This window comes from Gymnogyps californianus, chromosome 2 (assembly GCF_018139145.2).
Source record: "Gymnogyps californianus isolate 813 chromosome 2, ASM1813914v2, whole genome shotgun sequence".
NCBI classification, from domain to species: Eukaryota; Metazoa; Chordata; class Aves; order Accipitriformes; family Cathartidae; genus Gymnogyps; species Gymnogyps californianus.
This window is the reverse complement of record NC_059472.1, coordinates 31,147,235-31,291,413: the sequence shown is the minus strand read 5'-3', so window position 1 is coordinate 31,291,413 and position 144,179 is coordinate 31,147,235. Positions and strand designations below refer to the sequence as shown.

At 40.4% G+C, this 144,179-nt stretch overlaps 4 protein-coding genes across 11 annotated transcripts; 1 reads left to right on the top strand and 3 right to left on the bottom strand.

The window, feature by feature from the left end:
- Positions 1-34,430: 34,430 nt before the first annotated feature.
- IMPA1 (inositol monophosphatase 1) lies at positions 34,431-47,509 on the bottom strand. Of its 2 annotated transcripts, XM_050892303.1 has the most exons (10): positions 47,493-47,509; positions 46,760-46,864; positions 45,697-45,778; positions 43,644-43,777; positions 41,558-41,662; positions 40,190-40,235; positions 39,941-40,049; positions 39,096-39,204; positions 36,827-36,978; positions 34,431-36,396 (listed from the first exon to the last, which is right to left on the bottom strand). In XM_050892303.1, the coding sequence occupies exons 3-10, from the start codon at positions 45,757-45,759 to the stop codon at positions 36,278-36,280; spliced, it is 837 nt and encodes a 278-aa protein (XP_050748260.1). In that variant the 5' UTR covers positions 45,760-45,778; positions 46,760-46,864; positions 47,493-47,509; the 3' UTR covers positions 34,431-36,277. The 2 variants fall into 2 exon arrangements, with proteins under 2 accessions (XP_050748260.1, XP_050748261.1); XM_050892304.1 differs by lacking the exons at positions 46,760-46,864; positions 47,493-47,509 and adding an exon at positions 47,171-47,235.
- A 5,585-nt stretch (positions 47,510-53,094) lies between these two features.
- Positions 53,095-66,763, bottom strand: ZFAND1 (zinc finger AN1-type containing 1). Of its 2 annotated transcripts, none has more exons than XM_050891706.1 (8): positions 66,709-66,763; positions 65,774-65,816; positions 63,777-63,816; positions 63,289-63,416; positions 63,115-63,206; positions 62,162-62,290; positions 53,753-53,886; positions 53,095-53,604 (listed from the first exon to the last, which is right to left on the bottom strand). In XM_050891706.1, exons 1-8 carry the CDS (start codon positions 66,761-66,763, stop codon positions 53,434-53,436), a joined length of 792 nt encoding a protein of 263 aa, XP_050747663.1. In that variant the 3' UTR covers positions 53,095-53,433. The 2 variants fall into 2 exon arrangements, with proteins under 2 accessions (XP_050747663.1, XP_050747662.1); XM_050891705.1 differs by having other exon boundaries at positions 53,753-53,908; positions 62,166-62,290.
- A 1,265-nt stretch (positions 66,764-68,028) lies between these two features.
- Positions 68,029-86,812, top strand: CHMP4C (charged multivesicular body protein 4C). 3 transcript variants are annotated; one of them, XM_050891709.1, is made up of 6 exons: positions 68,029-68,234; positions 76,640-76,817; positions 77,769-77,883; positions 81,224-81,332; positions 82,004-82,010; positions 83,593-86,812. In XM_050891709.1, exons 1-6 carry the CDS (start codon positions 68,039-68,041, stop codon positions 83,645-83,647), a joined length of 660 nt encoding a protein of 219 aa, XP_050747666.1. In that variant the 5' UTR covers positions 68,029-68,038; the 3' UTR covers positions 83,648-86,812. The 3 variants fall into 3 exon arrangements, with proteins under 3 accessions (XP_050747666.1, XP_050747664.1, XP_050747665.1); XM_050891707.1 differs by lacking the exon at positions 82,004-82,010 and having other exon boundaries at positions 83,583-86,812; XM_050891708.1 differs by lacking the exon at positions 82,004-82,010 and having other exon boundaries at positions 81,224-81,339.
- Positions 86,813-96,445: 9,633 nt separating this feature from the next.
- Positions 96,446-125,832, bottom strand: SNX16 (sorting nexin 16). 4 transcript variants are annotated; one of them, XM_050891330.1, is made up of 8 exons: positions 125,817-125,832; positions 120,380-120,841; positions 116,416-116,502; positions 111,168-111,316; positions 105,400-105,469; positions 100,701-100,837; positions 98,518-98,634; positions 96,446-98,231 (listed from the first exon to the last, which is right to left on the bottom strand). In XM_050891330.1, exons 2-8 carry the CDS (start codon positions 120,749-120,751, stop codon positions 98,123-98,125), a joined length of 1,041 nt encoding a protein of 346 aa, XP_050747287.1. In that variant the 5' UTR covers positions 120,752-120,841; positions 125,817-125,832; the 3' UTR covers positions 96,446-98,122. The 4 variants fall into 4 exon arrangements, with proteins under 4 accessions (XP_050747287.1, XP_050747286.1, XP_050747288.1 ...); XM_050891329.1 differs by lacking the exon at positions 125,817-125,832 and adding an exon at positions 125,061-125,087; XM_050891331.1 differs by lacking the exons at positions 98,518-98,634; positions 125,817-125,832 and adding an exon at positions 125,061-125,087.
- Positions 125,833-144,179: the final 18,347 nt, after the last annotated feature.

Below are 144,179 nucleotides of genomic sequence, written 5' to 3'. Positions count from 1 at the left end.
AAAAAGGCAAGGAAAAGCTCATGAACATTCTTTTTTTTTCTTAACAAGATGTTAAGAATTTTACTAATTTGGTATAAAATTTCTTTGAAAATCAAATAGCTTTATTCCTTTTCCTGACTCATATAGCATTCTTTTAGTATAAGTGAGGAAGCATCAACTTCCCTTCTCAGGAAAACCTGAAAATCAGGTTAGGTTTCTGGGGCTATGAGAGTAAAAAAAAGGTCCCAGACTTGTCCAGCTCAGTAAGGAATGAAGCAGGTATGTGGTGGAAGGTAAGTTTTTACAGCTATAAGGACCAAGCAAATTGCCCACCCCTTTTTCCCTTCCCTGAAAGAGCTATTCCTAAAGCACAAGGAAGAAATTTCTTGCTCCTTACACTATAATGCAACAATTTTCAGGGATTATCTAAGGATTTACTTCAAAGTAGTGTTCAGTTTCTGGCATCTGGAAGAGGTGAGCTATTTGTTTGTGTTTAACATTCTTACTGGAAACTCTGTGTTGTGATACTGCTGCAATGAACCAGCATATATAAAAGACTGTCATTATCACAAATTAAACTCCAAACTCAATCCCTAAGAGCATCTGGACTTTTTAAGTAATCAATTTTTCAAAACACTGAAATAAATGTCACTGTAAGTCATCTATTTCTGCACGTCCCAGTCTCAGAGTAGTAGCATGTACCTGTAAACCAGAAGGTGTTGTTGGCTTGGATCTTCAACTTCAGTTGTGATAATTAAAGGCAGATAACTTTAATTCAGTCATAAGGTTGTAATTTGCTGATCTGCAGAAAGGGTAATTCACCAGCTGTTCTGTGGCCACCAAGAGAGCAATCTGTACTTGGACTATGTCCTTGTGGCCCCAGCCTATGTCAAATACAGGGTTTAACTCTCTAACTGTTGGTTAAGGCAAGCTGAATCATTTCATATTTCTGGCTACTGTGGCTTGGCTGATATCCTGGGTGGGACTGTCCTGAATAAATGTGGATGTCTAGAAAATTAGTATCTATATCAAAGCAAGTCACCTTGGATTCCCGTTTATACTCAACAGAGGTCCAATGGTGGATTACAGGGTACAAATGCTCTCATTTTAAGGTCACTGCCTATGCTAGAAGAATAATTTTGTAAATTGTATTAATATCTTGTAAAAATGAGCAAGAGTCCTCCTACATGAAGCTCTGTATCTTCATGTCAAAACTTAGATGAGATACATTCTACATGATGACAACAATGATGAGAGTAGGATGCACTCAAGGCTTTTATCCTTTTACATTAACTGAATTTGAGCAGTTGAGGGATTATAAAATTATGGTTGTCCCTGTCTCTAGTAATTAGTGCTTTTCTCTTGAATTAGAATCTAGATGATTTGTAGACCATCTAGCGTAATTTTCCAACCATACCTTGAAACACTGGTCAGCATTGAATCTTCCGTGTCTAAGACAGAAAGCCATGCATCATTTCCTTGATCTTCAAAGGCATCTTTGTCTTTGTAGTTCTAATATCCAGATGACATCTTGGCCCTAAGTAACTGCTGCTTTGTATCCCTGTAATCATTGGGGAGATAATAAAGTACAGTAGATGAAATAATCTCAGCAATGTAATCTTTATATTAACAATTTGACTTTCTCTTTTCCTTCTTTTAAAAAAACTATATTGCAAAGACTGTAAATCCTGATTGTAATAATTTTAGATAATTTTGGGAAAGAAGAAATATCCCTAGATAGAAGAATGTTGTTTTTAAAATCCTCCTGCCTTTATTTTATTTCTTAACAAAAGCTTATAATGTTCTTCTGCTGAGTTGAAAAATAGCCTTCAAATTGGCAGAAAATATGCTGCCACTTCCTTTGGTGAGACTAGGAGGTTTAATATTTGGGATTTTTTTTCCTAGGTACCTAACTTTTTCCATGAAATGTATAGAGCTCTGTTGTACTGGGTCTGGCTGGGTACGGCTGGGATGGACTTAATTTTTGTAGCAGCCTGTACGGTGCTTCATTGCTGGCTGGTGTTAACCCACCACAGATCAACACATGTAAATTTGACTGGATGACTGCATACTTGATAATGTAAAGGTTAGCATTGTAGTGCATGAATCCTTGGCTGAATTTTCCAGACAGCAAATAATAAAATGCTATTAAAAATGTGAACTTGCTTGATAGTAATTTATTTTCCTTGCCTGACAGGCAGATCTGTACAAAATGTATTCAGTTTCTCTGCTAATTGTTTTTATCTACCAATCTCAACTGATTTAATGAGATATCTATTAGATTATGTTAACAAACTAAAAAGAGTAGAGTAGATGTTTCACTCAGTTGAAAGACTTGGTCAGATTTTCTGTCTTCAAATAACTAGCTGTGACTTCTTGTTGTGCTCCTTGTCCCTCTGCAGCAAGAAGTGTTAATATGGCTCTTGTCTAGGATGGTAAGAAAGCTTCTGTCCTACCACCAGGCCTTCTTCTGACAGGAACTAAATTCAGGGTAGCAGAATCTTTTTTCCCCTCATGTTCTTAATTATTTCTGTACATATAATCCTAATCTTTAGTTATCTGATTTCACATACTGGAATCAGAAAATATTTTAAGTGTTTTCTTAAGTTAATTTCCTGTGAAATGTGTTTTAAGTGCCTTTCATCCCTTTTTATCCTCAGGTTTACATTTGGGGGTTTTTTTACTTTTTTTTCTTTTTTTTTCAAAATTCTTTTCTCCTTGCCCTCCAGCCATTAATGTTCATGAAGAAAAAAAAAAAAAAGACAAGGAAGTTTTGTCAGTAGTCTGAGGCACCTCCTTATCTTCAGTCGCATTTTCAGATCCAGTGGGATCACGGTGTAAAGCAGGAAAAGGAAGGAGAAAGGAACAAAGGATCACTTACTTCCCAGGGTGTTGCCATCAGCTTTCATTCTGAAAATTTGTCATTTATCACATGTACTTGGTCCGACTTTCCCTTTGTGATCTTCCAATTTAAAACACGTTGCTCTGCACAGCTGTTGCAACTTCGGAGCCCATTAGCTCATCCAGAGTCACTGAATTCAGAGCATTTCTTTAGTTATCAGTAATGTACTAAGAAGAAATGGAAAGTGCAGCCAGCAGCTCTCCACAGACCTTTGCGAAAGATGAGAAACCTTAGCCTCCCGTAGAGGATATGAGTAGACTGCTACAAAGGTGTCCAGCTTCAAGAGAACAATGAGTGATTCCGGCTACTTACAGTCCGGTGCCATTGGATCCTAGTTCTCTGCATAGGCTAACAGCACGGAGCAGGTATCAAGACATCTAAGCCGTGTACCTGTACTAGCATCTTAAATATATGTATTCGGTTTGCATGGCAAGGTTCTGGTCATGGTGGGGCTAAAGGAGTGGCTTCTGTGAGAAGATGCCAGAAGCTTCCCCTCTGTCCGATAGAGCCATTGTCAGCCGGCTCCAAGACGGACCCGCTGCTGGCCAAGGCCGAGCCCATCAGCAACGGTGGTAGCGCCTCTGATATAACATATTTAAGAAGAGGGAAAAAAAACCTGTAGTGGAACAACAGAAGTGGAAAGAGGAGTGAGAATAGGTGAGAGAATCAACTCTGCAGACACCAAGGTCAGGGAAGAAGGAGGGGGAGGAGGTGCTCCAGGCACCAGAGCAGAGATTCCCCTGCAGCCCGTGGTGAAGACCATGGTGAGGCAGGCTGTCCCCCTGCAGCCCATGGACGTCCACAGTGGAGCAGATATCCACCTGCAGACTGTGGAGGACCCTACGCCGGAGCAGGTGGATGCCCAAAGGAGGCTGTGACCCCATGGGAAGCCCATGCTGGAGCAGGCTCCTGGCAGGACCTGTGGCCCCGTGGAGAGAGGAGCCCACGCTGGAGCAGGTTTGCTGGCAGGACCTGTGACCCCGCGGGGGACCCACGCTGGAGCAGTCTGTTCCTGAAGGACTGCACCCCATGGATGGGACCCATGCCGGAGCAGTTTGTGAAGAACTGCAGCCCATGGGAAGGACTCACGTTGGAGAAGTTCATGGAGGACTGTCTCCCGTGGGAGGGACCCCACGCTGGAGCATGGGAGGAGTGTGAGGAGTCCTCCCCCTGAGGAGGAAGGAGCGGCAGAGACAACGTGTGATGAACTGACCACAACCCCCATTCCCCGTCCCCCTGCACAGCTCAGGGGGAGGAGGTAGAGGAATTGGGAGTGAAATTGAGCCCGGGAAGAAAGGAGGGGTAGGGGGAAGGTGTTTTAAGATTTGGTTTTATTTTCTCATTACCCTACTCTGATTGGATTGGTAATAAATTAAATTAATTTCTCCAAGTTGAGTCTGTTTTGCCCATGACCGTAATTGGTGAGTGATCTCCCTGCCCTTATCTCGACGCATGAGCCTTTTGTTATATTTTCTCTCTCCTGTCCATTTGAGGAAGGGGAGTGATAGAGAGGCTTGGTGGGCACCTGGCATCCAGTCAAGGTCAACACGCCACAATATGGCACATCATCTCCACAATTTTGGGCAAGTGTTGCAGTATTTAAGAAACCTGGTGCCTAATGACTGACGAAGGAGAGCATCCTAGCCCTTAGGCACCCAGTCAGCTGTACAAGCAGTTGAAGAGGGTGAAAGCAGACACATCAAACCCTCTGATTTTTCTAGATTTCCAGGCAGTGTCTGTTCCAAGCAACTCAAGTAGTCTCCTCCTACTGCAGATCTTGATGTGACTGATACTCTGCCTGTGGCTTCCTTTGAATTTTTTTCACCCAAGAGGGAAGGATATGCAACACGTCCAGTAACGATTATTTCAGTTCTTTTAGTCTTGGCTATAAATCAGAAGCTGTCGTTCATAACGTACATGTAATTTTCATAGAGTCCGTCATGTTAATTTACCTCAAACTTGCCCTTTAGTGGATCATGTTCCTGGTGTATGACCTGACTATGCAGAGAAGATGGAACATGTCAAGACACACACTGAGCCACTCTCTCACTGGACTGGATACTGAGAATAGGCTCGCTGCCACCATTTCCCCATCCATTGCTTGTCTCTTGATTATGTACTCCTTGCTGTCCCATTTCTGGACCTGGTTCAGTGACCTGCTGTCCACAGCCACAATGCTCTGAGGAAATGCAAAGATAATCACAAGCCTCCTGTTCATGCTACAGTTATACTTGAGATTACAGTGGTATTTCAGTTCTCTCCTTAGAATGGTGTTTCTGTTCTACTGTAACTACGGAATCTTACAGGTTTGGGTTCATATCACTTAATTTCAGCCATTCAATAATTAATTAGTCAACTTAGCTAAGTTAGTCCACTAAGCTCCAGCTACAGACAAGGTGCAGTGAGAGAGGCGGAGCCAGGCCACATATTAACAGTGTCTATTTTATGGCAGGATGCACCTGGAAGTGAATTTCTCTTTCTGTTGGCTACAGAGAGAACACAAATGACTATCTTAAAATTAAACCTCCTGCCTGAACAGATTTTGGTCTTGCAGAATCAGGGAGTGATTATTCAACACTCAGAAATGCCCATATGCTCTCCTGGGGTTTCATGCTGCAGATCATTAGCTTAATGGGTTTTGTGTAAAACCGATGGGCGGCAGTCAGTACTGGCTCAACCTAATACCTTTAATAAAGATGGAAATAGATATAAAATCCCTGCCAATAAAACCTGTGGATGACACAAAGACTGGTAGAATGATAAATTATGACAGATTAAGGGCTGGTAATGCAGCATGAGCTGGACTTGGTAACAAACAAAATATGTTACAGTATGCATATAAAATGGGATACTGGAAAATGGTAAATTTGTAAAGGATTTTGACCAAACCACAAAGTGTTAATGCCAGTCTAACAGTGTGACAAACAGGGCTAATGTGATTCTTGAGGGTGTTAAGAGGATTAGGGTATGTTTACGCTATGAAGGATGTTGGATGCAGAGTATAGAACTGCTGCATGTCTTGTACAGGATCAAGAGAAGATTCATTGAAGAGCTGCACAGATTTTCTGAGGGATGAAAAAATGTCTCTCAGTGAGGGGCATACATAGCTTGAGTTGCATATAGAAACAAAGACTGAGAAGGAAGCTGAACACAGCGTAATGATCTTGCCTTCACTGCAGATACACACAGCAAAAGGATAGTATTATGTTTGATACAGCTCCTTATTCTAAAGCATAACAACAGCCTGTGTCTGAAAGCTGAAACTGGATAAATTAAAAATAGAATTGAGGTACACTGCCTGAGCGAGTGAGATTAATAAAGCCTGACAGAAATTCTCTGTATCTTGTCTCCAAGTCAGTACCAGCTATTTTTCATCATCATCGTGTCTCTGGAAGATATTTTTTAGTCAAATTAAGATTATCTATTCTACTTGCAGGCACTACTGTGTGAAGTTGAATGATTTAGGATATACAGAAGTCTGGCCAGATTAATATCTTAACTGCTATGAATCTAATGCAGAAAACACACCCCTCATGGTCCTCTTAAAATCCCTGGTCCTGTCTGTTCCTGGGTATGGAATATCTATTTCCATTTCATTATTTTTTCCAAAAGCAGTTGGGTTTCACAAATATTCTTGCTGCTAATCTGCATGTCTTTTCTTGTTCTTCTGGAAATATGGGCAATCCAGTGGAAACCTTTCATTCTTACCTCAGTTTTACAGTCATGTGGTGTGGTTTCATTGAACTCCTTACCCAGTGTGAAGGAGATTGTGATGCTTTAAAGGCACTTTTTGTTTTGATGGTGATCACATGCCTTTTAGCACTGATTGTCATGCTGGGTTTGGCTAGCCTGCCCAGTTTCCTTGAGGATAAAACCACTCAAAAAAGAAAACAAAAACAAAGAAAAAACAAATTCAGATTGTGTAATCTCTGCCAGAAACCTGAGCAAACTCTTGGGGAATTGAATGTCTTGTAAAGAGAAAAGTGGCACTGATGGGAAATGCAAACATTTCACAGCATGTGGTCTTGAAGAGCTTTTAGCATCTGCAGTATTTAATTTCCTACTGAGGATAGGATGTGATGTATTGTCTGTTAAAGTCAGTGGCTCTTATTTGCTAAGTAGGAAAGACATTTTCTGTAGTTGTCAGGTCACTGCAGTCCACTGCTGTCTTTTACAACTGCCTTAGAAATGCTTTGTAAGGTATTCTATACGCACGTTGAACTGTCACACTGACCCTGTACTTGTGAACAGAACACGCTTCATGAGGTGAGGGTAAAGGCATATATTCAACCATCTTCATAATACAAATTATTGCTAAGGGCAATAGTGCATTCTCCTTTTCAGCTTTCCTCGTTGGATAAAAACATTACTAGTAACTGAGCACTAAATGGGGAACTGAACACAAATAAGGCTACATGCTTTTGGCACGGGTACTGGCTCTGTGAAGAAAACCAGGCACATAATAACACTTAGAGCTGTAGGGTTTCTGCCCACCAGCTCCATTTACTGCCAAAGCTGCTCGTGACCAGACAAGCTGAAACACAAGATTCGAACATCCCACCAGCATCAGGCCTGAAAGCAAACCAAGGAGGGAGGCAGATTGACTCGTTCCTGTAGCAGGACTCCGGAGATACTTTGTGCTGTTCTTTAAACCGGTAACTGAAGAATGAAAACCATGTTACACCCCAGCTGGCTGAATGTGGTTATCCTCTCCTGAGATTCTGCTTACAAGAGAAGGTGAATCTGCAGAACATATGGTTGCTGTATGGTATTCCCCTGCACCTTATAATAACCCATCCCATTTCATAATGAAATGAGAAAGGATCATAAAAGTTTAGCATAAAAGTCAATCTTGTGTCAGAGAAGCCAGAGTTTCACATGGATTTGGTGCTCAGAAAAGAAGGACAGTGGCTGCAGAAGCCAAAAGTGCTGAGAAACTTCAAAATACTGTGTCCTGCTAATTCCTAAGGTGATACCAACTGAGTTATTGCCAGGTTGACTGACGTTATAAGAAACAGGAAACTTTATCCTGAACTTGCGTCCCAGCTGCCTGGGTAGTCCAAAGCTGAAAACAGCCAAAGTCACTACATGCACTACATGCTGTAGACACAGACGTGTGAATGCTGCCTGATGAGGATGCTGTATGTGACCGCTCTGCCTGCAGGCTGGAGGGTGTTCACACCTGCAGAGAAGTCCCTGCAGATCAGCAGTATGCTGTGCAAACAGCTGCAGCACATGCTTGTATCTACCTGGCCATGCACCTGCATGATCAAAACTTCTTCCAAGCTGATGGAGGATGAACTGCAAGCCTGAAGGAAAAATCCAGGAATTCCCAGAGCTGCTAATAGACTGAGCAAGCTGAAACAACTCCACCTGATCAATCTCATGAAAAATATTTGCAGTGTTTGTAGCTCTGTGCATTTGTGGAAAGCTGTTAGGAACCTACTCTAGAGACTGGCCTGCCACAGCTGCTTTTTATTTCTTTCCAGCTTTGGCTTTTCGAAAGTGGAAGATAGGCAACAACACAATGTATGTGCATTCCTGCTATGGCAAGTGCCCTTATGTCTGTTGTTTGGTGAAGTTTTTTCCTGAGCGCTGCTAGCACATTCTGAACTCTATCTGGCTGCCTTGCTCAGTGCTGGATAAAGATGTCTTACAGAGAACAGTTTCGCAAGTATTGTTTATGCGAACATCAACAGTTTTACAGTTCATAAAAACTGACGCAAAATGATCTCTTCAGACTTCATGCCTTACAAAGATAAGTCTGAAGGAAGGACCATCACAGGAAAATCTTATTAGAAGTCCCCTAGGGAGGTTCTGTTACACCTCTAGGAAAGAAAAGTTTTTCAAGAACGTTTAATGGAAAGTGGTTGTGCGCTTAAGATGGGGCAGCTCAGAGTTCAGGGAACACCTACCAAAGCCAGCTGGATTTGAGAAATTATTATTGTACAGGCGTATCTCAGGGTAGAAAAGGTGTCTGAGATAAGCTGTTAATGTCTCGATACTAGATTGCAGGGGCATTGCAAAAGAAACAAAAACCAACAACAAACCCCAAAAATTTGTTTTGTTTTTTCCTCGCAGCTGAAGAACAAATGTCTCTGCTCTTATCTTCTATGGCTTCTTCCAAATATTGGCTCTTTTGAAAGTGTTCTTGGTATTTAAATGGATTTTCATTGAAACATTGTTTCTTTGCTTTCTAGATGCAGAATTTAATCCTTTTGATTAGGCTCTTGAATTCATTTTTCTCATGGGAAAGCAAAAAATGATCATTAAGATATTAAAACCTAGCTAATTTTTAACACTATTATTTCTGTGGTAAAGATAACATCTTCAGCAGAACTGCATGAGTTAGAAGACTGACAGATGGGTCATTAGTAAGTGGATGTAATAGCAGAGACTTGACACTCTTTTCCATGTGAAGCAGATTACACAGGCAGTTTCCTCACAAAATAGGTTACTCCCTGCAGTTTCATTTTCAGTCTCTGCCCAGTCTATTATTCCTTCTCTCCCTGCAGAATATTCTATGTCTTCATAGTTATTGCCTTCTTATTCTTGCAAATAAGATATAGTAAATTATTTCATCCCTTCTCTCCTATCCCTATTTCTCTTATTTCTATTTTAAAATGGTGTCGATGAGAGAATTTTTTAAAGATAATCTCATATGTATATACACTCACATATATATTTACATATATACTATACATATATATGTGTGTATGTATATTTATATACATATATATAAAAATCACATCTTATCTAGTTGTTTCATATATTACTCAAATTTTTCACAGGAGGTTGATCTCAAGTTCCCAAAAGATGATAAATCACCTTTCTGGATGTGGCGAAATGCTGTTTCTGAAGGATAAAAAGAAACAACTGTTTTACTAGCATAATCCAAAGGGGACTCATTTGCAATCTGTCCCTAAGTGTCCCTACATGTGTGACACGTAGCAAACAGCATTTTCTGGTGTATGATGACACATGCCACTTAGCCAAGACTGATGGAAAATAGTGCCTCAGAAGCCAACTCACAAGCACTTCACGTTCACATCTCAGTCTTCACTCCACAACATTTCACTTTTCCCATTAACCATTCAGGAGGGTAAAACAGCCTAGCTGAGCTTGAATAAAAGCAGCAGCTAGAACCAAACACAAGCAGGACTGGATCTGCTTCCCACTCCTCTGCTCTGTTTTCAAGGGCATCAGGAGTCAAGTCTAGATAGGAGATTTTGCAGTTTTGGAGGGAGGCTGATGACGCTGGTTTGGCTTCCCAGAGGCAATGGATGTTCCGTGCTCCAGTCCTTGGCTGAACATCACCAATAGGCAGGCAGCGTCAGAGGGAGGGAGTGAAGGTCACCTTGGGAGACATAGGGATACTTAGTAAATCTGAGTTTAAGACGTGTCAGATGAAGGCTTAAGGCTAGCTTACAGTGATGCCACAGAAAAAAGTAGAGGAAGAAATGAGAGTTAATAAGAAGATAAGAATTTGTGTTTTTGAGAAGTTGATTCCACAGTGACAAAAGACCATTTCTGGAGCCTCTGAAAGACAAAGGGGGTGTGAAAGTCCTGGGGGAACTCGGGAGGAAGAGATTGCGGTTGAAAAGGAGGTGAGGAGATTCAGGGATCTGCTAGAAGTGGAGAAGAGATGAGATCACTGCTGGATGTTGGCAGCAAACAGAAAAGAAAATAACACAAGCATGAAGAGCTCTGCTCAAATAGTCTGAGTGGTTGGGGGGAAACCTGCCAAACACAGTTTCAAATATCCAGAGAAGAAACAGGAGCTGGGAATTACCCAGGCAGGATTCAAGGACTTCTCTGCGTAGTTGCTGGAGATGCTGTTGTCAAGGGCTGAAAGCTGTATATGTGTTTAAATATTAACCAAACAACTGCCCCTGCCTTTTGCTGGTTCTATCTGTTTTTGATTTGGGTTTTGAGCCTGCTTCTCCATTACAGCATATGAGGGCTGGAGCTGGGAGACGCTACTAATGCCACTGTTCACTGCAGAGTGGGGAGGCCACATCACAAAGCAGTTTTCAGTGTCTCAGCAGGTCTCACCAGGTTGTCTGGCCATACCCTGCACTGTTTATCACAGTGCTTTTTAGTGTTGCCTTTTTTGCAATAGCCAGCGAGAAGGCGAGCGATGCAACCTCTGAATAAGATTCCTATAGAGAAACTGAAGGAAAAATAAATTTGCTGGGTAGAAGGGTGTGCTAAAAACCTCATTTGTGCTTTCTATTGCTTAGGTCCTTCCTTGGTGTTAGAAGCAGCAGCTAGTTCTGTGACCCTTTACCATCATCACATGATTGTTTTTCCAACTGTTTTGCTTACTGTAGGTCATCTGGCACATAGCATTTTAAAATCGATTCATGTTTAACTCCTGCTGGATGAAAATAAAGGAATTGACCAATCAACTGTTCTAGAATTTGACAAAAACCTTCATGTTTTTGGAGTGGCTTATTCCAATAGAGAGGTAATATCTTTAATTAAACCATCTAAAATCGTTGAGAACAAAGAAAGACAAACACAGTTCTACTCACATAAGACTTTTCTTCAGATCTGAAATGGACGTAATGGTCTGGAAAACTAAGGTTGGGTTGGAAACAAAAAGGTTTTCTCAAAGGAATTTCTTACTGCTGTCTAGCTGTATTTATCGCACTACCTTTTTTTCCCTGCATGTTACATTCAGACTCCAGAGTTGGTTATAATCACACAGCACAGCTGAACACTACTGTTTTCTTGCGAGTCACCTTGAAGGGTTTTTTAGACAGGCCAAACCTCTCACTGTGTAAAATCTGACGTGATGTTGTGGGTGAATGTAGCCCACCACCTTGGAGATTTAGGAAGCTGTGTTAGACCCATGTCTGGGGAGAGGGAGGGTGGGTGGCCCTCTTCTCAATCCACTGTGGCATGCGAGGACACCTGCACAGGGCTTGTGCCCAAAGCAATAGGGTGTGACGTAAGCAACAGGGAGTGATGTAAGCAATTACAACTGCTAAAACACATTAACACTTCCTACTGAAAGACTGTTGCCCCGTGACTCTCTGTGAAAGGACCTGGGAAACTCAGGTGCATTGAAGCTTAATCCTAATGAGATGCATCCCACTACAGCTAACACTGGCCAATTATTCAAGCTACCAGTGTGTTATTTCTGGTGGGCAGCTCTCCATGCCCTTACCGTTTCCCTAATCTTCTTTTCACTAAACCCTGTTCTAAACAACCACTTAAGAGAGAAAGTGGTACTGGGTAAAGCAGGATTAAAATACTGATCTTCTCAATGAGCTGAGACTCGGGAAAATGAAGGTGTATCTCACAAATATGACAGTCACTAAGGCTAAGTTTACTTCTGCTGAACAGGATTAAAAAGAATTTGACAATCTGCTAAAGTTTTGCCGAAGGCTTTCCTCCCCAACACAATCCCTGGACAATCACGTAACATAAGGAACTGCAGAAACCTATTGAAGAAATTCAAGAGTACTCTGAGTCTGAAGTTTTCAAATGAATCCTTGACTGGGGAGAGAGTGAGAGTCATGGACTTCGCGTATAAAAAACACTGAATATTGCCCAGTGGTGGATAAAGCTTTGTGATGTGGCAAAAACTTGTTATTCAAGAAGACACTCTTTAAACAGGGGATTTATCATCCTTAGGGCATAACAGTCCAAATACTGCTTCCCACACCTTCACAAGACATGTGCAGTTTGCCCTTGAGAACATACCTGGAAAAATAATCACACCTTCCAGTACCTGATGGGAGTCTTATGTGTGCAGGCAGGGCTGGCTGATAAAAGTCTCACATGTACCAGCAAGGCTGGCAGATTGCTGCCACAGCATTTTCTTTCCAGGGAAATGAAGTTTTTTTAAAACGCAACATGTGCCTTGCTAAGAAAAGCAATTCAAGCTATGTGCCAAAGCCCTGACAGGAATTGATGATGAAAATAGCCTGTAGCTGGGTGGCTTTACCTTTAGTGAGTGCAACTGTGCTCTGGAAGTCTTGTCACTGATAAGAAGACTGACCAGCTGTGAATTTAAAAAAAAAAGGGAAAAAAAAAAAGAAAAAAAAAGTACCTTACCATTTATCTTCCCTAGCAAAACAGGATTTATCATGCTATAAGCAACAACAGAGCAAGCACTCCTTGCCTTCACAGAAGGAGATGTGCAATTAGATTATAACACAGATGCTGATGCTTTTCAGTTTCTTTTTCTCAATACCAGTTATTCTGTGATGTCATAAACTGGTTTTGCAAAGCATCCAAAACCAGTCAAAGCACTATAATAACTCTGACCTTTCTTATAGCTTTCTTTAAAATAATTTATTCTAAGAAATGTGACTTTTTCTGATTCCATCAGTTTTGGTGATATTCCCCATAGTATCTGCACAGAATATCTCTACTCTGCTATCAGTGTTGCCAGTTGATGTGTTTACCTGCATCTCTCAACATTCAGTAGCTTCCTTCAAGTCCTATGGGAGACAGAGGCTTTCATTTAAAATCTGAATTTCTAGCTTTCATGACTATGAAAAAAACCCCCTGAAAATGTGTACTCAAAAAGAAGTAACACCTAATTTATTGATTCAATGTACATATATTTTAAATTAGCTATATGAGCTCATCGTTGTTTGTTGTTTTTTTTTAATGTTGGGGACTGACTACACTAAATTTCCTTCTATATATTTATTTATTCATAGTGTGCCTAGTCAGAGCTAGGTGTTGATGGGCTATGTCTTTGCTAATATCAATTGTGTGATGCCACCAACTAAAGAGGAGACCTAGTCTCCCCTGTCTCGTACCATCAGGAGACTGTTCATTTCTGCTGACCCAAACCCACAAAGATGTCTAAGGGAGTGGCAGGGATTGTAAGGACAATAACAGTATTTGCAGACCTGCTGATCTGTAGGAAAAAAATGGACAAGCTTCTGAGCACACCAGCTCTTCCAAGGTTGTCTTTGCTTTTCAGTCTATTATGTATGCAGGACTGCAGGTTCATCAGCCCTGGGGGCTACTGCCCATGAGACAAAAGCCACATGTGGTCACCCTCTGCCTAAAATCACCGGAACGCTAACGGCAGCCCTGAAGCTTGCAGACATTTGCCAGTCTGTCCACGAGTCCTGCAGGCTGTAGCAAGCTCCTGGCAAGCTGGGTTGTTCACTTCTGCTTGGAGGGCTTCCCATCAGGCATTAGGGTTGGTCGTGGCAATGGCTCGTTCAGGGAAATTAGGTGTCAGCTCCCAGATCTGGACAGGTTCCCAGCAATGGGCGGTATGGTGGTGCTGTCTTCCTGAGCAGTTATGGTGCCCAACGGTGCCAGAAGCATTGGCCACCTGTATTATTGCCACGGTACTCATGAGCCTGGCCTTTTGTCTTCTCCTGACTTTCCCAGGTCGCACTTGCAGTGTGTGGCGTGCATGGCATCTCGCTCCCATCACCCATCACTGGGCGGCATTGCAGCCTCTGCTGCACAATGAGGTCTCCTGAGGACAGGTCCCAGCTCAAGAGGCAGATCTGGTGGGCTGGTAATGGGAACAAGCTGAGCAGACAAGATGCCCTACCCACAGGACCTGTAATCTTACGGACCCATTATCCAAGAAACCTTAAATTTAGTAGTGATATAGAAATACTTTTCTGATATCATCATTGTCGTGGTTTAAGCCCAGCCAGCAACTAAGCACCACGCAGCCGCTTCCCCCTCCCCCTCCCAGTGGGGTGAGGAGGAGGAAAGCAAAGGGAAAAAAAAGTAAAACTCGTGGGTTGAGATAAGAACAGTTTAATAACTAAAGTAAAATATAATACTAACAATAGTAATAATGAAAAATAATAATAATAGTAATGAAAAGGAATGCAACAAAAGAAGGGGGGGGGAGAAAAAAAACCAGTGATGCACAATGCAATTGCTCACCACCCGCTGACCGATGCTCAGTTAGTTCCCGAACCGCGATCCGCGCCTCCCGGCCAGCTCCCCCCTGTTTATATACTGGGCATGACGTTCCATGGTATGGAATACCTCTTTGGCTAGTTCAGGTCAGCTGCCCCGGCTCTGCTCCCTCCCAGCTCCTTGCCCACCTGCTTGCTGGCAGAGCATGGGAAACTGAAAAGTCCTTGGCTTAAGATAAGCGCTACTTAGCAACAGCTAAAACATCAGAGTGTTATCAACATCATTCTCACACTAAATCCAAAACACAGCACTGTACCAGCTACTAAAAAGAAAGTTAACTCTGTCCCAGCCGAAACCAGGACAATCATCACGAGAGATTCAAATGGGTTTCTCACCCTCATGCGTTGTGCATATATATGCATACACAGATAGCTTGGTGGGTTATTTGAAAAACACTTCCCAGGCTCTTTAAACTTGGCCTTCTGTTCCTGCATGAAAAGTAAAACTACAGGGCCCAAGCTACTGCTCTCTAATTTTGTCCAGTAAGGGGAGAGGGATTTTTGCATTTGAAACAAACCATGGCAGAGCACTCAGCAAACAGAAAACAATAAAACCAAAACTAAAGTTCACCTATCCCTTGCCTCCTCTCTTCTATCACCATCCCCTAAAATGAGATTCCCTTAAAATAAACTCCATTTGAATGATATAGTTTGGTTTCTTTCCATTTAGCTCTGGGTCTTCAGAGTATTCTGAATTTCTCTGCATCTAGCAGAGTGAGAAACACACTCTTCAGACAGAAGCTATAAGTCTAGTGCAATTTCTTGGCTTCTGACTCTGGGTTTGGGGGGTGGGGGGGGAAGTCCTCAAAACCAAGAAAGAAAGCACACAAATTTATGAAACACTCTGCAGCATGAGATAAGCACACTTAGCTGTACTGCAGCCTTAAAAAAAGGCAGCAGATCTTTATGAAGCCCAATGATGCTGTCAGACTGATGGCTTAGGCAGGAAAAAAGGGGTTTGCTTTTTCTTGATAAACAAGGTGTATGTTATTGTTAAACTGACATACAGAAACAAGTAGCAAAAGCAAAGGAAAGGCACTAGAGAAAGGGCCCGGCTCACTGTGGATGAATTATAAAATAGCTGAACAGGGAAAGGCCTCTAAGAACAGCATGAACAACAGCCATCACACTGAGTGAGGGCTGCCCAGTCCAGGCAGAGCACACACATCTAAAAGTGAACTTGGGTGTGATTTCCTTTGGAAATTATTGATATCAGTTAGTTTTACGAGTACCTAAAATTGAAGGTTCTAAACTCAGGGGGCTCCTATAAACCCGCATCTCTGTCTTCATCTTACACACTAATACTACTGAGCATCCGTCACACTCAGCATCACCCACTTGTAATTAGCCAGTTTGTAGCCAGGAGCAACAGATTTTAACAGCATTTTTAGGGGAATCTTTTCCTAAAAATAGCAGAGGCCCAAAGATCTTACCCAGTAATCTTTCTCTCTCCTTTTTGGCTGCAAAATATGGTTCATACACAGCAGAACACCGTCAGGAAGGAAGGCTGAGACAGCTGGCTTCCACAATGCCCTGCAGCTTTTCAACTACGTCACTAGTTTTAAAACAAGGAGGCCTCAGTGTGCCAAATTAGGGGTAGAAAGTAATTTAGCCTGGGTTTCCCATTTCAAACTGTTCCAGTTATGGAGATCCTAGATTCCTTGCTAGCTGTTTTCTGGTATGAGCAAGAAATGATCTGACTCTAGGAAAAGAACTGGTCTTTGACTGGGTGGATGAGCCTTTCCCTGACCTGGGTAAACATCAGGTAAATCTGAGCTGCATGGGGCTTCTTCCACTCCTTGCCTACTTTGAGTTTCTTCTAACCATGCTTAGTTACTCTTCTCTCCGTGTGCTGGCTTTTGTGGGTGCCACTCCTATGGGCCTACCTTTTCCCCCCTCCGCTCTTTGCTCCTACCACTCTCAGCTGCCTTGTAAAGGAAGGAGACTTGGGCAGGCGGCCGGAAAGAAGACACAACGTGCTCTGGGCAGCTGGAGTCAGGGTCCTGGAGCCTGCTGGGGCTTGCATTGGTCACCCTGTCAAGGTGTGCACCCGTATTTCTGTGTATGTCAGTTCCTACTTTGCAACTTGGGTCCTATTTCTCCATTTGCTCACTGAGCACCCTTGAGCCCTCTCAGCCCAACAGCTCTGGAATCCAGCTGTCCCAAGAATACTTGTAAAATTCCAGTTTCAAAAATTTTTCAAGTCAGCATGACCCTGGTCAAAATTTTTTTTTTTTTTTTTACAGAAACATCTTTTTATTCCTTTCCTGTATTGCATAACAGGTAGAGAGTGTTTGGTTGCATTACGAAATGCCTGGGCTGGGCCGCTTGCATTTTGCTGCAAACGTGGCTGAGTATGGAGGGAGAACGTCCAAAAAGCTGAGATCAGAAATCAGCAGGTCTTGTTTTAACAAGCCAGTGAATTTATTACAGGCTTTTTGCTGAGTGTGCAAGCAGAAACAAAGCAGAAAGAACTTCAGCGCTCAATTGGTGTAACTGCTCTTAGCTCTTCCCCAGTGGCTCACGTCTGACAGCTCAGGATGATTTAACCTGCTAGACTGAAATCTGCAGAAACAAATGGGACACCTTTGGCTCTCTTCATGAATGTCTAACAACAATTTTTCCCACCTTCTGCTGGACAAAAACCAAACCACTGCCTCTGGTGCCGCGTACCTCTTAAAGATCAGGATTTTGTGTACGTCGCCTCAATTCTACCATTTTGGTAGAGGTTTAACTAACTCCATAATTAATATCTAAGGTCCTGATGGTGCTGCCATTAGAGCTGCTGGACTCACTTAACTGCTGTAGTAGTGATGCATACTAATGATTAGAGGACCTCTCCGCTCCCTCCTGGTGCCATTGCAGATAATGAGAAGCCTACTATTACCTGTTACTGTAAATATTTATACATCTTCCAGCTCTGCTGCAAGCCCAAAAGTAATGAAAGTAGATTATGTTTCCATCTTCTAAGTGTCTTTATGCTTATCATTTAAGCAAAAGTTTTGGTTTCTGCTTTCATGGTTGTCTGCTTTTTATATTCAGACACTGCCCCAGGGACCTGCCAGTCTCCTGAGGCAGAGCAGCAAAGGAGAGCAACCTTCTAAAGTTTTTAATTAGTTGGATTTTGTTCCAGTTGCTAACATCTCCTGTCATATCTGCATCTGCATCTGTATCTTATCATAGAAGTACAGACAATGTGGCTGGAAAGGACCTTGAGAGGTCATTGTCCCTGAAGGGATGACCACTAACACCTCATTTCTGATGGGTATCTGCATAACCTGTTCTTGACAACTTGCAAGTAGATATTTCCCATTCTCCCTGAGATTTTTTTCTGATGAAAATGAATCTTTCTTGCTGCATTTTAAGTCTATTATTTCTTGTTCTGTCTCCACTGAATGTTTATTCCTTTACTTTTTGCAGCAGCTGCCTGAGCATTTTAGGTAATACTAAGTATGCCCTCAGTTTTCTCATCTCTGTTTAACAACCTCCCTTCTTCACAGCCCAAGCCTTCCAGGTGCCTGATCCTTCCTGTTGCCTTCTTCTGAACTCCCACTGACAAACACCATAAGACTGGGCTTCTCTAACTTGCTGCTTCTTTGTTGCTGTCAATGCTTAGCACACTATTCAGTAGCAACCAGCAAAAAAACTTCATTAGGTCTCTGTGGCTGGTCCTTTTGCAGAAACCAGTTTAAGACATACTTTTATTCTGAGATGTATAAAACCAGCTTATGAGGATAGTCACAGTCTTTGGCTTTGTTTTCTTAGTCATCCTTCTGGCAGAAATACAACAACATTTGTGCATAAGCAGCTCCAAAAGTCTTCCACGTACAGACCTGCAAGCAGGAGGAAAGGCAAATAATGACCCATTTATGTGTAGAAGGAGAAATGGGTTCTTTGTGAGGAAACTGAGCAGGATTTGGAGAGATGGGTTTTGAAATGAGGCATTAATGGTCCTAAGCAGAGAGATTTGGTCCTAACCAGAGAGATTTGGGGGTTGCTGCATGCAGGCACGCAAGGCGCTGCTTTGAAGCTGTATGAACAGAGCACTGGATGCTCAGTCTAATCTCAGCTGGTTAGAAATGCTCAAACACTACACATTTTCTCCATGATAAGAATATTTCCTTTTGTCACCAGAAAGCAAAACAGAGGCTTCTGCTGGCTCCATGCCTGTGCTCCTGACACATGCGATGCACTTGGTGATGGCTGAAGCAGATTGAGCCCTTAACTAAATCAATCGCCTGGGAGAAATGCCAAGAGCATCCTCAGGATCTGTATCGCTGTGTCTCTTCCCTGTAAGCATCTGCTTATTGCCTGCATTCCTCTGCCTATGCTGACAACTTTTACTGCTGAGAACTCAGCAGATATGTTCATCTTTTCCAGTGTGCCTTATCTGCTGCCCAGACGCAGGGCTAACATCCTTGGGCTGTGGAGGTTTTAGATGCTGTTTTCACTAAATAAACTTTTATGAAGTGTGAAGCTGCAAGTGACATAATAGGTTTGGATCTAGCCCTGTTATCAAGATCAAGAGGCTATTATGCACACATGGTGTGAAGCAATCTTTATAGTCAGAGGTGTCTGAATCATAGAAAATTATGGCTGGAAAGGGCTTCCATAGATCAGCCATTCTACCTCCCACCCGAACACTGGATAAACTCTACCTACAACTTCCCTGGCAGATATTTGTCTTATGTCTTGTTAGAAGTCTCCCATGGTGAAGCTATTCACAGATTTCCTCAGGCAATTTATTCCAGTGCTTGACTATACTCACTCATTTTCCTAATGTATAATTTAGACAGAACTAATGTGTAACTTATCTTTAGACAAGAAAGCAGTATGATCAGAGAAAGGTAATATTTCTATCTATCTCTAGTACAACTGCAATAAGAGAGTAACATACTTAAATATCTTGAAAGAGCTAACCCAGAGAGACCTGTGTAGATACATACGTGGATCTGAGCATGGCAGCAGCAAACTTGTCAGGGAGCTATGTAAATTCAGTGGCTGGAAGTGCTGAGGTCTGACATTTTTCTTAAGTTTCTCTCTCTCTGGGCCGTAGGTGTCTTAGTCAGTGCTATGAAGCGATGCTTCCCTCCACGCATGTTGCACAGCTCTGAGCCTTCACCTGGAGCCTCTCCTTTGGCGGCAGAGGCAGAGCTCACTCCCTTTCTTCAACATAGATGGACAGGAGGGACAAACTCTATAAATCACTCAGTTGTGGAGCACTCATGCAAGATGAGGAAAATTGGGTTCAATGTCCTCTTTTGCCTAATGAGTCCAGGCTCGTAAGTCACACTAAAGTGCCTTGCCTGCAGATTGCTTGTGTTTTTCCCCTGTTGCAATGCCCTGCTTAATGTGAAAAAAGTTTCATTGCACTGGAAAACAAGACTGATTTTTAGCCTTACAATTAAATGCTTGCAGTGAAGCTTGGAACAGTGGGTTTGGGCCTGGCCACAAGGATTGCATCAATATTTTATGCAATATTTGTGTCGTGCAAAATGCATACACAAACTTTGGCTGAAAGAGCAGACATCACCCTCCACCCCCAACCGCTTTTCTCAGGAATCATGCTCACTTTCCATGACTCACTGGACATTTCACTTTTCCACACAGTGGAACAAGTTCAGCAGGTGAAGCAGAGCCTACCCTGCCCTCGGTTACACACCCTCTGGAAGGTGAGCAACAGTGGTTTGAATCCTTTCCCACAAAGAGAAGAACGAACCCTGTAGCCCACTTCTTGGTGGCTGCTGCAGAGCATTCAACATTTTCCATCCAGCTGCATTTTGAAAGAAAGCAGCAGCTTCCACTGGACTTCAGGCAGATCCAAATTTGGGAGCTCAGAGTGACCTTGCCTGCCCACAAGGCAGGCAGGCGAGTGTCTGGGGGGAATTTAGGTAAGTGAGGGCAGGGACTGAGCTGCGCATTGCCATCCCAACAGGCCCAGAAATGGAGCTGCTGCTGCAAGGGGGGAGGTCATACCAGAAAACCCCATCCCTTCATGGTGAAGTATGAACAAAGATCTTGAGGGCCCCAGCTGGAAACAGCTGGATTTAAATTTAAATTGCCTTCCCAAGAACTTGCAAGAAAACTACAGATCTGAAAACTTTCCATGTCCCGGTGCAGTGAGCTAGTTCCCGAATGAAACTTAGTCCTATTACACCAATAATGTGTTAAAGGATGTTGACTGCTTTTAAAATTGTTATCCTGCATCTTAGAGAACAGGGCACCAATTAATTAACATAACCTTCTTGCTACTATTCATCAAAGAATTTTTATCTAATCGTAGTAGTTTACTACAAACTTTTCCCCAGGGAGTTTCAGACTGTGGTATTGCTAGGTGTGCTGAATAAGATAAGGATGCGCATTTCTAATTCAGCCATTCAGGAGTATTTTAGTGCCTAATTCCCACAGAGTTTCTTATCTCTTTTGTTTTAATTTCAGATGTGGTTAAGTTAATTCTGGAAAATTAATTAACAACCAGTAGAGAGAATCTGAGATTGAAAGCAGCTTGCATGAATGTGGCCAAAAGAAAGAGAATTCACAATTAAAAGGTGAAGAAAAAGGGAGACTAGCAAAACAAAACAGTAGACCTCAAAAAGGTAGATTTGACTAAATTCAGGTAGTGCATCACTAAAATTTCATGGGAAGCCAAAGAGAGGGAAGGCTAAGCTAAGGAGAATGGCTGTCACTCAGAAAGGAACAATATGAATGACAGATACAGACAAATTCAGACACGACACAGAGGCAGCTTGCTTCTTTGTCGGTTCATCACTGTCCTTAAATGCAAGAGGAAAAAAAAATGGAAAGGAGGTCATATTAATAGTTACAGGAAAAGAAGAATGAGCATGAGCAATTAGGGACAGGATTTGAAAAACCAAGGCATAAAAGGAGATGCAACTTGTAAAAAGATGGCAATTAACATGAAATTCGGCTATAAACAGCCTTAGTAAGGGAAAAGCCAGGCAAGAGGAAGGCCTCTGCTTCACTTGCTAAGCAGCTCGATGTGGAGAAGGCCAAAACATTCAGTTCTTTCTTTTGCTCAGATCTGCATAAAAAGTTCAATGATGAGCAAATCTATAATAATTAATACCAGCCCAAAAAGTGTAAGATTTCAGCCTGGAATAGGGGAAGGATGGGGTAGGGAGATCTTGGAAGGTAAAATTCTTAGATGTTTGATGTTTCAGCATGGCTGATAAATTGCCCAGTATGATATTTAAAGACAGGCTGAAGCAACGTCAGTGGAGAATATAAGGGAGGGGAACAAGAGGTCAGGAAAAACACCTGCCCTTAGGAGAGAGGGAGGGAACTGGAGAGGAAATAGGGAATAACAGACCTTACTGACAACAATTGAAAAACTAATTGTAAGTATCTGGATGATGAAAAAAATTCTAGTACTTGCCAACATAGATGTTAAGAGTAAATTACATCAATCCAACTGTATTTTCTTCTTCAAAAGGGTAATTGGTCTTATGGTTAGGGAAGAAGTAACACACCATCTGTCCTGACTTTAATAGGGGCTTTTGGCACTCCCTTTTGATGCTTTTACAAGGGTGTTAAGGAGGCACAGGTAGGATGAAATCAGTACAAAAGTACAAGGAAAACTGTATTTCTCCATGATTTATTGTCAAAATGGAAGGACTGGGGTTTCTGTAAGGCCGTTACTTAGGTTCAACTCTGTTAAGTTTTCTACTCAATATAAGAATAATTTTTGTTTTACATGCTCACACAGGATGGAACAAGAAGTAAGGAGCTTAAGTTTTAGCAAGATTCATTTTAGACATTAGTAAAAATATTTCTAACCGTAAGTGGCACAAGGAGAAGGAAACAACTGCAGAGTGTCCGTCAGTGGAGGTCTGTAATAACAGCTTAAACAAACATCTGTCAGGGATGGACAATTGTAGTTGACCCTCTCTCTTCTCTCCCTCCCTTTTTGCTGTGATTAAAGGCAGTCAAAGAAAAAAAAATTGACTGCAAATGCAATAAAAAAAATCATTTTTCCTGACTTTAAAAAGAGAAGAACCCTCCCACTGGTTTGTGGAGTCAGGCACTTACATAGCTTTGAGAATCAAAGCCTCTATCACATCAAATGTTAGTGACGTTTGTGAAGATCACTATTTATCTGTATCTTTTATCTTTGTTTATAACAGCTGTGATCATAATTAAATTCCAACATTGCTGTTGTGGTTCATGTTAAAGCTTCTTGCTTTGCAGTGGCATAGCTGAGACACTGATCAGTCTCTGGAGCTGTTAATTAAAAGACGAACATTGGTGGCAGGGAACTATAAAAAAATGTGTTTGTTGTGGGAGACTAAGTGCTAAACGGAAATGCAGGCATTTATCAAAAGAAGCAGCAGCAAGACAGAGAAAATCATTCCAATGAGTGAACATGACAAAAGAGAGCTTCAGCAAATTCAGTTATTAAAAAGAAAAGTCAGTGTTGCCTCCTCAGGCCCAGCATGTGCCTTGGTGCCTGCTGGGGTGGAGGGCTCTGCTCCAGCAACACCCTGAAGTCTTTATATGTCCTGATGTGAACAGCCATAAAGGTGGCCTGGTTGGAAGGGTGAAAATTACTGAGCAAAAGAAAATGTTCTGCTGAAAAATACTGACAGAGAAAGGCCTGCTAGCCTGGAACTGCGAGCCAGGGGACTAGGCCTGGGAACCAGAAACACCCTTGAGAAGTGCCGCTGGCATCTTTGAAGTACAGCTGGGTACCTAGAAAGCAGAGACATCCTGAGATACTATCGATAAGCCCCAAAACAAGAAACTGTAACAGCAACTTATCATCTGAAAAAGTGGAAACAGTCTGGGAGAATAAAATGGTTCTAAAAGAACAGAAAACAGCATCATCTCTTGGCTGTTACAGGTAAAAAATCGAAATTAACAGCATCTATTGGCTGCTCAAGGTGGTGATGTCCTACACCCTCTCATGCCTCTGTGATCTAAGAGAAACTTAATTTTTATCCAAAATGAGGCCTCTTTCTCTGAGAACTTCCCATGCTGCACGATGCTTTTCCTTTTCTAAACAGGCTGAATCCCACACAAACTTTCTATGAGCACTTGGATGCTCACCGGGGACTCCTGGCTGACTCCAGGCTTGGTGATGCAGATCATCTCCGAAGTGAGACTGTCTATTTATCTTATTGGACTCCATTTGGGCCCAATTTTGGGGGTTTGTCCTCCCACCTCTAGGATGGTTGGGTCCCCCTTTGGGATCAGTTTGTCCTCTCCTTTGGGATGGTTTGGCCCCTTCTGAAATCTGTCTAATTCACTTGATACCGGCCAGTATTATATACTCATATAAGTAATCTATCATATCTGCTGCCATATTGTTGATAAGTTGTTTCACTAATAATGTTTGTAGTAACCTGTAATAGCATATACCTACTTGGTTGTTGCTATACAATTGGTTGCTGCTCTTATTAACTGCTTCCGTACTAATGATTGATACTATATTATTGATTGCTGATTGTCATTTGTAATAGCTTGATATATGTATATATTCACTTCATTAATCATAGGTATACTTGCTATTGGTGCTTTTTGTGGTATTTGTGCTAATCTGTAATAAGGTAGAGAAATTTAGAGGATAAAAGCCTCCGTGTCCTTGTGTATTACAGAGTCCTCCAAACCACAGTCACCATCTCTACCCACCTGCAAGCCAGGTAGCATTGTAGGTCGTGACACATTCCCAGGCACGTGCTTAGTTTCCCCTAGTGTGGTCTGTGATGCCATTGGGAATACAAGTGAACCTAAAGGTAAGCATGCGACGAAATGTTTTACTGGATGTACATGAAGCTGTAAAAATCAATAGCATCCCACCAACAGATAGGATCATCTAGGAGGTTCAAGGAAGGGAAAATACACCTGCATTAATCAAATGGCTTGTCATCCACTAAAGATGTTTGAGAATAGACTACTCCATTCAGATCTGTGGTGTTGCAGGGTTGGGCTGCTGAGCATGCAGCTACTCACAAGGCCAGCTGTAGCTGAAGAAACAGCCGGTGGTCGGAACACTTGTCCCCCCAGAAGCTGGGGAAAAGGGGGCTGTTCACCAGTGCCGCCTGCTCCTCTCTGACACGGTGTTGGTTTGTCACTGCTAAAAGTGGAGGCTCAGTGATGTAAAGCATTTAGGTGGTGTTGAGCAGCAAATATTTGGCACCAGGTCTCCTGGCCTAGCCATGAAAAAAGCAAATTGGTGGATACAAGTTAAATCAGTATTTACCAAGTTAAAGTTTAAAAATTGAAACTTCATCATACATGAATTTATATATGAATTTTAGCTTCTCCAAACCATTTTTTTTTTATGTATGTGGACCTTGGCTAGGTAATAAATAAGTATAATATAGATGTATATGGATTTTGGCAGAGTAACATAACATTTTCTCATGATGCTACCAGGAGTCACTTCTGTGGCTCATGAATACATGACTTACAGTTCCAGCATGAAATCAACGGAGTTACACATAGAACTACCTTGCCCTTCTAGGTTTCATCCTCTACTTTCAGTCACCTAATTAGCTCAAATTGCATCAACTACAATCTGGTTTAATATGACAAAGTACCTGCCGTATGTCTCTTCAGGGCCATCTACGTACCTGCTGTGAATGTATCTGCTTTAAACAGCCAGTGAACTAAGAGCTGAAATGAAACCAAACCAAGCATACTCTGTTGCATGAAGCTTCAGTTTACCCAAACATCTTCCCTCTAGTGGAAAGCTATTGCAAAATGTCCTCTCTACCATTAGCTTGCAATATCTCTGCCACTATGACAGCCCTGCCTTACATGGTCTTTTAAAAATAAATGCATCCTGTCTTTAATGATATTTCAGTCTGAGTTCATTAAGTTCATGTTGTTTCTGAAGTCATTGGCAGAAGACATTACAACAGGCAGAGTGGGAGTGGATTTACACTTATTTTACTGCGTTTGGAAATGCCAGGGACAAATTTTCACAGACTGTAATGGAAGAGTCACACATCCGAGACACTGCCTCCGCATGTCATCTTGCATATCTTGGAAGATATGAAGCAAGTGGGGGGAAAAAAAAGCCTTCAAATGAAACAAATCTTTAATGAGTATGTTCAGGTAAAGATGAATACAGCAGAAAATTTGATATGTGATTGACACAATAAAATTTCCTCTCCAAGACAATTTAGGCTGCAAGAAAGACTATTATTAATCTGCCCACAGTATTATCTAGTCTTTGAGTCTTGCTTCCATAATCCAAATAATATTATTAATGTATTGGCAAATCTCACTTCTTTTATTTTATTTGGTGCTTACATTATCCAACAGCTGTAATTTGATTTGGGAGTTTTTTATTGTAACTGATGCCACCTTTAGAAAACATTAGTCTCTTTATAGGTTAAAACCATAACTGAGTCTTTCTTGCTTTCTTATCTTCTGTTCCATCTTCTATGCAGATGGTGCCTTTTCTTGTGAAGGTTAAGTCAATATAATAGTTTTAAATATTTGTGGAAAAACTGACCAATGACTTTTTTTCCTAGCTGTTCTGCTAAATAAAATTGTTCTTCTAATAGATGCAAATGTCTGTTTTCCAGAGAGCGCTCTCTAAAGCTTTGTTCTGGATTACGTCAGAACCGCAGGGCTCCGCATGCATGCAGACCCTTCTGGAGCAAAGCCATGTGTGGAGTTGGAAGTAATGGGTTTTAGTGTTCAATCCCTTTTCCAGATATTCATACAGACTTGTTACCACAGAATACAAGCTAAATAAGAAATATCTGAGAGATTTCGTATGGATAGCCTGTTAAATGCACGTGCGCATGCTCAAGCAGTTGAACCATCTCACTGTAATCAGGGAGCACGTTCTTCAGTTAAATATGTACAAATGTCTTTGCCGGATCAGACTGTGGATCTGATCCTGTGCTGCTGAACTGAATGCCAAATCTCCCATTAAGTCAGGATTATTCCAGAAATGGTTTCATTCTAATTCTCAGTGAACAAGTAACCACAGGAGAATGGACAAATAGGAGGAAAAAACCCTCAAACATCTCCATACAACTGCCAAGGTTATACTGAACCCTCTGTAACAAGTCTGTATCTTGCATTACTTGCACGCCAGTGATTGGGAAATGTCAGCTTTTGTACTGTATGTTTGTTCTGTATATTGTATTTTCTTTTCCCTGTAAGTGGAAGGAAAGAAGTCTGTTGTGGCTTCCCAGTTTTCAGGAACAATATAATTACTGAACTTTCCCATAGCATCTGTTTTCTAGGAGTGAAGATGACAGCGTGACACCAAGGAGGTACCGCCTGAGTGCAGTTGGGCCGTGTCCCATTCAAACCCGGGGATCGGAGCACCCCTGCTGATACCAGACACCCAGCAGCGACGGCCGTGGACAGAGAAGGTGCTGAAGCATCTGCAGCATGGTGAAATGTAGGTGCATAGGTCTCCACATTCATTACCCCACTGGAGTGTTCCCACTGGAGGCACCTAATCTCTCTTTTTACTGTATAATTTGTCTTGAGAATTCCCCAGGTGCCCAGAGGGTGCAACTCTGCAAATGCCCCGAATGGCCTAGTACTGCCAGTGCTGAACATCTTGGACTTTCCAATTTGGCAAATATTTTACCTATCTGAGACCAAAAATCAGACTAAGCCTCTTGAGAGGCTCTGTCCAGAAGTTCTCCCAGTATACTTGCCTGGCGGCACCAGGATCAGACTCTACAGAAAACACCATTGTGGCCACCACCTTCTTTTGAAGCTTAAAGACTGGGATGTACTTTTATGGTCTTTTTTTTTGCACTTCTTGAAGTTGTGTCACTCTGAAGGGGAAGAGAGGAGGATATCCTAGCCTACAGAAATCAGCACTCCAGTGAAGAGCGCACTTACATGAGAGAGGGAAGGAGGCTGTGATTTCTTTCTCTGCTTCCCATTATTTGTACATTTTGTCTGTAATTCTTTCATTTAAAATGCATAGCAGTTCTTGGACCAGGAACTGGAACCAAAGACTCTCCATTTCATGTCCAGGTATGCAGCCTACCCAGCAAACTCCAGCCCTAAAGTCTTTCTTGCTTGCTCTCTAGTCCAATGAACCTCAAATTCTTCTTTGGTAGTTAGGAGACTCTCCAGGAATGGAGGTCTGAGTGTCCTCAAGCAGAAAAGGAACTAAATGTGGACTCCTGTGAGCTGTGAGCGCGCTCTGCCTCCTGCACAAGGTAGGTGCCTTTGTCTCTGGCCATGTGAAAAAATGGTTTCTGCTGCAGTACCACAATAAGAACAGGAGAACCACAAAAAACCTCCCACCCTGTACACCCCTAGCTATCAGCCACTTTCAGCTCAAGAACTTCCTGAGACAGATGTGATTTATATTTAACAACTCTCAGTGAGTTTCATTTCACTGGCAACTTCAGTCTCTGCTACATCCTTTTTTTAGGTCTGGTTTTAAATTTCTGCTAGGAGAAGGATTCAAGACACATTGTCATTCTTCAGCTTTGCCTACCGATTAATTTTAAGAACTTCCAGCTGGCGACTGCTCTGTTTTGAGGAGACCCTAGTTCTCCATGTTTATTGCATGGGAAAACTAGGCAATCAACTCTCTATTCTGGATTCCCAAGGAGACATAATCAACATGACTTCAGTTGAGGTGCATTGGAGATTGCAATGAAAACTTTAGGAAGAAGAAGAAATAAATACTAGTGACAGAGCCTGCTGAACTGGAGGAACTAACTTGAGTATAGAGTTGGGCTATCATTTCCTAAAATGTCAAGTATTAGGCTTAGTAGTTGGCAGGTACACAAGGGGCAGAAAGAAATACTTCTGATAGAGTCTACTAGTTATTCATTTTCCATGACATTTAAATAAAACACAGGAGAAATTAACCGAACAGGAGTGCACCCTAGTGGAAAACATATTTTCTCTAATTGATTTGGTTGCCTGAATAGCAGCGTTTTTCAGTGTCAGATACACAAATGACTGTTGATGGGAATCATTATGTCTGGGTTTGCACTTCCTTTCAGTGGAAACTGCTATTAAGATCTAAGTGCCTACAGAAGTAAAGCTTTTAACCTCCCCCTGCTATGACAGTTTATCATCATGAATTCCATTTCAACGTAGTGAGCCGAACAAGGTGCACAGATGAAGTGGGATACAATTTACTTTTACACAGCTAATACATTGCTAATTACACCTGAATAAATATTGAAACAGGAATTTCTAATAACATTAACTATTACTCTCTTTTAAACATGTTTTGCTGGAGGACTGTTCAGAACTGTAATCACAATTTCAAGTATAATGAAGCAGAAATAAAGGGAGTTTTTATTATTTTTAGCTTTCAGTAGTGAGGTGAAAATAATAAGTATTTTTAGCTGTTCGCCTACAAGAGGTCAATGCAAACATTCAGTAATGTGGAGGTTTCTGCCATTAATAATAAATAAAGTCATCCTGATGAACTCACAGACCTGAATTAACTTTTTTTTATTCTGGAAAAGCTATAGAAAATTGAAAATTTCTACAGAGGCTTTCTATATGGCTATATAGAAAAACTATATAGATGTCACCCTGCCTGTTCATCGTGAGAGCTGGGAAAGAATGACCTTTCTAAAACTAGAAAAATTCCCTGCAGGAACTAATATAAGCTGGTCCCAAACTAGGACCTCTTGTCCCTTTTGCAGCTACCTGCTGCTGTTGGCCTTCTCTGGCCAGCCCCTCTCCTACCTTCCCCAAGATCGTACACCCCATGCATTCCCCAGGTTGAGACATTTCCTCAGCTGGGACTCTCCTTCTGCAGCTATTTGTCCTCAGCCAAGGTCCCCACTGCCAGAAACAGCATTTGGAGCTTTTCTCTTTTCCAAAGGGGAATTTGCAACTGAGGATAGCTGGAGGAAGGAGAGTGTAGCTGTCTTGCAACACCATAGAGAAGTCATGGTAGAAGAGTTACATCATGCTGATCCACGGAGAGTAACTTGCTCTTTTTAAGTCACCCTGACCTGTACTGAAAGCACATTGCAGACACTCCGGGACATACCTCTCCTTTTGCTACTCGCTATTAGGAAGCAGGGTACCTCCAGGCCTGCCCAACAGCCTGTGCAGATGTGCTTGGCAGCATGCTAACGCTGGGCATCTTCTGGATGGCGTGCTCTAGCAGGGCATCTCCAGACGTACCACAGGGAGGGCAGGAAAGTCTTTTCCTGACAACACTGTTGAGGCAATCCTTAACCAGCCACGTTGACATAAATAGTGAACCTTTAGTCAGTAATGCATTGGCACTTAATCTCTAGGCCACTAACTTCCTGGGCAAGGTCACAAATACAGAGAAACTTTTTATAAGATGCAGCACAAAGACCTGTGAAATAACGAAATAAGGGAATGAGTTACCTATCCATGCTTGAATAGGTTCTGAGAAATATAGTCTCAATATGCTATACGGTATAGGGACAATGCAGACACAGCTGGTAAAGTTCCTTTACATCATCACAACACATTTGGAGGTAAAATACTGGGCTTGTGTTCTCTTTGGAAAATAAAACAGTTGCATCTCAAAGATCATAAAGAGCTGCTCATTTGTGTCTGGGTTTGTGGTCCCAGGGCTGTTGTATCTGCATACAGACAGATGCATGCTTGCCCAGATTATCTGGTAGGTTTAAAAAAAGGCTTACTAAAAGCCATGTCCTAATTTATGACAGCAAAAATCTAGGGGAAATGACTACAGCCTTAAATGCAGTATAATCTGATAATTTGTACAGCTTTTATCTTATTTTACAATTCAGATTCATGTTCTTGTGATAGATACCACAATCTTCAATATACTTACACCGAAAATGCTGCTGACACAAGTCCTGTTTCAAATTTCTCGTCAAGTCACAGGAACACAGAGCCCAAGTCCTCCAAAATTTGTGGTATAATTCTTTTGACTAATTCTCAGATGTGCTTTTAGTTGTATCCACCGATAATTACAGAGGGCAGGAGGAGGATGGGAGGGAGGAGCGGAGAAGGGAATCTTACCTATGGAGAAGGAACCGTGGTCCTGCTGGTGTTCTCCTGGCTCCGGCTGCCATCTAGTGTTTGCTCAGGCATGGTGAGGTCCTCGGCTTGTTGGGCGTCTGCGTGAGTCTCCTCCGAGACTGAACTCCGCCTGCCCACACTGGCAGGACAAGTAGTACTGAACCCCCTCTCCAAGGGACGGCGGAGGAGGAAGATTTAACACAGCGAGTTGAGGGAGAGCTCCTATGAACTCAGTTCTCACGTATTTGAGGTAGCATCGCTTCCTCTAAATTAACTGCTTTACGTGGTTTTAAGTGCAGTCTCTACCGAGCTAAAGACAGACAGAACAGAACATAAACCTTGATCTTCCACTGCATAAAAAGGGGGTAGGCTTCTGTTCGTCCCTACTGCTGTGGTACAGTAGTTGCTGTTTGTCCTGGTTTCAGCTAGGATAGAGTTAATTTTCTTCCTAGTAGCTGGTATAGTGCTGTGTTTTGGATTTAGCAGGAAAATAATGTTGATAACACACTGATGGTTTTAGTTGTTGCTAAGCAGTGTTTATACTAAAAGTCAAGGATTTTTCAGCTTCTCATGCCCAGCCAGCAAGAAGGCTGGAGGGGCACAAGAAGCTGGGAGGGGACACAGCCAGGACAGCTGACCCAAACTGGCCAAAGGAATATTCCACACCATATGACATCATGCCCAGTATATAAACTGGGGGAGCTGGCTAGGAGGAGTGGATCGCTGCTCGGGAACTAACTGGGCATCGGTCAACGAGTGGTGAGCAATTGCATTGTGCACCACTTGCTTTGTATAGTTTAATTCTTTTAGTATTACTATTGTCATATTATTATTATCATTATCGTTGTTTTTCATTCCTTTCTGTCCTATTAAACTGTCTTTATCTCAACTCACGAGTTTTTTTTTTCCTGATTCTCTCCCCCATCCCAGGGGTGGGGGGGCAGTGAGCGAGCGGCTGCGTGGTGCTTAGCTGCCGGCTGGGGTTAAACCATGACACTGTTGTATTCTGGGCTTCTTTTCCTTTCACTTAAATGGGCGTACAGAAGGCCTGATTCCTAACCAAAGCAACATTGGTGTAAGGGAGAATCATCTCAGTGTAAAAATCATCACTGCAACTGCGCAAACCAAGAGTAAGTATGACACACAATGTATAAACTCAAGCTGATGTAGTGGTCATCGACATAGGCTATAAGCTTCTGGAACAGGATGTACACACACCATTATTTTTAGCATCTTACTGGCTTGAATTGCGCTAGGAAATTATTTCTGGTCTACTGTGGGAGATCTAATCCATCCTCCTCAAACAGACAAGAGCTTGTAGCTCTTTAATACAGTGGCATAACGTGCTCTCAGCTGAGCACAGTCCTCCAGTTTGTTTGTTCCGGATATTGCACATGGCTTTGAAGTGTGTCAGATTCTGTTTGCCCTGTTGTTGTAGCAGGCACACAGCAGACAGTGGGCACAGAGGACATTCAGAAGGTCCTGCTGATCTTTGAGAAGCTGCGGATCTTTGTGTGAAGATTGTACAAACCGAAAAGTGATGTGACAGACTACATTCACTGTCACTTTTGGTGCAGGACAAGTGGTAATCCAGAGATCGAATGGAATACGTTGTCCAGGAGATCTGGCTGACTCTTGAGGTGTCACATCACTGACAATATCCTTCTGATGCCTGGAGTTTGTGCAAACAAAGGAAGCCATGCCAACTGCTGTAGAACCAAAACCAATGCGCTGTTGGAAAGCTGCCTGTTGGCACTTTAGCAACAGGATCAGACTTACGAAGCAATTGCTTCACTCACAGGTAATGAATAGACCTGAATTAGCAGCTGGCTCTGAGAGTATGGGAAGAAGCTCAGGAAAAGAAAGAGATCTCCCTTATTTAAATTGCTTCATACTGAGGTCACAGGTTGTTGTTTTACATCTAGTCAGAACGGCTAGTTCACACGTAGGCATTAGACTATGCAGAATTAAAACCATAGCTTTGGGTCACAGATATTATGAAGAATAGTCCGTATTTCGTTGGGGGGTGGGGGCAGGGGAGGGATTTTCTGCAGGGCTGCCTAACAGGGCTGGACGAGAGCGTGAAGCCTTTTATGACTTCGTCTTTGGCAATATTTGGTGCTGGGAAAAGCTCTGAAGGATTTAATCTACTGGAACACCCTGCTTTGAAGAAAGAGCACAGCTGTGCAGGTTGTCATAGAAAACAATCACAAACTATCAGCAAATCAATCAATGGAGAGGGCTAGTGAACAGGGATGACAGCCAGGATGGCAGACTAAGGCCACCTCCCCTTTTTCATACATACCAGTGCTAAAAATCAGTATCACCTATTTTGTAGTACTGATTGTTTTAATCTCAGGCTAAAAATCAGTACCCCTACTCCGAAGACCTTTGTTAAGAAGAGCAGTAGGCTCTGTAGCAACTACAGTGATGATGTTGATCATTCAGTCAAATTCTCAAAGTAAAGGTGAAGGGACTGGTTAAATTTGCCCATATGGTCCTTTAATTTCCAGTAGTATTTCTTGGAATTTTTCACTTGCTCCAGTTGCTGAATCTGTCCGCCTGATCTCCTTCTTGCACTGTAAGTTTTGAGTGTTCATCAGAGTTGAGATTCAAACCATAGTAGAATTTGCCAGCTGAAGTCAGGAGTTGTTCACTGAAAAGCAATTTAAGAAATCTTCCTGTATGCTGGACTGTTGATGTCTTCATGAGGAATATTCATGATCTTAATTTGACAGTCCGTTCAATCTGTGGTAACTGGTTTTCCTTTCTGATCGTCTCATTGCCCAGCAAAAGCTATCTTGTAAATATATAACTTTATCTTAAATTATATAAAAAAAAAAATCTAAGATTATTATCTCTGTCACTCCATCTTTCAAAGCAACAAACCCAGGTACTTTACTGTTTTGAACATTCAGGGACTACCTCTCATATATAATCTCTCAAAAGCATTTTGATTACACAGCAATCATTACTTCTCTGTTTTACTACAAAAAACACTTACTACAAAAATTTGCCAAAATTGCAGGGTAGCACAGAACCAAAAAGAAAATGCCTTTAAATGTTCTAATTACATTTCGGTGTCCTTTCACATGATGAAAGGAGTGGCCACATATTAGATGAAGAGTTATCTGAGAAGATAATGCTTAGCAAAGTAGCAAACAACAGGGATTTCTGATCCCCCAGAAAGGGAGATTGAAATTAAACACAAAGCAGACAATTGATAAAAGCTGCTATTTAGAGAGTCAAAAAAAATTAGGCTGGTCTCCAACGCAAATAGAGGGAGAGGGCCAAGATGGGAAATTCATATAAATTTTTCCTCAAAGAGCATTATTAGGAAAGCTAACAGTGAGAAAGCTACCAGCTCATGGGCCTCCAAAACAAATCACAGGCAAGACAATCCGTACAGTTTGAGCTCTGAGGTTGGAGATGATTAATGCACCATGATCTCATGCAAGGTGTTGGAATATTCACTCTAAAAACCTATTGCAGGTGTATACATACTCCCACTTATCTAAAGGCACCACAGTTTATGATCTATATACATCAGAGGGCAAGACGAGAGTGTTCAACTCAGAGAAAGTTTGAAGCCCACAAATCCAGCTTGTTGGGACCCAGCATTCTACTCTGACGACTGTTAAGAAAGGAAGCACATCTGAAGCTGCTGCTGCTAAAGCATATTTATTTTGAATGTGTTCTCCCATCTCAAGTATTTTTTAGACATGTCTCCATTTCACAAATAAATCAGTTTTAAAAAGTTACACAGAATTTGTTATACAAAAGCCACAGAAATGGTACAGTAGACATACTTCTCAAGAAATAATGATGATCTCACATCATTTACAGCAATAAAGTTACAGTGAAATGCTCAAAAAGTTTCTATCCTTGTCAACAGAATTTAATCTTCTATCCTTGTCAATGGAATTTATCCTTGTCAATGGGAATTTAAAAAGTAAAATTAATTTAAGTCTGGCTTTTTGACAAGACCTTTAAATATCAGGCTGATCTCATTAATGTTAATCATCTGGCATTAGATACAACTTAAAAATTAACAACTTAACTTAAATACTTCCGCAAAATCTCCAAAAATCAACGGATATAAAAGACTGAAATTTATAATAAGACATCTGTTGAAACTTCAAGACAGAGAACACCATTTTCCAAAATAAAAATAGTGGTACAGCAGTACAAAAAGTCAGGCTTTCCAAAGCATTGCTGTGTCTTGACTGGACCACCAATGAGACAACTTTCTTTAGGAAACTTTAGACACGGAAAAATCAGTCTAAAAACTGATCTAAGTTAAATATATTTTTTAAAGTGCATTAATTATTTGAACAGCACACTGATACTTTTAACAATCTTAAATACAAAAATTCAAAGAACCAGTATAGTTTTTGAAGTTTAGAACAATTGACACCAAGAATGAAATTAATAATATTTCTTAAATTTATAAACCCTTTAGCTTTAGATATGTATCTTCTTTTGTGCCTGTACACTCTATAACACAACAGAAACCTGATCCTGGTTGGTCACTGCTTTCATAACTTACAGAAAATGATGTAAAAAATCTGGACTACGGGCTTATTTTTTTGCCAGCTGAGTTACTGAAAACTCTCTTGGATTTTAATGATCCCTTAGACTTTGAAACACACTCATCCATGGAGAAACCCAAGCAAAATTAACAGGAATTATAACTGCCAGGGATAAGATAGAGGACCTAGTATCAGCTGATTCCAATGGTCACATGCAAATCATACTTCATTTTAATTTAGAGTAAGTCCGTTTGGTGATAGAAGTGTGCTCAGAACTTATTTCTGGGAGATGCACATATTTTCTGGCACAATAACTATTATTTTTGCAATTGTAATGAATTTGCAAGCGTACTGGCCACATAAGAGGCTAAAGAAGAGATTGTATTTATCTACCATAAGAAAGGTAGAATGATGATACGAAAACAATGACAGCTAAGTAATACAGGCTTTAAATTAGAGCCAAAACTACAAGCAACTAAAAAAAGTTTGGAAATGTGTGAACTAACTCTACAAAAACTGTGACAAGGTAAGGAAATGGATACACTGACGACACTGAAGAAAACAACAGACGAGAGAGAGAAAGACTGGATAAACAGTAATGCTGTCACCTTTTTGGGTTCAGGATCACATGTGATGATGTGGTGTTAAGACAGTGGATTTTGTCACGGAACTAGAGATTTTTATTTATCTATACAACAAAGAGTCTCTTGCTAAGCCTTCCAGTGTAGTATAAAAGTTGAAAATTAGTTGCATATATTTGCTTCTTTTTATAGATCTTTATGTAATTGTGATGTTAAATAAAATACTTGACAGTAAAAGCTTACTTTTGGTCCAATCTCAAAACACTACTTAGCAGTCACACCAGTACTGAAAGACTACTGTCTATTTATCTATCTTTTTATCAGGTTCAAGGTATAGAACAACCACCACATGGGAGTATGAGGCAACATTACAGAATTACATTTAAGGTGTAGTTTTGGTATTCAGTTAGTTGCATCATCCCTTTTCAGAGGAATTATTTGAAGTGCTTTGGCTATTCGCTCTCCTATAGCTCGACTACTTGCTGCAATTATTCTTCGAGACATCAAATCAAATGGTCCACCTAGAAATCAAAGCAAGCAAAGTAACTAGCTTATATCTGGAGAAAATCAGAAGTTGGTAAGAAAATGAGCATTGAAAAAATCAAGTGTAAATGATACATTACTATTTAGGACCGTGTTTTGCCCCTGGATAAAAATGCACTTAACACAACAGGTATCTCATACGAGCTACATTTAAATTCTCTTTGTTGTATGTTTACTGTCTTTTTTCACTCTCCCAGGTGCTCAGCCAAGGGAGTAATGGTTGTCTTGTAGCTTAAGAACATACAGTTGACTCTCTCTATGTCTATTAACTGGACGGGAACTCTGTTCGGTAGTGGTAACTTGGAAAGTAGACTGAAAAACCTCTCTGCCTTCTCATTTCAGCTATGTTTTGCTCCCAATTAGCTATTAAAAAGGACAAAAGAGTATCATGCATGCCCATGTATTTACCTGATACATCTAGCAGTACTCCGCCTGCTTCAGTAATGATGATTCCAGCCCCTGCCATATCCCAGCAGTGAATCCCCATTTCATAATAGGCATCAGCTCCACCCGTTGCCACAAGGCACATGTTCACAGCTGCTGTACCAACGGCTCTAATCCTAAAGGAGGCATAGTTGTTTTTTTAATTGAGAACAGTTTGTAAGAAAGTCACAATGTCTATGTACACTGCACAGAGAACACAGAAGCATCATACGCAAAGTGAACTGAGTGAGAGAAAATGTGATGGAATGCTGCAGTGAAACAAATAAAAAACTGGGAATGAAGTTTTGCTTAAGTAACTTGAAGAGCTCTCCAAATATAGCAAATTTCCAGAAATTATATTTATGAATTCTGCTAAACAATTTTGTTTTGGAGTGAAAGCACATCTTAAACAGCTTCTTAACCTAACACATATTATGGAAGATAGCTACCCATGAAACAGTAACAGATTGTCCTGGTTTCGGCTGGGACAGAGTTAACTCTCTTCTTAGTAGCTGGTACAGTGCTGTGTTTTGGATTCAGTGTGAGAATGATGTTGATAACACTCTCATGTTTTAGTTGTTGCTAAGTAGCGCTTATCTTCAGCCAAGGACTTTTCAGTTTCCCGTGCTCTGCCAGCAAGCAGGTGTGCAAGAAGCTGGGAGGGAGCATAGCCGGGGCAGCTGACCCGAACTAGCCAAAGGGGTATTCCATACCATGGAACGTCATGCCCAGTATATAAATAGGGGGGAGTTGGCCGGGAGGCACGGATCGCGGCTCGGGAACTACCTGGGCATCGGTCAGTGGGTGGTGAGCAATTGCATTGTGCGTCACTGGTTTTTTTCTCCCCCCCTCCCCCCCCTTTTTTGTTATATTCCTTTTCATTACTATTATTATTATAATATTTCATTATTACTATTGTTAGTATTATATTTTACTTCAGTTATTAAACTGTTCTTATCTCAACCCATGAGTTTTACTTTTTTTTTTGCCCTTTCCTCCTCCTCACCCCACTGGGAAGGGGGAAGCGGCTGCGTGGTGCTGAGTTGCTGGCTGGGGTTAAACCACGACACAGATATTCTACTTTGCTTTTTGAATACAAGAATACAAGTAGAGTGTACACTGTTCTCAGCATTGAAAAACCAGTTATTTCAGTTTCTCTGGTGATGCTCAGTAGAGCATCTCTGACTTGCAAAAAACCCTAACAGCAGTAATCACAAAAAATAAATTACACAGCATAAATTTGGTCTGGATAACTTCAACGAAACCCTTGTGTTACAAATTCCAGTTTCTTTTGGAAATGTTGATGCACTTAGTGTGACTTGTACAAATAACTGCAATTATTTCAATTATCACTAAAATGTACATTAAATTGTAACTGATAGCAGCTAAGCTACTGCAAGAAGCAAGTTAAATCAACGCCAATCTCAATTTATTGTTTACAAATAAAATACCAAAGTTGAACTGACAATGTATCTAAAATGTATTCCCTCCTTACAATTTAGCATATATTCTTTAATGACATCAGACGACTTTTTGAAAGTAGAAAAAAATCTACATGTGAAGTGTCAAAACAAGAATCCTGAGAATCTCAGCATAAAACTACAACCCCTTTTAGATCAGAAACATAAGTAGGGTTGAGTAACAAAAACCTGTCTACAGAAACCACATTTAGATGTAAAATGGTTTGTGGAAACGTAGGCTTTGGCTTTTCTGGAGGAGAGAAAGCAGGGCATGTAACCAAAATTACAGCAGTTTATGGACAATTTCAACTACTTGGACAAATTAAAAAAAAATTGTAGCATGTTGAAAGAGGAAAGCGAGATCTACTTTTGTCTTCTGATATATATAAAAACCCCAATGATTTTCATTACTACAGGGAAAGGAAACTAAGAAATGTAATAAAGCTTCTATTTATCCAGTTTTACTCCTTGTGTGTTTCGGGTGGTGGTGGGGGAAGCACAAAATTGTATTTCTTTTTTTTAACTAGTAAACACAATACTTTGTAGTCCTACAAACCCAAACATGCTTCGCTTCTCAATACTGATTGTTAGGGTTCCCTTATATATGTCCCAGCTTGAAGAAGTTAAACACACTTAGAGTTTTTCTGCAGAAGCTACTAGACAAAAACATTTAAATCATATTTCACATTTAAGGTGTCAAATGTAATGCAACCAATTCTTCCTAAAAATGATCATATTTACATATTTACAATATTAACACTATCAGTAAATATAAAAAATAGGAAGTATCTTACCCATGAATAGGAATACTGAGAAGTCTTTCCATGTTAGAAAGAATTATTTTTATTGTCTCTGGATCACGGTTTGATCCTAATTCTGTTACTAAAAGGGATTTTGTAATGTCTGGAAAAGAAAGAAAACCTCACTTTTCCAACAGCACAACTTAGATAATAACAGTAATTAGCAGACTTTACTTCATTGCTTTCTTACAAGACTGAATAAAAGTAAGGTATTTTAATATAAATATTACATATATTGAATGTATAAAAATCTGTTCTTAAATGGAAAATGGCAGGAAAAAATAAAATACAGCAAACAAAGCATGATCTGGTTCAATTGTGCACATACATTAATTGATGTCATTAGTAAATAAAATTCTATTGCTATAAAAATTAGAACAGTCCTCAGATCTTTAAAGGTACCACTTTGAGCGTGGATTTTACTTTACATAGAGTAGTAAGTATACAAGAGTGATACTGATTTAAACCACTAGTTCACACCTGGAAGAAGTTGAATTTTTTGGTAGATTTGTTACAGACTCTAAAGAACAATCACAGATGGATTACAGACATACAGGGAATTAAAAACAAACAAACAAAAAACCACAACACACAGACACACAGAGAGTAAAATCTTCAATCCCCGAGTCCTGATTTTGCAAAGATCACAAGCACGTTATATGCAAAGAGAACATAAAAGCTGTTTCTCAAAACTGAACAACCCATGGCCAAAGAAAGCCCGTCTTTGCAAAACAGAACTATGAGATAAGAAACAGGAATATATCCAGGTCTAAAACTGTTGATGCCTCATTTGCAAAATGAATGTAATTACTAGAAATAAGCTACTCAGTTCAGCTTACCTTCTTGGCCTGATACTTGAAGTTTTTGACCATTGCAAAATGCACCTTTTCCTTTTCTGGCAGTATACATCTTGTCTTCTATACAACTATACACAATTCCAAACTCTATCTGCAAGAAAAAGTAAAGATACCTTGAGGGTTTTTTTCCTTTCTTCCTATTTACTGTGAAAATACAGATCTTAGTTATAACTAGCAACAAGGAATTAATTTAGTTTTGATTGATTAGATATTAAGTAATAAAAAGTATACCTTTTTGTTTACAACAAAGCCAATTGAAACTGCCACAAATGGAAACCTACAAAACAAAACATTTCACTAATTTATAGTGACATACTATGCTTCCTTCATTACCACACTTACTCTTAATAAAAACAATGTTCAGTTAAATGTAATGTATATTTCAAAAAGAAACTTGGACTACATAGAAAATACTAGTTTTCTGGAACTTGCACAATTTACTATAAAAATAGACCCAACAACACCGATTACCATTTAAAATACTTTTCCACTCACTGAAACTAAGCCTGCTACAGCTTAGGGACTGTCATCCCTGTTACAGCTGTTACTAGCTTAGGGACTCTCATTTTATAGCCAAAGAATACAAGAAAGCCTCTATGCTACTAAACTTTCTCACAAGGAACAAGCTGGTCTCATCAAAAGAAGCAAGTCACCTCTCCCCCCACCTCCACTTTCTCCACCAAAGCAACGAGAAAGACAGATATTGAAGTGAGAAGGAAGAATGCAGGGGGAAGAGTGAAGGCAGTGGGAGTATATAGAACATGGTGGGCTGCATCTCAGTCTAAGTTTTTAATGATCAACCAATTAATTTTTTTTATTATTATTTTTTACTCTTCAAAATTCGCAGTTCCAAAACATTTGCTTTAATTACTATCTGCAAAAAATACAGACTTTTAAGTCTGTAAATCCAGCAAAATGGATTCTTTTCTTACAGCTTTTTGAACGTGTTATTCAGCAGGATCCAGCAGCTGTTTAAAGCCGTGGCGCACACAGCAGCAGTCATTTCAAAATTGGAATCAAGTACGCTCAGAAAAGCTCATCAAGGCCAAAATATATCATGTTTCAAAGACAGAAGGAATAGGCAGTCAGCATTACACTGAAAGTCCCCTCCTCATCCTGGTGCAAAATACCACTAGACAATTACTGGTGATATTCTGCTTTCTTTCATGGTAGCGGCTCTTAGATCTCAATGAATTTGAAATTTCTTAGAAATCAGCACTTGGAGCTGTTGCCGCCTCTCTGAAGATGCTGCAACTCCTAATTCTGAGTCCTGTTGCTTTACCGTTAAAATCTGCCCACCTATCTTCGGCGCCTGCGCCAAAGGCTGCTGACCCCGGCTATATAGTACAGGCCTCTCCTGGAACAACTGCTGTTGGTTACAGAGTGAGACTATTATAATACTTACAGAAATACTAAAATGATTACAAAAACTGCCCAATGGCTCTCAATAAATGCAAATAGCAATTTGTAACTATTAATAAGTTCATCGTATCTCTTTTAAAGCAATTTAAAAGTGAAAAAACCTTACTTTCATGGAACTGGAGAAAGAAAAAAAGGTAATCAGTTGAAGTTGCTAACATAAAAAAATGAAAGGTGGACCTGTGTACAAAGTTGGTAGTTCCATCAATAGGGTCTATAATCCATGTGGGGTTATCTGTCAAAATGCTGCCCCCTCCAGCTGCAACAGATTCTTCTCCGATGAAGCTAAAGTAGCAAACACATTTAAAAGATACAAAGAAATTGTTTAAAATGTCTGAATTACAACACTGTCCTTGAAATTAAAATTCATGAAGTGAGATGCAGGTTTTTGTACCACCAGTGATCATATGTGAAAAGCTGAGAAATACACAATTTATCTGGAAAGCACCAACCACATCCGACCAAGCTTGTATCAATATTTATGATGTCAGAGACAAGCACAATATGTGGGGAAAAGAACTTTATATTTTAATATCCATTACTGGAATAGCATCCAGAAGATTGACGTTTTCATAATTTCTTCCAGTAACAGCATCATCAAATTTTGGTCAGAATACTTGTAGCTATTTATACCTTTCAGTTTATTCGTGCTATAAAACACTACATTTTAGCTTGTGTTTTAATGAAGAAAGCCTTTGTGGTCATATGCATCTGGTTAGACCACTGCAGTAACGGTTAAATTTGTATTCTGATTTCATCCCAAATATGACAGAAAGTTGTTAGCCTCAAAACTGTTTAGTTTTACAAGCATTACAAAATGGTAACATGGTAAAGGGATGAAATCCAAACCAGAGCTCATTCTGAAGAAGCCAGTAGAGTGCATGTTCAACCATAACACTAAACCCAATGGATACACAAGGCACAGCGCCACAGGAACCTAAATTTCACAATTTTTGCTGCTCATGAAAGTATTTGTTTTCAACTGCAAAATTACTGGGATGAGTCTAAGTGGGTGGAATTCTCTTCTATGCCTTTTGCATGTTCTTAAATTTATCACGTATTACTCAGCCTATGAAAAGTACGCATCAAACACATGTTTTCCTCCACAAACATGTAAAATGAGGAGAACTGCTGAGAGTAAACAAATACGGTCCCTTTAATATTGATTAGGAGTTTTATGATTAACTATGGAAGTGAAGATGATTGCTCAGAGAGAAACAGCATGGTTCCAAAAAGCAGCGGATCTTCACAAAGAGAAGAGAGAGACTGAATAGTTATAGGTGGATGAGTAATTCATTAGAAAGAGAAATTCAACACCAGTATGTCTAATGTGATATCAATTATCTAATATAAAAAGAAGCTAAAATATTCTAAAATGTTTATCAATGTCACAGAAACTGTTATTTCAAGGTCATTCCACAAGTCTGTACGCTTACACTAATTTGGTTAGGTTACTGACATTTTGCATCACCTCAGTTCTTCCAATTCTATGCATATTTATTACGTTTCACATTTACAGCTACAATAAGAAAATCTCCAAGAAAATGCAAGAAAAATTAGCAAACCCACTTTAAGGAAACTGTATTAAACTTGAGCCATTATGTCAAAATGGAAAAGAAAGTCCCTTGTAAGTAAAAGTAAGTAAAATACATACAATTCACCCTTCAAGAATAAATTTATTTCAGGGGGAGGAGGGCAGGGGGAGCGGGAAAAAAGAGGAAGAGCAATAAAAAAATCAGTATTTTGTATGACAGACTTTCAGTTATGCAGAATGAGAAGATCCTGTCTTCTTTTAAGGGTGTTTGATGTTCTTAAACTGTATGAGATTTGCCAAAGGCACACTCAGTACCATGGGACCCATCCAGCACAGATAGCAAAGGCATGCTAGTTTCAACAGCCAATAGCAGACAAGAAATTTGGGTTCCAGGTACCTTGGGGCCACCTTTGATTCTCCAACACAAATAACCAAGAAGTTACTTACAGCTGGCTCAACTGGAACTGACTTTCAGCCCAAGTCTTGAGCAAGGCTAAACGCATGCCAGTAGACCCTGGGGACACCTTGTTTTGTTCCTACAGCCCTGGGCAAAACTTCAACCCCCTACTACTCTAAAATACTTAATACATTGAGGGTAAGGGAGAATTCTGTAACTTTCCAGCATGACAATTGTAATGAAATTTTACCAAGCAAAATCGTAAACTTTCCATTTTCTTCTTCCAGTCACCTCTCCCCTTCTTCTATCACAAGTGTATTGATAAGAAGCCATACCTGTGAGAAGGATACTTTTCTTTTATCAAAGAAATAATGAAGTTTTCTACTTTTTGGTCAGTTTCTGTCACTAGATCTACTGGTGAACTTTTAGTCATAACAGATATTTTTCCTTTGAGTGCTCCACAGATTATCTGTTAACAAAAGAAAAAGAAAGAAAAGAAAAGAAAAAAAAACTTTCTCCATTAACTGTATGGAAAATATGAGTTTTCCCAAAAATCTGAGCATCATTTTTACTGTAATTTTCTATACTACACATACAAAACACAAACACAAGCAGTGACAAAACCTGGATTTAACTGCAGGAGCTGGGGCTTATGCTTGCTTCTATCTATCATCTATCTCCCTACTCAGCACAAACTTTTACATGACCTTAAATCTAAGTACTACAAGAAGATCCACTGGTAAATGAAACTGAGCTCTATTTTGTCAGGACAAGTTTTAGATTTATAAATTTAAATACCAGAGTTGAATGAAACACTTAAGACTGAGCTTAAGTCAGCTATTTTTACCCAGACCCTGCACTTACGATGTTAGAACTATCAGAATCAGCTTAAGCAAGAATCCATGCCTCACAGCCCACAAAATTATTTCACTATAACTTAGAAAGATTTTTTGAGGGAAGACTTTAATAAGGTCGTTGCAGGGACAATGTTCTGCAGATTCTGCAGCTCCAGAGGACAGAATTAGTACATGTGCCATCTTGTCCTGGTTTCGGCTGGGACAGAGTTAATTTTCTTCTTGCATTGTGCATCACTGGTGGGTTTTTTTTGTTTGTTTGTTTTTTCCCTTCCTCCCCCTCCTTTTTTGTTATATTCCTTTTCATTACTATTATTATTATTATATTTCATTATTACTATTGTTAGTATTATATTTTACTTTAGTTATTAAACTGTTCTTATCTCAACCCACGAGTTTTACTTTTTTTTTTCCCCCTCTTTCCCCCTCCTCACCCCACTCGGAGGGGGAAGGGGGAAGCGGCTGCGTGGTGCTTAGTTGCTGGCTGGGGTTAAACCACGACACATCTTCATCTGGCTGCAATAGCATTCAAATGTACCAAGCAGAACTACCAAGAACTGAACATTTGGTAACCACTCTTATGCTGAGGCTCTGCCAAGATGTGCAAAGTCTTTCTTGTTCTAAGCCATCTTAGGTCACAAATGTGCAAAGTACCGCCACTGCAAGGGATGCTTCTTATTTACAGAAGTAAAGCAGTCTCCATGAAGAGAACATGATATGGTATCTTGTGCCAACAAAAAGCCACTGCATAAAGTTGATTGAGGTGTTCGCAAGAAAGACTGTCAACAGCTTTCAGGTGGTAAAGTAATAAGGTAGGCAGGTGCGGTTTAAGGGGAGAAACAGAGATGCTCATTGTTTACCACAATTCAGAATTTTTTTTTTTTTAAATCAAATTTAAGGAACAAAAGATACTCCTTAGTCTTTAATCGGACTCTGGTCCAAAGAAAAGTGCAAAGTTGTTGTCCTGGTTTCAGCTGGGACAGAGTTAACTTTCTTTTTAGTAGCTGGTACAGTGCTGTGTTTTGGATTCAGTGGATCGTGGCTCGGGAACTAACTGGGCATTGGTCAGCGGGTGGTGAGCAATTGCATTGTGCATCACTGGGTTTTTTTTCTTCCTCCCCCTTCCTTTTTTTGTTATATTCCTTTTCATTACTATTATTATATTTCATTATTACTATTGTCAGTATTACATTTTACTTCAGTTATTAAACTGTTCTTATCTCAACCCATGAGTTTTACTTTTTTTTTCCCTTTCCTCCTCCTCACCCCACTGGGACCGGGGAGGGGGAAGCGGCTGCGTGGTGCTGAGTTGCTGACTGGGCTTAAACCACGACAGTTGTTTTTTTGAATTAACGAAGCTGTAAACATGAAAGACACTCCAATCTTGAACCTGAACATCACTCAATGATTCTGCTAATTTATGTTTTTGACAAAATACTCCACAGAAGAACATCCAACATCAAACTCCTTGAAAAGCTATACACATACTAGACTCAATAAATAATGTTATTATTTATAAAAAGTTAATACTTACCTCCCCAGCTTTCCTTGCTAAAGCAACTGCATAATCCATACATTCTTGCCAAGGATCCGCCATCTTTTCTTAGATATACAGCCTACCAAAAGGAGAGATTAACACAAAAATAATTATGGGTTTTTTTTTTTTTTTTTTTTTACAAATTCTTATTTTCTACTCCCCCTGTTCTGGACTGCACTGTTTTCTCCTTGTTGGAACATGGAAGTTTGTCCTATCCTTCACTCTGAAAAAACCAAAACTTAGAAAGTATTAAAAGCTTAGTCTAAGTTACCAGATTTTTTCCCCACATTTTGCGATTATCGAAAAGGCATAACATGAAAACATTAACAAGTGCAGAGGCTCAGTCTTGAAAGATACATGCATATACAAGATTCCACATTTAGACACTGACCTCAATGTACATAAAGGCTCTGAAAAGCAATAGTGTGGTTACACACAAGCACATTCTCAAATACAGTGTACAGCTCAGGCCCTTTTTGCTTAAAAATACTAGAATCTTCACTGTAATTTATTGCGGAAAACTGCTGACATACAGTTTAGTCTATTTTTAAGTATGGTTTAAATGACTTTGAATATCTTAAATTAGAAGATTAGAATCTTAAACCCAAGATCTATCCTTTCTGTATTTTAGTCCTCCATGCTTTGTTCTAGGGGTTTATTGCAAAAACAAATATGAAATGGTTTTGATTCTACATGAGAAAGTTACAAGATCCCACAGTCATTTAAAAATGTCTTCCATATTCTTAAGTATTATAAAGCACGTTATCTTCTATGCATCTCTACTTTCACGAGCAATGTGAAATACAAACCAGCATATCATACATTATTTCTGATACGCCCCCAACAGACCACAAATTCATTCAATGATGCAATGGTATTCTGAATTTTGGAAGTCTGTTTCATTTTTGAGCCCTAGCCCTTTCAGAAGCCTTCTGGGTGTTTCCCACTTAAGTGATTCAGTCTTTAAGTGATGACCTGGGTAACAGTTCTGTAACACTTGCAGATTCACAAAGATTAGATAAATGATCATAAAAAACCCACTGAAACAGTATAAAAAAACCTGCGCAATTAACATGATCCAGGAGTCCCCAGTCCAATCATCCTGATCTAATGGTCCTTGCCTCTTTCAGCCTTGGTCCTGAACAGGTAGAGATGGCTAGAAAAGCTAGGTAAAATGCAAAGGGTATGACACTTCAATTATTTTGATAATGTTCTTTACTTATGATAGGCTTTGAAGTATAACTTCTGTTATATAAAGACAGAAATTATTTGTCAGGACACAGAACTTGGTACAATAGCACTAGATAAAGTTACTCTGTTATCCATAAAAGACTGGTAGTACTAGTGGAACCTTAAGTACACTGACATCCAGTACAACGGCACCGACTCATGCAGCAGAGGAAAAAAAAATCATTTACATTTAAAACCTCACCAAAACAGTGACTACAGAACACATATTCTAGTTAAATACCAGGGTCTACATTCACTGGAAGAAGTGTCTTTTTTCCCCAGCTTAGTTTTGTCCTCTCTGGATGCCCCGTGACGAGTTTGTCCCACAAACTCAGGGCGCGCGTTCAGAGCAGAGGTTTGGATCCCGGGCTGGAAGGGCTGAAGGGCGGCCCACACTGCCCGGCCGGGGTGAGAACACCTCCCGCCCCGCCCCGCGGGCTGTGTGGCCCTGCCGTCGCTCGGGCCGGCCCGAGCGACGGCAGGGCCACACAGCCCGCGGGGCAGCAGCGCATCCCCCTCACGGCATCCCGAAATGGCGGCTGAGGAAGGAAGAAGAGGCTCACCGTTGCCGCCCTCCACCGCTGCCACCTCCACCGCCACCGCCGCCTCCGCTCTCGCTGAGGCGCGCAGCCGCGCCAGTGCGCAGGCGCCAGGGGGGAAGCCGTTAACCCCGCCTCCTCCTCCCGGTGTTCTGTGGCTGCCGCTGCGCTTGCGCCGTGGGTGGTGTGGTTGTTTGTCGCGGCGCGGGGGGTAACGGTCGTTGCGTGCGGTTGTCTCCGTGGCTGCGCCCTCAAAATTACAGTTAAGATGTTGAAATTAGTCTTTAATGTCGACTTCTTTTTAATAATTGGACGTGGCAGGATGAAGATACCGTAAATGCTCTCCCATGGAGCACGCGATTGGCGTTTACCTGGGCTTTTAGCTGCTGAAGGCGCCACTGTTGAAAACGAGGCGGTGTTATTAAGTGTGTGGAAAAAAGTGTGAAGGCCCGCGAAAAAGAACACGAATGTATGCGTAACAGACTCCTCGAAGTAAAACAGCATTTCGTCAATTCAGGTTACAGAGCTTAAAAACAGTAAAATGAGCAACTTTCTTATAGATGTGGTTCTTCCCCATTACATTTTGATTTTTCCCTCAAAAATTCTAAACACCCGTGAAAGAGCTTCCTTTGCCCCTTCACTAGCCCCTGTTGCTGACAGTTCTGCTAGTTAGAATAATACCAAATCAGTAACCAGAGACAACTGATATTTTTAAAATATACAGTAAACACATTTTCCAGAAAACTCCCTAGCTTTCAAACAAAGATTTTTTAAAACAATTTGCAGTTCAAATGATGCATTTTCAAGATGACTGTAATTGAAGTTATACAGAGGAAAAAAAGCTTTCCTTTCCAAGACTGACTGATACCAGTTTCATTGTTTTTCTGTGGTCTTCTGACCCTATTGTCTTTCATCAAGTAAAGGTACAACACCGAGGTGTTGTCTTGTGTTCAGAAATTGCAACTGATGTAATTTACTGTCCTATGTAAAATGATGATCTACTGTAAACAGGACAAGGGTTGTAGTTTGCTTTATGACTTAAAATGATCGTAAAATGTCTACATCACCAAAAGAAGCAGCCTTACCCCGGTTCCCCAATGCCAGTCCAACCCACAACCAGGCACTTGTTCAAGGCCAAATGGGGGTAGTTTTGTCCTTTCCACATCAGTGAAGATACGGTTTCCATTCCCAGCGGTGCTGTTGTGAGGGACAAGTCACTGTGCCTTTTCATTTTTCCTCCTTCCCATTTCATAAACAGGAATAGTCATATAAGCCTGTTTTTTAAAGTATTGACAGTCATCAAAGAACTGCAGAGATGATAAGGTGTGTTTTTATTAATTATTTTGCAAGTCATTCTTTACAAGGTTATACTAAAAGCATACAGCCAACTGAAAGAGGCACTTCGGCTCTGATTCAGTTTTTGCTTAGGCAAGCTGCCAAACATGCCTCAGTACAAGCTATATTGGACTGCACCAGTATTATGGAAAATAGCTTCTTTGACATCATTAATAGTATACTTAACATGACAGCAAGTGTTTTACAGGCTCTATAAGGGGATTTCAAATTCTGCATTGATCCTAAAATCAGCAGAAGTAAAACAAATGCCTGAAATTCTCTCCTTGTAAGTGTAAGAATTTCCCTAATCCAAACCACAATTTCCATTCCAGCTGAAAGGAAATTTTGTATTTCATGTAAGAGGCTACTATGGGGAGAACTGAGCTGCAAGGAGGTGTATTTTTATGTGACCCCCTGATAAGCAAGATGAACAGAGGTGATCTATTGATAAAAGTCTTCAAACCAGACTGATCATACTCCAGGGCACATACTTTCCTAAAACAGACACACAAAAGGAAACTGATGAAAATAAAGGTATGAGAGATTACTGCCTGCTTTCTTAGTGTGATGTATTATTTCTTGTTTGCTACAGCATTGCCCAGCCGATCTAACAAGTCACATATCCAAGCAAAATTGAGCTCTTGATGTTAATATAACCCTTTCCAAACTGTGTTACGTATATCACAAATATATGCTAGGCAATTTTGTAGCAGTATTTGAACTGGAACATGGCCAGGAGCTGCTACCAAGAGCATTCTCAGTGGTAAAATGTTTGCAAAGCCTTGACCTTGTGCATTCTTTAAAATTACTATACAGATATAACAACCAAAAAACTTGATATTCACCTGTTTTAAGTTTGGCTGAAAGTACTGTTTATTATAAAATTATTAAGTATTTCTTTTGACAAATTCCTCAGTTAAGTAACTTTGCATACATTTTCTTTGCATCTACTAGAAGTGAGTTTAACATTTTATTTATTAAATTTGAAGTGAAACAGTTAAGCAGCTTCTAAACGCAAGCCTGTAAAATTAACAATGGTTTCAAATGTCAAATGTCTCCCCCAAAGTGTTTTTTGGTTTGGTTTTTTTTTCAAATCCAGTCATTTAACTTTCCCTATGAAAATGTGGTAAGATAAGAAGCTTTAGAAAAAACAAAAAATTGTATATGCTAAGTAAAGATATGCTACAGTCTAAACAGCTAAAATGTGAGCAATTCTAGCCTAGGCAAGATACTGAAGCTCTGGGAAAGTTTCTGCTTTTGTTCCTAGAGTTGATGATTAGGACAGAGTTTTCACCTCTCCTCAATTATTTATCTGTCAGACTAGCTTAATTTGGTTTTGCTTTTCAGTTTCTGAAAACTAAGTGGAATGAGCTTCTATATACAATCCCAGACACATTCCTGGAATAAGATGAAAGTGAATGTGAAAACTTTTTGGAGTCTTATCAACTGTGACTTGCTGTATTTGTACTGTCATTTACAGGCTGCTAGCCCTTAGCAACAACTGGCGACTGATGAAAGCAATCTTCCTGGTAAATCCTTTGAGATCTCCCCAAAGATTTACTTCCTGCATCCCAAGTCTATCTTCTCGCTATCGACAACAAATGTTATTTTAATTATTTTGCCTGGAACTGCTAGGGCAGAAAAATCAGGTGCAGAAGGAAGGGGGTAAGTAGAGAATGAGGATTTTCTGCTGAAAAAAAAATTACCCTGTTCTGTAACAGCATTTTCCACTTGCTTCTGTAACAACAGCAGGAGGAGCAAGTTCAGTTTGGGGGTCTTCCCCGACTCGCTTGTCCCACAATGATGGTTGGCCTCTTATTGCATATTCCTTACCACAGCAGCCTAAGACGCAAAGAAAGGTGAACAGAGAATTGTGGAGAAAAGGGAGGAAAAGAAATAACAAGGGAAAAGGGAACTGGTCCTCCTGCGCTGGAAAGGGAGATGACAAACAGCTGGAGAGAGAGGTGGGGGAAAGTGGAGAAATGCACGTATACTTCCCGCTGCCAGGAACCAAAGATTTCCAAAATACTCAGCCACTGAAGACGCTTTCCTTCATGGAAACTAGAAGCACCCTCCTTTTTGTGACATCCACACCACATCCAGTAAAATAATTTATCAATACCTAAGTCATGTTAAAACTACAGTGAAGAGTACTGTAAAGCAAAATAAGAACAATTAACAGTGACACAGTTACTGAGATGTTTTTGGTTTTTATGCAAGTCCAATCAATATATAATAATCCTACAGATATTCCTAAATTGTTATAAAGGTATACTAGTTGGTGGTACCGAAAACGATGATACTATACAGCCACTTGAACAAGACCACATTACTGTTCTGCCAATGGAGAGTACCTTTGAAAAAGATGCTAGGCAGACTCCTCTTACACTGTGATTTTTTTTTTTATTGCAGCTGTGCCTAGAGTGCGTATGTCATGCGTGGCTGTTTGTTTTCAAACCGGTACAAATGAACCAGAATCTAGCATTATAGCCAGTGGACAATGGTTCCCTTTAGGCAAGCACGTACTAGTGCACGGTAACTGAATGAGCCAGAACACCAACTCCGGATTTGTGAATGCCCAGGTGACTGTGGTGCAGCGTCCACCTCCACTTGCAGGTCTGAGTACATCTCTCTGCCTCATGTCAGCTCTCTGAACCAAAACTCTGTTTCTCACAGGACTAGCAATATTCCTTAGCCTTATGTCCCCTGCCCTCCCCATAGAGTTTCTTCCCACTTCTATGTACATCCTACAGTGGCAGGACAACATCCCTGAAATGCATCATATTGACTTTTTTGAACAATGCAGACATTCACTCTCCCGGTGGCCCAGTGACACCTCCAGGCATTACTGAGTACGTTCAGTCACGGTGCACGTACAAGCTGGAGCATCCTTGTGAACATGAGAACAGCATGTGAAGATAGTTGCCCGAAAAAAAGTGCCCCGTGTCTGAAAAAGAAAGGTAGCTCTTCTCTTTCCAACCTTGATGAAAGGTGATTCACACTGATCTAGCAGTGAGTCAAGCTGTGGGAGACAGAGATTTCTCCCCCTCTATCTGAATACTGCGCCCTAATCACAAGCCAGTAGGTCATTTCAGTAGCAATGGATCACACCTTACATGCTGCAGCTGATTGCAGCTGAAAATCTTGCTAGCCTGTTTAGTATCCGACAAATAGGTTTGCCTCAGTAGTTCATTCACACTGCACGGCACCACGGAGCGGCAGAAACACACTACAGCTTTGCAAATGGAGCTTAGGCTTGTGCTTTCCACTGCTGTTTACACCCGTTCATACGTTGTCCTTTCTGTCATTGTAGGATTGCCTTTCCAGCTCCTCCCAGTTGGAGAACATTGGCTAAATAAACAGATGAAAGCAAATTGGAGGGATTAGTCTTGAAAGGGTTCTACTCCTCTAGCTTAGAGACAGGCTCAAGGCCACTGCAAAATGAGTTTAGGTTGTAACAGGCCCGTTCAAGAAAGATGAAACAAGGCTCCTTGGTTATACAGCAGAACTTATGGTTAGGAAAGGGCTGGCCCTAATATTTGTGTGCAACGCTACATGTTTTTATGTTTCAGTAATTCAAAACAGCTGTAACTGATAAAATTAATCTTGGGGTTCTTCCTTGCTATGTTCACTTTGAGTTTATAATCCAGCTTTGAAATCCACCAAAGGAGATCCAAAAACTGGAGTACATCAACTACTGATATTCTGAACAGTCCTCTTAATGAGCACCAAAAAATTTCAAGACACTGACAATTGAGAAAGCCATTAATTCTATAGGTCATACTTATGCACCCAGAGGTGTAACTTCTTTATGTACAATCACTGTAAACAACCGCTTTAAAACTTAGTAAGTCCATCTTGCAGACTGCTGAAGAGGAAACAATAGATTTACCTAAGGTTGGAAATGCCAGGACAAAACTGCAAGTTGTTGAATGCCATGCTTCTAGTTAAACTGTATTTCTTCCTCTCTTACCATATTTCTTCCTCTTTTACACAAGAATTAGAAAAGGATCATTTCAAGTTCTCTTTTATTCCCCACCTAATCACACAATGATGCCAAGATTTACAAACACAAGAAAGACATCTGTGTGAATTTACTTTTGCTTCAGAAAGCTTTCCTTCTAAACGTTGTTACGCTATTATGAGGAGAGAAGAAAATTTAGACCTCGGCCATGGACAGTGCCGGATTCCAAACTCAATGAAATCTGTTCTTGTAGATGTAGAAAAGATGCTGCAATACTGTAATGTGTTTCTTTCCTTCAGAGAACTGATACGCTGCAAGTTTACATTTTCATTATTTATTGATTTTAATACATATTTTTCCCATCATTTACACAAAAATAAATATAAAATTTAAGAAAACATTATTGACATTATACAGCTAAATAAAGCAAGAATTTATTCTAGAAAGTGAGTATCTGTAATACTAGTTATTATAATAACTAATCTTCCTTTCAGGACATAGTTCTTCTGTCAGACAAGCAACTGACAAATTGATGGGAACTGTGTCTTTACAACTGAGGACAGATTCTGGCATACCAGTGATTTTATAAAAAAACTGGACTTGGTTTGAATACCATGCTTCTAAAAAAAAATCTTTGATTTTTTTTTCTTTCCGATAATTTACTGATTAACTAAAGTACGACTCTGTATCTTCTATAAATAGAACATCATTATCAAGATACTCCAAAATTATATTTCCACCATTGTACAATGGATAGTCTTTATCAGATAGCCATGTTTCCAATGTGTGCTCAAATGGCAAGGCTTCTCCAGAGGCAGTATGGCACAATCTCAATTTCTGTAAGACAAATAGCACAGAAATTAACATCAAGATTTGCCTATATGAGATGCAAGAAGTGGGGTGGGGGAGGGACAAAAGGGTAAAAAAAAAAAACAAAATCAAAACCCAACAACCTGGAAAATGTTTATTATTATTACTGATTTACCTGGGATGTTGATTTGTTGTTGTCATTTTTAAGGCTTGCTAAGGAAGCTGCAAAATCTACTACTTTGCCAATACTCCACTTACTGCAAAAGAACATGGGCTTGCTTTTCTCTTTGTTCCCCTTTGGTAAAAATACTTGAAAATAAATTCTTTCTGTCTAGAAAAACATGAAAAATAAACAAAAAATTATTCACAGAAGAAACACATAATTCCAGTCATACACATCTAATAGTTTTTCAGTAAAAAACCTTAAACTTCAACCCAAAAATTACCAACTGAAACTTGTTCTATGCTATCAGGACCAAGGCCCCATTTTACTGCAGAATATAAATGACTGCGATCATCAAGTCCAATCCCCTCCAGCTGCAGGCACATATATGATGGACAGTAAGTTCAGAAGGGTGGAGAGAACATCTTTTGCCAGAGTCCCACAGCCAGACTGTTACATATAGACAGACATGAAAAGGCGTCTGCCCTGGGTTTACTAGACAATAATGACTGCTCTGGGGAGAAAAAGGTGAGTTTAAATAAGCAGTGCTGGCTTTTGGCAGCAGTATAATGTCTCAAATTGGAATGCAAAGGCGGTTAAAACAGAACAGTTCACCGTACCAGAAATGCCAGCTTCACAACCAACACTCTGGTCATGGCCAGCTAATCTTTTATCCTGTTTTTCCTCCTTTTATGTACTAAATGCTCTTTCAATATCTACTAGACTGAGACTGAAACATTTGTTTAAGAAATTTCAAGAGTAACCTATGAGGGAGAGATTCTGAACAGGATTGGGACAACCCCTTCAGGTTTATTTCTTCTCGACATTCAACAGAAGACACGGAGCAAGCATGACTGGTATATTCATCAGTTCAGACCGCCCTTGCCGAGTCCAAGCCAGACACTATCAAACAAGACAGAAGTTTCCTTTTTAAAGGATTTATTTATGCCTTCCCTAGAAAAATATGGAACTACCCTTCCCCCAGCTATGTTCATAAAACTGAGTCTGAATTTCAACCTTTTCCTCAAAACATTTCAACATTTTCCTCAAAACTTGAATGCTCTCCACACACAAGAAAATCTTTAACATCCAGGAATATTACAAAGGGGCAAGGGAAGCAGGACCTGAATCTTGCTAAAATGTAAATGACCACAACTTGTAAAACAGCTAACACAACGGCCATCCTATTATGGACACACGCTAACATCACTCAACTGCTATCAGTGCCCTGGCACCTTCCTACAGTTGCTCCTCCAGTGCTAAGGATGATGAGACAGTCTCCCACAGTTCACTTGGAACTTAATTCACAAAACGGCTCATTCTACTGTTGCATCCCGAACTATGGGATATGCCTCCTGGAATTCCTGTGCCATATCCAAGAAAATACCGGTCAGTCAGGGACACAATAACTAACACTATTTTACAGCATGGCCCTCCTGTTTTGAGCTGGTCAGTCTCAAGAGGGGTAACTCATATCAGGTCTGACACCAAAAGAAGCAATCATCTGCAGAAAGCTAATCTCAACAAAGAGGTCAGAGAAAAGATATTTCTAAGGCAGCCTGATTTTCCTGATCATAGAATAAGAAAGGTCCAGAAGGACCCCTGGTGTCATGCGGTCCAAAACCATGCTCAAAGCAGGGGGAACTTTAAAGCTCGACCTAACTATAAAGGTAGATCAGGTTGCTCCAAGTCAGATTCAATCAAGTTTTGAACATCCCAAAGATGTAGATTCCACAAATTTTCAGAACAGCTTGTTCCAAAGTCTGACCACCCTCACTGTGATTTTTCTTCCTATTATCTAATTGGAATTTCACATGTTGGAGCTTGTGCCCATTGCCCCCTGTCCCTTTGCTGTGCACCTCCAAGAAAAATGTGTCAATCTTCTCTACATACTGATAAGGGAACTAATGTGCCTAAGAGGCATTCCAGAAACTTCATGTTCAAAAAAATCTGTCACCAAACTGGAACAAGCTGGGCAGAAGGAGGCTAGAAGGAGTCCAGGAAGCAATTTAAATAGGGAGGTGCTGAAGGTTAACAGGCTTAATTTATCAGTGTTAGAATTACCACTATTCTAGATGATTAAACAATTAATATCCAAATGAGAAAATGAACAGTAAGAGAAATTAGCACACAGTAATTTGTGCTACATTTTTAAAAGCTTACTGGCTTTGGAATTAGGAAGGAACTTTTAAAATTTTCTTATATATATATTGAGGGCGGATTTTTAAAATCATGTTCCACAATATTTGAAATGAATCACTTTCCCTCCAGCACATTTATTAAAGTGGTACTATCTGTGAAGAATGCTACAAGCAGGTCTTTGTACTACGACTTCTGCCTAAGCAGAGTTATCTAATTTCTAAGCATGACAAAGTATAAAAAAAGAAATTCATAAGAAGACTCAGTAATGGAATAGCTGTAGTTGTTTTAAAAACAATAATTAAATGTACTTTACTAAGGTAAGACCTAACAATAAGACTATCACATAGAATGTTTTCAGTATTATAAAATCAATGTAACAGGCCTAAATTTGGTGTGCTCCAACATAACAGTGAAAAGTAATTTAAATACAGTTCCTTTAAGAGGATGCATAAGTACAGATCTAAAGTGAAACCTTAGATGAAAGAATCAAGGTGTTTCTAAACCCAACATAATCCTGATATGTGGAAAAGACTTGAACACCAGGTCTGACTGGCCACAGTAGTGAAAAACAATACAGAATCTGTGAAATACTTCAAGAATCAAAGAACTTAAAGGCTGAAAGAAACATAAAGCAACTGTCAAAACCCTCTTCCAACCCAAAGGCAGGAACAACTGACCTCAGGCCCTTCATACCTCATCCAGAAATGTAATAAATGTCTATTAAATCTGAGTAGCAGCAATAAGAACAGAGCTTTGCAGAACACAAAGCTCAGTTTCGTATGAGACAGGTTCAATCTGACAGGTACAGAGTTGTGCAAGCTGTGTCCTGTCTGTGTCAGAAGCCTCTCAGCACCCAGCATGAAAAGCATCCCTTTGAGATGGGTTTGCCGTGTGTGACCGGTACCCTCTGCTCCTGACCCCTGCTAATAAGGTTAGCATAACTAACACCATTTTGTATGGCAAACAGCCATTCTCTGTGACCGAGCTGGTCACGTATCAGTCCCCTCTCCCCCTCTCCTGATGGCCCTGAAGGTCCTGCACACCAGGCAGACTTCTCCCCCTCCCTAAAAGAGGGGTCCATTATCAAGATCGGAGCGAGGAACCTACAATTCCTTGGCAGGGTCCAGATGAATTGCAGGAAGCATAAATACAAGTGGCTATTACAACCTTATTATATTGAGCCGAAGCCCCAGGTGATGAACCCAGTCCTTGGGACATTCCTGCTACGTCCTCTGATTTGAGGTCTGATGGGAGAGGAGCTGCAGCATCAGAGAAATTAATCTTTATGCAAATATGCAAGGGTTTACCAGCAGAAATCCCTTTTTCACAAGTGCTCCACAAATGCAAGAACTGAGCCCTGACCCTCCCATACAAAGGGAGCAGTGCCAGGTCCTAACTCCCTCGGTCCCACCTGGAGGTCGAACAAGTGCCCCACATGGCCATCAGGCCAATTTAAATAAATAATATAATACCATCAGGAGACTTCCTAATCAAACTGAAAGCGTGCAATCCGAGCGAAACAAGTGGTGGTGTGCCTGCATGTCCTGGTTTTGGCTGGGACAGAGTTAACTTTCTTTTTAGTAGCTGGTACAGTGCTGTGTTTTGGATTTAGTGTGAGAATGATGTTGATAACACTCTCATGTTTTAGTTGTTGCTAAGTAGCGCTTATCTTCAGCCAAGGACTTTTCAGTTTCCCATGCTCTGCCAGCAAGCAGGTGTGCAAGAAGCTGGGAGGGAGCAGAGCCGGGGCAGCTGACCTGAACTAGCCAAAGGGGTATTCCATACCATGGAACGTCATGCCCAGTATATAAACAGGGGGGAGCTGCCCGGAAGGCGCGGATCGCGGTTCGGGAACTAACTGGGCATCGGTCAGCGGGTGGTGAGCAATTGCATTGTGCATCACTGGTTTTTTTCCTCCCCCCCCCCCCCTCTTTTTTGTTGCATTCCTTTTTATTACTATTATTATTATATTTCATTATTACTATTGTTAGTATTATATTTTACTTCAGTTATTAAACTGTTCTTATCTCAACCCATGAGTTTTACTTTTTTTTTTTCCTTTGCTTTCCTCCTCCTCACCCCACTGGGAGGGGGAGGGGGAAACGGCTGCGTGGTGCTGAGTTGCTGACTGGGGTTAAACCACGACACTGCATAAATCAGGGGTACACTGGTGACTTGCTCCATGGTTTGCCTACCAAAAAACTACAATTGCTAGCGAAGGAAGGGGAAAAGGAGGGAAAGCTATCCACATCTCTACCTAGTCCCCCTCCCATAAATGGAAACCCTTTTAAACCACAAAAATATCCTGACTTATCTCCTATCAGAGAGCAGTATCAGGGAACCTAGACAAGGGGCTTGGACTGGCAGAGGTACAAGTGGCTCTACCCTCTGCCACTTGAGGACTGAGTCCCATCCTTTGGGCCACAGGAAATGATAAATTAAAGACTGATTTTCTCATAGATACTGGAGCATAACTATTCATGATTAAAGCAGAATCATGTCCTGGAGCTATCCCTCTGAAACATCAGGAAATATTAGTAACCAGAGTAAATGGAGTAGTGGTTCCTTACTGAATTGTTAAGGTAAAATTGGAACTTCCCTTTTGCCTCCCCCCACTCCCCGAAAATAGCAAATGTGACTAGGAAACATAAATGTATTTGGCACGGATATTCTGTGAGCTGGACACAGGGCAACACTAACTGGGCTATTGAAACAATTGATGAAGAAACAATGCTAAGGCCCCAGGCAGGAGGTCACCTTTTTGGGGACGAAATGGATAGGGGGGTAGGAAGTAAGTCCCCTGATGCACTTGGCAAATTGATTATGTTGGGCCTCTCCCTTGAACACCCGAGGGGTGGCGTTATATCCTTACTGGAGTTGAAATAATATCAGGCTTAGGGAAAGTTTTTGCTTGCCGGAAAGCTGATGGTCTTACCACTGTGGCAGGATTTAATCAATGGTTTGCTGACACTCCCATGCCCTCTGCTGTGCAGTCTGACAATGGCACTCATTTGGAAAAAAAAAAAAAAAAAAAAAAATTCCAGGAATGGCGTAAACATCATGGAGTTGCCTGGGTGTTCCACCTGTCCTACAGACCCCAAAGTAATGGCATAGTCGAGAAGTGGAATGGTCTACTAAAATGAGCTCTAGGGCAAAGTTTATATACAGGAAAATGGGGTAAAGCCCTACCTAAAGCTGTTCGACGCTTAAATAACCGGCAGACACCCACCGGATGCCCGGTAGAACAAGCTCGTTTTCCTGCTCTCCAACCCATATGTCTAAAACCCCCACTGTCAGCTCATCATTTTTCTCAGGTTGACACTGTTCTTATTAACTACCCTTTGATGGTTAAAATATCTGCCACTTCACTAATTCCCTGAGAAAAAGGCATATGGAAAACTGTTTCTAAATGGGGACTCCCTTTAACTTCCACTGAGGCTTGGATAATTCCCAAGAATGAGTAATTTCTTATCGCTTCAGGTAATGAATGATACTTGGACAGATTCTCTGGCCTGAAAAAAACTGGAGCGCGCCCAAGGAATCATCACTTTCCCTTCGTGGAAACCTTAACTGTAAAAAGATGATCACAACACCCACTGTATTGTACTTACCCTTATTTGTACCCTCTTCCTCCCTGTTTCAAGAAAGGGATGATAATCGTGTCATTCAGTTCATGAACATCATTTCTCAAATGGGTAATGAATCAAACTGTTGGTATTGTTTACACCACCCTCAATCTTCAGATGCTAATTCCAGGTGGGTAGCTGAACCTGCTCCTGAAACATCTTGGTACCAAGCTAAGTTGGCATACTCACTCCCCAACCCTCCAAATTATCAAACTCAACCTTTTAAGGCACATTCTTATGGTAAGACCCCATGGTGCACTGCAATGCCCCAACATACACATTCAACCTGGGTGGGAAAAACAAGCAATTGTGAGACACAAACTCGGTTTCAGCTGATATGCTATAATCAGACCAGAGTTTGTAATGAATCCAATTTAAGAGCCACACGGATCTGCAAAAACAAATCAGTGATTACAAATAATACTGTTCTAAATATTTCACCACTCTGGAATCTCACATGGACCGTTAATGGCACATTTTGCCAAAGCTACTATAATCTCACTGGTCCTAATTCTACATTCTACAGAGTAATGGCTGGTTAAGAACTAATGACAATTGGACTATCTGTAATTGCAATAACATGTCTGGCTGTATATACACCAATCCTTTTCACACCATTTGAATGAGCTACACTCGCCTGCTTAAATTTGATCATCCTGACAATGAAAAAGAGGCTCATCAATGGTGTGAGGAATGTTTCCTTAGAAATTTTACAGTACAAAATCAGTGGCCCACCGTTCCAGCATCCGGGTGGTTCTGGCTCTGTGGCACAAATGCCTATAAAAGTCTGCCACCACAATGGACAAGTACCTGTACCATAACATGTCTTGTTCCCCATGCATTTCAATAAAGAAATGTAACTTCTACCTTTTTACACAACCATTACCCTGTATGCTATAAGCGTGTTGTGATCAACCCCTTGGTAAAAAGAACAACGAAATTCTATCAATTTACGCATGCATTGTTTCCAAATTTAAGTATTGATGAGCTGGAAAGAGCTATTGTGAATATTTCTGCTATGCTTGAAACTGTCCAAAATGCTACTGTAGATGCTTTAAAAAATGTTTGCAATCAGAAATTAGCTTGCTTTCACAATTAGCTATTCAAAATCATTGGGCCTTAGATTACCTTTCAGTGTCACAAGGAGGTGTATGTATACTGCTAAACACCGCTTGTTTTTATACTAACAAATCTAAACAAATTGAATATGATATAAAAATCATTCAATGACAAGTTCGTACTTTTCACCAAATAGCTCAAGAGCAACTCTTCTCAGAAGGTCTACCCGCTGACTGTTTTTGGCTGTGGTCCTGGCTACCTGACTTCTGAACGTGGCCTGTTGTGTTTTGTTAATATTAAGTCTTATTATAGCTGCTGGAATTATGTTATTTTGTGCTATATCTTACTTTAAATCTTTATGCATATCAATTGCTAAAATCAATGTCTTGTACTCTCCTCCCCCCTCAGATGAACAGCCTTCGGATAACACACCATCCATTGCTGCCATAGAGTCCTCTTTATGAACCTGTTGCTAAGCTGCAGGCCGTGGGCAAGAGGCGACAGTACCACCACCACTGGAGTCCTTCCCTGTTCATGATGGTGTCAAGGGGTGGGGTGTGACCAGTACCCCCTGGTCCTGACCCCTGGTAATATGGTTAGCATAACTAATGCCATTTTATAAGGCAAACAGATATTCTTTGTGACTGAGCGGGTCACGTATCAGTCCCCTCTCCCCCTCTCCTGATGGCCCTGAAGGTCCTGCACAGCAGGCAGACTTCTTCTCCCCTCCCTATTGGCCTCAAGGTCCCTGCGCACCAGGCCGACTGCTTCCCTCCTTACCAGTCTTGAAGGTCCCAGGCACCCGGCCAACCCAGTGGTGATAACCCCATCACAGAACAGGGAAGTGTAGCAGCACACAGAGCACTGTCCATAAAATCAAGCAGTTACAAGCCCTAATTGGGACTTGGACCAGAACTGCTGCTGGACTGCAAAACCCACGATCCCCTGGTGGCCAGGGACGCCTTCACTGTCATCTGCTTCCTCCGAGGACTGAGTGACTCGTATTCTTTTACATGTTTTGAGTCTAGATGATGACTGTGATATTGACACTGCAAGCCAAGTATTAAGATTTACCCGATCTGCAGAGGGTCCAGGTGATTCGGAACCATAAGCTAAGCTGTGCTATAAAATCCTGTGCCATGCTACTTATAAAACTGTGCTACGCTGATTCTGCCTATAAAATTCTGTGCTACTCTGATCATAAATTTCTATGCTATGCTGATCATCAAGTTCTGTTAAAATAATAAAGCTTTAATTGTAACTACAACTTAGTGCCATCATCATTCGGCCAGCGATCCCAAAAAGAACCTGTCTGTCCCCGCAGTGTTGGGTGACAGCCGTGTCGCAGGTAAACACATTTCTGCTATAAAATAAAGGAATTTGACCTGACTGCTCCAAACTCCACACAGACACCTTATAACAGACAGAAGACTAGTGAGATTGCTTTTGGGTACCAGGCTGAAATATACGTATAAATGATTGTGGGCTTGAAGAATTAAATCCAAAACCAAACTGAGGGAACTAGATGAAGATCAAGAAATTTAGAAAACTTCCCATTTCCTTTGAGAATTCAATTATTGAAAACAAACATCACTGACCTGAGGCAAAGACTTGTCCCCACATGCGTGCATTTTCAGTTTCATTAATGCCACTTTTGCTTCTGTCTCACTGTTTTTCGCTCCTTTACGTTTTTTGCTTTTTGCTTCCTCACTTTTTTTAGAATCTGAGAACAATATTATTCCTGTTAGTGTGATGTTTCAGACTGTCTCCTGAACATATCTTGGAATTAGCCTATTGGGCCTCATTATATCTCCAAGGTTCCCATCCCTTTCATGTCCCTCTCATGTCCTCCCGAGGCCATGATATCAGGTACTCCTATGCAAGAATATTTGGAATTGTTACAGTTCTAGCAGAGCTCCTTTACACTGAAAAGTAGGTGAACACTATCACGAGGTAAACACAGGTTGCAAAAGCCAAATATATAAGAATTCCTAAGTTTCTACACCTGTGGCCATCACAGCATTTATATGGCAACAGTTTCAGGTCCTTTCTACACATAACCCCACTGTTCAGTTAGGCAGTGCTGTTTATTCTCTTTCCTGTCCTAGAGCTTAACAGCTGCAAAACACTACATTGTAGACTCACATTTTTTTGCCATCTTGGTTGTGCAGGTACAATCCCAGCAGATTGGCATGCACACCTAATTGCACAATGCAATTGCATTATTTACACATGAATTAATATGCAAATAGTAATGGCTACGTACAATTCATTACATTATAGTACTTATAGAATGAGAACAAGACAGTAATTCTGAAAGAAACCTGAGCCCTAGTTAATCTTTAAAGATTCTCTTTATAGACATATGCTACTGTTGTCTCAGTCTAGATGAACAGTATTACATGCTGACGTGTGAGTTTAGGGCTATTTAAACAAGGAACCCCCATCCTTTCTTCTTATTTGGTCAAACCTGAACCCTCAGAGGAGGTCACAAGCTCAAACAGCCTTCTGAAGAAAATTGTAGAATATATATCCCACTGTACTTGCCCACAATATGTTTAACTAGCTGCTGGGTGGCAGCCATTCGAGGTTTTGGTGTGTCCAGTTTCTCACATTCATGGTCTGATTGATGCCGGTGTCTGTAAACAACAGTGTAAACTTCTATTACCTTTTCCATACACTAATGAATGAGTATTGATGTTTAAACACTGTTCCACTCACCTTAGACAAAAATGTTTTTCACAGTAGGGGCATAAAACTGGCAAAAGCTCCTTTCCGTTGCAGTCCTTGTATGAGCATGGGTAAGATCTGTGCTGATCTGGTTTCACAGAATTGTTTCTTATATTCACCTAGGCATTAGTACAAAATATTTTGTGTAAATAAACAGATATTACAGATACAAGTCACCACCCCAGCTTTCCAAAAGAACTGTGCTAGCTCTCCATTCTATGGGCAAAACTAGTCCAGCTATTCTCTCCTACTTTTGTCCTGGTTAAGTTTAGCTCAGAGTTAGAAAAAGAACCATCATCCTACTCAAACTTAATTTACTTCTGACAGGCAGAAAAAGAGTAGATTAATTTTTTTAAGCTTGTCGCATTCTCAGTTAAATAATTCATACTTATATACTATGTGTATATATCTAATCTGAAAATAGACAGTTAAGTTGCATGGAATTTTAATTTTAAGGTAGTCATATATTATTAGATTACCTCAGAACACCCATGAGCATCCCGGCTCCTGTGCTGAAGGCTTTGTGGCAAAAGAAGAAAATATCACAGCGTTACCAACATTTCAGGAAAAGACAACTGCATGTGAAAACATTTAAGTGTTTAAAGAGTGATCTGACAAGTTTTATCATGGGTACACTTCAATTAAACAATGAATCTTCTCCAAAATTTGTTCTAACCCACGCATTTCACATCTTGAATGGATTGATCATATTCTTCCTGAGTATGTAAAAGATTTAGCTCTTGGAACTTATGCCCCAAGATAACAAACCATTTCAAGAGAATAAGGACATTAGCATGCTTAAGAATTCAGCTCAAAGCAACTGGAGTTTGTCTGTTTTAATGGATTTTGAATCACCTGCCACAGCAGCAGAAATTGCTTGAAGGCTTCTAACGTGTTAAAGTGAAATCTGCCCTCAGTTTATCTGAGCTTGTCTCAGCTGCCATCTGCTAATCCGAAGTGCAAATCAAAGTGCAGGCCCTGATTTGAACCCTGGAAGAAACTTCAATTTTTTTTTCTACAAGAAAAAAAAAATCAGTACAAAACAAGGTCTAAGCTAGATGCCTTCCAAAATAATCTACCTGTATTCTAGAGATATTCCCACTGATTTCAAAGCTCCAGAAGAGCCGCCCCGGAAAAATGTGGCAAGTTCAATGAAACAATTATTTTTTAACTAAATGTATCTGAATTGAGTCACAGAATGTTTTCTACAACATTCAGGTCTACACAACTGCCACACTGAGATCTTATAGGAAAAGCAACTTAATTTCCTTTTATGACAAGGTCACCCATCTAGTTGACCTAGGGAAGCCAGTAGATGTGATGTTTTCGGATTTTGGCAAAGCTTTTGATACTGTCTCTCACAGTATCCTTCTGGACAAAATGTCCAGCACACAGCTAGACAAGTCCATAATACAATGGGTGAGCAATTGGCTGATGGGTCGGGCTGAAAGAGTTACAGTAAATGGGGTTACATCAGACTGGCAGCCAGTCACCAGTGGGGTTCCCCAGGGCTCAATTTTAGGGCCAGTGCTCTTTAATGTTTTTATAAATGATCTGGATGCAGGAATCGAATGTACATTAAGTTTGCTGACGATACTAAACTAGGAGGAGCTGTGGACTCCCTCAAGGGTAGAGGCCTTACAGAAAGATCTGGATAGACTAGAGAGCTGGGCAGTCACCAACTGTATGAAATTCAACAAGAGCAAGTGCAGGATTCTCTGCCTGGGACTGGGTAATCCTGGTTATACATACAAATTGTGGGATGAGAGGCTGGAGGGCAGCCCCGCGGAAAGAGATCTGGGGGTCTGGGTTGATGGCAAGTTGAATATGAGTCAACAGTGTGCCCTGGCAGCCAAAAGGGCCAACCATGTCCTGGGGTGCATCAAGCACAGCATAGCTAGCCGGTTGAGGGAGGTGATTGTCCCACTCTACACTGCACTGGTGCAGCCCCACCTCAAGTACTGTGTGCGGTTTTGGGTGCCTCAATGTAAGAAGGACATCAAAGTATTACAGCGTGTCCCAAGGAGGGTGACCAAGATGCTGAAAGGCCTCGGGGCAAGACTTATGAGGAGTGGCTGAGGTCACTTGGTTTGTTCAGCTTGGAAAAGAGAAGGCTGAGGGGTGACCTCATCTCAGTCTACAACTTCCTCAAGGGGGGGAGCGGAGGGTGAGGTGCTGATCTCTGCTCTCTGGTGACCAGCGATAGGACACAAGGAAAGGGAATGAAGCTGCGTCAGGGGAAGTTCAGAGTGGACATTAGGAAAAGGTTCTTCACTGAGAGCGTGATCGCTCACTGAACAGGCTCCCCAGGGAAGTGGTCACAGCACCAAGCCTGTCAGAGTTCAAGGAGCGTCTGGACGACACTCTTAGTCATATGGTTTAGTTTTAGGTAGTCCTGTGAGGAGCAGGGAGTTGGACTTGGTGATCCTTATGGGTACCTTCCAACTTGAGATACTCTATGATTCTATGAACTCACCAAAAGACACCTGAACAGCCATCACATACAAAGGGGAGAAAATCTGAAACAAAGAGATTTGTTTTCAGTTAGACAACATGGTCCTTATTTTGCTACTAGTTTCTAGCTTAATTTTTACAGGATTAACTTTTGCTTACCTATATCATGGAGTAGGTATCTTTACAAGTACATTTAGCAACTGTATCTACCAAAATCATCCAAAAAGCCAGTATCTCCTCCATTTGACAGTCCTGATGATCCTGCTCCTTCCTCTCTATCCTTCATATCATACAAACTGTCCTTGTGTAATTTAAATTGCACATACTTCTTAAGTCTCTGCACACATCCTGCACCCACTGCATCAATTCTTACAGATAAAAACACTTCACTGTCTGCTGAGCTCAGCCACATCACCAATGGCAGAAAATGCCCACCTCCGGGTCATTACTCCATTTCTCCATCCTTCAGATTTGGTCTTAATGGACCACCATGCAACTGGACTACAAAGCTCAGGTCACGAAGATCCTGGTCACTTCATCTATAAGACCGAGTGGTGCCATCAGAAAGCTTTCAGTACAAGTGGTTTTCGCTGCCTCTTTCTGAAAGGCTGCATTTCATTTACATCATTTCCTGAGATCAACGAAGGCAAGCAAGGGTGAAAAATGGAAAAACAAGGCAGTAACAGTTGGCCAAGCAGGGGATTAACCACCTAGTGACGCAACTGAAACGACAGGCCCTGGCAACGGATCGTGCAGGGATGCAGCAGCGCGGAGGACGCCCCGACGGGCAGTCACCACCTCGCAGCCCCCTCACCGCCGCTGCCGGCCCCGCAGCCGCGGCGCCCCACCCCGGGCACCGCCCCCGGCCCAGCGTCCCCGCCTCCACCAGCGGCGGCCCGCGGGAGGCCGGGCCCTATCTCCGCGACCCTGCCGGGGATCCGCCGCGCCCTCCCTTACCGAGCTGCCGGCAATCCGCCACCCCGCAGTGCTGCCCCACCTCCAGCTCCGCCATTTTCCGCGCGTCCCAAAAGGCGGGGGGGGAAGGACGGGAACGGACAAGCTGCAGGAACAGGGCGCGCAAAGGCTGCCGGGCCACTGGAGGATACCGCACGCCGGGTGCGCGGGGAGAGGCGGGGAGGGACTGCTATGCAGATGAGCGGACGATCCTCGCCCCGGGGCGTGGCTGGCGGCGCTACGGGCGGGGCCTGAGGGGCGGTGGCGGTGGGGCGCGGGGGTCCCGCCGCCCGCGGGCGGAGCTTGTGCGGCACGCTGTGCTGTGCCGCGCCGGGCCGGCCCGCCGGCTCGGAGCTGCTGGGGCCAGCGGCAGGGCTGGCTGCCTCGCCGGGCAATCTGCGCCGACGAGCCCGTGTCGGCGTAAGCGGCGCCTCAGACTTCCAGTCAGCCCAGAGCCGCGGCGCTGGTGCTCTTCATGCATCGAGCTGCTGTCATCGGGGGAAAAAGTGTTTTTTGTGTCTTATTTTTGTCGTTGGTCGCGTCAGCCCTGCGAACAGGGCCTGTTTCAAGGGGCGGAGGGAAGGGGAACGCAGCTTTCCGAGATAACTTCTTGCACTCTTGTCATTTATTAGTGCCGCTGCGCTTTCCTTAGCGATGCACCTGTACTTTTAAAAGCCACGTTTCTTAAGAACTTTGTGTTTACTTTCTCAGCCCTGACCCGCGTGCGTTCCTGTGCCTGCGCGTCCTCCGGCAGCGCGTTAAAGACCGTGACTAACGGCTGGGCCGCTGCTACCCCCGGCCCTGCGAGCCGTGCTGACGAGGAGCCGTTCCGCCCGTGTCACCTGCTTGTCGCGCACCGGGCGCGGGGTGTTCTGCCCCGGCTAGCGCTGTTACAGCCTGCAGCCCTCTCAAAAATACACCTTCTTGCGGCATGAGGCTGAAAGAAAATGAGGGGGAAGCACAAACTAAGCAGCCGCCTCCGCAGCGCGGGTACGACGGGCACGCCTGCCCGGCCTCGCCTCGGCCGCCCTCCGCCCAGCCCGGGGCTCTGCCCTCTCTTCCCCCGGGGACCTCGGCGGGCTGCCCCGCGGAGCTCCCTTACAGCTCCCGGTGCTGGCGGAGGGCACGCGTGAGGCCCGCGGCGGGCAGCGGCAGTTCGGCCTCCCCGGAGCCGCCCCTGGGCCGGGCCCGCCCCGCCGCCAGGTACGGTGCCGCCGCCCGCGGGTCCAGGAAGTGCCGTCACGGCGTGTGCCGGGCGGGGAGTCTCCTGCGGGCCGGGCCGGGCAGGGCAGACCCTTCCGTCGGCGGGTGCTGAGCCGGGGCCGCCGCCGCCATGAGCAAGATTTCCAAGTTCTTCAAGGGGGGCGGCTCGGCCGCCTCCAAGGGCCGCGGGGGGCCCTCGCCGCAGGAGGCGCTGGCCCGGCTGCGGGAGACGGAGGAGATGCTCAGCAAGAAGCAGGAGTACCTGGAGACAAGGATCGAGCGGGAGCTGGCGGCAGCCCGACAGCACGGCACCAAGAACAAGCGAGGTGAGTCCTCGGCTCCCGGCGGCCGGGGCCGGGCCGGGCCGGGCCCCGCTGCCCTCCGCCCGCCGCCGGGGAAGCCCGGGCGCGCCCTGCCAGGCCGGCGGCGGCTGTTTAGGTGGCTTGCGAGGCTTTAAATCGCGGGGTTCAAACGCGTCTAGGTACGGGGCTCTGCTGAGAAGAGGGAGGACTTGGGGTCTCGCAGGGGCTGTTGCCGGGCGGGGTCGGGTCTGTTGGCTCCGCAGGTGTGCAGTGTGTTTCGTCATTCAGCTGTGGACTCTGAGCAAGCGTCACCACGGTGCGTGCACACTAGGACACGACGGTGGCTTTGGGCCTTTGGCATCTCTTAGTGTTTAATGCATTTTGGATTCATTATGGTGGGCCGATAATAGGATGCTTTATTCCTCACTTATTTACTGTCTGTGTTTCCCTGTGCGATACTTTTGTTCGCACTTTGCACCACAGTCGATGCAGATATCAGCTGGATACATGGTGCGCAAAGTACTACTGTTCAACGTGGGAAGGGGATCACAGCTTGGGTGTTGAGCATCAGTTGTGCAGATAGCAAAGGAGCTGAAGCGTGTGAGGATCTCCTGTATATTTATGGATGAATTCCCATTATCCCCACTGTGAGGGTTGGAGAATATACTGCTGGCAACTGAGGAACAAAGTGATTCAATGATTTGCCTCAAATCACATAGGAAGTTTTCGTGGTTTAACCCCAGCCCGCAACTAAGCCCCACACAGCTGCTCGCTCACTTTCCCCTGGTGGGATGGGGGAGAGAATCAGAAGAGTAAAGTGAGAAAACTCATGGGTTGAGATAAAGACAGTTTAATAGGTAAAGCAAAAGCCATGCACGCAAGCAAAGCAAAATAAGGAATTCATTCACCACTTCCCATTGGCAGGCCGGTGTTCAGCCGTCTCCAGGAAAGCAGGGCTCCATCATGTGTAATGGTTACTTGGGAAGACAAAATGCCATCACTCCGAACGTCCCCCCCCTTCCTTCTTCTTCCCCAGCTTTATATGCTGAGCATGATGTCATATGGTATGGGATATCCCTTTGGTCAGCTGGGGTCAGCTGTCCCAGCTGTGTCCCCTCCCAGCTTCTTGTGCACCCCCAGCCTCCTCGCTGGTGGGGTGGGGTGAGAAGCAGAAAAGGCCTTGACTCTGCGTAAGCACTGCTCAGCAATAACTAAACCATCCCTGTATTACCAACACTGTTTTCAGCACAAATCCAAAACATAGCCCCATACCAGCTACTATGAAGAAAATTAACACTATCCCAGCCAAAACCAGCACAGAAGTACATGATACCACTAAAAAATGAATGGTAGTTCAGAGCATTAGTGACTACTGGTCTGGGCTGCTGTTAGCTGCAAAGGAGAGGATACTAAGAGATAATAAGGTCTGGATTGTGCTTATAATGGTGTTGTCATCTCTGGGAAGCAAATGATGGTAGCCAATGTCTTGTGGATATACAGGCCTTAATTACTTCCTAAAGTCACATGGAGTCCTGTTTGTCTACTCTGAGCTTTATTTTTCTTTAAATACTTCAAAACAGAAAAAAACCAGATTAAAAATTTGTGATGTAATGAGAAAGTAGCTCTTTCATCTGCTCTTTCTGTTGCTTGATAATTTAAAAAATTAATGCCATGTAACTTAGAACTTGTGAGGAGCTGTGTGTTAAAGGTGTTTTGGTTAGCTCTTTAACGTATTTGTAATACTTTAGCATTTAGTAATTATGAGCAAAAGGCAGATTAACTAAACTAACTTTTAGTTAGAAAGGATTTAAAAACATGGGTCAAGATGGGACAGATGTGAAGGCACAAACAGTGAGAGGGAATAAAGCCAGTTCAGCAGTGCAACTGAGCCTGCTGCTCGGCAGCACAGGAGCTGTCAGGGTTGTCCTGGTCCCACACTTTGCACTCCCCTGGCTTCAACTGGAGTGTCTGTCTTGTCCCCTTGTGCAGGTACTGGCACCTGTGTGCTGGCACAGTGAGCTAGTTCAGGAAGGTGATCCAGCTGAAAACTAATTTGCTGTGGGACAAAGTGACCAGATAGCTCCCAGGACTGGGTTCATCTTGCAAATGCCCGAGCGGCAGGGCTGATGCAAGAAAACAGGCGGGCTCCTGTGACTGTAGCAACTCCTGTTTAGATCCAGACATGCTGCTGTGGAACTTCATCCCAAGCCTGGACTTTAAGCTGGTATGGTTGCAGGAAGAAGCAATGCTTCCTGCCTCGCTCCTGCCCCCACGCTGCTCCCTTCCTCTCCTTGGCAGAGCTCCCTGAAGGGTGTGTTTCAGAAAGCTGGATGCAGCTGTAAAATGTCGTGGGGTTTTTTGGCTCGGTTATTTTTTTTTTTTTTTTTTACCCAGGGTAGGTTAAGTTCCACTTATCCAGTTGACTTGGCAGCTGCACGAGTGCTCGGGCATCTGTGAAGGAGAGGGTGGTGCACAGGCAGGAGGGAGTACTTGCTGGGAGAAGGTGGATCTGCTTCTCCTTTAACTTGGCTGGTTGATGCTGGTTTCAGGTGTTTGTTGGCCTGGTGCTTCAGGTGTGCAGTATTTGACATATGAAGCGTTTCTCCCAGATCTTTGTTTCCGCTGCTCTGCTTCATGTGAAATTGTTCATGGAGTCATGCTGCAAACTGGATTGTTGAGCTGATCATGATTAAAAACAACTCCCTTTTATCTTGTCGTTTGCTCAGGGACCTACAGTTAAGGATAGTGAAGACACAGGAGTAGGGCAAGAAGTGCAGAGTGGGAACTTTTTCATGCCAAAAATGGTTCTAAAGCCAAAATGGGATAGTATAACTACAGTCAGAGGAGAAACAAGAGAAACTAACCTTGCTGTGCTGAAGTGCTTGAATTTAGCAGGCTAGTGAGTGAACTTAAATCCCCAATAATACCCCTTCATTTGATATGTCAATTGCTTTACAGTTTAATTGCTGTTGATTTACATATAACAGCGTATTAGCTGGTATACTGTACTATATAGTTCAGAGGAAATCTGTGCTAACCAGCATCTATTGTAGCATTATGTAAACACACACAAATGAGAGAATAAAAGTTTTAATCTACATTGCCTTGTTAAAGTGAATGTTTCAAAGGGACCTTGCAGGTAATTTTTAATGCTGTTCTTTCTTAATTGCATCTGTGGAGACACCTATGGAAACTAAAATGGGAGTGTCCAACACTGGAGCAAGATGTATCTAGGTATAGAAAATGCACCAAATTAGCATGATCTCATTTGATTTTTAGGCACGTGAGTCTGAGTCAGTTATACTGACACAAGAGAGAACAGATTCAAGCACCAGCAATTTTTCATTAGTTCAGATGAGTCTTGAATGGGTTCATGTGACACCAGCAGGCTTAACTTGATTTAAAAGCCGTAACACGTTAGCTATGCAAATAGATGTGAAACATCACTTAAATATTTTTGGCTTCTCCTTTATGAAGTGAGTATCTCTGCAGTTCCTGTACCTAATCTGAAATTAGCTACACTTTTGGGGTGACACATTTTCAGCATTCCCCATTAATATCTTACTGTAGCTAGACCACTTGAGGGTTTTCGAAACAGTGATGTGTGTTGGAATTCCTCCTGCAGAGGTTATGTCATGATAAGCAATATTTCTTTCCACAGTTAGCACTGCCTTTTAATCTCTCCCCATTCCAGATACAAACTCATGATTTTTTCTGGTATCTCTTGCTGTACTTTTTTGGGTATCTCAGTTTCAGCCAGTGCACAGCTGCCAACTCCATCTCCAAATTGGCCTTTCATCTTCAATATTTTGAAGGTCATACAAGAAAATATAAAGGAGAGAAAGCGATACTGAATATTTGAGAACTCTGTTTAAAAGGAAATGTGTTTTCTGAAGTGCGCCTGTGCCTGTGAAAATAACATACACGTGAATGAGTGTTGTTTCTGCCTGGAATCTTTCACAGATCCTAAAAAATGGCTAGATGAAAAAAATAAAGTTAAAAGAAGCCATCCAGAATAGGATTAAATCTTAACCATCAAGAGCCACATGGTACTACTGAGGACCAAACCTATATAAAGTTGGGATAACAGGTAGGCTTTTACAAGTAGATGCTGCTAAATATGTTGTGTGGCACATTTGGACAGGGCTTATGTAGCAGTGTAGCATTCCTTTTCAATGAGTTAGTTGTAACCAGAAGGCTGTTGAAACCAAACAACGTCATAGTTGCGTGTTAACATGGACAGGGCCGACATACCTATGGCAGGGTGTATGACAGGTTGGGACTGAGGCTTTCCGGCAGGGAGACATGAGGCAGCCCTTAGGGTGTCTTTGTTCCGTGAGTTACAGCTATTGTTCTCTGATCTTCGTGATCATGTTTCAATTGCCATGAACTGGAATGGTTATAACAAGTCAAGTGCTTTACTGTTCTTGAATTAGCGCCTCAGTTGTAACTATATGTGGCTTCCCCCACAAGGTTTTAAGGATTATGAATGCTGATAATGAGCTTACTTAGGTATGATTTTTATGGCCTCAGCAGCATGTCTTTTGGTCGTCCCTGGTGTAAGGGAGATCAGAAGTTGTAATCCATCGGTCCCTTGCAGGACTGACGTGGAGGTTTGTGAACTGTATCCAAGAATGTGATTCAGTATTTTCACAGTGGTGTTGTATCTTCTGAAGAAACACTCTTTTCCTTCTTCACCAGTTTCCCCCCGGGAATTTTAAGGATTACTAGACAATGCTTTTATTTCTACTTCAGAAGACGAGATCATCGGTAATTCCTGTACTGATGGGTGTTGGTGGTGGGCTTGACAGGTGAAGGTGTTGTTGTCACTGTACTGTCTCTTTTCATTCTGATCTGTCATGAAACCATGAGGAGGGTGCCACAACTCTTTCTATGTCACTACTTTCGTTCTTTCCTTTAGAAACGTGGATATTCAGTGTGGCCAGGATTACTGTTGCCCAGCTAGCCATTTCTGCTTCCTTAGTAAAGTATCAGCATAGTAGTGATATTGGAAAAGTGTCCTTCTGTATGTTAATAACAGTGGTTCCTTAATATGCATACTTAAACTGACATAATAGTCTACTGTTGTTCCAGCCACTTATCTTGAAAATAAAATAAAAACTTAGATTAAAAGCAGTGGTTCCTAATCTATAAGCTGCATCCTGCTTGCTGGACTCAGAGCACAGGAAACATGCTAAAGCCCAGCCAACTGCTAACTACTTCATTATGAAATGCAGGAGTTGAATTGGCTTCTTTGGAGCACAACAGAGACAGCGTATGAGATTGCTTTTTTCCTGGAGAAGACCTCCACCTCTTCCTGGTTGAATCGGTGTGAATTACACTTGCTTCCTCAGACTCTACCCCTGGTTAGACTCTTCCTCCCTGGGCTGTCTTCCTTCTTTGAAATCTTTGGAATGGGCAACACCCTTTTTCAGTGCCATTCTTAGACCTTCAGTGAAGTAAGTTTATGTTCTCTGCTCAATTTCTTTATTTTTTTGATAGATATGTTCTTCTTCAGTTTGGTTATTATAATGCAGTAGCATTTCTGTGAAGCGTTTCAGTCTTCTTGTAAGAGTTGCACACAAATTTTAAAATGCTTGTAGGTGCAGTAGAAAAGCACTTAAAGTTCATGATAATCTGTAAAACACAGAAAAATAGATTTCAAATAACAAGGAAATTCTCATATCTTAGCTATAGGAGCTACTACAACAAAACACTGTGCAATGAAGGGCATTCATTTAATATAAATGAGAAAAAAACATACAGTGTGGTGTGGGAATTTATTATGCCTTGGTTGATAAGGAAGGAGTATGAATTGATTTCCTATGAAGTGCTTTGTTCTGTAAGTCACTGGTAAAACTAAAGAGAATTAATAAAGATGATATGTTGCAGTACAATAATTAGCAAAAACTGTTTGTGAATAGGTGAAGTCACACAGAGTTTAGCTTCTTCCATGGTTTCTTAATTTGGGTGTGGTTTAATTAAATGTTAATACAGGAACCTTCAGGATTTTGAAAACAACTGCTTTGAATGTAACTGAGGAAATCCATTTTCTCTCTGAGCAGCCAATAATAACAGCACCGTTACAGACTCCCATTTCTGAAAAACACTGACTGGAAATATTGCCGTGTGGTAGCTACTTACTCCAATTGAAGCCTTTCTGTATCAGCTAGTTAGTGCTCCTCAGTCCACAGGGCTTTAGAGTCCTCCCTGGCACATCTGGTGTTATGCAGATGTGCCTGGTGTCCTAACACTACCAATAATAAGCATAAATAAGTAGGGAAATAATAAGTAGGTAAAAAGATTATTTGGGATTCAAACTGATGTATTTTGGAATTGCCAATGAGAATTTTACAATTCTCACATTTGCATGACATAATCTTTTGCATCTTTTTGCATGACATGCATCTTTTTCAGAATATGCATGATCTTCGGGCCATCTCGCAAAACCTGGGAAAATCTTGAATTTGAATACTGTGATTAATCTGTTGTGATTGCAGTTTGCTGTTGTCATGGTTTAACCCCATCCCGCAACTAAGCCCCACACAGCTGCTCGCTCACTTTCCCCTGGTGGGATGGGGGAGAGAATCAGAAGAGTAAAAGTGAGAAAACTCGTGGGTTGAGATAAAGACAGTTTAATAGGTAAAGCAAAAGCCATGCACGCAAACAAAGCAAAGCAAGGAATTCATTCGCCACTTCCCATCGGCAGGCCGGTGTTCAGCCATCTCCAGGAAAGCAGGGCTCCATCATGTATAACGGTTACTTGAGAAGACAAATGCCATCACTCTGAATGTCCCCCACTTCCTCCTTCTTCCCCCAGCTTTATATGCTGAGCACGATGTCATATGGTATGGAAGATCCCTTTGGTCAGCTGGGGTCAGCTGTCCCAGCTGTGTCCCCTCCCAGCTTCTTGTGCACCCCCAGCCTCCTCGCTGGTGGGGTGGGGTGAGAAGCAGAAAAGGCCTTGACTCTGTGTAAGCACTGCTCAGCAATAGCTAAACCATCCCTGTATTACCAACACTGTTTTCAGCACAAATCCAAACCATAGCCCCATACCAGCTACTATGAAGAAAATTAACACTATCCCAGCCAAAACCAGCACAGCTGTCCTGAAGCATTTTACTGCAGGTGCTAGAAGGCATTGTGTATCTTAGCCTGTGTGAATGCTTGTCCTTGCGCAGCTAATGATGAGCAGTTTTGACCATGTTGAGTCAAGCATTTGTCAACAAAGCACTGAATTTTTTAGTGTGTTGTTACACACCATAAATCTATGACCTGTTCATGGAGGGATCCTGACTTCATTTGAAAAGTTGTGTACCCCAATGTCAAGGTTCAGCGTTATTGCACATGGGCAATTATTTGAATAGGACAGCAACAGTAATTGCTGCTATCAGATGAGTTTGGGGGGCTGCAGTGCTGCTGTTGCTTGCTGGCTCAGAACCTGATTTAAAAATTAAATGTAGGAGACAAGGGAAAGGACACGGGTATTAATAGCACTGAAAAAGCAATGGGTTAACTCAGTCTCTTGGTTTTGTTTGGTGTTTTTCTTGTGTGGCACATGTGTAGTTTGGAGAGGACAGTGGTCAGGAAATGCTTGTGGCAAGATTGTGTGTGTTCCACACCCACAGGCTAAGAGAAAGCCCTTTTCTCCTCCTGCTTGTCACGTGCATTTATTCTGGTAATGATTTACTCTGGGCAAAGTATGCTGCTCATAACTTAGCAAATACAAAAGACTAATCTCAACAATTTACAAAGATAATGGGGAGTAGCTGGATTTGACTGTGGCCGTGTCTACAAAGTTCTACATGTTTCCAAGTTCTAAGGTTTAAAGATCATGCTCCTAAGTGATTGTAAGAAACAGATGCAGCTGAAAGCCAGAGAAATGTGGGTCCTCCTCTGATCTAACCCACCTGCTTTGTTAGGCCATTTGGGCTTTCTATTGCACTTGACAGTTTCTGCTGCTGAGACAAAGTTTAGAAAGCAGCATTGGTGGAGATGTGGTTATCATGACAGATCTTCTTACTCTGTCTTCCTTAGTTTTTACTTATGTATTGCAACCTCTTCTTTTCTTTCTTTCCCCTGTTTCCTGCTTTCTGACTTCTCTCTGACATTTTTCTTTTTCCTCCACATCTTCCTTGCTTTGCCTGTGTGCACAGGATGGAGTTCAAGATCTCCCGCAGTGGAGGAAGAAGCTGCTCTTTCCTGTGGTGCTAAAAGGAGTTAATCTAAAAGAGGCTTCCCAGCATGTTCATGCAACAGCATGTTGGTGATAAACAGGCTGCTGATCTGGTGTGGTCAAAGTTTGTCTCCCTACTAGTAAGGTAGGAGAGTGAGAATTATAAATTCTGCAGGTCGGCTTGGTGCTGAACTACTTGTCCTTGCATTTTGCTATATAAATACACAGTGCACTGTGCCTCTTTGCTTTCCAGCTGCCTTACAAGCACTGAAGAGAAAAAAGAGATATGAGAAACAGTTGAGTCAAATTGATGGGACACTCTCGACCATTGAGTTCCAGAGAGAGGCACTGGAAAATTCCCACACCAACACAGAAGTGCTCAAGAATATGGGTTATGCTGCACAAGCTATGAAAAAAGTGCATGAAAATATGTAAGTGCTTTCTAATAGCTTTCAAGTTGAGCTTACTAACAACTTTCAAACTACGTCATCACTACAGTCTATTGTATCTAGTAAGGCAGTTTTGACTTCATTTTGGGTTCAGGCATTTAATGTCAGAAATGCCATTGGTGCTGTAATGTTATATTTGGCAGAAAAATATCTTTTCTTAACAGCAAGTCTACAAGGAAGTCTCGCTAACTAGAGAGATCCGTGTGGTACCTGTTTTTTTTAAGTCTGCCTTGGCAGTTGAGACTGGCCTCTGCCCTTGGTTTTTCCAGAAGAAAACTTAGTTGAAGAAACTAAGTGAACTCTCTTCCTCAAAGTCCATAAGCTGGACTGTGTGATTCAAAGTACTAATTAGACTTGAATAAAAGAGAGAGTAATTTTTTTGTGCGTGTAGTATTTTTATATGTCTTACATTGTTTCATGAGGCGTTTTCCTGCCTGAATAAACAGAGTTAAATCAGAAAGGTTGTTCTGGGAGAAGTAAACAGGAACTGAAACAATAATGAAGTTAACAGTAAGGGGAAGCTTTTAGATGGGATGTGGTCCTGTTAAGTTTGCCCAGTTCTGGTGAAAGCTTAACATCAAAAAAGATCCATCTATAAAGATGCTGACCTCGGGAAGGAGATGGGATCTGCCCAGGGAATGTGAGTCTTGGCTGGCAGAGGTATGAGAAGCACGGAGAGGGAGAGAGACACAGACTGCTGCAGTTTGACTTTTGTTATAATCCCAAAGTGGAAGAAATTGGACTAGCTAAAACACACAGGAGCTTGCCAGGAAACGTTAAGGTGTAGGTGAGAGAAATTATTCCCTGTGAGTTCTGCTGTTTATACAGCAATGGGCATAAAAAGAAAATAGGGTCTGTTCAAGTTTCTCTGAGTCTCTTCTGTAGGATTTGAATGACGTATCTTTAAAAAATGTTTCCATGTTATCTTGCCAGGGACTTGAACAAAATTGATGATTTGATGCAAGATATCACTGAACAGCAAGATGTTGCCCAGGAAATTTCAGATGCTATCTCAAACCGAGCTGCCTTTGGTGATGAGTTTGATGAGGTTAGTACTTCAGTAAAGCCTGTGAGTGTTAGCTGTTAAATGACTCCATAGTTACTTTGTTGTGCAGTGGATTGTTCAGTGGTTTGTTTCTCAAAAGGTGTGTATGTGAAATTCCTTGGTTCTAGCTTACCCTATCTAGGACGTTTTTATCATTGTGTATATATATATACACACACACATATATAGAAAATAAATAAAATTAATAATATATGTAATATATAATAAAAATCTATATATGTAAAATATAAAAATTTTTTATTTATATATAAATTTTAAAAAGGCGATTTTAACTGCACTCCTGTAGTTGTTATTCTCATTTGTGCCATGGAAGGAGCAGGTCACTAAAACGCGTAATTTGTACTGCTCCAAGTGGACACTGAAACATATAATTTTTTGTGCTCCAAATAGCCATCCGTTTGACTAAGTGCATGTTCCTATGCCATGAACAAGCTACTGCTCACAATTCTGAATATTTGGACCAGTTTTTTAAGATCTTTTTTGGTGCTTGGAGGTGCAGGTCCTTTCCCTGTTTTCCAGATATTGTACAGAAGTAGATCCATTAGGTAGAAGTAATTCCTGTTGGAGGCAATAAGGTTTCTTCCTCGAGCTCTTTTCTTCTGAAACCCCCACAAGGCACTTAGGACCTTCTGAAAATTTGTTGCAGTAGCTTTCATCCAGTGTCCCTGGAATTGATTTTGTATATCTAAGCAGGACATTACTTATTTCTGATCCAACCATGGCTGAGGACTCAAGGGTCAGATATACTCAAAATTCCTGGGATCTGTGATGCAAAGCTGGGGATCATGCTCAGTATCACAACCAGTTTGGTTTTATTTTTTAACTATGTTTTAAAACAACCAAGCACTAGGGATCGTTTGAAGAATGTCCTAAAGAATCAAACAATTTACTCTCTCCCCAACTAATTCGTTTTTACGTGCCCAAATGGACAACAAAGAAAAATACATATGCTATATCATATTTTCTTGATTGGGGGGGAGGGGAGGTTTCATTCAACAGTTATAATTTGTTGAAAATAGTAACGATTCTTTGTATTTTGTTTTTCCACTTTGAATGTACATAGACTTTTCAAGAAACATTTAATCAATACTGGCACAAGGAATGGGGTTTGGCATGTATAAACTGGGCTTCAAACATCTGAAAAACATACTGCCATCCCGAACAGCTATATGGTGTCACTTACTTTTCATCAGTGCTTAACTTTTAGGAGTCTAGACTTAGTAAGCATGTTGTAGATTGACCTGGAAGTTCCTAAGAGATACTAGTCTAAGTTGATGGGCATGTTTTCTGTTCTGGGACAATAAGCCACAGTCACATGGGACATCATTGTACCAGCACCTGCTTTTGCATAGAAGCCTAATACTTACAGCACCTGTCCAGTAATTGGGAAATCTGGTTTGCAGGCCACTTCAGCTTAAGAGCACTAGAATCAATGACTTAATTGCTGGGTTATGAGGTGATTTGTGTTGGAGGATGATACTTTATTTTTTTCAAGGACATTTTGACCACACACTTCAATTTCCTCTTCACGTGTGCCATGGGTGTAAGGAGATCATGGAAGCATGTAATTTCTACTGCTCCAGATAGACACAAAACCATGAGTTCTTTCTCCCTAGGTTGACACAACATATGTCATGAAGAATGCAAAAAAGCTCTGTCCTACCTGAGTAGGATGCTCGCTAGGAGGGGTGACCCTTGCCTGGAGGCCTGTTTCTGATAATCAAATGCAAAATACGCACGTTCCAGTGGACGAAGCCTGGAACCTGAGAGTTCACATGATATCTTCCCTCTGCAATCTTTTTGGCTAGGTTCAAGAAGAGAAAGGGGATTTGTTGTTGCTATTGCAATACTCCACAGCCTAGTTGTAGAGCAGTGCCTGAGTTGTGGGAAATTAAGTTAAATCCATGCTTGAGGATTAGAAGAACTTAAAACTTGGGTCTCCCACTTCGAGAGCAAAAGTTCTACCATTACACTATTATGTTAAAAGTGTGTAGGGGTCATGATCACTGTTTCCTTCACCTCTTTTTTTTTTTTTTTTTTTTTTTTTTTTTTTTTTGTTTAGCAGAGGTTGGTAAGGACTAATTTGGTGTGGAAGAGTGTTAGATGACCATCTAGAGGTCTTCAGAAATACCTGTTTCCATTGACTTTACAACAACTTGGATACTAACTTTGTAAGAAGCTTGTATTCACACCACTGACTGAGGCACTTAAAGTAGAGGCACATTTGCACCTCAGCTAAATGCCTAAGTTAGACATGGGGCCCCAACTTGCACATTTCTTTGAGACATTAGCTGTCAATTGAACATCATCGGGTGTAGACCTGATGCTGAAATTTTTAGATGATATCCTAGTATTTGCACTGTGAACTAGCTCAGATAGGCAAACAGTAGCCTTTTTTTGGCCGTAAAAAGATAAAAACATGAGAAAGTAATTCTAGGAAGGCCTGTGGAAGGCCTCATAATTTTAATTTGCACATTGGTGATAAGCAAGGTATAAATGGGTAGGCAAAGCCCATTTCAATACCTAGTAGATCTCACTTTGCTACAGCCACTTTTTCCCCAGCCACTTTTGCCTATTGTTTCTTTTTAAACCATTTTATCAACGTGGCAGAGGTCCATTTCTCTACAAATATGTCATATTTAGCTTCCTTTCTTTGGGAAATTCCAGCCAAGGAATAAGTCTTTGGCTTTTTTAAGAAGTGTGTAGCCTCTTTATTTTTAGTATTATACAAGTGGATTAGATCATCTGTCCAAATCAGCTTCTGCAGCTAAAAGCCCAAGAGTGTTATGTGCTTCAAGAGTGAGTAACAGGACCCAGGAGGACAGCTCTGATTCCAGTGCTGCTTTGAAATCATAGGTAATCCTGGACTTGTGTGATAGGGCAGAAGCATAATGTTTAATGACAGTCTACCTTATAACCAGTGAAAGCTATTTGCTTTTTAAAATGGGAGAAATTGCACATTAAAATTAGAATCCGTTAAAGAGTACAGGCTCTAGATTTGGAACAAACCTGAGGAAGGCAGAGGGACCTTTCCCCCCGCCCCCCCGCCTTTTTGACAGGTACTGCCATCAGTTTTCTTTCTAATTTTATTCCTTGTCCTGTTTCTAACTTCCATTGTCCTTCTTTCAACTTTCAATTAAGGTTTATTGTTATTGCCCACACTTAGTAAAAATTATACTTGTGATACGCTGTTTTTTGGTATTTGTTTTCAGGTATGAACTGTTTTTTCAGTAGTGCTTTGCTTCATGGTCATTAAACGTGCCCTTGCCTGAGATCACTGTCAGGACAATGAATTTGTAAATAATGTTTTCCTTGAATTTAGGATGAGTTGATGGCAGAATTAGAAGAACTGGAGCAAGAAGAATTGAACAAGGGAATGAGAGATGTCAGACTGCCAAGTGTTCCATCCACGTCACTACCTTCTCGCCCTGGTAAACTGCTTGCTTGCTATTTTATGTTTTTCATCATGAAGGCATGCTGTGAGTAGGAGGAGAGGAAGAGAGCTCCAGATATGTATTTAACTGTGTTTTAACTTTTAAAGTAGTATAGGTTCCTTTTCCTATTTTTGTACCTGTTTATCACAAAAAGCAGAGCGGAATTCTGGTTTGCTGTATGAAAGCATTTAGGATCAAATTCTGTGTAGATTTGGGGAGGCAAACTCAGGGAACTTGACCTTACACATACAATAATGCATCTTCTACTGAAATGTAGTGAGATCGCTGAGGAATGGGAAGACATTTTTCTCTTTTTGGCAATTAAATCCTTAGTCTTTTTTAATTAGAGTCTGACCTAGATTCACAATGTTTGCGTCAAAGATCCAGTTTTGTAGGGTAGTGGTTTGATATTTGCCACTGGTATTTTAATTAGAAATGAAGGAGGCAGCAGGAAGTACACATTTAAAGAAATATTGTCACTCCTGTGCTTTCTTTCTACAGAACAGACTTATTGCTGGCATTAAGCAGTAGTCTAATTTTTCTTTTAATTTTGTAGTTCTGCCCTGTTCATTTTGAATTAAGCCAGAGACAGTCAACTTTTAACTATACCTTTTACTGTGTCCCTGTTGTCTCTATCAGCTGAAAGACTTGCTGTGTACTAATGCTAGTAAAAGAGTATAAATATTTGGTGGCAAGGGCAGCACACACGTGGCACAGGTTGTTTATGGTGCATTCTGCTGCAGAACAAGTTATCTAGACCAGCTCAGCTCAGAGACTTTTGCATGTATTTTGGCAGACGGCACTTAAAACCCTGAGAAGCAGTTTAAAATGTTCAAACTGCGATTGTTGCCTCATCTACTTAAGTCAATTGCAGAACAGCTAGTAAAAAAATGGATTTAGGAAAACCCAGTGCAAATTGCAGCCTGGGTGTTTATGGCTTGTTCATACAGCCTCTTCCAGATCCAGCTGTGCCAGTTGACATTTTTATTAAACCCAAGCCATCTCCATGTGCTTCTCACTATCTTAATTTGCTACTTCATCTGTCTGTATGACTGCTTCAGGCAAAATTAGCTGGTTACATTTATACAGTTTAAGGCCTTGCAAAACTGGCTTATCTTTTACGAAACTGGATGCTTACTGTTACACAGCAATGGGAAAATAAGAACAACAGTTAATGGTTCTATAATGCTTCTAATTGGAGATGCATGTTACCCTCCTGATTTTGGAGATGGGGAAACTGAGATGGAGCAAGGCATAGTGACCTTCCCCCGTTGCACACTGAGCCAGTGGCACTTGCCTCTAGAGTAGGGACTGGACCCCTGGTCTCCCATGTCCTCTTCCCACCTTTAGTCCCCAAAGGTGGTAGCTGCAGCCCTTCTCAAGATGGTGGCTCCTGGCTGTACAGCTGCCACAGGTGGGAGCCAACTGGCTGCTGTAAACGTACGCACAAGGGTATTGCACCCAGTAACAGTGTTCCACTGATATTTGAAGGAATGCAAATCCTGACACGCAAACCCCACAGATGGAGACAGCCCGCAGTTGAACCTGGGCTGTAGGGCATGCAGTTTGTAGGTCAGTGAATGAAGACTATTTGGGTGAGGTTTTAGTTCAGGGAATGCAAAAGATGTGTGATAGGAGATTGGGGTTAAAAAAAAAAAGAGAGAGAAAGTGCGTGTGGGACCTGGTACAGAGCTGGGAATTGCTGTTGCTGTGACCACAGCAGTTAACTGATGTCACCTGAGCAAAGATAAGTTCAGGAATTTCTTTCTCCCTTTTAATAAATGACACCTCTCATTAAAATGGGGTGAGTCTGTTTGGAAACTGGACCTGCACATGCAGAACCCTTCAGCACTATTTGGAAAGGTAGAAGGAAGCATAGCCGGCCAGGGGTAGGTCACTCGTGCCTGGCGCAAGTGGCAGTGAGAGAACTGGCAGCATTCTTGTGGACACTTGCTCTTTGTGACAGCTTTTAGAGATTAAATGTATTTTCTGTGGGACTCTTCCAGTAGGAGTTACATCAGACCTATATTGTTAACCTCAGGGTTATATGTGAGATAATGGGGGGGCAAAATAGTCGCATCTCTCATCAGCTTCATTACTGCATTACCTATGTTTAGCTTGCTACTCAGTAAATTGATCTGAAATCTTCAAATTGAAAAGCACTATGCAAGTCCTCATGCTAACAAATAAAATGGTTCTGACTGTTACATTAGTTGATGGTTATTGTTAATCTCTCTTTCTCTGCAGCATCGACCAGGAAGAGAGCAGAGGATGAAGATGAAATGAAGCAGCTGGCTGCCTGGGCTTCATAAGAGCATGGTCTTTTTGTAACACTAAACAGTACAGTGCAGATGTAAAAAGCTGTAATGCTGTTCTATAACCGTACCGAATTAGTGTGGTTGCATTTCATACAGGCTGGGATTTTTATGGCCAATCTTGCTAAGAATAGTGTTGCTGCCATATTACAAAACTAGTTTAAAAACAAACAAACAAACAAAATACAATAGTTGCCAAAACCTCCAAGCATCAAAGTTTTTTCAGCCTTGGCCAGAGGTTTGTTTTGTTATTACTATCAGTTTTTATTAGGTAATGTTTTACTATATCTGGCTGGTTTGTAAAATCTGTGTGCCTCACTTATGCACACAGCTGGATTAATTGTTGAAATGAAAAAGTTAAATAAGTCATCAGGGCCCTATCCTAGAGGGTTATTTGGTTCAGACTATTTGAATATTAGCAAAACAGCTTTATACATGTCCTGGCTTGCAAGTTCCTTTGAGCTCAAGAGCTAATAGCCATTCATTTGGGCATGGAGATTTAAACAGTCTGCCTGGAGCAACTTATGGTGTCCTAGATATTAAGAGGAGACTCTTCTGTGGGTTTTTTGAAGTGGGATAGGTTTTTTGTTTTGTTTTAAGTTTGGCCGGAATATCCCATGCACTTCTATAGGTCAACTTGAATCGTATTTTGAACTATTTCCATCTCAGTTAAAGAACAGTTTTACAATGACTGGGGAAAATGAAATATCCACGTTCTTATAGATCCCTGCCAAACAAAACTGCTTTCTGCTAACCCTGTCAAAAATGCAGAAGAGATTTGACCTTCCTGTGTTGTTCTCCTCCACTGTGTCTTTCTAGGGTGAGTGTTTACTTTGTATGATAATACCCATCCTCAAAGGAATTAGTAGCACATTTTTTTAATTATACAATTTGAAAATAATTTTAATTTCTGAGCATTCAGTTCTGCTCTCTTATTCAGTTTCCGAACGGAAATAGTACGAGCATGTTGTATTTGAAAGGCCTTTTTAACCCTGGTTAAAAGCTGATTCTGGATTACTTGTAAAGTTGACTGTTATTGTCCAACTGACAGCTTTTTAGCTTAAGGAACAAATGCCACTCTGAGTGCTAAACTACTACATATATAGAGAAATCACTGTTCAAATACAAAACAAAAATTAAAAAGGCTGCTTTGTATTAACAAATTTTATTAAATAAGACTTAAGCTCTATGCTAGTAGCCTGCTGTCAGTCACAAGGAAATAGTAAAACACTGTGGAGTTCCTAGGGATGTGGGAAGCAGAGTCACATAGATCTAGGTTTCTTGTTTTCAAATTAATTTAAATTTACTGATGATTGAACCACTTGGGGAATAGTGGGAGACCTGGTTTCTGACCCCTGACTGAGCCCTTCTCCTGTGGCCTTTAGGCTGTGATTTGCTGGGTGTTTAGCTTCGATAGGCTACAATAGGCTTCAGCTGATTGGATTTTAGGTTAAGCATAAGCTAATGTGTGTTTCTGGACATGGCGTGCTGGTGTGCTCAGAACCTTTCAAGTTGAGTTCCGTGGATGAAACCCAAAATTTACAAACCCTGTGGAGAGATTCAGTTTTTCAGGACTTTTTCATTCTCTGTAGTGGAATTGCTTTTGGTTTGCATCCATATGAAAGGAGAATTAAGCCTTGCCACTTCACTTCGGATCAATTTCCTACTGGAAAAAATTAAGTGTGTTAATTCTGTCCCAAAGTTTGGAGGTACCAGAAAAATTGTCCCTTTCTGTTGAGAGTAGAGAAAACCTGGAACTATTCAATTTTTGTTTTAAAAACAAAAAAATCTAAAGAACTGCCTTAAATTAAAGAACTGCTTTAAATTTAAAAATACATTTTGAACTCTCAGTAGGAAACCAAACACTAATAAAATGTTACTCAGTTTCAATGCTTGCTGAAATTCAGGATGAGATGCCAGCTGAAAGCAGGCATATTTAATAAAATAACAAATATTCTGAGTTATTTAGAATCCATTTGCTAATCCTTTTGGCTGGAATCCTGTTTTCAAGGTATGCAGTCTGTGCAAGTCTCTGAATTGGGTACAGAAAGTATTAGCGTATACTGATTGCATAGCCATGCAAGGCTGGCCGTGTGCTTGTGGACACATCTGGTATTTCTAAAGGTGAGGCCATGCCAACATAGTCCCGTGCTTAGCTTGGAAAAGCTGGCTTCTAGCATCTGTTCTTGGTTGAATTAGTAGTTTTCCAATACTTGGCACTTACATAGCACTTAGCATATTTAAAGTGCTCTACAACCTAACTGAAATAGGTCTCTAAGCTTCCAGTTTGAAACTAAAGTGATTTTCAGTCTGCTTTGGAAAACGTGGACCTGCTGGTTTTGTGCAAGAACTTCCCATGTGAACACCCTGCGGGGGAGAAGAAATCCTAGGAAAAGTCTTCTCCTTTGCAAGCTAGTATCTGACTGCTGACCTCCAGCAATGTTTTGGCCAAGTGTTGATCCTGGTGTCTTCAGCTTATTGATTTCAGACCAGCCACTTTAGGAACAAAATTTGTGAAGGGTGAGGAAAAGAAACTGGTCATTTGGATGAGCTTCTCTGAAAGCTTGTGTGTAGTGGCTGGTGATTCTGGAGGACAGAATCATATACCAGTTCACAGGCTAGGACATGTGTGGTTGGTGAAGCTATACTCAGAGATACTATGGTCATGTACACAAACCAAAATACAGTATGGACCTCCAGAACTGGAGTGCTTGTTGCCATATTTGTTTGGGAGACGGCAGATGACTGGTTTTCTTCAAAAGCAAAGGGGTTCTAGGGATTTAATTCAGCTGAGGAGGTGGCTCTTTCCTGTGTAAATTCAGATGACACTGGGACAAATGGCTCTTCCTTTTTGAACATATGTCTCTCTTCATGCTAAGATGGTATTTGTTTAGTATGTAAGCAGATGAGAGTGAATAGTGTCAACGTGTTATTGTAAATGTACTCTCTATTAGCTGGAACATATTTTACAAGAGGACTGTGGAAGCAGATGGTGTACTATAGCTGACTTCCTTTCTTATTTTTTATTTATTTTGAGAATGTTTTATTCTCGTAACAGACTTGGACATTTTTAATCTGGATAGCTTTAAAAGGAGGAAAATACATTAATAAAAAGTGAAAAGAATTAATATATATATGCTGTAAATAAATATTTTGGTGTCATATTTGTGCTATATGATTGTATTAAATTTATTTTCCTGTCAGGCAAAACTGTAAGTACTCTCCTTACACTGTCATTAGGATACAGTGCTCTTTAGAGGATGTGAGGATATTTTGAAACATTTTTTGATGTATTAGTCTTTCAACATCAGGTTAGAATTAAAGAATTCTTCAAAGTTGATTCAGTTTAAAAAAGAAAAAAGCATTATATGCTATGGTGTTTGGACTGCATTCCTTCGCACTTACAGTTGTGTTGCAAGAGATTCTTTTATTTTAACCAAAATACCTACTTCCCCCTCCTTCTCCACCGCCCCAGAGATTTCATCATTGTTTCAGAAATGTGTGGATTTCACTTTCCAGGCCTTAGTTGAAAGGAAGAATGGTCAGGTCTTTTAAACATGAAAAAGAAAAATCACTATAGGCAAGGAAGTATTAAATAAAATACTGCATTTTTTCATGCATCTCATTAGAATCTTCTTAAAGTAAGTGTGTATGTGTATGGCATCTCACATTTTATGTAGAAACACATGTATATTTACACATATGTATAAAGTGTTGGAGCAGTGATTTAAGACCATCATTCATTATCTGGTCTGGAAAGGCTTCAATTGCTTGGTCAGCTCGTCTTTGCCTCTTTGTAGAGCCTAAAGGCTTCATCACAAAACGTCAAGGAACTGTTCTGGTACATACGCATGCCTGCTGTGTATACAGCTTTGGGGGGGGGGGGGCGGGGCGGGAAGAAGAGGATGGGCATGTGCGGGCAATATTTCCGATGAGAAAATCTCACAGTTTTACGTGATGTAGAGCCTAAATTATTTTAATGATGTTATTTTTTAGAAACATAAGGAGGAAGCTTTACTCTCAAAAAATTACTTAACAGCAGGGACTAGCTTGAACATCTTAAGAAATGCCAACTATCATCAGTCTAATCTTAGGTAGCTGTCATATTTTGTCACATCTGTCCCCGTTGCAGAGACTGTTGCAAAACCCACCATTGTAGCACTGTTCAGTCAGATGTATATTGTAGGGAAAACCTGCCCGATTCATGTGACTGATCACGATTTAAGTGCTTTATTGTGGTTTATTGTTTTGTTATCAACATGTAATTAACAGCCCTTGCTGAACTATACACTTGGGGTCAATACTTGCAGTACAACAGATACAACAGATAAAGCTAGACAATATAGTTATGAAATATTAATATGTGCCTAGAAATTTCTAAACATCATTGTATAACTAGGATGGCTGTGTCTGGCAGGGTCACGCCGGCTCCTCTGCTGCCCTGCTCCCCTCTTCTGCACACTACACATCCTCATGTTTTCATGTTTTGCTTGAATGTCTGCTTAGCTGACTTACCCCCCCCTCCCCCAGCTAAAAGTCTCCTGGTAATTCCCCGGCTGCTGTTTAATACAGTTGATCGTTGTATTCCTCTTTACCAAGATGAGCTTTGGGCAAATGCCATCTCAGACAGTTTGGGCATCCCACTCACCCAGCCGCCTTACGCCCCCTGTGCTATCTCACCAGCTGCTGTTACCCAGGCCATTTTTAAGGCAGCGGGCTGTGTAGGTACCCGCTCCGCTGGCTTTCTCAAAGAGTAGGCATCTGATTCTCCTAGACTTGAATGGTAACATGTGTCTAAATTGAGGATCTGCAGTTTACAAGTGAGCTAAATTTATTAAAGTAGGTGGGAGGCTAAGTGGTCTGAGCTAGCGGTCTTTTCCCATGTAGGTAATGAGTCTCGATACCTCTCCTTGGTATGACATCAGCTTTCAAAGAAAGAGGTACTGTCTTACTGGGTGAGGAGTGTTTTGCAGGTTCAAACAGGATTTACATGGACTCCCCTCCGCCCCGAGTTGAGCACCCTTTCCTCAAAAAATAAAATGTGCACTTTAGGAGGAATGTAAGTCTTCAGATACATTTAATATGTAAATATATTCAGATGTATTATCTTTACTTTTGTGATTGGATTCAGCTTACCAAAGGGACTTCGGTGCAGCTGCTGAACTAACGGAAGTAAGCTAGGACTGCCTATGTATAGGCATACGTAGGGTTACTATATTACCCTATACCTACCTATTGTACATACCCTATATGTATATAGGGTTGTTGAAGTGCCTGGTGCACTGCTGTTTGTGCCAAGCAGCAATGATGAGCTCCGTCAGCGGCAGGGCTTGGACTCTGTGGACCTCCAGGAGGAGCTCTGGATTCAGCGTACAGCAAGAAACTCCAACAGGCTCAGAAAGCTGCGATTTTCACACAGGACCTGATTTCAGTCTTATTGCTCATGCTGGAGGGAAAAGGGCCTGCTTGGAAGTGCTGCTCAAAAAGCGGGGGGGGAACCCTCCCTCCCTCCCCATTCCCCCGACAAATCCCCACTTTTTCAAAGCTAAAATGCTCTTTTAAATACTAACCCACCTGCTCAGCTGCTTTTCTGGCCTCTGTCTCTTCTCTTACCTTCCCCTGTCTACGGCTACCTTGGCACTCTGCTTGGTTCCCTGCTTGCAAACAAGCAGGACAGCAGGATCTCAGAAGCAGACCTTTATGCAGAAGTTTACCAGCCCCCTCCTTACATACATACTCACACCATGACAAACTGGAGCTAAGACAAAGATTAAATCAGTTCAAAGTACCCATTTTCAAGGAGAAGTTCAGCCCAGCATGATGAAGGAACGTAACCTCTTTAATACTGGTTCAGTGAATTGTGCTTTGCAGTCACCAGCTGCAAGCTGGATGTCATTGCAGTACATTGAGGACACTGAACTGTGAAGAGGGATTTCTTGGTCAAGTCTGTGTCTCTCAGCCCTTGCTAGGGTTCAGAGCACGTCTGTAGTTGTGTGGTAATGTCAGTGCTACGTGGGGTTAGGTGAGAACACATGGGACATGCTGATAGGAAGATATTGCAACTGTTGGTTTTGAGGCTGTTGAGGACATTCAAGTGTAGAATTAATCACTTTTTGATTTATTGAGGATTTGGATCTTAAAAGGTAATTTTACCAAGAAGGAGAGGTCTTATTTGTCACAGGAAATGCAGTCTGAACTGACACGTTCAGCAGATGATTGGCCCCATTTTCAGGACTGGCTACACGGTAGAGCTGAATTGGGTTTGGGCCCTTTGTCCACTAAGGAACAAACTCTGCAGCCCTGTTAGTTGTTCCAGTGCTGTGTCTGTGTGTAACTAGGGTCATTTATTGAGCTTCTGGAGCAATCATTATGACGCTTGAAGAAGTATCGCTATACTGTGGAGCATCTCATGTATCCCCCTTCAGGTACTGTAAGAGTACCTGAAGTAAGGCACTACAAAATGTTCCTCCTGAAGGGAGATAATAGGCTGGAAAGAGGAAACCGTAATAGGAGATTATCAAGAACAAGGAGAATAAATCATATAGATAATGCTTTGATTCTTTCACCATGCTTTGCAAACGTACTTTTTACCCTGCACAAGCAAGAGCTTGAGAGAAAAAGCCCTTCAGATCTTCTGCATCAAGAGGCTGTTAGAGTGTCTTGGCTAAGCTAGAAATGGTGGCAGTGGCAAATACCACATTTGGTCACAAGAGCAGGTAAAAAAATAATGCTGCCTTTGGCTCAGGTGATTTCTGCGAAAACAAAACCAAATACAGTGGAAACTGCGTATGGATGCACAAGTAAAATGGATTATGTTACTAGTGACCTTCCTGTGGCTGTAAGGCAAAGTTTCAGAAGTTAATAGCTGAATGTGGGTAGCAGAGACCACCTCACACTTTTCAGGTTAAAACCTTCAGCTCCCAATGCTTTGCCAGCTCTGTCAGCAAAATGTGTCTGATCGATGTAGTTTCCTGAGCTAGGAAAAAAATCCCCCTGCATGGACCAAGCAATTCTGGAAAAGGTTTTTAATAGCACTAACCTGATGACAGATCTTATCTATATGTTGTATCAGACACTTGTGGTTGAACACAAAGGGGTTTATTTCACACAGAAGACAATAGGAGAAAAAAAATGATGGGGGAAAATGATAAGTAGTCGAGACATTAATTTATGTAGCCTGAGAATCTGTCTAGAGCACATACTGTGTCTGAATAAACTGAAATCTGTGCCAACAGCTGCTTCACTAGAACAGAACAGAGCAGCCTCTTTGTTGAGAGACGAGATCTCGTGCTCTGACCTTTGGACGATCATGAGTCTTGTGTAACTCACGTCATTTGAGAAGTGAAAGATGTTGGTCTTTCCGTGGTTTTCTAGATTCAGAACTGAAACAAATATCTCACAGAGGATGCCAGTAGTTGACTACAGCATGCCGACAGCAAAGAAAGAAAGATAAAAGTAATTATTTGCACATGTTCTGTCTCTCAGGTTAACTCCCAGCAACGTTGAGCTTAATTTTTCATTGTTTAATACTCCTTCATAACACATTACTTTGCACATTAATTTTGCAACACTCTCAACTTATTTTTTAATTGCCTATTTAAGTAGGGACAACTGAGTCAGAACTGACTGGTGTGAGATGAAAAAGCAGTGATCTCCACAAGAAGCTGCCTTATCTGGGCTCTTGTACATGTAAGCAGAAACAACCTCTATAGGCACATCAACATCTTTCCTACTGAATGGCTGATTTTACTGTTTTTCAAAAGATTACATAGAATGAGACAGTTTTCTCATCTCATTTCTCCCACGCAAGTTATTATCCCCTTGCCCAACTCAAATCTAAGAGGAATCGCGTGATGGTTTTGTTAGGTTTACATTATCCTACAAGCTATGCTGTAAGATTTCTAAATTAACACTGCACATCAACACACAAAAAATAAACTTCTCAGGGCAAGATTTTCTCTAAATGTACAAAGCAGCCACCATAATAGGGTAGATCTCTTGCCCGATGCCTCTGCTTATCCCTGTAATAGGCATATTTATGCTACAGAATGAGGGGGAAAAGGGAGACACCTTCACATCACAAACTATCCACCCCATAACTCGGTTATCAGAAATGCTGAGAACATCTAGGAAAGAGCCACAGGAAATTTGGGAGGAGAGATCCTGTAGGAGGTTTGCCACATGTTGCAACTGCTTCCTAAACTACATTTATTTATCTGTCTAGCTATTTATTTGATTATTTTTCGAACATGCAAAGCAGTAATGAAATCTTGAAAGGTTAATGCACAACCTTCTCCCATTAGGCACTTGCCAGATGAGCAATGCTTGACAAACCCACATTAACTCCCAAACAAATGAGCAGCATTTCATAGTCATCCTCAACATTTCCATAAAACAGCTGTGGCAGCTGTGGTTTCTTCTAGATGAAAAGCATTAATCCACAGGGGCTTCAGAGAGCAGAGGCTTGTTTCTCCACCACGTTAATGCAAACGTCCTAATGTTTTCAGTTGGAACTGGTAGAAGAAAGGAATATTATAAAATCTAGAAGAAGCTAATAATTTATGAACAAGGATATTTAGACCTACTTGAAACCCAGTCAAGATATCCTAAGACACAGTTCCTGTAGTATACAGACAGGAGTCTCACCGGATCAGCGAATCATCTAATTTTAACCTGCTGACAAGTCTATGGGATCAGCAGTAACACTAGGACTACACCAACTGACTTACTGTGCAATTAGGGTGAATCATGTAATTGCTTTCTTCCTCATTTTCCCTATTTGCAAAGCAGAGGGAAATACAATACCTACCTCTCAGATACAAAGTGGGGACAAATTCATTGTTTGGAGAGCACCTTGATGATCCTTGAGTCACAGAAGTGCAGAGTATGAATCAGCAAGCATTTAAGATCTCCATGAAGAGCTTAAAAGGGGTAAAAAGGGGAAAGGTCTCCATGACGATTGTGTTGAAAACCATGAAAACATAGGTTAGACTACTACTCCTGAAGGCTTAACAAAGGCTTGTGCAGAACCTGCCAACTTCCCTTAAGACAGGTGAGACTCAGCCAGTGCTGGGAGTTGAGCCCAGAATCCCATTTATTAGGCCAGTGCTTTAATCAGATGAGCCACAACGCCCACTGGCAGGCAAGACCCACGCTGATGGTTTCTGCACTGCGGGGGGTGATCTCTTCTCTGATCATGCATGTTCCTGTCTCCTGAAGCTGAAGGGTTCAGCTCTGCCCAGCAGTGACAGCACTTTTGAGGACTGGACTGAAATTATTACTCAAGTTTACCACTCCCACTTCCAAGTCTCCTCTTTCTCCAGAGCTGTGCTGCCTTGCTTGCAGTTTGGGATCTTTACAAGCAATACCAGAACTCCAGCCTGGGCTGGTCCCTGGCTGGTCCCCTGTGATATCCTTGATGAGACAGAAAAGGCACAAGTCACACAAACAGGGACAGGCAGAGGGTAAGGATCTGGGTTACACACGAGACAAATGCGTTGCAGACTACTTTTCTGCCTGTCGGTTGGAGGTATAAAAAGAGCAGCTTTGCCAGTTCAGCTAGAACATCATTAGCTTTCCTGAATTGTAATTTTAGCGTCAGGTGCTGTTCTGTTGCAGGAAGACTTCATGCTAAAAATTTTCATTATCTGTTAAGTAAAAATGGCCTACACACCAGGCTTTCTGAGTTATCCAGCTACACAGATTTACATTTGAGGACTCGGTAACTTCGGCCATTTGCATAGCTCCTTCAGCCTTCCTGTTACCTCTACCTGATAGTGAAAAACACTTGTCTTTCAGAAACATCCTGCCTGTGCACATCGTGTGCTCTGGGCAGCCTAAATGTAACTCTGACTGACCCTTGTTAAACAGGATCCTTCAATGCTAGTATCAGTTTATTTTGATGACGCTGGATAAAACTGCAGTTTGGAGCTTTAAAATGTGCCCACCAGAAGAAAGGAGCAGCTTTGTATGTCACATACAGGGTTATCCTTAGACACATCTCGTGACAGCCTTCTCCTGACTGTGGAACAACCATCACAATGGCTCTGAATTCATCAACCGAAGGAGAAATTTAGAAAGAAACATTTCCTATTCCAGTATAACACTCAAGCTATGCAACTGGAGAATAATCTATAAAGCAACAGCAGGACAGATATGGCTAACAGTCACTATTACTCAGAAGTGGGGATGACATAAGTTTGTCATTTAGATCTATTACAAGATAAGAATATGTTAATCTTTTTTTGTTTAGAATAAAGGACTGCATTTTCCTACCTTTCCACTCTTCCAAATCTGTACAGTTGCATCAGATAACAAAAGATACATCAAACTTTGGAAGAAGATTGAAAACACTTAACAAAAGCTCTAGCTCAGTTTGTTTTCCTTGCAATGCACAACCTGAGAAGGACCAAATAGAAAAGGTTGCCCTTTGAAACAAGATTACGATAAAGGTTGGCACAACGAGGGATTGCAAAGCAACCCCAGCGCTATGGAAGAAGAAACCCTAGAAGGAGGTTCCTGAATGGGTTAAGCTAACACAGAACCTAAACCAGTCATAACATAGAAACTAACATTTAGTGGAGAAGCAATTCTGGTTAGCAAATGATTAAACCAATTTTCACTTTCAAAGGGGAAAAATCCTCACGTGTAAACTATGGACAAGGCAATCCCCTCTTTCTCCTCTGCTTTTTCCACTTTCTGTCTCATCTTTTCTTTCAGCTAGGAGATTGAGATCCTATGCATTAAAAATGCGACGAAGATAAAAAATCAAAATGTAGAACAAAAAACTCCACTGGTCAGTACATTGACTGCTCACCCAGAATACAAACTGTTTAAAAGAGACATCTTTTGAAGACAGCTGCATTATCAGTATTCCAAGTTCAAACAAAGAAACATGGATGTGAGGATATAGTTTGGTTACCCTAGCATCCCTTAAAGCAAGTCCTGTATTCCATAGGAAAAGTACCTATCTAGATTTGAATGTTGGACCTGTCTAGAAATCTGAATGTACTGATCTCTGGGACAAAGATTTAACTGAAATATAGAAAGGAATGACAGGAAGAAAGAGCCCTAGACCTGATATTCCATAAAGGGAGTGTTTACGACAGGAGTCTTCCCTTCCTTGGTGATTCATGACCTTGGACTATTTGTGTCACCTGACATTTCTTAAAAAAACTGATTGCAGCAGCAGCAACTTCAGAGCGTAACTCTTCAGAATTCCTCCCCCAGTGTGTATTAGAGCCTGCTGTAGCATGGGGAAAACACACCTCCACAAACAAAACCATGTAGAACTTCCTACAGAAAGTTGCATTTGCTATCAGTTTTACTAGAAATGCAAATTTCTGGCAGGATAATTGCTACTGCTTCATAGCTACATTTAAATGAAGGAATAGAAACCGCAGAGAGAAAAATCAAACTACATAGTGGTCTAATGAGATGCACAGAGTAAAAATAATTTGGGACAGACATACCACCTGGAACAGGAGCTTTCCATGTCCCTTTTCTCCGCAACTGTGACCCCCCCAGAGCAAGAAAGAGATGCTTAACATGAAGAGATGAGTACAGTAGCCTACTGGAAAACACACTGCGTAGGCTATTCTCTCCTACAACTGTCAGGTGCAGTTTTGTGATTTAGTGAATTTGCTCCCTTCCTTGAGCTGGTTCAACGGGAGTATTATAGTCACAGTAATTAATGGTTGTCACAGTGGGAAAGGTATGAAGTGGGAGTTTCATATGGACTCATTCTTGATTCAAGACTAGTCAGCATTTTAATTGATTTAGGAGTACACAAATCAAAAGCACAGAAGTGGTGTGGGCAGACTGCAAGTGCTAAAGAGGATAAAAAAATCCTGCAAGATTATTAAATTTAAGATGCAGTATAAAGAAAAAGCAAAACCCCAGTAAGATGAAGCTGGGTACAATGTATTAAAATCTAAAACTAAGGGAAAAAAAACCCCATTGTAAATCAGTGGCTGAACTATTAAGACAATTACCTTTGGAATAATTTAACTACAACAGAAAAGAACAAAGTGTTACTGGTTGCAATTCTTGTAATTAGTTCACTCCGCTACAATTCCAGTTTGAATACTCCTCTGCTCATTGTGAAGAGCACAGAATTCCACTGTCAAATTCTCATGAATGAAATAATTGAAAGTTGGCTGCTTCTGTACTAAAATTGCAGCAGCGAGTGAAATGAGAAGGAAATGGGTGGAAAATAGTGCCAGAGTGGAAGCAAGCGCACCAGAAAAAATTCAATATGGGACAGACTTGGAAACCACCACCATGGTTTGTACACCTCAAATTTTGCATGTCCCTTGGGGGGTAACCATTCATTAACCAATAACATAGGCCAAGTCATACCACGTGGCTGCTGAACAAATTCACATTTTTCAGCTCAGTTTAATTAAAAATCAAGGTCTAAAATTAAAATATCTATTAAAATTAAAAATGTCTATTCATGTGATACTAAATATTTTGGGTCAGCAAAATATCTTATAAACCTTAAAGACAGAGCACAAAGTTTCCATTCCTTTGCCCTCTCATGACTAAACTGTAAATTATATTAATTCTTTTTAGATTTGCAGATTTACCTGAAGTACTTCAGAAATTCCTGGCATGTATGACCCAAGCACCTTATCAAGATTTTTAAAACATTTATAGTCATAAACCTAACCCTATTTCAATATACATAGTTCAACCTTCTTTTCAAATATGTAAGTGACATCTGACAAAAGATTACATGAATTTTCAATAAGGTGTCAAAACTTTATTGAGTTCACTCAACATCTATGAAGATTCATGTAGAATATAAAAAAAGATTAGTTCCTTTTTTATTTTAATCTTCAACAGAAGTACAGTAAGTTTTCTGGTCTCTCGTTACAGACTTCTCATTCATTTTCATGCAGACAATTTTTGGTACAAACAAACTCAGACCAAAAGTTGAGTAACTGTAGGAAATCACTGAGGTAAGAAATGTCTCTTTCTAACAGCGTTTTTATCCTTTTACTAGACAAGGCATTGAACATTTTTTCTACAATGGAACAGAGAAGACAGGTGTTTTGTCCGTAGTTTTATTTCACCAGGAAGGTTTATACAGTTCTGCATAAAGGTCATTGTATGCACAGCCTGAAGTACAAAGCTCCCTTTGAAAACTCCAGCACAAAGACACTGCATATTGACAACATTAAACAACGATGTGGGTGGTATAGGGCGAAAAAAAGATTAAAACAAAACAGCATTCTTCCTATTGGAAAAGCAGAATAAAACAAGGCACTTTCAGTAAATAAGTGAAGAACAGAAACAAGCTGCATCAAAGATTCCACAGAGCTGACCCAGAGCACTGTAACAAAATTCTGCAGTAATGAACAAGTAAAATACAAAAAGGCACTACATAATCCTCTCCCAGCAACTCCTCTTTCTCAACCAATTAGCCAACTGAACTTGGCACAATGGAGTCTTAATTATAAAGTGCATCTCCTGTTTTAATACATTTTGAAAAATAGGCTATAGAACATATGTAGCAATATCCCCATGTATACAATATATTGAAACAAAAATACATTGCAACTAGATTCAATCTAGTTACGAACTGTGCAGGAAAAAATATGGCTTCTTTACAAGTCTTTCAATCATCTCCATATAATCTGGAATATTTTTAAACAAACATGAAAGTATTAGCAAGATGGTAAGAGGTAGTGTTCCAAGTAAAAGGCAAACTCACCGATTTTATTGTTACATGGGTATATAGCAAAGGTACCCCAGATTTTAGAAGCAGCATTACTGAACAAAAAGTATTACAGCTTGCTATCTTGGGATGAAAATACACAGTGTTTTGGGGGTCTCATATTAGTTCCTTCAGCAAAAATGACCATTTTTTTTTAAAATGTCCAACTATAATCCCATTTCCTAAGTACTTCTCTCTTGGTACTGTAAGTTTTCCTATTGCATTGCATTAAAATTTCCAGAGAAATATTCTTCAACTTCAGAATTTAAAAACAACACATTCTACACTCTTATTAAACATAAGATGATTCCATTTTTACTTCACCAAGTATTAATTTATGGCTATAAGAATATGAAAACACAAATACCAAAACAGATGAACACATCAAACATGTCACATCAGTGGCAACATATGACATGCTAGTTAGATGTGTTTGGCGATTTAATGTGAAGCTTTCGTCACTCTGCTAGGAAAGTCAGCCAAATTGTGTATGTACACTATCTAAACTTTAGCTGATTTTAGCCCTTATTAGACTTTAATATATTAAATATATAAAGGCTAGATAAAAACTGAAATCAAAGCAGCACTGGGTATATTTCTTACGTTAATAATTTGTAAGGATTTATGTAAACATTCAATATGTGCATTCTTGCTCTTTGCTGTAAATTCTTCACAGCTACTCTATGCTCCTACCCACAGAGTATGTCCCAAACATGAACCTTTCCCAGGTAACAGCAGCTGCTACTGATCTATTCTTCTTCATCAGCGGTATACGCTACTTCAGCGACTTCAATTTCTGGTACAGAATTTTCAGCCAAAGAGCCACTCCAGCATGCCTCATGGTTCTCTTTATCTGAGCTGCAACAACAGATCAATAAGCTTTGTCAAATGGAAACTAATACGATTCTCCATAGTCATTTTATGCCGGCAATCCACAAAACATTTACAAAGTTGTTCCACTTATCACTTATTCCAGATCTAAAATCATCTATCCTGAGGGGTTTTATGAAACATGGGATAGCTACAGAGAGGTGCAATAAAATGCTGAATTCCTCAGCTGTTCAAAATTTATGCAAGACCAAACATTTAAAAACATACTTTAAAAAAACCTAAAATATATTGTAAGTAAAATAATAGTATTTACCAGCTGTCCTCACCCAGGGTACCCTGGTCTGCTTCTACTGCAGAAGACTCCACCTCACCACTGCACTCACTTTCTTCTCCTGACATTTGACGAGTCATTTTTCCTAAAGATAAATCCCTACAACAAATAAGAACAGAGTACCACCAATCCATACAGCAAACATTCATCACTGAAGAGCTGTTTGTTTCATTTTAAACTTTGCAGTTTCTGGGAACCTATCAATCTCACTCCTACATGCCCCATTTCTTTTATTACTACAGAGATGCACGGCTTGCACTGGATAGCTATTTAAACAGTTTATTTGCTCTAGCTGCTTATTCCTAAACTAAATTCAATCCTCTGGTTGCATCATAATTTAGTAGCTTTACAAAATTCAAGTCCCAGAGGAGTGATTGCGACTTTAGGCAAGAAATTACAAGCAGATGATCCTAAGCCCCACACATCTTGCCTAACTGGCAGAAGGATTATAACCAAAACATAGTCAGGAGGAAGACAGGCAGGATGATAAAAAGATTCTTCAACAGTTTCCAAAGTTTTTCATTGTAACTTTAGAGTCACATACTAAGTTTCAGAGCAATACATTTTCCCATTAATGATAAAGAGACAGGTAGTAATTTTTTCTTAACAGCAACACGAGTTGGCAGTCCACCTAGCCTGGCTACAAATGGGAATATGGTCATGTAAAGTTATCAAGAGAAACTTGTTTCCAAAGTATTGCTCTGTGTGTTTCTATAGTTTTATTTTAATGCATGCATTTTAAGTAATACCTCTGCAGTATTCTCCAATATGATTATTGGCCTATGTTTGGGCCAAATCCAGCATGATATGTAAAGGCCTACAAGTCTGATGCCTTGTCTAATTGTCCCTTCCTACCTCACATATGTTTAGGTACCTGGCCTTTAGAGCATAAAGGCAGAAGATGCTTAATTCTTGTTGGGCCATCAGATCAAAATTCCACTTCAACAAGGCCAAAGACAGATCCGTTTCTTTTGGGTTCAATTCCCATCAGACAAGCTGAATTTCTTAAACAAGGTCACGGGTTTACTTGGTAACTTTTACAACTAACAATCACAGGAGTTATTTTCCATTAATACTTCAGATACTACTTGGCTGACTTTCAATAATTTTAAATGTCTGGGAAACTGGCAGGGTGTTTGTGTGTTCAAAAAAAAAAAATCTATCTCGAGGGAAAGCACTAAAAAATAAAATCCCTTTTTGCTATGAATTTCCTATCATGATGTTTTAGCCAAATGCAAGTTATTTAATATTTATTGGCTATTTCACTGTTTAAGCCAGCAGTAGCCAGAACTTTCTTGTTGAACAAGGAAAGCATCTTTCACATGTAATTACTTGCCTTCAGGAGTAAGTGACAAACTGAATATGGTATTCAGATCAGAATTTTCAATAAGCCACAACAATTCCATTTAAATCCATTTCCAAATGTAGTTCACTTAAACCTTATATCCAAAGATGCCATTTGTTAGTCAGCCTGGACACGCTAGACTCAACAACCCAAGCAGTATTAAAATAACTTCTAAAGGGACCATGGGAATTTACTCCTTTGCTAAGGAAACCCTGCAGTGACTGACTCAGCAGGTCTATCAGGACACTGAATAGCCCAACATCAACTCCCCTGGGCCTGCTACAAAATTTAGCAGACAGGCACCATAAAGTTTTATTATAAAACCTCACCATTTTTTCCCTTGGATTTAAATGGACAATCTGTGGCATCATTCCAGGCAATTCAGAACAAAGTTAAAGACATTAATACAGACATATAATCACTTGATCACTATGCTCTGTCAAAGCTTTGAGTACAGGTGGAATTTTATAACTCAAAGCAATTTTTCCACTGCTCTCATCTCTAGCAGGGCTTTTCACATATCCAACATTTCAAAAGCAGAAGAGAATCTTTGCCTTATCTTTACAGGACTTAAAGGATTAGGAAACATAATCCCAGTTACTTTAGAGGGAAAAGATGGGACACACTTTCTCAGTCATTTGTACTAAACAACAGCTTGTTAGCCAGCATATGAGAAAGAGCCTACTGAAAATATGGCTTTGTGTGTGGTTATGTGGGGAAAATGGTTTCCAAGAATACATTTAAAGCTGGTGCTTGTAACTATATAGAGAAAATACCATCATGGAAAGAAACTCCTAAAACCCATAAAATTTCTACATACCTAATTCTTCTTTCAATAGCATCTATATGAAGTTGCTTTTCACCTAACAATTTCTTCAGCGATTCAACCTCCCTTTGTTTTTCAAGCAGTTCTTTTTGTAGACGGTAATTTGTTTCCTCCAGAGTTTCACAGAAAGCCTAAAAGACAAATTTAAGAACATCTTCCATTTAACTTCAGTGGACTGCCTTTATTGATTTTTCTTTTAGAAATATCAACCTGTAACAGAACTGTAGCTGCTTTTCTTTGTACTGATTACCATAAAGAGCTATATAAACTTAAAAAAAAAGTTCTGTCCTTAATAAAACAATGCCGCTTTGCTTTGAACAATGTATTTATTATGCTAAACTGCAATGCAAATACTTTTATCGCATCATTTGTTTGTCTCACAAGAGACTTTAGAAAGAGGTTTCTCTCCTTTGACATGCAGTCCCTAATTTTGAACCTTTTTGCCTATATGGAACATCAGTTGAACTCCCTGCTCCCCTTTCCCCTCATATAAGCTTTGCTTTCACATGACTTGGAAGTCAATTTCAAAGTATCTAATTATTCCCAAGATACTAGGAATATTTGGATAAAGTGCATGTTCTTCCCTTACCCAAGATAATGACAAAGTTGTACAGTTCTGTACCAAATAGCTGTTACAAATATGACAATCATGAGAGTCAGAAGACCAATATAAAAACATTTTGAAAAAGTTTAATGAAATGCTAAGAACACCAACTCCTGAACCACGATAAGTATGTTGTGTTACTCTGCTGAGCATGACATGTATATATAGTACACCCTGATGAATTTGACAGTGAGCAATCTCAAAACTTAACGTGAAGAGCCAGCGTATAATGCAACATCCACTGAATGCAGGGAGTGACAGAAGCGTTGGCACAGAGCCTGCTATCTGTTACTGGAAAGAGCAAGTCTACCAACAGTAACGTGCAATTCTGATATAATAATTTACATGTTCTCGCTAAGTAAGAAACCCACGCAGGAGGCTTTAACATTACATGCTCCTAACCACTAATTCATGGACTCCACTGAATATAAACATTTTATATGAGCTCAGTTAAGAACAATGCTGTTAAGACACTGTTTTCCTAAAGTTTTGAAGTGGGCTACAAACATCAAGAAGATACTATTCTTTGCTTTAATTGAAGCAGACTTATCAACTCCTTTAAAATGTTAAGTTTTCCTGTAATTATACAATTCAAACAAATGTAGTGTTTTTCAATCCAATAACCATTTTGATTTTTTTTTGCACTGAGTTTTAATTTATTTTATTGAATCAGACAGCAAATTTATCTTGGTTGACAGGCACTGGAGACCAAGCATCAGTTAAGCTACAGCTTTATTCACATCTACTAGAGCCGAGAACATGTGGCATGCAATTCACTCTTCACACAGCATTTTTAGCGATTGCTTTAGCAATCATTCCAGTTAAGCCGTCATCCTTTTTCATCCAAGCCAATTAAGTGAATTCTAGCATATTTTGTAAAACTGTTCAGGGTTGCTAGTGCCCTAGCTGAAAATTGGCCATTATTTCCTTAAGAATATAACTAAGTTATATTATTTCTACCTTCAGATTTATGCACATGCAAATTTCCCTATTCACAGTATAACTAAAAATATTCCACGTGTTGTGAACTGCTTCATTGTTCTATATGAGAACTGAAAAGAGCCTTTTGGAAAAATTCACCTCTAGCTGCAATCTGTGTATCAGCTGCCCAAGGAAAGGAAGTCACTCTTCACAACTGAGTAAGAAAACATCAACATATTCTGAAGGATGCCATAATAGCAGAAAGGTGAACCAAAGCTGAGAAAGACCTATCAAGGAATTGTGTGTAATGAGATATCTTGCTCCTTGAAGAGCTGGACACCTGGAGTCTGGTACAGTTCTAATACCCAGGTGGGACTAATTCTCCCTGTAAGTTCTGAAAGGGCAACAGAACTAGGCCAGCTGGAAGAGAGCTTCACTTCCTTCTTCAGTGGATCATGAAACACTGACAGCTGGGAAAGGACCTGTGGAAACAATTACCAAAGATATGACAAAAAAAAAAAAAAAAAGATTGCTTTAGTGAATATTTTGCCTACATTTCTGTGATTAAGTTTCTGTAAGGCCTAAACGATCTCTAACGGGGGAGGTACCTGTACCCCTCCCAAAAAAAGATAAATGTGTTTTGGCAAGTCCTTATTGAACTGGAATAATAGAATGTACATAAACCAAATAGAGGATATCCATATTTTCCATTATCAGGAAAACAGTAAAAGATTTTTTTTTTTTTTTTTTTTGCAACACTTTGTATGACAACAGTAACAGCAGAAAGGTGAAACAGAAGTGATTTTTTGAGATACTTATTCCTGGAGTTCGTTTTTAAAGGTATGTGAACCATAGGGCTAGCCCTGTAGTTGGGCATTGTTAAAAAAAAACCAAAACAGCGAGGGATGGACAGATGCTCTCTGATATGTAGGAGTTCAGGATCCTAACAGGCAGGAGCAGGGCAAAAAGTAGAACCACAACTGTGAATTTCAGGTGAGCAGACTTCAATCTCTTCAGAAATCTTCTTGGAAGAAAGAATCCATGGGAAACTACCCTGGAGGGAAGAGCAGCCCAGGAGAACTAGTTGATATTCAATGGTCACCACCTCCAAGCTCAAGAAAGGTCCATCTCAACAAGGAGGAAATCAAGCAAAGGTTGCAGGAGGCCTGTAGGGATGAGCAAGGAACTCCTAACTGAACTCAGACATAAAAAAGAAAGTTTACTAGCACTGGGACCATGGAGAGGTGACCCAGGAGGAATATAGGGCTGCTGTCTCATCTTGCAGGGACAGGGTTAAGAAAGTGAAGGCCAACCTGGAGTCGAATCTGGCAAGGCATGTGAAAAGGAACTAGAAAGGATTCTACAAGTACATAATTGGCAAAAGGAAGACTAGGGAATCCATGGACCTACTGCTGAATGGAGTGGGGGAACCTGTGACAAATCACGCTGAAAAGGTTAAGGTACTCAATGCCATCTTTGCCTGTCTTGACTGGTAAGACCAGCCTTCAGGAATCCCAGACCTCTGCAACCAGAAGGAAAGACAGACTTACCCTCAGTGGAGGAGGACCAGGTCAGGGAGCTCTTAAACAAACTGGACGTACGTTAAGTCCATGGGCCTGACAGGTTGCACCCATGACTGCTGAGGGAGCTGGCTGATCTCCAGCTTGTTGTCCACCAGGACCCCAAGGCTCACGATTCAAAGATCATAATAAAAAATAATTAAGGGACTCGAGCATCTTTCATGTGATAAGATGATGAGAGAGCTGGGACTCTTCAGTCTGGAGAAGAGAAGGCTCGGGGTGATCTTATCAATGGGTATAAATACCTGATGGGAGGGAATGAAGAAGAGGGAGCCAGACTCTTCTCAGTGGTGCCCACTGACAGGACAAGAGACAATGGGCACAAATTAAAAACCAGGAAATTCAATCTGGACACACGAAAACACTTTTTTTACTGTGATGGTGATCAAACACTGGAGCAGGTTGCACAGAGAGCTTGTGAAGTCTCCTCTGTAGATTATTCAGAACCTGACTGGACATGGTCCTGGGCAATCTGCAGTAGCTGACCCTGCTTGAGCAGGGAGGTTGGACTAGATGATCTCAAGAGGTCCCTTCCAACCTCAACCATTCTGTAACAAAGTGGGGTGTCCCTTGGAGACCAGAATTTTATGACAGCTGTGTCTGAAAACTTTACAGAAATTGTTAACAGCCAAAACAGCACAGTTATTTTAATAGTTTGCCTAAAATCCTAAGGTGGAAGAATAACCCTTAGACTTTACCACAGCATGCATGATCAAAATCTCTATGAAGGCAGCACTTAAATTTCTTAATTGTCTGAACAAATAATTCGTGTAATTTTTGTTACTTTTCATCAACTTAAATAGCTATGATGAAAAGTGATTGTACAGAAATCGAATGAGCTCATAACACAAAACACATACCAAATCCTTCAGATGTACATAGTAATGTTACAAGAGCCAAGGCACTCCTACTTACATGCAAAACAAACTGGTAAATACAAATTTAGTTGAAGAAGCATCACTTAACATTCATAATTTCTAACACATTGTTATTCTATAAAGCAAGAAAACTAAGACAACCTGTTCTAGACAGACTTGGTATAGCTCTGCATGCCAGTGAAACATACTTCTAATGAAATAGGCTGCAGCATACAGTATTATTTGTTCAATGTGCTCATATGCACGTTGAAAGGCTGCTGTTTTACAACACTACTTGACACTGCTCAGTTATCTGCAAGAACACTATTTTTGGTGGTCAGAATTAATCCTTTTATTACCATAGAAAGAACATTTTACTTCAAGACCTCAAGTCTAAGGTGTACGCATTCTGACAATGTGTTGGATGTAAGCCTACAAAAACTCTCCTTGTATTCAGTAGTTGCCTTAAAAACAAATTTCATCCACTGGTCATAAAAGGCAAAAAGGAAGAAATTATATCTTGGGAAAGGGTTCAAGTACAGCAGTCAAAGATTATCAGTATGCACCAATAATCAGACTGTGTCAGTTTTAGAAATAAATCCATTTGCAAATTTTTGTGAAAGAACAGAAAAAAAAAAGTTTCATTCCATACCATTCAGCAGATATTACAATATCCTAACAGCAACTACTACCTTTTGCATTCTCTTTTTATCATACTACATAGCACTTACCCTGCTCTCTTCTAGACTGTCAAAAGGACCCGGAGGATCATCCAGACAAAGAAATTCTCTCACTGCAAGGCTTTACCAAATAAAAGAGTGAATTACTTGACGTACAAAAAAGTAACAATGCTTAAATATGATGATACAAGGGCAGTATTTCTTTAAGGGACACAAACATCTATCCTCAAATTTACTCCCAAGTATTCAAAATAACGTTAACAAACTTTTAAGTCTCAGTTGTACGTGTTAACCAGGGACAGTATTTAAAATGTGACTTAAGAAGTTGCACAAGTACAGTTAAGGGTTTTCAAACAGAGAGTCAATTTAGAACACGATTTTTCAAACCTTTAGGGAATTTGTTGCTACATGACAACTGAAAAGCAAGTTTATCCTTTTGGTATTGAAGAGGTTTGAAAAATTCTCCTGGTGAAAAATAAATATTAAAAGATGGATAAAAAAGTATGCTGCTAAAATCCATACGCAGATCCCTTCAGGAAATATCAGTGGAACTAACCATGGGTACTGAAACACGCTTATGTGTCTCCATTTTGCTAAGATCATAATCCATTGACATATACACAGTATAGAATTTAAATATATACACAAACTATATAATTTTATATATATACAAAAAAAAAGTTATAAAAGAATAAGCAGTGACAAAGTTAATGTGCCATGGATATACTACATAGCACCTCTAAACACACATTTCAAACTAATGCATTTAACTTAAAATTGTGTAAAACTGTGTAAAAGTTGTCATCCCCCTCTATGCATTGTTTTGCAAAGGCCAGAAGGAAGTATGTGCAATCCTGTGGTTTACTACAGAGTATTTTGAGCATCTTGCTCATTCTATCTTCCAAGTTTAGATTACTTTTCACAGAACTCTTCAACATCTCCAAACATGTCCCTTCACCCACCTTTCCTGCTCTGTTGTACTCAACCGTCTATAAATAACTTCCAATCAGAATACTGTATTCACAATTAATTAGCACATAGTAACTTATTAGCAATTCTGTGCTTGCACTCACTAGTACAAATCTTTAGATCATCTCCCACTGCAATGAATGCACAAAAATGGAAGATGTGAATCCAAACTAATTCCCCGTCTCTTCCTGCCACCTAGGCCCCATGGGAAGTTGAGGGCAAAAGGAAGTAGTTTTCTGCCTTCTGCTCATTCTCTGCATTTGAGGCAGATGCCAAGTACAAACACAAGAAAGGAAACTTCTTTTACCCAGCTACTAATCCAATCACACAGCTTCAGGTTTAGCAAGCAAAATGGGGAGAAGTTTTTTCAGCAAACACTAATCATTGATTATGCCATCACTTTCAGTTTTAGAAAGGCTCTGAAGAATATTTATCTAAAATACATTCAACCTTTATTTTGTTGCTGGATTTTTGTAAGCCTGTTTTCAAGTGCCTATTGCATATGTGAAGATACAGGTAGGCTTTTTTGGCCAATGGTTGGTGAGAATTCTTGTCTTCGTATCCACTTTCACCTCATCAGCCTTTACACCAACCTGAAAAAAACTTCTCCTATAACCATGATCATTCCTTTCCCCACTGAATCTATGTGACAAATGTGATAAAGCCTTCCTTTTTCACGCCCTCTCCACTGGTTTACATTCATCAATCCGTGATCTGTGCAAGCCATAGCCTAAACCTGTACTATTTAAACCTGTACTACATCCCATGTACTCAAATAAATAATAAAAAATTTCTGCTACTTAAACCGAGACTATCACTTCAATTAGCACAAAAAATGATAGATGGTAACAAGTCATTAGTTAAATTATTAGAAAACAACCTCAAACCAAATGAAAAGTTATTCAGGCATATAAAGTACATTTTCAAGGAGAAGAACAGGGTTGGTTTTTTTCCTCCCCAAATAGTTTAATCTGTTTGAAGGGACCCTTTTCCAACATGATGCTCAAGTCCATTTTTTAATGGTTGAATTGTTCTTTTCATAAAGATGAAAGTTGTGCTGAATGAACTCACATATGCCTAATGCAGAAGAATTCATTACATGGAAACACTTCTGCTCACCATTTTTCTTCAATATCTTCATCCTTATTGACACAGCTCAGTTCAAACATTTTAAAAGTATTTAATTTCTACATTTTGCTAGTAATTTTATTGTGTTATTAAAGGGTAACATTAAAATGGCATAACAGGCAGTAATGCTTGTGAGTGAAACAGGAAATATCCAGAAAAATAAATGTGCAAAAATATCCAATCTACATATATCATCTGCTTATATCAGGTCAAACCCTTTTTTTGTTGTTTTCCCTACAGCTGCTGGCAGAAAACTCTCTTTTTCTATAGTTTTCAAAACTTCTTGAAATTGAAAGCTTTAGATTCATTATTTTACATAAGGAACGCAAGAAACTTAAAGCCACAGGTCACTGAAAACACTGTTTCTTTAACTAAAATATGCATCTAATAGCATAAATATCCATTTGCTGCCTAGCTTTACTCTGAGAGTCTGCTTTGACCCTGCTCTCCCCTCCATGTGTTACACCTCTTCCTTTCATTTAACAAATAGGAAAAAATTCTGCCTGAGAAGTATCATAGAAATCTTCTACATCATGTAACAGAGATTGCTGTACATGGCTTCTTTCTTTGCTCCCATGCTAGCTGACAGCCTTCTCAAGAGAGGCAGCAAGGCCAGCGTACACCAGCATTAAGAAGGGCAGCAAGGGGCAGTGCGGCACATTGGATCCCTGACAAGACTCAACAGCTGACTGAGTTCTTCCCTTTCAAGTTGCTTCTTACACAGGGTGGAGGCAGAGGAGAGCTGTGTCATCTATATAAAGCCAGATGACACTTCTGTTTAGCAGGTTAAACTTCTTCCTTCCACTTTATGCGTTATATGAAGTTTTCTTGAACACATTAAACTCTGTGGGTGGATTTCAATTTGATCTTTCACTTAATCTTCAATACAAGGCAAAATATGAGAAGAAATCCTTAACGCGCAGACTCTAAATTTAGTTACCTGCATACCATCTTACATTTTATCTTTAAACTACTTTGTGAATCTAGTTTTATTAAAAAATAGGTATACCAAATGAAGTCTCCTATCCCTGAAGGGCGAATTTCCCACTGTCAATATGTCTCAATGATAATGCAGTGCATAAAAAGAAATGAAAGACTTCTCTACAAAGAGAAAAGGCTCATTTGGTTTTGGTGCGACCCAAGCAGTTTGACTTACTTGCAAAACTGTATAAGTAAATGGTGAGCTTTTAAGGAGGAAGCAGGGTCAGATGCTCACCACTGCTCATGTAAGGTGCAAACACTCATTTCCATTAATAGTAACTTTTATTCTCTGATAAGTGGGTTAAAAAAAGAAAATCAGACAGATCAAATCTCCCTAGTTCTAATCACTTCCTGAGGAATCCAGATCTTCCATAGATCCAAACATTAGAACATAAGCTGTACCAATAGGTCATAAAGTTTATTAAAAAACTTCATCTTCATGCAGAGCCTTACACAGCCAAGATTAGAGTTTTCCTCAAAACCACATTTCAGTTAACTATCTGTTCATTAACCAAAATACAAACTGATTCCACAAACATTTAAATTCCCTTATCTATCTCTTAAATGATGCAGTCTAAAAGTTATGTTTTGGGGTTTTTTGCCTTAAATTATGACAAACACTATTTTGTCCCATATGGACCATCATCAGGATACAAACAAGCTGGCTGAAATGCCAAACTTGCTGCAACAACATGAAGCATAAAGCCTTCAGACCTATTCAAGCAGACTGAAGTCCATCCAGCTCACTAGTCTCTCTCCAGCAGCGTAACGTAAGTGACATTTAGAGAATACCTCCTTTTTTTTTGGCACACCTATTATTGTGTAATTTAATATTCAGGAAGTTCTTAAACTTCTCAGCTGTATATTTCACCCATATAATCAAGTTTAATAGGTCAATCCCAATTTCTTTTTGAAACCATTTAAGCTTTCTGCCTCTGACATCTCACAACAAAGCTTCGCAACTCAATGTGACATACTGAGAGATGACTATGAATCATCCAAAATATTAACATTCTTTACTCACCTTCCCTATCCCCTTGATGATTTCATAGGCCCTGTTTAGTCAGCCCTTTCCCAAGATGACAGACTAAAGAGAACAGAACTCTTCTTGCAGGGAAGTTTGTCTGTAGCTTCATCTGTTCTTACTTGCTTTCTCTGTACTTCTAGTAGACCCTCTTTTCAAATTGAATGCTGTGTTTTAGCACTGGACTATGTGGAAGCGCAATTCAGATTCCCACAGCTTTTTTTTTTTCCTTTCAAGTTCCTCTTCAACAATTTTTATGCAACTTTTTGACTATTGCTGAATACTGAACTGATTCAGAAAACTGTATCAATACCAATAGTTATTTTCCAGGTTGTAAAAAACCAACTGAGTTTATGATTCTGTATGTATGTACTTACCATCATTTTGCACTTCATGACATGAAAATTAATGTTAGTCACTCAGTGCCTCAAGATCCTTCTACAATACTTCATGATCTCATTGTTCATTCCCTTTTCCAGATATTCTGATCATCAGTGTCCATAACTGATCCAGCATTCCATATGTAATACTCCTAAATTTCCATCAATTTCCCCTTGCCTTTCAACCATTTTATATAAGCTCCCTCATAACTACTTGTTACATAGATTTCCCTCTGCAAAAGACATTATTGCTTTTCCAAGTATTGTTTTGATTTACCTGCTTACCACTTTGGGTTTATTACAAGCAGTACCAAAAGTCAGACTTACTAATCTCTAGTTTCCAGACTCAACAGTCAAATGGCTTATAAAAATGTGCCAAATGTAATAATAGCCATTCCACTAAAAAGTAGATATGAGCATTACATGGTCTCACACCACAGCTCAGCAATTTTACATTTTAGTTCCTTCAAAATTCTTGAGGGAATGCTGTTTACTCTCGAGAATTTCTTACTCTTTGTTTTTAATGAAGTTTCAGATGAAGACAGTTCCTCAGAGTCATTCCTCAAAGAATCTCTGGTACAGCAACCTCAACTTTTTTATTTCTGGTGTTGGAAAAGGTTTTTAGAACCAACTGCTCTGCCTCTAAAAACTTGCTTATTAAAATTCTCTTTTGGCCTATATAAAAATGATTTTACGTTTCATTTGCCAGAATTATGTTCTGCTCATCTTCCAGCTTTGGAAGAATCTTCCACTTTGTATGAAAAAAGATATTGTTCAAAGAGACTTCTGCACTTTGTTGCTTAAACACATTATGCGTTTTAGACTCTTCTTAAGCCTTTTTTGATTTGTGGTTTACATTTACTTATGTAAAAGCAATCTATAAAGGTACTTCTATTACTATCATGTCATGCAAATTAAAAACCTTTAGTTTAAAACACATTTTAAGAATTAATCGCATAATAGTGTTAGGTACTTTCCATTATGAAAGCCTAACATTTACTCTCAATATAAATTAACAATATATCAGGTCTGCATTCAGCACACAGAAGTAATGTTTTAGGAGTAAACATGGGATTAGTCTAACATTTTAAATATTACGGCTTTTAGTTAGCAGTTAACCATGCACAATTCAAAATACTGCAATTCCCCTTTTTTGCTTAGGTTAAGATGGGATTAATTTAATAGGACACTAAATTCACATAATGACCAAATGCACAACATGAATGTTAATGGAATTCCTTACTATGTTGCTCAAAGATATACTGCTAGAGTCTAGGAGCCTATATGAGGAGTTTGGACACACAAAAAATCCAAATCCACAAAGTTTAATCACGTACCAGTTAGCAATATCTTTGTGAGCTACTAGGTTCTGGAGGAATGCTTGTAGTCCCAACTGTCGATCTTCCAAGAAGTCAGGATTATAATTATCCTTGAACCAGCGCTTTGGTGGAAGGGCCAACCGAAAGCCCGGAAACATATCTTTTAGCTGAAACAGAAATCAAAGCCAAAGAAAACCAAGAAAAAAAAGTCTTGATGTAATACTGAACTTGACACAGACACTGACTTTACTCAGAATTACAGGATCTTTCTGTCTTACATTGTGCTTGAGCTTAACAGAAGTCTCAACCGTAAGTACAATCCAAATTATAGCATAAATTGTAGACACAGTTCTGTCACTTGCTGTGTTGCCTTACGCAATCAAATGACCTCTCAAATTTACCATATAGAAATGAAAAACTTTGCTTTGTTATTTAATGTCTGAGTCTGCTATTTAATGCCTTTGAATCAGTAAATATAAGAAAATTGTATGCAAGTAAAAAGTATCAGATGAGTAAGCATTTCAGTGGTGTTTCTTCTAAAGTACTCAGGGATAATAAGTACTGTATAAATAAAATATATAAAAGCCCATTACAGACCTACAACTCTGCAACTTGTCTTTTTTGGGGGGCTAGGAGAATGAATTACAACACATGCATGAGATATTTCTAGTAAAGAGTAGCTCCTTGTACACCCAGAATATTAAAATTTCAATATGCAGGGATGTGGCTCAAAACCTAGTACTAACATGCAAAATTGTATTTTTGAGTTACTTAAATAGTAATGGGGTATACTCAATGTCAGAAATACCTAGAATTTTTCTTTGAATTCCGAAATGAAATTGGCAAGTGAATGGAAGCATAAGATTATAGAACGATGGACCTATCCAAGGATGCCAATTATTTTTCTAATATGCATGAAGATCAAAAAAAACATTAACACTTTCATAAAAAACAATTTTTAGATGCCTTTTCTTAGAAGGGATGCTTGACACAGAAAAATCTCAAAGAGGATTTACAACCAACAAGAAAAAGCAAACAGGTTTTACAAAAATCTAATGTTCCTCCAACTGCCACAAGAACTGTTTAATCTTTTTCTGAAGACAGGATCAAGCCAACTTCTGTCAGGGATGTATTGCATACACCTAATATATTCATATCAATGTTCCAGTGACAGGGATTCCAGAATCTGCCTTGAAAACAGTTTAGCACTCAATGTTTACATAGCTGCAAGGTAATTCTTCAGTGGATGTCTTGATCCTTGCGCGGCAAAATTTAAGCCTTCTGACAGTAAGCTTTACTTATTTAACTACTCTTTATGGACTTACGGAAAAAGCTGATGGATAGCTCTTTCAGCAGATTAAGTTAAAACAGATACTGTGTTTCAGCTAGAATCTCTCTACACAGTTTAAAGGAAGAACCACGTTAATGGATCACCCTTGCTCATATAAGTACTATTTCACAGCAGAAGAAGGGTGCTTTTTTAACATCACAAGTATTGTATATTCAAATAGCCCATGATGATTACTAGTTTCTTATTTATAGAATAGTTTATTGTCAAAGCCTTGCTCTTTATTTCTGCATTTAAGTATATGTTTTCCTCTTCTTTTACTGAATTTCATCTTGATATTAGACTCTTCTTGTTATTTTTAAGTTTCTTTGGCCATCCAAAGTTCCTTCATCTCTTACCAAGTTATCATTAATGCCATATATGTAAGTATACTCTATGCTCCATAACCCCTCTTAAGTTAATAAAATACTGAATAGAACTGAACCCAGAAAAGATAACAAAATTAGTTCCTGTGTTAGTTGTAGAGAGGACCACAGATAACCATTGCTGGGAAAGCTTTTCAACCACACAAATTTCTGCTTAATGGTAATTTCACTTGTCTGGTTATGTAGATCATATAATTTATTTCTAAGGAAAGAGTACGCCTACCCACAGATTACTCCTTTTGTGGATGAAGAGAGTATGAGAAAGCTAGCTGCTGTCAGCAGACTAATTTTCAACAGCACAGTCCTGGGGCATTCTTTCTTGAACACTCCTCAGACACAGCAGGAAAAACTGTGGGTCAGACAAGTTATGCTGGCTGTGATTGCTTGCTTGGATCCAGCATCTTTTCTAGATGTCTCTCCCCTACATCATCACATGACAGATTATGCATGTCACATGAGGCACAGTCTCAGGGAGAAATGGTTAACTTCTTGGTTCTTAAGACTAGCCATTTCATTATTTGTTCAACATCTCTACCAGCATAGTAATAAACTTTACAAAGTTCTTTTCCCACCATTTTTTGGGACCGAAGAGTATTCTTCACATACTTCTCCAATCCACTAGGTGTTCTTAACAAACAAAACCTATGCATCTAGCCAAATGTCTGTATTTTAGCCTTTGCTCCTAACCCCTCAAATTCTGTCATGTTCCAACATCCACTAAGATTAATTTTGTTAATATTACAGCAAAAGACAGTATTTCAGTCTTTGCTATTTGCTTCCCATAGTCTGTTCTCAAGTAATGGATCTGTTATTTTACTGCCTCCTTCCCTTACTTCTGTCTCTAATGATTTATAGAACTTTACCTATTGCTCTTAGCATCCTGTGACAGTCCATCTTGCAACTCAGCACTTCTGCCTTAGTCTTCAGAAGCCTGTGCTACTTTCCTTGTGCTGATCTGTTTGTATTTTTTTAATTACTTTTGACTTTGATATCATTATGTGGCTTCTTGTGTACCCATACTGGCAATATCTCACCTTTCCTTTACATTGGATTACTTTGCCATCATCTTCTATTTGTCTTCTTTCAGTAGGTATGGAGTTTTCATAACCTTTTCATTGCCTGGGAAGTAGATAGCTTTGACATTCAAAGAACTTATTGCTCACACTTGAAATCAGTTCTTTTCAAGTCTTAACCTGCTGCTGCACTTACTCGTTTCTTCATAAAAGGAGAGTCCATGGTTTTGAGCTCTTTTACTCCCATTCATTTCTATTTTATTAGCTGTTCCTTACCAAAAATATTTCAGAAACTAGTGGAAGTACAAAACACTTTCTAGGATCCTACGGCTATCTATTTTGCCTTCTTTATTTTCTCTGAGAGATCAGGGCAAATAAAGAATGCCATTACTAAGTTGACTAGCTGCTTCTGTCAGTTAGCTGAGCTGCATTCATTCATCTAGTCCTGATTTTATCTACATGTCCCCATTGTGACACTGCTCCTATTCTCACATTTTCTCTATTTTTAGCCCCACCAAAGTCCAACTCTCAGTTCAGTTTGGACTTGCAAATAAGTATATGTCTGACACACACAAAACATACTGCCCTTTTGTCTTTACTTGGTCTTCCTGAAAAGCCATTCCCTCTCTGTTAATACTTCAAACTGATTCACACAGTGATCATAGTAATCGATTATTCAATTCAGTTGCCATTTAATGCCAAGTTTCTAATACCATTTCAGGGAATGAATAATTTGCCACCAACCTCAAGAAGGATGGTGGGGAAAAGGATTTATAAGATAGTGTATTTCTCTTGTTTATATTGGATTTCTAGGAGATAGTACTGGATTTCTAGGAGATAGGATACAGAAAATCCTGAAAGTATACATGCATGCAACTTCATGTCTATATTTGCCATTAGAGAACAAGGAATTGCAAGTGTTGCACCCTGCCTTTTGAACCACTGATGCGTGCATATAACCATTTACTCTTCAGTTCGTAAGACCTTATTGCCTTTTATAATACAGAAATGCCAGCTCCAGGAAGTGAAACATACCCAAATTCTGAAACTTCTAGAGAATTACAGAATAGTAACATAGTAAAAGTTTAGATATATACTGAAAGATGAAAAAGGTTCAGTCAGTGACACAAGGGAAAAATAAAGTTCTTCCTTTTAAACAGAAATCCTAATACCTATAAATTGTGCTAGAAGCCAAACATTTTTGTCAAAGATTTGACTGCAAAGACTAAGGACTTCACTTGTAAAATCTAAATATCTATTCTAAAATGAATACCTGTAGCATTTTAATTTTTCAAACTACTGATAACCACACTAAAAGTCAATGCATGTAAGCAAGTTCTTGACCTATATCTGATACAGGTGACCAAAATACACACTGTTGTATGACTTGACTTCTGAAATTTGAGTTGAAACCCCCAGAACATCATCTCAAAAAAAGTCAGGCTTTTGCCAATACCAAGGTATTCCTTAATTTAGGATAGACTGAATTAAAAGATAGAAATTTCTTCAGAAAGAAATTGCTAAACTAATTCACATTCAACAATTTGTGGTAGTTTTAGACTGCACTGATGTTTTAGAGGTAGCCTAAAAGATATCCAAATAGGTCAAACAAGAACCCAGAGAAATGTGTAAGTTAAAGTCCATATTCAAAATTTCAGCAGAATTAAGTTCTTAGCTGATTAGGCACATTGATCCAAGGAGAAAAGGTATACAAAAAATCCCTTACTACGGGTCAGAAAAGGGAGTGTTAAAAAGTTACAAGCTCGAATATGAAAGAACACAATAGCAGAAAATGTGTTAAACTTGCAATGAAAGATTATTCCCAGGAGTGCACCGTAGGACAAAGAAAAGTGTAATTCTGTTTTTCTACTTTTATGCTTCTGTAGAAATAATGCTAAATGGGATAGCCAAACACTATTTACCAATTAAAAAACTCGTGCTTTTTAGACAAACATTTTTTGCTTTAAAAGTGTTCTAAAAATGTTAAGTTGTTGACCCAGAACTCCTATTTACCTGGGATCTTTGTCTTCAGCTTTAAAGATCTGATTCAATATTTCACAATTAACTTCAAAGACACTGAAAACAACTGAAGACTGACTAACATACAGAGAACTTCTTATGTTCATGAAACTTCAGTTTTATCATGAAAAAAGCAGAGTTTGTTACACTGAAAAGGACTGAATAATTACTGGATCATTCCTGCAAGAGAATACAGGCCCCTAGTTCTATTTCCATGCAGGGGATACAACTATTAAAGAGTTAATTTCCTTTATCACATAGACTAGGAATAAATATAAAGTATGAAGCACACTAACAGCTTCAGATGAAGAAATACCTTCTTTACACTAGCTGTAGTTGTTTCATGTATCTTTGAAAAAAAGAGGAAACGTATGTTTTACATTCATCAATATAGCATTTTATATGCAGTAGAAAAAGGCAAGAAAAGAAAAAAGTGACAAAAATGTGAGAGACAGAGAAAATGAAACATGAAAGAAGAGTGAGGCAAGTTAGCTGAGAATTTACCAGTGTATAATGCTCACCTTGTCATTAAGCCTGGAGAAGTCAGTGTACCGTCTGAAGACCACCCAACTTTCCTCTGGACTTCTTTTTACCAGTATTTTGTATACCTGTGTGGAAAAACAGGAATATCAGAAAAACGTGCAGAACTTCATGCTGCATTGGCTGAAAGGCTGAAATTATCCTTTATTTCTTAATGAAACAAAACTCGTGGATAAAAAAATTCCTTAACTGGATTTAAAAAAAAAAAACCCCAAACTTAATTATCAGTACAAACAGTATAAATTAATTTCAGAATTTAAGGAAGGAGTTTCTATAATTCCTAAATACATTTAACTATTTTCTGTCTGTAAGAAAGGGTTTGTAAAACTGCATCCAGATTTCTTCCCCAGGAATAAACAAGTCTCAGCTATCAAAGAGGTAAGTGAAATATGTTTTAGTTATCTATTTTAACCTTTGCTGAATTTGAGGCCAATCAGTTTTTAAGATGACTGTAATAATCAGGTACTGAGTGTTACATTGTTTTAAAATGTCTCATCCAGCTTGCTTCACAAGGAAAAGTAATGCAGGATAAAAATAACATCCTCCTTTGGTTCCGTTTGTCTTGAACATTAGGTTTTGTCTTTCCAGGCAAAATATGACCACTTCCCTAGATAACTGCATCAGAACAATTATACTAGCACTGTAGAACCGAAGTAATGGATCCTTTGAATCGGATTTAGCAAGACAACAGCACAGCAGTACCATTCTCCTATTTAAAAACAAATAGATAAAACAATAATAATAATAATAAAAATAATCAAACAATTACCTTTTAGGAGGACCGATACTCAAATGCCTGAACGCAATGAATCTAACAACACACAACTTCAATTAGAAAATATTAAACAGTGTCTAGGAAAGAAAGGTTCTCATATCACAACTTTACTTTCTCCAATGTAAGGAAAGAGAGGCTTTGCAATTGTACTGGGTTAGCTTTCCAGTTTAGATGTTCTCTAGTTAAAAAAAATAAACTAGAAGGAAGAAAAAGATATTTTTGGAATCACAATGATAAACAATCCCATATAGGCATTTAACCAAATTCTATTTAAAACATTTTCTAATCTGTTACATAGTAAAATCTTTTCCAGTATTTCATGTTTTCACAGCAGGTTGTCTTAGCTGATAAATGTATTTTTCTTGTTGCAGTCCCAGCATGTGATAACTCCAGTGCTAGCCAACTTCTGTACATATGTGAGACTGTTTTTATCATTTTTGTATTCTATAACATATTAAGTTGCAGACAGTTATACATACTACAGATAACTATGGTGCAAATTAAAAGCAGTTTTTCAGCAAGTACTTCTCTTATCTACTTTTTAAACACAGAATTCCACTTCCAAGCAGCAGCATCTGTGGAAGTCATGGACTGTGACAGAGGCAATATTTCAGCCATTAACAAAAAGCTATTAGCTTTTAAAATTCAAGCTGCAAGACATACCTGTGAAGCCAGCATTCAAATGTAATTCTTCTGTCTTGCATTTTCTGTATAAATGTTTGTACGGATGTTTTAGCCTTCTTGTCATACCAAAAGTATAAACAGTTTTATTTTAGGAAAATTTCATAAAGCAGAACTGCTATATAAAATTGTGAAGACTCTTTGCTAGTACACAGTAAAACACAGAACAAGAAGCTTTTGAATATGCTTGCGGATTTATTTGCTAATCAGTATTCTATTCTTTTATTCTACTAAAAGTTCTGCAAAGGCATTGCTTACAAATGCACACATGAAAAAACACCCAGTTAGTCTGATCCTCACTTTGAATGCTTTCCAAGCAAATATTATACAACCTAAAAAGTCTTCACAAATTATGGTCAACTTAATTGTAAGAAGGAGTGCAATCAGCTCATGATTACTGGCCAAAAAACCCCGTGGTCAATCTGAAAAAAACCCCCAAACCTCAATTTTTGGTTTTCTGGCCAAAGTTGAAAAAAGTTTGGGGTTGGTTTTGGGGGGGAGGGGTGTGTGTGTGTAGTTTTTTGGGGGTTTGTTTTTTTTTTTTTTTTAAGATTTGTAATTAATAAACAAGAAAAACTAGAGTATTACAAAACCAACTGTTGGTTCCTTCACACAAGGTCTTGGGAAAAACTACAAATGAATTCAACAAATTCACGTAATTCCAGTCAATCCTGAATGGCCTTATTCCACAAATACAAAATATTCAATGAAAATATGCCAATATTTAGTAACAATCTCTGTCTGATTCAGCATCTCATTATCATTTCTAGTTGGCTTAAAAAAAAAAAAGTGCTAACTGAACATGCCAGGATTGCTAACTCATTTGAGACCAATTGCTTACAGAGACAATTTTCAGTGTAGGATTTTTTCTCCTATAAGCTTCAGCAGCCATGTACTCCAACATGCACTAACATTTAACTCTTGAAGTTAGCACATCACCCAGCTTAAGTAATTCAGATTCATATTTTTGGGAACTATGAGATGCTAACAAACAGTAAAAAAACTTCAGTAATTTAGTCTCCTCTCTTTTACAGGTGATTTCAATTTAATTTCCACTGTCTTCCATCTCATTGATTTTGCACTGCAAAAGCAACCAGAATTTCTAGGACTAATTACTTGCTGGGTTTAATGCACAATAGCAAGCTTATTTTCAAATGCAACTGAAAACAAACAGTTAATTATGTGCTTTTAGAAACAAAGACAGCAACAGAAGTGAATTCAGAAAGAGCAAAAATGCAACCAAGCATTTTAACGATGAAGAATGTTTCATTTGTACTGTAACCTGGCCTTCTACATAAAATAAGGAGTCAAAGTTGTCACTGTAACTACAGTTGAAGAACATCTTACATGCACACTGGAATACGCCTTGGCATATTTTCAGACTAACCCTTGTCAATATAACAATACTAATAATTGTTTTAGTTTTGAAGGTATTATTTAAAAGGAATCTTTAAATCTACATGTAAAAAAAATTTGGCTCTTCTCTTATGCTACCATGCATGAAGATGTTAGAAACTGAAAAACTTATGACAAGACAAGCCATCATTCTCAAATAATTGAAAAGCAGCATTATTTAATTCTTTGCAAAAAGAACTTGATGATTAGTATTTCAACTGTCATAAGGGCATTGGATTCCACACTTTTCTAATGTAAAAGAAAACAGGAGGAAAAAAAAGTTTGTGTGTTTTTTCTTCCTCCTTACCTAGTTGTGATTAATGTTGCTCTCCTGAAGTAACATAATTAATAAATAATTAGTAACAAACAACTTCCATCAGTCTCACAAGCATTGCTGAATTATCTCAAAGAAATGTTTCAACCACATCCACAAAAACAAATGCACAAATGCGTTAATGTATTTACAGCATGTAAAAAAAATGGAATTGCCAGCTACAGTACATTTTGAGAAAAATCAATACAAATCAGTTAAGCTGGTGTTCTGTCATGAGATACTGCATATGCGACATCTCACTGATGTTTTCAGAGCAGATTTCCCCTTATTAGAAACTAAACCTAGCCATGCAGGAAGCTGAAAACTACATGTCTGCACTTTAATGCAAATGTTGTACATATTACTAATAACTGTAAAAGACAGATACCAGGGTGTCTTATCATTCATTTCAAATAAAAGACTATATTTTATTTAAGATTTGTAACTATCCAGAACTTTTACAAGTTCATTTTCACAAGGAATTGTAACTCTGCAAGGAATTCCTGACTTTTCCAGCAGAAATTGATACCTAAAGTAGAATGAATTCCTTCTATTCCATGTACACAATTTCAGGAAAGACTGCTTCTGAGTCTCAATGTTCCCACCTGTATAACGGGAACGATATTTTCCTGTCAGATGGCAGTACTTTGAAGCTAAGATGATATTTGTAAAATACTGCAACATCCCTGAACTGCAGGATTAATTACTGAAAGAGAATGCAAAGTACGTTCAATTGTTATCTTGTCATTACAGGATGAATTATATTATCCCCAAAACTTACAGTGAATTTTGCCCTTTCCTCCATCACCTCATAACCCAGTATAGTAGGCGTGGATGGTCGATCTTCCCAGCTCCTGGAATCTGTATTCTGCTCTATGTCTTCTACAGGCTGAGTACAGTATTCTATGGATGTATCCATACCCGTAAATTGAGTCCTAACAAGTGGACTACTACACACAGACGACGTAGAACCAATCTGGTCAGGCACGCTCATCTTTTTAAAACTACCAATTGTAGAGTCCTCCAGCTGTCCTTTTGAGGAGCTGGAACTTGTCGAGATGCTCCCAAAAGAAGAACTTCTTTGGTTTCTGTTTGTAAAGCTGGATGACGAACTTCCAATAGGCATAGGAACAGGAACGTATGGTGTTGCCATCCTTCATGAAAAAACCTCAGTTTTTGGTCCAGGAGTTTAAGGTTCATTCACTGTATGAGCCATGTTTTTTCTTCTTTTCAAGAACAGTACCTGCAGTGAAGGACAGAAAATAGTGTTGCTTTCACTTAAAAATTACAACAATAAGATACTGCTTTGGAAGAATCTGTATCAGCATTGAGATGGTACATAGCAGTACTGATCGTTAAACATTTTCACAAGGATTTTGGCTTCATATAAAATGCTGCTTTTAAATTGTATCTCTACAATTTGACAGACAGCTTTACAGGAGTTCTCTTTCACAGCTATTAAAATTAAAATGACAGAAAGTTAAATTAAGATTACAAAAGAGAAAAATCTTTTTGTCCTTTATGATTTAAGTGCTATTTTGTTTTATTGAAAAAGTCAGCAATTTTTAGGTATATGAGAAGCTGGTGTAGTTTTAGTGACTGTTTAGTATAAACAGTACAAAGCTTTTCTCAGAATTGCTTCTGTAAGATATCCAGAGCAGACTACATGAGCCAAACATGCATGCAACAATATACATGACATAAATCAAAAGATGCCGCAGTAAACAACTTAGGTGAAAAACATATTTGCATATATTACATATTCACTGAAGTATAATGAATCTGTTTTCAAAGCAAAACATTTTTTCAAAACAACTCTGTTGCATATAATGCTGCAGATATTTGTAACAATGTTAACTGGGCACATTTTCTGTAGCTTGAATTGGAGCAATTAAGTTTTACAAGCATGCACATCAAAAGCAGTGTTGTAATAGCAGCTAGTGTTCCATTCCAGCAGATTAAAATGGAAAAAACAAGTTCAGGGAAAAAAGATAAATAGAAGATTTGATATGTTTTTCTTCAAGAAAACCATCTCAAGCCTGAATTAATCTTTTGTGTGCATGTGTGTACATTCCTAAAAAAAGCAAAAGAAAATTAAGGCTGCGGTATCAAACTGCCAAAAAAGCACCACCTCCTTATTTTAACAAAGTACCCAAAGAAGAGCTCCTACAAGATGCAAATTAGATGCCACCTCTTTGGATTAATAGGATTTGAGTCACTACCCATTTCACCCAAGAGTACACCAATCAACCATGAGGCTGCAGGCGGCTGTGAAATGGGAAACCGTCAACCTGATTCACGTCATATATATAATCAATCATCTACTGGAGCAAAGCCCAAATGAGTTTCCTAATTGCCAGGGTGAAGTGATGCTTTCATTCTGTTGCTCTATATTAGAGAACATGAATAAGGAAATAAATATGAAATGAACCAGCATCAACAAGAAAGACTGAAAAATGCTCTTAAAAGAATTCCTTAAGTGAAGGAAAAAACAAACTTCCTCATCCTTTCAGCTATGTAGGGAAATCGTCACACACTCTGTATGTCAGAAAGCTCGGGGAACTTGACCAACAAGAACAATTTCAAATTGGCAGTGACACCTTGGGAGCACCTCTGCTTCACTGTGGGATGAGGCTGGACACTCAGCAGCATCCAAGGGAGCAGAAATGTCAATATCATAAACCCCTGCTGATTGACTTTGCTGGTCAGGTACAGGATTTGGACTATTCAGCAGCTTCTGTTGCAGCATAGTCCTGTGCTTGGTTGTGTGACTTAACACCATGTGTCAGACAGCTGACCTGCTTCAGCCTCACATAATTTGAAATAAGCAAGTCACACCTTTCTTGGAGATAAGACATTATCCTGGAGCTAGACCAAGATCTAAATCCCTTCTTCCACCTGTATCTCAGTAAGTGAATCTGTTTTCTGCCTCAAACAATAAACAGCAATAAATTTTTTAAATAGAGATAAAAATACCAAGACATGAAGTATTCTCTGGTAGATTTTCTCTAGCAATATTCTCATCTGGATAAAACACTGAACAAGGTAACTCCTTTTTCACTTGCTACTTCAATGACTCTTCCACGTTACCAGCATAAGGAATTGAGAGCATCCCCTTAAAGAATGCCCCACCCAGCTATGTTCCTGTGAGGTGTGGGATTAAATCCCTATACACAGAAGAACCCAATTGAGTCCAGGTTTGCAACAAATTGAAGGATCTGTAAATAAAAAAAAAGTGGTTATTATCTTCGGCTACATGACTTTATGAACCTGAACCAGAAAAGGAAAATAAGCCCACACCTCGGAATCTGGTGAAGTTCATCCAGGAGTTCATGGAATTTTGAGAAGAAAAAAAAGCCTGTGCTTTTCAGCACTGTTTGGAAAACAAAACCAAAAAAACCAACCACAAACCATGACGACATTTTCACCAGTCACAATACTTGTGAACAGTGTCTTTTCTAGAAGAACTTCTTTCTCTAAAGTGAAATGCCAGTCAAGAACTTACTATCTTGAACTTATATACTTACTACTACTCTTAAATGCACATGCATTACTGAAAGGCTGTACCTATATTGGCAAGCAACACAGCTCAACACAAACAGACCTGTGAAGTACTTGGTGTTAAGAACCCAACATCTACATTGTACATGCTTCAGCAGCTTTTATATCAGACTAGCTGTAACTTGGTACCTTTGACTGAATGCTTATTAGCAGCTCGACTGCATTAGGTCTGCTCCCAGGGTACTCTTTCTGGTTTAGTTTCTTTTGTACGCTGCAGGACCATCCCAAATTGTGGGCCAATATATATATTAAACGGTGATGATCACAATATTCACTTCTAAAGGACATCCTTGACTCAATCTGACACAGTAAACATACCCATAGATAAATAAAAAGGGCTGATACTACCAGTGTCACACCCAGATTCCTATAACTCCGAAGAGTAACAGAAGAGTATTCTTTGAGTAACAGAAATGTCAGGTCAAGTGAGCAAAGGGCATATAGTACCATTTAATTTGATTTTTTTTTTTTTGGTCAAGAAAACAGAAGAAACATATAAGGATATTACATTAGAACTTACCAGACTCATAAATGCATATATATGCATGTAAATCCATCTTAAACTGTAAAAGTATCAATTTCCAAATATCTAAAGTGTTTACATGCTATGAATCACACCAGGGTTTAAAATTGCATTAATTTGCACTTTGTGAAGGCTAAACATTAGAAAAAGAATACAATGCCCAAATGAGGGTCACAAGCTGAGCACTCAAGCCTTTTCTATGAATATAGAAGTTTACTGCCAATTCATGCAATAAAAGGAACAGAAAATAATTTGATTAAAAAAACCTTTTCAACAAACCATATCGCTCCTTGCTTACATTGCTGCAGGGAGGAGGGAAGATTGAGGTGCACAGTCTGCTACTACCCACGCTTCACCACAGACTGGTCTCACATGTCACTGCACTAAACCAGTAGAATCATTGCACCACACCAGCTTTCAGAACAGACAGCTCACGACACCTAAGAGATAATGCAGTGACTGCACTCTCTTTCTTGTCTAGATATTTACTTACTTTACTTTTTGTAAGAAATTTGTTTCCTGTTCAGAACCCATATTTGGTTTAGTTTGATTCCCAACTGTAAGTTAAGAAGGAAATAAAAAGAAGAGAACATTTACTGGAAGTACTGAACTGCTAGATCTGAAACAGGATAGGACAGAGTCCCAGGAACCCTACTGTCACATGCTGCAAAACAGCATGACACCAACTTATCCTACTGGGTGTTTACAACAGCCACCTCCCTTTTCGCGGGTGAAGCAAATAGGCTATAATAAAACCACTTAAAAAGGGTATGCCTCCGGCTTGCAGCTATCGCAATTCCAAACCCTTTTAAGCTAATCGTTTGTACGTTCAGTGAGAAACATGTAAGCCATGCAATTCAAGGATAACAGATCAGAAACAAAACAATCCTTACTTAACCGTTCTAATTGGATTTAGAAGACTTTTAGCTATGCAATACTATTTGTGATCTGGTTACATATATTAGGTCTCTGTTTGGACAACGCAGCCAGGCCGACCTCTGTTGTTTAGGATTTAAGTGCTACCATGGAATGTCAGCTGAAGAACTAGTGGAGTATTTAAAGAGACAATTTACCGAGTTAGGTTTTATAAAATTTTTAAAAAATAATCACTTTGTGCCGACTTCAATCAAGTTACTTAGCAGCATACTTCACCTGTCTATGAACTCAAAATTGGGGCCTATTCATCACACCTTGCACACACGCACAGGCACAGAGAAGGGCAATTCCTGCCCCAAAGAGTCTGTCACCGAATTAGAAACACCTGAAGGTAACTCCCCCTCCCCCCAAATTCCACCGTGGGATGTGCTTACGTCGCCTACCTGCGTCTGTGATTTACTGGTTCTGAAACAGATGAAAACCAAACCAAACCTGCAGTTACCTTTCAGTCAGCCAGCAGCGACCGGCACAGCCCTGAAGCGGCGGGAACCCGCTGCAAGCGTGGGGCGGGCAGAGCCGCCCGGAGCGCAGCGGTTACGCCGCTGACCGCGGCCGCCCGAGTCCGCCGGGCGCACGGCACCGCCGCGGCGGGGACGCGGCTCCCGCCTCCCGGCGGTCGGGCTCGCTCAATGCCGCTCGCGCCCTTTTACATAACTTCAGGAGCGGCCGCCGAGCCGGCGGTACCGGAGGGGCCGGGCTCGCGCCGCTGCACGGCCTGGCAAACCTCGCCCCGTCGCGAGGCTTCGGAAACCGGCAGGCTTCACGGCAGCGCCGGCTGCGGAACCACCTCGGAGGCGGAGGCGCCACTTCTCACCCCCGCCCGGCCCCGCCCCGGCGAAGGGGGACTCCGTCCCCGCCGTCCCGCCCGAGCGGCCCCGGCCCCGGCCCCGGCGCAGCCCGCGCGGCGACCCAGCCGCCCGCGGCGCCCCCACCGGCGGGGACAAGCGCAACCGCCCGCCGCCGCCTCTGCACAGGTGCGCGGGAGCTGCGCCGCCGGCCGGCACGGCGAGGCGAGGCGGCGGCCGGCCGTGCCCGGCGCAGGACGGGCGGTGGCGAGGCTCCGCTCCCCCGGCCGCCCCAGCCCGAGCTCCCCACCGCCCGCCTCCCTCATTCCCCTCGGCGGCGGCGCCTCCTGCCCCGCTCGCCCCTTCCCGCCTGCCGGGCGGGCAGTGAGGGGAGGGCGAGCGCCCCCACTCACCTACTCACCGCCGCGCTCGCCTCCCTCTACCTCGCCACCGCTGGGGCCGCCCCTCCCCCTCGGTCGGCCAGGCCCGGCCCGCCCGGCCCGCCCCGCCCCTCCCCTCTCCTCCGCGCGCCGAAAGGGAGGTGCGCGGCGCCCCGGGCCGGGGTAGCGTGCTGGTACCGGCAGCGCGTGGTGGGAGGGGAGGAAGCGGGCAGGGGGCGGGGGCCGTGTAGGGACCACAAGTACCGGCGTGCGTCGCCCGCCGGTAAAGCCTTCATTTCCCGGCAGGCAGGGCGAGGCTGCCCACGGCATGAGCCGGCCGCGTTGCATTTCGGGTGCTGTAGTTCCTTGGCGTCGCGGTGCCCGCTGGGACCTGTAGTTCCGCAGGGCGGAGGGGTGGCTGAGGGGAGAGGGGCGGTGCCCTGCGGGCGGTTGAGCCTCTGCGGCGGCCGTCACCGCTGCGGTGAGCGTAGGCTGCCCGCCTAGGCGGCCCCAGGGCCTCCAGCCTCCGGGCAGCTGGGCAGGGGGAACGGAGAGGGGGTCCGGGCCCCCCGGCAGGGTCAGCCTGCCCGTCGGCCGGGCGGGCCCTCAGCGCCCCCGCCGCGAAGGGGAGGGAGGGGCGGGGCGGGAAGGGGCCCGCGGGCACGCAGGGAAGGGCGGCGGGTCTTCGGCCTCCTGGCTCCCGGGCGCGGAAACCCCGGGAACTCTTGTCAAGTAGGGGGTGTTAACGTGACTTCACGTGACGCCACCATAAAGCCCTGCTGTACCGCGAGGTGTTTTCATATGGTAGCGGGACAGGTGGTGTAGGGGAGCGCCATGTGAAATTTCATGGATAAAAGGGATTAGTGAATTTGCCGGGGGCGGGGGAGCAAATCACTGTTCTTAAATAGTGGTGGGAATAAAATGGTATCTTGCTATCTTATAGCGACCTGGGTATATAAACAGGAATATGATATTCTGGAGAAAATGAACACAGCACAATTTTTGTTAAAAGGTACATTTTCTTTATATATTTTATATTCTTTATACATCTCATAAAAATGTGATACCTAGAATTTCTGAGAAAGTCTTTCTGTTAAGTCTTCATACAGAGGTTACCACATACCTGGTTGTCTGGGATTGCCTTTTTCCCCCCTTTGGATCTTTTATCTGGAAGGTACTTGAGCACTTCGGGATTTTAGGGTGTCAGCAGCCCCCTAGAAAGTAGCAGTGACTGCTGCCTGACATCTGTCTCATGTTCATGGGTCTGGAAGCCATTAGATGCTTCCAGAAAATATTGCACCTCTTGTTCAAGTGCTGCACAACTGATCTGCTTGTTTATAATAAACTTGATACTTTCTGCAGGGCATGGGCATACAAAAGGTGTAGCAAAACTATGCTGGTAAGGTGATCTGATCCATGATTGCAAACAGTAGTATAGGCCTGTTGCATTACTCATGTCAATATATACTGCTCTGGGGGCTACTGTTACCACTGGAGTGTAATTCTTCTTCCACTGAAATTATATTCTTAGGGTCTTAGGGAATTTTGTTCTTTTTTTTTTTTTTTTCCTGTGTTGTATTGTTTCAGCAGTACATCGGACTGTTTGGAATTAATTTTGAACTTCGTGGTTTTTATGGATGTTGGTCTTTCAAGCAATTTCCTCAGATTTGGCAAGGTAGCTAGCATTCATCATGAGTAGAATTAATAGATTTGAAAAGCATTTGTGAATGACTAGTTCAGAAGTCATGCCATGGGGAACTTGTTTGGATCTAATTCTCTCTTTAACTTCCCAATTCTGTTTTAAATATGGATTTTTGAAATGCGTTATAATAATGTATATATTAAATCTGGGGAAATTTAATCAATTGCATTTTGAAAATTGCACTGCCAAACCTGATATGCTGAGCATATAACTATTATGAACTTTAAACTTTGTCTCACTCATGATGAAAATGTCCTCTAACATACAGTGGCAGAGGAGAAAAAAACTGTTAGAAACAAGAGAATTCTAATTTCCAGTTGTTCAGAACACTTTTTTCTATAGTAGTTGATCATGTCTGAGCATTACAATAATTTAGTTGTATACTCTATATTTTAATTTTTTTAAAATTGTAAATAGTTATTTTTAAAGTTTGCTACCTACACCGAGCTACTTTTTAAAAACAAATGAGATTTTTTCACCTCTGGAAACATTTGATAGTTATAAATGCGTGTTTTTCAGTTTGCTAGTCAGCTATCCTAACAGCTTGTGACATGACATTTATTGTACAGGTTAACATAAAATTTTTAGCAGCCCCCCCCAACAATACTGAGATCAGTTTTCACTATGACACTGTCGATCAAGCAAGAGTCCTATGCCAAATCCTTTGAAGAGAACAGGATATTTTTCATCACGGTGAGCAGGTATAGGAACAAGGTATGAGGCTGCATTTCTTTGGTCATTTGGAAATTCCAAGGATGTCAGTGGGATTTTTGGCTGCTGAGGAATGTGGGCTCAGTGCCTTCATGTCACAAGGCGCTATTCACCCACAGTCATCAGGGTGCTGTTGCTTCATTGAGGTGGGAGAAACTGTGCAGGATTAAGGTGAATTAAAATTGGTTCTGTGCCTTTCCTGGTTTTCTCTTTACAGTAGTTCTTCCCTCTGTTCTCCGGCTGTAGCGATCCGTAAAGCTTTGAGACTGCCTTGCTTCAGCTGCTTGTGTAAGCAGAAAATCTGTGGCTTTCATTGCAGGCTAGATGAGCCACCCTGTGGCAGCGCCGTGCATTTCACCTTTATTGAGTCGAAAGGACAACAAAACTAGTGACTAAATGTGTAAGAGACTGGAAGTTATTTGCTGGACTGTCCCAGAAAGTATTTGCTGGTTTTTTTCTGCACATACTGGTACTAGATGCCACCCACATTCTGCCTTCATCCACTAGTTATTTGGTTTTCCATAGGTTTGGTATATATATTATAGGCCTGATCAAAATCTGTCAGGCCATCATAATCCTTTGTGCCAAAGACATGATTTTTGCTAATGCTAGCTGGTTAGCTAGCTTGATTTAACCTTGTTTAGGGGATACAGCTTGCAGAATCAGAAAAGCCTATTAACGTAAAAGAACTTTATGCAACCTCGGTGAACTTTGCAGCACTTTCTCTGCTGGGAAGAAGAACGCAGGAACTGCTAATTGTGTAATGCTAGTGGTCCAGCAATTCCACCTTCTGTTGTAAAAAAAAAAATACAAATAATCCTATAGGTGAGAACTCTGGGATAATCTGTTATTGAATTAAATGTACCTTCTGCTGTGCTAGTTGAGGCATAATGCGATATGTTTTCAAAGTCCCACCTGCCCTCATGATCATGTGGAACACTGAGGGTAGATTTTCAATCAGGTTATGGGATTTAGGCACTCAAATCTCATTACATTTCAATTGGATGTAAGCACTCAAATTCCATTGTATTTTAGAAGAATTCAGGCATTCAATCCCATTATATTTCAATGGGATTTGGGCCTTTCTCTCTCAGGATACTGTGAAATCTGTGACTTGGGGATATTTGTTTTACGACAAAACAGCCAATTTTCTTTCTCAGCTGTAGAGCCTTCAGCATTAGAAGTGATGGAGTTTCTCCTAAAGGCATTTCTTTCTGTAATTCATTCCAGGTGCAAAAACTACACAACTTTAAAGAAGTACAGCTGGATATTTTGAAAGTAGACATAAGCATTGAAACTGGGAATTTCATAAAGTGCGGGCACCCAGATCCTGAGTTGTGATCCTGTAATACTTTAAGCAGTTGCCATGTCATTCTAATGCATCTCCACTTCATAGATATTGTATCTCTGTGTGTGTGTGTGTATGTTGTATTTTACTGCTTCCTATGTCTGTGCAGTGCTTCTTCAGCACATGTTCAGAGGGACCTTGGCTTTTAAAGAGCTGAAAAAATTGACCTTTTATACATACCCTTTGAGAGCTCCTGTCCTTCGGAGGTTGTACTACACAGTTTCAGATAACCAGTGGTCAAAAAGGACTGAAGGAAAGGTAAAAGATGGGGTTTAAACTCTGTTGCTGGCTGGCTCTTTGCAGGTTTGGTCTGACTTTCTGTGATTCACTGCTCTGTGGCTGACTGTGTTCAAGCTTACTTTGAAATTGTCATGAAGCTTACTTTGAAATTGTCATGAGGCATCTCGCTTGTGTAGTATAGGCTCCTGGAAGCCTGCACTCCTTATTCAGAGTTCGAAGTATGCTGAGGACTAGGCTTTCCCAAAGTCCAGTTCTTTGTTAGCTCTAGATCTTTATGGGTTCTAGGACTTTGTTCTAGCTCAGGTTTTGAATTTCAGACTCTACTCTTTTCCAAAACACTCAGGTGTGGGATACTGATTGGCCCTTTGTCTGCTAACTGATTACTCTCAACCTGGTAACATCTATATATTATCTTCCGATGCTTGCCATAAACTTTAGTCATAATGTAGTTTTACACCTAAATTGGTTTCAAGGTGGTATCCTGATAATAGACTTTTTATGGAATAAAAATAGACTTAATAGGCTTTTTGTGGAATACCATATTCACAGGTATAGCTCAGCTGCTGTGTATTATTCTGGCAATTCACTGAGCTACAAATGGGACTTAACAGCTTTCTATTCAGTTATGCCTGTTGTGCTTCTTTTTTAGATGTGAGTCCTCAAGTAAGAAAGCAGAAGCAGCAGCCTCTAAGGAGTTAAGAAATCCCTGCCTGCCAGAGGATAGGTCTACTTTGAGTTACAAGGAATTTTTCTCTCTCGGGGATTGCTTCTGGGTAGAGAAGCTCGCAGGTGTTATGGCCAGAATTTTCAGATGAATGAACTATAAGTGTGGATTTTAAAATAATATATGAGTTACAACATTTGCTTCTGTCCTGTGGCAGGTATTAAGATCCCTAGCAAATTGTGTCCTTCCTTCTTCCTTCCTTTTTATCCTCACCATCAGCATTTTCAGCCCCTGTCCTAGCTGGGTGTATCTTGGTTTGGCTTTAAAATACACAAGTAATTATGATCACCAACTGCTAATAATGATGTGTCATTAATGAATAATAATAATCAGAGGTATTCTGATAGTTGATTGTATTGATGCTTGGGCAAAATTATTCTAGAAATTGACAACTAAAGACTCATTGACATCTGGCTACCCTTCTGGAAAAAGAACAAAATACGTAATTTTGACAATAGGTAGACTTTGTGATATTCCACTGGGGTCCTGCTTTCCCTGTCTCCTTTGCCTTGGTCTTGACTGGTAAAATCAACTTTCAGGGACTCTCAGTACCCTGTGATCAGTGGGAAGGTTTGGAGCAAGGCAGATTTACCTTGGTGGAAGAGGATTACGTTGGGGAACATTTAAACAAACTGGAAATATGGAAGTCCAGCGACCTGGTAGGATGCACCCATGACTGTTGAGGGAGCGGGCCAATGTCACTGCAAGGCCACTCTCGATCATCTTTGAAAGGTTGTGGGGGTTGGGGGGAGGTTCCTGAGGACTGGCAGAAAGAAAATGTCACATCCTATGTCAAGAAGGATGAGAAGGTGGATCTGCGGAGCTAAAGGCCAGCAGTTAATCCCTGAGAAGGTGATAGAACAAATAATTAGGGAAACCATTTCCAAAAATGGAGGACAAGAAGGTGATCAAGAGTAGTCAGCATGGTTTTAGGAAGGGGAAATCATGTCTGACCAACCTGATAGCTTCCTGTGATGAGATGACTAGCTTGGTGGGTGAGGGAAGAGTAGTGGAAGTTGTTTATCTTGACTTAATTAAGGCTTTTGACATGGTCTCACATAACATCCTCTTAGATAAACTGATGAAGTATGGACTAGATAAGTGGACAATAAGGTGGACTGAAAACTGGCTGAACAGCTGGGCTCAGAGGGTTATGATCAGCGGCGCAAAGTCAAGTTGGCGACCATCCACTAGTGGTGTATCCCAGGGCTGATACTGGGTCCAATCCTGTTTAGCATCTTCATTAATGATCTTGATGATGGCACAGAGTACACCCTCATCAGGTTTGTGGACAGTAAAAAACTGTGAGGAGTGGTTGATATACCAGGTAATTGTACTGCCATTCAGAGGGACCTCAACAGGCTGGAGAAATGGGCTTGTAGAAGTCTTATGAAGTTCAACAAAGGGAAGTGCAAAGGCCTGCCCCTGGGGAGGCATAAGCCCATGGGATAACCGGTACAGGCTGGGAACCAACCAGCTGGAAAGCAGCTTTGCAGAAGAGGCCCTGGGGGTCCTGGTGGACACCAAGCTGAACATGAACCAGCAGTGTGCCCTTGCGGCAAAGAAGGCTAATGGTATCCTGGGCTGCATTAGCAGGAGTGTTGCCAGCAGGCTGAGGGAGGTGATCCTTCCCCTCTGCTTAGCACTGGTGAATAACATCTGGAGAGCTGTGTCCAGTTCTAGGCTCCCCAGTACAAGAGAGATATGGACATACTGGAGCAAGTACAGCAAAGGGTCATGATGATGATTGCGGGCTTGGAGCATGTGACAATGAGGAGAGGCTGAGAGCTGGGTTGTTCAGCCTGGAGGAGAGAAGGTTCAGGGGTGTCTTATCCATGTGCGGAAATGCCTGATGGGAGGGTGCAAAAAAGTTGGAGCGAGGCTTTTCTCAGCGGTGCCCAGTGACAGGACAAGAGTCAGAGGGCACAAACAGAAATACAGAAAATTCCATCTGAACATAAGAAAGCATGTTTTATTGTGAGCGTGATCAAACACTGGAGTAGGTTGCCAAGAGAGGTAGTTGCTTGATGATATTTAAAACCTGACTGGACACAGCTCTGAGCCGCCTGCTCTAGCTGACCCCGCTTTAAGCAGGGGCTGGGCTAGATGATCTTGAGAGGTTCCTTGCAACCTCAACCCTTCTGTGATTCTGTGAGCTTAGAGGCCCGCCATCCTGCTGTTGCTGTGGAACAAAAGATACCAGACACAGTTTCTATTTCTGTTTTCTTAAAAGCATCTAAAAGCATCTACTCTTCAAAGAGTATGGGAGCAAAATTTGTTCTCCTCATTTGCTGTTGTGTGATGAAATAAAATTCAACTTGTTGCAAGTTGACAGGTAATCTTTGAATGTACTTTCTGATACTTTTTTTCTGAATAAGGTTTTCTTTTTTCCTTCTTTTTTCTTCCCTGTAATCAATGTGAAAAGAAAAGAACATTGTAAGGAAAACACAGGGAGCAGAGAATTAAGAATTATTGTTAATTGAATAGTAGACTACATGGTTTCTTTTCAATCTAAATAAAATTATTGTGGCAGAGATTTCAGGCATTTTGATTGAGGAATCATATTCATGTGCAATAATGACTTCATTACATGCATTTGAAGCTTCAAGTTTAAAAATGGTTAGTTTGCTCTTAGCGAGAAGAATTGGTTTTAAATGTTCTTTGTTTTGCATAATTGAAACATTCACTTGCTTTCCTTGCGGGGAAGAGGTGGTTCTTTCCCAGTAGTAACCTTTTGGACACGATGGTACCCTGCATTGTAATTTGACATGGCAAAGCTTCTGGTCCTTTGATATGGCTTTTGTAGAAGTTTTTGGTTTTCCCTCCTAATGCTCTACAGCTTACTGTTTTGTATGGCACAATGTATTTTAGCATTGATTTGTGAAAGGTCTCAAAAGTATTTCTTTCTTTGTGGGGTAAAGAAGAAACTTAGTCTTGTTAAAACACGAACAGACACGCAAGTGGGACAGACTGTTAACTGTTCCATGGGTTTCTGTGTGACCTTGGACAAATCACTTCAATTTCACTTTACTGTCGATTCCCGGGTTTTACTATAGGCTCATGAAGCAAGCTAACAAAGTTACAGTGAATAGAATCTTCTAAATCTGGAAGGCATCACTATTACTTGCACAACCCTGTGTTCTGAATTTAAAGTGATGCTTGTCTTTCCTGCACAACACAGCTCTGTTACAATACGCTCCTTCTGCACGCAGTCACTAATACAGCCTTATAAAGGGCAGTGTTCATTAACTGTATCCTGTGCACAAAGGATGTGAGTTTCATTGTTTTTAACAATAATACCGAAACCTTTCCATTTATTTCCAAAGTTCAAATAGCAGCAGTGGTGTGAAACAGCTTTGTCTTGGAGAAACATGTGGCGCATTGATATGGAAATGAGCACACCCTGTGCTTCAGTAAGTGCCATGGTGGCAGTTTTCAGTACTGCCACACTTAAGTGAGCTTCTGCATTGTGCTCAGCTTGTGTTCACCTAGCCAAAATTCTAGCAGTGTTTCCTTCTCTGTTAGAAGTAGACTTTGAAATACTGCTATACTTGACGTCCTTGCATGTAAAGTTGGATAGAATCATACTCTTACCCCTTTCTTGTGAAGTAGCAACGTGTAGTTTATTTTTTAGATTACTATTATACAATAATGTATTTCGTTTATGGTAAAAACCAGCAGATAATTTGGACTTTTGGCTTTGAAGAAGAAAAAAATCTCTGTCCTTCAGAAGGGCTCTATCTATTGCTTTCTGTTTATTTAGCCTTTTGGTCTTTTTCTATTTCAACTCTACCTTGTGAATTGCAATTCAAGAGTATGTTGCACACTGACATGTTAATTTAGCATTAACATTTGCAGGCTATGCTAGGGCTGGAGGCTACTGTTTAGTGATTATTATTATTGCTATCTTGCAGAGCCCAGAAGTGTGCTAAACATTTGCAGACACATAGAAAAAGATCATTATTTTCTGGATGGATTTGTAACTTTATATTGAACAGGATGAAACAAGCGATGATAACAAATATTTCAGGCAGAAGTTGATAAGAGAGAACAAGGGTTATCACATGAAGATCAATCACTTAGTCATTTTAGGCCTTGACATAGAATTTTTTATTATCAAACAGTGTTTATCGTGATGGATGATTACATGGAGCAAAGACTCTTTTAGGAGAGATGAGCTTTAGTGGGAATGCCTCAGCCTGTCTCAGCTGCAGCAAGTTTCACTGAGTGAGCATCGTAAGAAAATCACAGAAACTGAGAGGCAAGTCCACCACACAGTGTGTTCTGCACTACTTGTCTTGCTGTCATCTGGATACGGTCCCAGCGGCTGGAATGCCCATCCCTTCCTTCTGAACTGCCCACATGTCTTATTTCCCAGTGAATGTAAGTGTATGGGAGGGAAGCAGAGGGTGGGATGGTCCCCGCATGCAGGTAGGACACAGCCATGTCTCACACCCTCACCCAAGACCAGGGAAGAGCTCCCACGTACCACAACTTAGAGGCAGTAATAGGTACCTGAAATGTCATTTCACCTAGAAACTTGGACACAACCGATCACTAGCACATTGCAGCATTCCCCAAAACTCAATAATTTTAAATGAAGGGGAAAATTAGGCAGTTGTATGAGCGAATAATGTCTTCTATGTGCTGAGGGGGAAGGCAATCTTTAGGATGCCTTTTGAATGAAGACATTGCTGTGGCTAGATGTAAGAAACAGCAAGCATTGCAAGTGTGGGGTGAGACGGCAAAAACCATAAGGGCGGTTATAAGAAGGGTAAGCAATATTAAATGGAGATTTGCTGTCAGAACTGTCACAGATATTTCTAAGAAGATATAGTATGTGATATTAAGTCGATATTAAAATGGTCAGGTTTTAATAAGAAATCAATATTGCCTTTTGTCACTACAGGCATGAATACCCATATCCCCGCAAATGCATACTAGCTGCATATTTTAAAAACAATTTTGATGGTGTTACTTTCAATGGAATAAGTGTTCCTAAATGGTCTCATGTGTTAGTCTGACTCTTTCACTGTACAATACTAAGGACAAGAAGTTTCAGCATGAAGACCTTGGCTTACTAAGTCCACAATTGCCAGTGAAAATTGTTTTAATCTTTTAATAAAGATACAGAAAAAACAAGAAAAGTAGTTAGAGAATTTGAAGTGTAATTTATTAAGTGAGGTTTTTAAATGTACATTTTAAATTAAAATCTGTAACTATAAAAATATGTAATACAATAAAAAGTAAAAAGTTTTCATTTCACCAGCATCCTCTAGTTGCTTTCCTTTGTATATAAAAAGATTTTAGAAGGAAGTTCTTCCTCCTGTTAAACTATATTATAGCTAGTATTAAAGACTTCATCAAATGTCTTTTTTGGAAAAAGAAAAATGAATTTGAGGTGGATTCAAACTATTGCTTTTCCTAAGTTTATGCTCCGATATGGCTTTGCCGGGAACAAAACAAGACAAATAGACACAAAAGGGGAGGGAACAACAGAAGCTGACATTGCACTTTTTATTATTGATGCTGATTTTTAGCTTGCAGCTTCATGAGTTGGAATGACAGGCACACTATGCCATCTTAGCATCCAGCCCAAGACCCAGCAAACCTGCATCAGCCACCTTTCAGGTCATGGGTTGACAATGAAATGAAAAGAGGTTCTGTCTTTGTTGGCTAAATCAGATTTCTTTCATACCAAAGAGGAAAAGAGAAGTAAGAAAGAGCAAAAATAAAGCAGAGCAAGAAAAAGAGAAATAAAAGAACTGTTACATGTAGGACCCAAATCTTATGTTTTGGATGATGTTACAGATTAATCTGAAGAGCAGTGAACAATCATGTGACAAAGGGAGCTGGACTTCTCTTACTCTGTACAATGTAGAATACAGGATTTTACACCACAAAGCTCAGTGTATGAATTCTTCTTGCCTGGTATTAAATGGAGTTTCTTTGGTGTGAAATGAATTGTGTGCTGTAATTTGAATGATAGCAATCTGACTTTTGTGCAAGAGAGATGGTTGAGAGGAAGCATAAATAATAACCTTACCATTTCTTTCTGACATGTAGATCATGCTGCACATTAGATGATGAAGATATTTCTGTCCTTTGATATCCTGTGTTCTCACAACAAATTATTATACATCAAAGAAAAGAGCTCTGAGTCAAAATGATAGTAAAAGTGATGAGCTAGAAAATAATGTAAAGAGCTGCTACCTATGAAATTACTGCAGAAGTCTGAAGAAATGGGGTGAAGGAAATTGCTCACAAAGTTGTTCAAATGACTTAAGCTGCGGTCTGAAAAATAAATAATCTGGGATATGACTATTAAAAATGAAATGTGGTTAAAAGCTGGAGTTTTTGAAGCACTGTATCCGATACTGCATTACAAGCCATCTTTCCTTAACCTCCTTCCCTGATTAAAGTTTTAGAAAGATTGTTGTGGGGGCAAGTAGAGGGCAGAAGGATTGCCAATGCCATAAAGAATCTTTCTTATCGAAGTCATTAGTCCTTTTCCAGCCATGTCAATAGTGGGTTGAAGTCATTATTGCCAGAAGATTATTCAGTGGTCTATGTGAAATGAATTGATTGTTTCGTTCTCGTTCCTGTTAGATATTTACATCACAAAAAAAGATTGCCAGGATTGATACCATCCAACTGATACCAGAGACTAAGCAGTGGTTGAAGATTCATTGCAGAGAGAAAATAGTACTTAACATGATAGATGATCGTTTTAGGAAAGGATTAAGTGAGTGATATAGAGTGGTAGGGAAACTTGTCCTTTTTGCTGACTAGGCTCTTGGGTGATCTGGTCTGATTTCACTTCAGTGGAGTGTCTTTCCATACCCACTTGGGGACAAGGCTGCTTCTTACCTATGTTTAGCCATCTAAATTTATGTTTGAGGTGGTTGTCTAGGATCCCTCATAGCCCATACGAAGACAAAAGCATTTTCAGAGGCCTTCAGTTTCTCAGAGATAACCTTTTTGGAGATTTTTTGGATCCCTTTGCACAGGTTGTCCACATACAGAAATGTTGAACTCCAGGCCCTCCCCTCCTGCAGAAATGGCTGGGTCTTGGTTCTATTCATATGCCCAGAGAGGAAATTCCTGTAAAAACTCTAAGTAAAATGACGTGTGGGTTAAACTTTTCCTTGATGGCTACAAGATTAAGAGCAGAGATGAACAGAAGACAAAATGTTATGTATTCTGGGATACTCTCCCTATGAAAAAAAAACAAAGGAGGAGAGCGTAACGTTTTAGTGGGTGTTAAATATTCATGCTGAAAATGTTAGTGATGAAACTTACTCTGAAGGCAGAAAGCAGTATTTCCTGTTACTCAGAGCACAGACTTTCCACGAATTCCTGCAGTGTAAGCTTGTCTTTGATAACTCTTCTTTGTGGGGCCTCAAATTAGTTACTTAGCTCTCTATTTCAGTTTCAAAGTCAATAAAATGGGGATAACTACTTTCTATATCTCTCTCGAAAAATGTTACTTAAGAATTCAGTGTTGAATTATAGGTGAACAGTGGTAGGTATGTGCTGTATGTGCTCAAAGGCCCAGACTAGCACCAAGATCTCTTGAAGTGGATACTACAGACTTAACTTGGATATCTAACTATCACATTTCTATCAGCAAACAGTTATAAGCTGTACATAAATTTTTCATCTGCAGCTTTCAAGGCCTCCCTTGTGCTTCCTTTCTGGTTGTGGCCTTAAATTTTTTTTCCCCCCCAGGGGGGAAATACAGAGCAGAAGGGTTACTCTAAGCTGTGCTCTTGGTGATATGTTTGGATGTTCTGGAAAATCGGAAAACAAATTGTTGCCATGTCTTACTAAAGATCCATGTGTCTGGACCAGATGTTTGCTCTACAGCCAGTTCTGCTAATGAGGAAAGGGGTAACTAACCATAACATGATTGATTTCTGGGTGAAGGTCCATCTTTGCCTCTAGCCCTAGCAGGTGTGTTTATTTTCTGTATTGCAGAGAATACACATTTTCTGTATTGCAGAGAATATTATATAGCCTGTCCACTACCAGGACTTACGAAAGAAAATACGTTGGTGAAGACGAACAGATCAGCACTCTTTCTGTAGGACACCCCCCCCCCCCCCATTATTTATTAAAAGTATCTAGACAAGTGGCAAGTGAGTTTCGTTGATTGTACTTATTTTACTGCTTCTTTTGCCTTGAATTGTGAATTGTGATTGCTTAGATAAACGCACTGAAAGACTGTCTGTTCTCACTATGGCTGCCAGAAATACCTCGTTATGTTTTTTGGCGAGGTACTGTTTTGTAATTTACGACATCAGTTCTCATTGTGTGAATCTCTACAGATATCTCAGCAACCTCTTCAGGAGTAACACAGTGTGGGTACCATTTCCCTCTGCTTTCCAACAGTGAAAGAATATTGCTCTCACAAAGCTGTGCTAAATTACAAGACTAGCTTTTTCTGTGCTAACTCCCTATTGTTATGTACGATTTTAGTCAGTATGGTTAAAGAAAAAGATGAAGCATCCCAGCTTTCTGGGTGGTCTGAAAAATCTGTCATCTCCCCTCAGGTTTTCCACAAGTGTACTTGAGCTTTCCTTTAAGTCTCATGTCTGAATTTGAGAATCCCCATAAAGGAAAGAAAGATTCAAGCAATCTCTGAATGTAACTTTTGAAAATTGGAAATGGGACTAATGAAATCTCAGTGTGGGTCCCTAAAAAATAATTTAGTGGTAGGTACTGAATAGAGCATGCTGTGTGATTTGGTGATGAATCCTGTGAGATTTACTTAGACACAGGATCAGCCGCACCGAGAGCAGAGTGATAATTCAAGCACTTCTCCTGGATGACAAAATTGCTGTCTTCCTGTAGCTGAGTTAGTGCTGAAAGGTGCAACAAGCTAGCTCATATATTTTCAATAGGAATTTTTTAATAAAAAGCAATAAATTTAAAGCACCCAGCTGTTCTATAAAGGCATCATAAAAAAGGGACGGCATGTAATAAATTACCCATAATTTATTTTAAAAAAGAGTTTCTAATGAAAGCTTAGCACTAATTGGATCTAATCACACTGGGAAAATTTGGCTATTTTCCAAGACATTTAGATCCTGTTCATAGCTATTCTACTTTAACACTTTCTAGATTTCTCTTTCATCTGCAGTATGTCCACTGTTCTTCAAAATTATTTTTTCCCTAAAGACCGGAAACTACATCTCCCATTATCAACTGTAAGTTTATATAAGCAAGAATTTGAATCTTGACTAAATAGTCCCACTTACAGAGCAAACTTTTCCTTTTTGCAACAAAAAACGTGTGGTCATGTTAACTGTTAGCAATGTACATTGCTCTCCTTAATCTCTTTCTCCATATTCTCTGAGCTTAGTGTTACCTTTTCTGTTCAACAGAAAAAGTTTTGAGGTTTTGGAGGTTTTTTTTGCTGCTAGTCTCATTCTAAATTTATCCCCATTTAACTGCATATGCTGTCTGCTTGCTTGGGGATTTGGTTCAAAACTCTTCTGTACTTGACTGCGTTCTCTATCATCATTGGCTATGCTTCCAATTAAGTGTCATCTGAAAAATTGTCCATTTCTCTTTTTGCCTACTTTCTTTTCTGTTTCTTTAGTAACCCTTAAAAACTCAAGCAAACCAAAATTAACCTGATCTTTAGATAGGTTAACATCCCAAAAAGGAAAGAGGCATTGTTAAATAAATGGGTCCATGTTAGTTCTGACGAAACTCTCTTCTGTTCCTATTTAACATACTTCAATATGTTTGAGTCCATTACATTATTTCTATTGAAGAATATAAAAAATACGTAGTTTAATGCAGAGTAAAGACACTGGTACATATAATTTTGCATTTAGTACAATTAAATACCCTCTACTTTTTTCCCCCATGCAAACAGAGGATGCTTTCAAGGACAGTGACAGTAAAAACTTAGCTCCAGTCAAATACATGGAAATTGACTGGCTTCCTTTTTAATAATCTTTAAAGATTCCTCTAGATACTTCTATTCATGTTATCTGCAGACTGAAAAGACTTCTGCCCTCAGAAACTCTCTGCAATGAATTGAGACATCAGTGCTTCTTAGCACTGATAAAATAACACCCTGTCAAATATTTGATGGTGGAGGGATGGTGAGTTGATCACTCAGATGACTGACCAAGTCACAGTCTCAAGATTTCAGGGTAGAGGCAAAAATACTGCTTTTGTTAATGCTTTCTCTCACCTAAAGGTGCTGAGAAGTCAGGTGAGGTGAAGTCGATCTTTTTAGGAGAGAAGCTTGCCCAAAGGCACTTTTACATTTCTACCTTATACTTGGTTCATCTTTAACTCTTTTGCCTTGATCTAAATAAACATTTCATATCATTGGTAGAAAATGAATTCATTTCCTTCAGAGCTAGTCTTCTCAGGTGATGCTTCTTTTTTTTAGTGAAACCTTTCTCTTACTAAGTTCTGAGCCATGGTTCTATGGGCCCCAGTCATGTCTCAACATTTATGACAGAGTAATGTGACTTTTTATAAAGTTTGTAATAGAAGGCATTAGGAAAGCATATATAGTCTCAGGGACTCCCACTGGTGGTCTAAGGGCTGCAGTTGCTGCTGTTGTAGGGCATTTTACTTTCCCCCTTTTCTATGCAAGGATCGGTGGCTGGCCACTTGAACCTCTGATAAAGGAGCAGAGCACTGACTGTTGTATTGCTTTTACTCATGATGACATTTGGTCACGCACACCCGTTCAGTCACTCATTGTCTGTCTTCTGTGCGCAGGAACACCACCTGTGTCTCCATCATTCACACTGTGCACCTTGCTAATGGCTTTGCAGTATGCATGCATAGAGATGTGTGTGGGATGGGCCTGATTTTGATCTAACATTTGTATTTGCACCCATTTTGAGGTCCTTCTATGCTGCTGGAGCAGTGTAAACAGGCAATAGTGGCACGTACCTGAGAGTTAAGCCCTATTTAAACAGGAAGGGCTCAGTTCTGTCACCCTGACTCAATTTCACATAATGCCTTACTGTATAAGTACTACTAGATTCAGTGAATCTGTTTATGTGACAAAGTGCCGTTTATGTGAGAAAGGGCAGCAAAATCAGGCTGCTTGCACTAAAGCCCAATGGGAAATAGGATATTAACTGACTCTGTGGCAGAAGAAGAGCTGTCGTAAAAGAAATATTTGACATTGGGAAAGAAAGAACAGGTCAGCAGGATAACACACCTTGAAGAACACAGTGGTGATTATATGTCATTATTTGCCAGTATTCCTCTTCTGTAATCTAGAGCTGCATTGGCAAAGTTAGCTGCAGAGCTTGGGAATAACTCTAATGGGAGGTTGGCATACCTGAATGGCTTAAGTGATGCGAACTGAGTGTGATCTACCTTTATCGGTAGCAGGCAAACGGAGGGCAATTTGGTCAAAATTCCTTCTATCGTATTTTCAAGGATGTTCTCTTGTTGAAGAAAACATTGCTTTGAAATGTATTTGTTTTGAAGCACTTACATCTGCAGAGCTCATATTACCTCTGAGAACTCAAGAATAAAAGTTTGAGAGGAACCTCTGTGCATAACAGACTCTATACTTATGAACTACATTTTCCCAGCATGCATAATTCTAAATATTGAATGATGGCAATTACTAAGGGCATTTGAAGAGTGAGACATTGAGGAGTGTTGTCGTATTAGATTAGTTATGGGTAATAGCTACTGACTTTGGAACAGTGATGTGAAAATCAGACCACTTCAGAAGCTCAATTTGGAAGCTGGGAGAGTCATGCAAGGTGACAGATCAGTACCTATTTAGGAAATGTCTTGGAGGCAGATAACTGCTGTTTCATGCATAAGTAGTCAGGGTCTCAATATTTTTCCTATGCAAATCAATGTCAAAATTCAGGTTAACCTGATTAGGATTGTCTCCTTGCAGAGAAGGATTGTCTGTTGCTGTATCACAGAGAAGAGTTATAATTACATTTTAGATGGAGAAAAGTTATGAATTCCATCATTTACATAATATGTTGAATCTAGCAGCCCTAGGAAAGTTCTTAGTATCAGTTATTGTCTGTATAGGACAATTCTTGTTCAGAGAAACAAATGGGGAAGGTGCTTTTCCATGAATTTAGGAAGGCATTTTGAATTGGTGTGCATGGTATGCATTTGTGCTGATCCCGCAATGTGCGTTTCTCACAGACATATTCCTAACTCGTACTTACATTTGGTGAGAGTACATTGAACATTCCAGCAGACTGCTCGCTCGTCTTTGGTGGTTTGCCTAAACCAGTGTGATCTCCATAGCTAATGATGCTTAAGGTTTTTTGTTGCATCTCGTCCCCCATCTACATGGGGTCACCTTTGCCATTTTTGAAGAAAGACTCCCGCAAAAGAAGGGTGTTCAGGAGACATTGGCAGAGACCTGCAATATGTCTCAGAGAGGAAGGAAGACTCCTTCTAATCTGTGCTGTAAGTAATAAAATGTGGCCAGGCAAATCATTCTTCTTCTCTGGAAAAGTTCAAATAAACCATAAGGGAGATATTATGAACTCATCCAGCATGTAAAAAACCTCATGTTCTCATTCATTCACGAGGCGACAATAAAGAATTTATTTTGTGTCTTGAATATTTATCATTTTTGGATGTCAGAAATATTGCTTTCTATCATCACTTCAAAAGATTTTCTGGTGAACCCCTCACATCTTCCAAGGAAGATGTATATTATACCGGGAAAAGAGTTCTTTTGCTATCATAATGTAAGCTGCATTTTAGAATGGAATTAACTGTATTCACAAAGGACTGTTTTTAACATCTTGGTATCTAGATTAGAAGTGTTGCCATTGTAAACAGAATTTCCATATGGGAAAATTTTATAAATAGGGAATTACTTTGGACTATGTAGCGGCTTACTGAATGTAATAAAGTATACCAGTCTCAAGATTTTCGTAAGCTGTGCCTAGTTAGGAAGAAGTATATGTTGCAGTGAGATTGGTTTAGGAGGATGTTTTGCTCAAATATAGGAACACTCAATGCTCTTGGCAAATACATAATTTCCAAGTTAGTTCCCCTGATTTGTCTATGTTTGTTACCTCATTCCTCCTCTCCAAACAGTGAGGCTCCTATTTCTAGAACATATCTAGTGTCATCACTGTTAGTCCTTAGCTGATAAATCCAAACATTAATGCAAATTTTTGGCCATTGAAAACGATAGAAGTGCTTTTCTATATATGCTTTTTCAAAGTAATTTCTTTGCTCCTTTGTTCCAGTGCTACTTTTTGCTTTTGTACAACCTGATTTTCTTTAAGTGGTCTGACAGAAAAATACGTGTTCTGCTGTTTAGATTACTGCTCACTTTATTTTAGGACTAAAAACTGGATTGTTGTGCTGTGGTGTTTTACTGAGTATTTACAGTGATATGCATCCTTGATTATGAGGGTAAGAAGCAAATTTTTTTTTTTAAAGAATATAAAAGGAAGGAGAAGCAGAAAAATGCACACATTTTGAATATATGAATTCCTATTGTTATATCTTGGATATAGACCTGTTCTCTAAGTAGTAAGGCTCATGCTGATTGTAAGTACAGAAGGGCTGTGTAGTTTTTAGTGCTTAAAATAAGGTTTGGTGTCTTTTGAAAGTTCTGGCCCCTGTTTCTTCTTAGGTATTGCTTTACATTTCAAGCAAAGCATAATATAAGTGTGC

Coding starts and splice junctions, on each gene's coding strand:
- IMPA1 (XM_050892303.1), bottom strand. CDS start 45,759: ATGGCGGATCCTTGGCAAGAATGTATGGATTATGCAGTTGCTTTAGCA. Junction 43,778..45,696: donor TAGCAAGGAAAGCTGGGGAG/GTAAGTATTAAC, acceptor TTTTGTTAACAG/ATAATCTGTGGAGCACTCAA. Junction 36,979..39,095: donor CTCAGTATTCCTATTCATGG/GTAAGATACTTC, acceptor TGCCTCCTTTAG/GATTAGAGCCGTTGGTACAG.
- ZFAND1 (XM_050891705.1), bottom strand. CDS start 66,763: ATGGCGGAGCTGGAGGTGGGGCAGCACTGCGGGGTGGCGGATTGCCGG. Junction 63,207..63,288: donor GAAAAACATTTTTGTCTAAG/GTGAGTGGAACA, acceptor TGTTGTTTACAG/ACACCGGCATCAATCAGACC. Junction 53,605..53,752: donor ACAACAAATCAACATCCCAG/GTAAATCAGTAA, acceptor TTTGTCTTACAG/AAATTGAGATTGTGCCATAC.
- CHMP4C (XM_050891707.1), top strand. CDS start 68,039: ATGAGCAAGATTTCCAAGTTCTTCAAGGGGGGCGGCTCGGCCGCCTCC. Junction 68,235..76,639: donor CGGCACCAAGAACAAGCGAG/GTGAGTCCTCGG, acceptor TTTGCTTTCCAG/CTGCCTTACAAGCACTGAAG. Junction 76,818..77,768: donor AAAAAAGTGCATGAAAATAT/GTAAGTGCTTTC, acceptor TTATCTTGCCAG/GGACTTGAACAAAATTGATG.
- SNX16 (XM_050891330.1), bottom strand. CDS start 120,751: ATGGCAACACCATACGTTCCTGTTCCTATGCCTATTGGAAGTTCGTCA. Junction 111,317..116,415: donor TCTCCAGGCTTAATGACAAG/GTGAGCATTATA, acceptor TTTCTGTTTCAG/CTAAAAGATATGTTTCCGGG. Junction 98,635..100,700: donor GCTATTGAAAGAAGAATTAG/GTATGTAGAAAT, acceptor TATTTGTTGTAG/GGATTTATCTTTAGGAAAAA.